This window comes from Nannobrachium achirus, assembly GCF_963921795.1.
Source record: "Nannobrachium achirus genome assembly, chromosome: 20".
NCBI classification, from domain to species: Eukaryota; Metazoa; Chordata; class Actinopteri; order Myctophiformes; family Myctophidae; genus Nannobrachium; species Nannobrachium achirus.
This window is the reverse complement of record NC_137827.1, coordinates 20,353,244-20,497,422: the sequence shown is the minus strand read 5'-3', so window position 1 is coordinate 20,497,422 and position 144,179 is coordinate 20,353,244. Positions and strand designations below refer to the sequence as shown.

At 44.4% G+C, this 144,179-nt stretch overlaps 1 protein-coding gene across 7 annotated transcripts; it reads left to right on the top strand.

Moving 5' to 3' along the window:
• Window positions 1-52,768: 52,768 nt before the first annotated feature.
• esrrb (estrogen-related receptor beta) lies at window positions 52,769-139,547 on the top strand (the record flags this gene model as incomplete). Of its 7 annotated transcripts, none has more annotated exons than XM_080750595.1 (8): window positions 52,769-52,818; window positions 57,506-57,574; window positions 76,874-77,307; window positions 91,268-91,384; window positions 106,946-107,056; window positions 110,463-110,624; window positions 132,705-132,974; window positions 139,303-139,547. In XM_080750595.1, the coding sequence occupies 8 exons, from the start codon at window positions 52,769-52,771 to the stop codon at window positions 139,545-139,547; spliced, it is 1,458 nt and encodes a 485-aa protein (XP_080606721.1). The 7 variants fall into 7 exon arrangements, with proteins under 7 accessions (XP_080606721.1, XP_080606720.1, XP_080606722.1 ...); XM_080750594.1 differs by having other exon boundaries at window positions 106,946-107,128; XM_080750593.1 differs by lacking the exon at window positions 52,769-52,818 and adding an exon at window positions 57,185-57,316.
• Window positions 139,548-144,179: the final 4,632 nt, after the last annotated feature.

Here is a 144,179-nt window from a genome sequence, read left to right as displayed (position 1 = left end):
TCAAAATAAGACAGCGGCCGTTAATGGGGCCGGGAGGGGGCACTCTGGACCCCCTAATCCGTTAATGTCCTGGGCTCAGAATGAGTTAAACAGTCAATTTCTTTTTTTTTTTCTCTGTTTTTCTTTTAACAGACATTCCACAGCTTCCAATAAACACATTACGCGACGCGGTTCGCCGGACGCAGAGTTAATGAATCTCAAAGCTCTTAATCAGAACATTATTTGATCCCCCCCCCAGCCCCCTCCCCCCCCCCTCAAAAAAAGAAAAAAACTGATAAGAGCACAGGATAAAAATCAAAACATCCAACCGGCTGAATACAGATGAATTACAGCAGCGGCGGCTCCCCTCCTCCCCCCCACCTGCCGGTTCCTGACATAAGGATATCAGAACCTAACGCTATCAGAGCTTGGAAACCCTGCTGAGGTCAGAGGCCGGCGTGTAACACAATGCCATATTGACTCTATTGATAATCTATGTCTCTGGTCCACTCTCCTGTTCTCTGTGGCAGCACATCACTGAGTGGTGGGGAGGGTGGGGGGGGCAGGGGCGTCACAAGGGGGGGGAAAGTGGGACTGAGTTACTAGGGCCCAATGTGGAGGGGCCTGGAATTATTTTATACTTTAGCTATTGAAAAATAGCAGATAGACAAGCTCACAGCGCCGAAAAGTCGTGAAAATCTTTGATTATATGTATTTTTTTAAGCAAACATTTGCAACTCAAATATTTGCTTCTGGGGGGGTCCCTGGAACTAAATATTTTGACATGGGGGTTCGTGGCCAAATACATATCATTTTGGGGGTCATTGACATGAAAAAGTTTGAGCACCAGCGCGGCACTCAGTGTCGCGCCGCAAGCTTGTATATCTGCTATTTTTCAACATTTAAAGCACAAAATATGGAGTGAATCCTTGTACCCGGGGCCCAGAATTTGGTGCGACACACCTGAGTGTGTGGAGATGGGGGAGAGGGGGGGGTCAGCCAGGCGGCCCGTCAGCTCCCCCGTCTCCTCTCTCTCTCTCTCTCTCTCTCTCTCTCTCTCTCGCTCTCCTGCTCTATACCCACTTCCTGTTTAATCACCGAGCCCCTCAGGGACAGGCCGCCCGCCGTCCATCAATCACACCCAGAAAAAGTTCAGGTGCTCTTATATCACCCAGAGATAAAGAAGGAGCCAGCAGCCAGCCGGGGCCAGGCAGCTGGAAGTAAGTCTGTGCGTGCGGGCGTGTGTGTGTGTGTGTGTGTGCGTGCGTGTATTAATAAATGTGCATGCCTTTGTCTGCATACTGTATGTGTGGGCGCCTGCACGCATAAGCACACTGGGGCACGTATCGTCACTGTCAGGGCAGAAACCTTGTATCTCCAAGTTTCAAATGTGTAAGTATTTGTCCCTGCTTTATCATACAAAAGTGTCCCACAAAAGTAGTGAAAATAGCCGATCTACAAGCACACAACGCCTATTTTCACTGTTTTAAATCGTTTAAAACATGATAAATGCGAAACGAACGGTTTTGGACATGCAAGGTTTCCAACCCGACAACGACGATATGGTGCGCGTGCCCGTGCACACGTTCACGTTTTTTGACTGTTTTATCCTTCGTGTCACTCTCTGTGTGTGTGTGCGTGCGTGCTTGCGTGCACGTGTGCGAATGCATGTGTGCGTGTGTGTGCGTGTGTGTGCGTGCGCGAGCGTGCCAGATTTACAGGCCGTCGCCACGGGCAGTGTTATGACATCCCCCATGGAGAAAGTCCCCTGTGAGCCTCCAGCCAGCGATACCCAGTGGATTTACAGTGTCCTCTCCCTCTCTCCTCTCGCTACACCACCCCAGCGGGGAAGCGTGAGCCTGGGCCTCCTCTCCTCCTCCGCCAAGAGCTGGCTGGGAGTGAACAAACACCGCTGTATTTCTCACCTCCATGCGCGTCGTCTTCTTATCCCGGTTGAAATGTGGCTTGTTGAGATGAGACGGCGGTGGACATAAAAGAATCGTGAATGATACATCTTTAAAGGACAACTCTGCCCTAAATCACTTCTAGGCTCATTTTCCTATGTATATTCCCAAAAGACTGTCCATGGGGTCTATTAGGCAGAAATGCCCCTGTTGTCCAGTTTCCCCAGCAGCTCTCATAGCATAGAGTGGAGCTTATAAGCCTATCGCTTTTACACTATTTGTTGCGGTCAAAAGTGATTTATTTTTTCATGAATGTGTTGCTAGTTGTCATTACAAACACATCCATGCCTTGATTGTGCCACACAAGTACCACAATCTCATGAATAATGTTTTGGGGTGAGCATTCGGCACAACTGCCAATCAAAGTGACTGTACTGGCCAATCACAGCATGTCTTTTCCGGGACTTGGAAAAACATATACAAGCATAACATCTGTTTAGCAGAGTGTGATGGCTTTTGTGGGATAACGATGGCATGGATATGTTTGTAATGACAACTAGTAATAGAATAGAAAAATAACACTTTTAACCACAACAAATAGTGTAAAAGTGATAGGCTTATAGGCTCCACTCTATGCTATGAGGGCTGCTGGGTTCTGCTGGGGAAACTGGACAACAGGGGAATTTCTGCCTAATAGACCCCATGGACAGTCTTTTGGATCAATATAAGTAGGAAAAAGAGCCTAGAAGTGATTTAGGGCAGAGTTGTCCTTTAAGCTATTAAGATTGTGTCACGTACTGTAACCACTTTGACCATTATTTTTTATACTTTGGCTATTTTTGAAGGAGAAAGAAAGCTTGATTTTTTTTGCAAATCTTTGAATATATATATCGTATATATACATATATATATATATATATACATATATCGTATATATACATATATATATATATCGTATATATACATATATATATATATATATATATATATATATATATATATATATATATATATATATATATAATATATATATCGTCCATCTAGAGATCACCAGTTACTGGAGTAAGAGAGGAAACGACTGCTTTACCTACCCAGTACGGAGATGTGAGAGATTAGGAAAATCTTTTGTACCGGCTGCCCTTAAGCTGTACAACGAGACACATAACGGACGCTTGAAAAGGTCTCCCTTCCTAACTTAGACTTACGGAACCATTGCTGTATTGACTTTGACCTCTAAGGAACTATTGCTGTATTGACTTTGACCTCTAAGGACCTTCCAGGAAGAGTGCTCATGTGCGCCTTGCGGTGACACGCTTCCTAGTTTCTTCTTTTTTCGCACTGATTTTTGACACTGCACTATTAGGTTGTTAGTGTTGGTAGTTTCTGAGTATTTTTGCTTTGTTTAACAATGACAGTGAGATACTTGTTTGCACTAACTAGCATTGACTGCTATGGTCTCTTTTGCAAGACACTTTATGTATATATACTTATATATTATTCGCCCCCTCTATTGATGCACCTTCTCTTTATTGGTACTGTACTGCTCTTGTCTTTGTTTTTGTTTTTTTCCCTCTTATCTATCTTTTCTTACGTCTCTGTAACTTTGTAAATAACTGTATACTGCTGTGCTACTTCTGGACAACTGGGATAATAAAGGTATCTATCTATCTATCTATCTATCTATCTATCTATCGTCACTGTCTGGCCAAAACCTCATCACATCTGAGTGTTGGTTAAAATAATATTGAACCAATGGAAAGTAGTAAAAAGTGCTTGGGACAAAACCTCCACTTGAGCTAATTTTTCAGAAAATGAACATTATTGAGTTTTGGAGGTTTCGGCCCGACAGCAGAGATATATTCTTTTAAAGCGAACATTCAAAACTTTGAGCACCACAGATAAAGAAACATTAGGATTTAAAATAATATTTTTAATGTATTTTTCAGGTCTCAATGGTTTAATGGTTTCTCAGTATACGAGACTGTGCGTGTGCGTGTGTGCGTGTGCACATGCGTGTGCGTGTTTGTGTGTGTGTCCGCCCCGCAGGGTGGGAATCCTGTTTGTTTATATTGTGAGCAGCAGACCTCTGGGATGGTACTGATGTCATGACCACAGAAAAAATGCCTCGGGCCTTCGTATGGTTACCCTCCAAGCCTCCCCCTTCCAACCTGCTGGTGTGTGTGTGTGTGTGTGTGTGTGTGTGTGTGTGTGTGTGTGTGTGTGTGTGTGTGTGTGTGTGTGTGTGTGTGTGTGACCTATTAAAGATTAATGCAAGATTTAAAAACTGTCAATAGCCATTTTAGAGATATAATTGTACCTTTTCCCATGTTTTTTTTCTTTTTTACATTTTACTTTTACAGTGTACATACCGTAGTACAGTAGCTTCATATTAAATCAACATTTTATAATTTTACATATTTGCTAATTGGAGAAAAGGAGTCGAGCACACCGTTTTCACTCACAAGAAATGTAAGTCCCCCCTTCATCAGGCATAAAGTTTATGCCTTTATGCCTGATGAAGGTCTGAACGACCGAAACGTTGCAATACTTTTCTTGTGAGTGAAGACAGTGTGCGGGAGTCCTTTTACTCCATTTCTCAACATCACTGTTCCAACGCACCTGTAGGTGTGCAAAGGGCCTTCTCCACATATTTGCCAATTAACATTTGACAACAATGTGTGTGCTCAATGTACTTTGTTCAGTGCTGTTCATGCAGGCTAAATGTTTAATTATTGTTGTTTCATTTATGGGAAAAGGGACATTCCACACATCACAAGAATGTACCTTTTTTTCTCTTTAAGATGATGTCTATATCAGGGGTCTTCAACAGGGGGTCCGGGACCCCTAGGGGGTCCTCAGAGTTACTACAGGGGGTCCTCCAAATCTTTGTGTGATAGAAACCTATTTTTTTTACATTAACCATCCTCATTCTGAGAACTTTAGCCAAAAATAGCAGATCTACAAGCTCTTGTAGATCGGCTATTTTCGGCAAAGAGGTTTGGTGTAGAGGGGAAAAAGAGCACACTAATTACAGTGAAAAGTCAAGTTTATTAAGTATTGACGGTTCAAGTGGTTAAATATCTGACAACACAAATTGACATGAATCCAAAATACACTGATGATTGTGCTGTCAAACGATGAAACTATATGGAATCTATATGAAAAGGTAATGGGGGTCCCTGCTTCGTCTCTCTGTCAACTAAGGGGTCCTTGGACTGAAAACGTTGAAGACCCCTGGTCTATATGATTCAGTATTCGAAGACCCTTTTAAAGATTGTATATCTCAGTCGTCCACTAATTTACACTTACTTTACATAACACACGTGTTAGCGTTAAGCATTAAGAGGAATTCATCACGGCTTCTGATTTATTATAATGTCTCCCTGGTTGATGCAAATGGTCTTCGGCCATTATCTTGTAGCCTGGAATGAAGGTCCTCCAGAAGGCGACCCCCCCCGCCCGCCCCCCCCCCCCCCCCCCCCCCCCCGTTGTGGCGGTGTGATCTCATTCGCTCCGCGGAGGAAAACGAGATCACAAATCTGCAGAATCTCCGCTCGCGTCCCTGTGATCCACCTGGCGGGAGGGAGGGGAGGGGCTGGGGGCCGGCCAGCCCCATTGACCTCTGGGTAAATCTCTGGCTGTGCTGGGCAGGCAGCCCACCGCGTTGGTTTGTTGGCGGGCCAGCGATGAGGCATGGATGACTGAAGCAATAGGGCCGTGATTAGCTGACATGGCGGCTGGCTTTTGCAAGCTGTCCTATTCTGGGGGTGGGGGGTGGGCGTGTGGGTGGGCAGAGGAGGGCAGAGTGGCCGAAATGGGAATGAATGTATTGATCCCGCTGCCGTTATGAGAGTGACAAGCACATGCTATTTTTAAAGCAGGGGGGGAAACACACTGCTGGCCAAAGCATTCTGCCTGTGACGTAGATAACGTCGTTGTCGGGTGGAAACCTTGTATGTCCAAAACAGTTTGTTTTGTATTAATCATTTTTAAAATGATTTAAACTAGTGAAAACAGCTGATCTACAAGCACACAACGCCTCGCACCGCAAGGCGTTGTGTGCTTGTAGATGGGCTGTTTTCACTACTTTTGTGCGACGGCCTTGTGTGATGAAGCAGTGCTTCACTTTGCGAAAAAATGTACAAATGTGAAACTTGGAGATACAAGGTTTCTGCCCGACAGTGATGATAAGCTCCTATAAGGATATGGGGTGCAGGTTTCTGCTCTCCCTCTGCCGCGCCTGGGGGGGACAACGGACTGACCTCATGTTTCTTTCTATGCATGAGTAGTCCAAGTTGCTTCTTTTCACCTGACAGCGGATGGATGATTTAAAGCAGTGGTTCCCAAACCATACCTTTCAACTCAAGACCCAAAAAGATAACTTTTTGTGTCAATAATTTTTAATTGTGTGAAGACTGTGGTCATTGTCGCAATGGAAGTGAGTGAGCCCAGACAGTCAAAGAGCTTCAGAGTTGCTCTACAGCCATCTACCTTCCGCCTCCCATCTAGCCCCTTAGCGCCCATGGGAGGCGCGTATAGATGACCCTATCGGCATGCCATATAGCCTGTCAACAGCCCAGCGCTCAGCGGAAGCTTATTCTCACTCACGCCACTCAGTGAACTCCTCCACTCTTTTTGCATAAAGTAATTGCTGTCAGGGAGTGTGCACTGTGGAGTGTGCACTGTGGAGTGTGCACTGTGGAGTGTGCACTGTGGAGTTGCTCTGGCCCTGCAAGCAGAGCAGGCAGGGGTGTCACACCAAATCCTGGGCCCTGGGTACAAGGATTCACTGTGGGGCCCCCCCATGAATGTTCTTCATAGGGGGAGGGGGTTTAACCCATTTAGACTGGGAGCGCATTATTACGCTTTGTTTTGTGCTTTTAACTGTTGAAAAATAGCAGACAAGCTTACTGCGAGCTTGTAGATCTGCTATTTTTGAAAAATCGTGAATATCTTTGAATATTTCAAATCCTTCTAAGGTTTTTTTTTTTAAACCTGTTTCTATGTCAGTGGTGCTCAAACCTTTTCATGTGAAGGACCCCCAAAATTATATGTATTTGACCACGGACCCCCATCTCAAAATATTTAGTTCCAGGTACCCCCCCCCCAGTGGTGAAAGTGGTTTGAAATTCTTGCCGGAACTGTCGCCGCGCGGCCGGAAAAAATTTGGGAGGCTCTAATCCCCCAAAACCCCTGAAATGCATAGAAAACTGCATTTTGGGAGGCCCACCTGCTGCGCTTCTATAATAAGCCTCTTCATATTGTCATTGTTCCATACAGAAGGGTAAGCATATATATATATATATTATTATTACCCTTATTATATTATTATAGGTCTATATATTATTATTAATATTATTATTATAACCAGTTATCTAAAGTAACTAAGACCTACATTTACTAAAGTACTGTATTTAAGTACAGGTTTTAAGTATAGCCTAGCCTACTTTACTGGAGTATTTCCAATACTTTTAATTCTACTCCACTACTACATCTCCCATTTCCAGATGCAGAATTGAATCATTTTGGTCTATTCTGCATTTATTGCCGCATGCAGGCACAGACACGACACACGAGTCCTCCTAGAGATGGGATTTATGACTCTTTGAAGTGAGCCGGATCTCTGGGATCCGTTCCTTTCAAAGAGCCGTTCAAAAGACGTAGGCCTACATTTTGATACTTCTACTACTCAAGTACATTAACATTCCAAACTTCTACTTGATTGCAGTATTGATATTTCTAAAGAAATTGAGTAATTTTCCCACCACTGTTCATTAGAAAGGAACGGCTCCCTACTGTGAACCGAATCCTATCGTTCATTTCAAAGAGCCGTTCAAAAGACTCGATTCGTTCGCGAACGTCCCACCCACTCGCTCCGTGTCAAACAAACACTGAAACGCAAACAGACTGGATCACACTGACCTACACAAACCCACGGGAATAATTTAGAAGCACTTTATCAGAAAATATAACTAGTAACACTTGTGTACTGTATGTTAATCTGACTTTAGTATAGGCTATTGTTTTCTTCCTGGACGTGCGTTTGTGGCAGGTTATTTAACATGGGATTTTGACAGCTGGCTTCTCCTTTTCTTAACGGAACGCAGTTCCGTCCCCAAATGTTTTACCGGAACGGGGGTTCCGGCCGTTCCGGCTCACTTTCACCACTGCCCCCCCCAGAAGCAAAATTTGAGTTACAAATGTTCGCTTAAAAAACACATTTATTCAAAGATTTGCACACATTTTCACGACTTTTCAATTTTTCAATAGCTAAAGTATAGAATAATTAAGGCCCCTCCACCTTGGGCCCTAGTAACTCAGTCCCACTTTCCCCCCCCCCCTTGTGACGCCCCTGAGAGCGGGTGTGAGATTGGGGAATAAAAGCTAAGTCAGTGCTACTCAGGCACTCGCGGCGCCTGCGTCTGTCATTGCTTTGCTGTGGATGAGGGCTGACAGTGATGAATATTGGCCAAAAGTTTGTATTCCGCGTGATGATTTTCCCTAATGAGAATTGATGAATGCGAGAGGGAGGGACTCAGGAGCGCCTGATGAGAGGAGGGAGCGCTCATTAGAAGCCAGTCATGCTAAGTTGAGCTGCTTTAAAGGTGGGCAAGCAATGCGCGCGGTGGAGCGCCTGGGGCGGAGCTAGGACGCGCGGGATTTCTTGATAAAACGACGTCACAATAAAACAAACAATAAGACATGTATACTGTACTACGCAGTCAAGTGTAAATAAACATCATACAAGAGCATATCATGTAACTATAATAAAACGAAATACGTATGAAACAAATGTCAAATGATTATACTGTAGGTCATTTCAAAAAGTATTACTTTGCCCAGCTTTGAATGTGACAATGTGTGTGATTTGTCTTTTATTTGCGTTGTTTCTGTTTTTACCATATTTTTTTAAGGATGAGGTTGTCATTATTATTTGTGTTTTTTGTTTGCTTGTTTGGCATTCTTCTTGTTGGTTTATGAAAATAGCAAACCTCTTCGATGTACTTTTAAACAATTAAGAGATTTGTGGAAGAAAGAAAATATGAACTTATGGTCTAGTGGTCTAATGATCGGTCTCTGACCTCAGGTGGTTCATGTTCAAACCCCAGTCAACCTATAGTTTCATGACTTCATGCGTTTCACCTTTATTAACTGAAGGCTAACATACAGAAGAACACTTCATTAGTACTAAGAGACTGCTGACAGTGACTGCGATGGTGTAGAGGTTTAAAGATCATAATCTGCCCAGAGATTCAGTGTTCAAATCTCAGTCCTCCTACAGAGTTACTTTACATTTTCAAGACGAAGACACAAAAGTCAAAACCACTAAGAGACACTCATTCTAAGTCACTGAGTGATGGTCTATTGGCCTAATGACCAGACGACTCTTAGTACAGAGATTCTGTGTTCAAATCCCAGTCAACCTATAGTTCCATGATTGAGTGTTTCACTTTTATCAACTGAAGGCTAACATTCTAAAGAACACATTTATAGTACTAAGAGGCTGCTGACAGTGTGATGGTGTAGACTGTAGAGATTTAAAGATCGGACTTTGAGCACAGAAGTTCTGTGTTCAAATCTTCATAATACCTACTCCTCCCGCAAGGGAAATTCAGTATTTGCAGCTTAACTGCCCACAAGGAGCGCGTGAGCAATTAGGGGTTAAGAGTCTTGCTCAGGGACACACATCGACATTGCTATCCTGGCCGGGAATCAAACCAGGGACATGGGAACTGGGCTCTCCAGGCAGGCTCCCTAACCATTCAGCTATGGCCGCCCTCAAATCTCACTCCTCTTACAGGGTAACTTGACACTTTCAAGGCTAAGATACAAAAGAACAACTCAAAACCACTAAGAGACATCTGTTCTGCTTGACTGAGTGATGGGTCAGGGTACTAAAGTATCGTTAGATTTTCAATAGGAATTCAATTTTAAAAAATCATTTTTCTCTCAATTTTCTAATTTTCTAGCTCCCCATAAAATCAAATATTGGTTCATTTTTCCAATTTTCTAGCTTGCAAAAAAATCTGGAAAATGCTTCAATTTTTTAAATGTGTGATTCATATTTGTCATTATTTGATTTGGAACCGACAAAGGAAAAACATCTTTAAAAAAGGTATTTTTCATTTTTTTACCACATTACGAATATCAAAAAATGGACCAATTTTTCAAATGTTCTAGCTTGCAAAAAATCAGGAAAATGCTTACATTTTTTAAATGTGTGATTCGTCTTTGTCATTATTTGATTTGGAACCGACAAAGGAAAAACATCTTGAAAAAGGTATTTCTTAATTTCTTACCCCATTACAACAATCAAAAAATGGGCCCATTTTTCCAATTTTCTATCCCACAAAAAAATCAGGAAAATGCTTAAAATTTGCTCAATTTTTTGAATGTGTGATTCATATTTTGGCATTATTTGATTTGGAACCGACAAACAAAAAATAGGCCCATTATTCAATTTTCAAGTCCAGGAAAGAAATCGTCATCATGAATGTCACATGACCACGTGTCAAGTCACATGGTACACAACTTCAAAATAAAAGCTGTAGGCTAGTCTAACATCCAACAAGTAATAGGATCAACATGCAGGCAGGCAGGGGGTCCATGAGGGGTTTACAAGGGGGTCCATGGCTGGTTCCCAAAGTGTGGTTTGGGGACCCCCAGGGTTTCTATGGCTGGTTCACAACAGCCTGGTACACGTACAGCCATGGCTGGTTCCCAAAGTGTGGTTCGGGGACCTATGGAGGTCCATGACGGATTTCCAAGGGGGTCCATGGCTGGTTCTCAAAGTGTGGTTCGGGGACCTCTGGGGGTCCCTGAGGGGTTTCCAAGGGGGTCCATGGCTGGTTAGCAATAAGTGTGTTTAATTGCGACCGTAGTAGGTCGCAGTTACTTTTACACTCTCTACTATCCAAACCTCCACCAGCCGTCAGCCTGTCCTTCCCTCCGTCACGTCACTCGTCACACGTCACACGTCACACTTTCCCCCTACTCATATCTCCGCCACCGTTGCCCCGATCCATGCCAAAATTTCCATACAAACTCCTTGCCTGCCAAACTACAACCTCGAAGGACCCCCGGAGCTCCAGGGACCCCCAGGTCCCTGGGGGACCCCCAGGTGTAAAAAATGACCAAATGTGCAAAAAAGACCACCCCAACGGGGCTGCTCACGGGGAATTCCCGGGGACCACCGACTCCTGGTGCTCCAGAACGGATGCAAAAGTGGTGGCGCCCCCAGTGGAGGACCCCCTCCACTGCAGCTCACATAAAATGCCTTAACTCGGGCTAGGAGCGACCGGGAGAGCCGGGGCCGGTACCTATTCGTCCGCCTCGGCGGCGCGGAGACCCCACCTCTCATTTCTCATATGGCCCTCTTCTAGCGCCACCATGAGGCCGATTCTGCAAAACACATTTTTGGACACTGCTCCTAAAATCTTTGCCCTAAAATCACACAAATCGGTACACAGTATGTCTACACTCATGTCATCAACATGGATCTGTCCCATTTAGCGCCACCTTCAGGCTGATTTTGGTAAAACAAACTTTTGGCCTTTTTGTGGAGATAAGCGACCAACGGTCGCTTATCTCCCGATTAGGGAGTCTTACTGGTAGTGTAATAGGTGAAATAGTGTAATAGTGCATTCTTATCAAAACCTCCACCAGCTGTCAGTCTGTCAGTCAGTCTGTCAGTCAGACTTTCAGTCACACTTTTGCCCTTCTCATAGTGGTTTTGGCTGCCAAACCACTACCCCATTTCTCCCTCTTCTAGCGCCACCATGAGGCCGCTTCTTGCAAAACACATAATTTTTTGGACACTGCTCCTACAAATTCTGCCCTAAAATCACGTAAAGCGGTACACATTATGTCTACACTCATGTCATCAGCATGGATCTGTCCGAGATAGCGCCACCATCAGGGCATCCTAAAATCACGCTTTGCGTGATTTTACGGCAAAATCTGTAAAAGCAGAGTCCAAAAATGTGTTTGAAAAATCGCCCTGATGGTGGCGCTATCTTGGACAGTGTAGACATACTGTGTACCGCTTTGCGTGATTTTAGGGCAAAATTTGTAGGAGCAGTGTCCAAAAATGTGTTTTGCAAGAAGCGGCCTCATGGTGGCGCTAGAAGAGGGAGAAATGGGGGTAGTGGTTTGGCAGCCAAAATCACTATGAGAAGGGAAAAAGTGTGACTGAAAGTCTGACTGACAGACTGACTGACAGACTGACAGCTGGTGGAGGTTTTGATAGTAACTGCGACCTGACGGTCGCAATTACACTATTACACTATTATATTATTACACTTATTACAATATTACACTATTACCCTTATTGCGCTATTACACTACCAGTAAGACTCCCTAATAGGGTGATTTTAGGGCAGTGTCCAAAAATGTGTTTTCAAAAATCGGCCTGAAGGTGGCGCTATATGGGACAGATCCATGTTGATGACATGAGTGTAGACATACTGTGTACCGATTTGCGTGATTTTAGGACAAAAAATTTAGGAGCTGTGTCCAAAAATTTGTTTTGCAAGAATCGGCCACATGGTGGCGCTAGAAGAGGGTCATGTGTGAATTGATGGGTGGAGGTTGTGGTTTGGCAGGCAAGGAGTATGTGTGCAAAATTTGGCATGGATCTGGGCAACGGTTGCGGAGATATGAGCAGGGCAAAAGTGTGACGTGTGACAGACAGACTGACTGACTGACTGACGGACGGACGGACGGACGGACGGACGGACGGACGGACGGACGGACGGACGGACGGACGGACTCACAGCTGGTCGAGGTTTTGATAGTAACTGCGACCTAACGGTCGCAATAACATTTATGCTATTTCAATATTACAAGTAATGCACTATTACACTATTTCACCTATTACACTACCAGTAAGACTCCCTAATCGGGAGATAAGCGACCGTAGGTCACATGTATACACAAAGAGGGCTGTAACTGCCATTGGTTCCTAGTTGTGTGGGCAATGTGTAGACATACTGTGTACCGATGTGCGTGATTTTAGGGCAAAATCTGTAGGAGCAGTGTCCAAAAATGTGTTTTGCAAGAATCGGCCTCATGGTGGCGCTAGAAGAGGGCCATGTGAGAAATGAGGGGTGGGGTCTCCGCGTTGCCTTGGCGGACGAATAGGTACCGGCCCCGGCTCTCCCGGACGCTCCTAGCCCGAGTTACGGCATTTTATGTGAGCTGCAGTGGAGGGGGTCCTCCACTGGGGGCGCCACCACTTTGGCATCCGTTCTGGAGCAGCAGGAGTCGGTGGTCTCCGGGAATTCCCCGTGAGCAGCCCCGTTGGGGTGGTCATTTGGTCATTTTTGCATATTTGGTCATTTTTTACATCTGGGGGTGCAAAATTTGGCATGGATCGGGCCAACGGTTGCGGAGATATGAGCAGGGCAATAGTGTGACGTGTGAGGTGTGACAGACAGAGGGACAGACAGACAGACAGACGGACAGTTTGTGCAGGCTGTGATAGTAAGTAGCGACCTACGGTCGCAATTACACTTATTGCTAACCAGCCATGGACCCCTTTGGAAACCCCTCAGGGACCCCCAGAGGTCCCCGAACCACATTTATTGCTAACCAGCCATGGACCCCCTTGGAAATCCGTCATGGACCTCAAGAGGTCCCCGAACCACACTTTGGGAACCAGCCATGGCTGTACGTGTACCAGGCTGTTGTGAACCAGCCATAGAAACCCTGGGGGTCCGCAAACCACACTTTGGGAACCAGCCATGGACCCCCTTGTAAACCCCTCATGGACCCCCTGCCTGCCTGCATGTTGATCCTATTACTTGGATGTTAGACTAGCCTACAGCTTTTATTTTGAAGTTGTGTACCATGTGACTTGACACGTGGTCACGTGACATTCATGATGACGATTTCTTTCCTGGACTTGAAAATTGAATAATGGGCCTATTTTTTGTTTGTCGGTTCCAAATCAAATAATGCCAAAATATGAATCACACATTCAAAAAATTGAGCAAATTTTAAGCATTTTCCTGATTTTTTTGTGGGCTAGAAAATTGGAAAAATGGGCCCATTTTTTGATTGTTGTAATGGGGTAAGAAATTAAGAAATACCTTTTTCAAGATGTTTTTCCTTTGTCGGTTCCAAATCAAATAATGACAAAGACGAATCACACATTTAAAAAATTGAAGCATTTTCCTGATTTTTTTGCAAGCTAGAACATTTGAAAAATTGGTCCATTTTTTGATATTCGTAATGTGGTAAAAAAATGAAAAATACCTTTTTTAAAGATGTTTTTCCTTTGTCGGTTCCAAATCAAATAATGACAAATATGAATCACACATTTAAAAAATTGAAGCATTTTCCTGATTTTTTTGCAAGCTAGAAAATTGGAAAAATGAACCAATATTTGATTTTATGGGGAGCTAGAAAATTAGAAAATTGAGAGAAAAATGATTTTTTAAAATTGAATTCCTATTGAAAATCTAACGATACTTTAGTACCCTGACCGTGATGGTCTAGCAGTCTAATGAACAGAGTCTCAACCCGGAGAATTCATGTTCAAATCCCAGTCCACCTATATTTCAATGTTGGAGTATTTTGAAACTGTCAAGGCTAAAATCCTCAAAAGAGCTAAGACACATCATCTTACAGTGACAGTGATGGTTTAGTGGTTTAGTGATCAGACTCTGACCACAGATGTTCCATGTTCAAGTCCCAGTCAACCCATAGTAGCCCTATTAATCATAGACTTTTATTTATTTTTCACAACTTTAGTTTAATTTTATTTAGACATTATATGATGTTTAATTGTGTTCATTTTCTTTAGCCTATCACATTTGGTGATTTGGTCATTGTTATTTTATTGAGGCTTTTGAGACTTATTGTAGTTGTTTTGTTTTTAATAGTTTTTTAGTTTTATTTAAGCTTTGAACCTCCAACGTTTGGTATGTGGAAGAAGCAAGTAAGAACATTATAATACTTAACCTTGTAGAATTTAGATTGAGAGTGACAATTTGAAATTGTGGTCTAGAACTGCAACCGTGAGCGTACAAACCACTGACATAGCTCTGGTGCCACAGAAGCGAGATCATCATCATTACACTTAATCAGTACTGCAGTTACCATCATAGCCACTTGGCATCATGGAAACTTGGGATGGCACTAGTACAGATATATGTTATTTGCCTGAGGATTGGATGCAATCTGTCTGAAAAATATAATATTTAGATAGTGTGAAAATTAATTCAGTGTGTCCTGTTTTCAGTGATCTTTTACAGTAGGTTTTGCTTTGCCCTTGTGTTGTTCCTTTGATTTAGTAGTCATCATTGTTCCTTGTTTTGCCTGCCTACCCTTGTTACTGTTACCTCCTTCACTCCCTGTGCTTGCTAGTTTTCTCCACCTGTGTCCTGTTAGTCTCTTAGCCAATCCCTGTGTTGATTGTCAGTTGTGTTCACCTGTGTCTGGTTAACACTGTGAGTATTAAATCCTCAGTTCCTCAATTCTATCTCTGCCTGCACTTGAATGTTTTACAGTGTTCAGTAGTTATTTCTCTGTATATGCAACAGTTATTCTTGTGATCCTGTGTTTGGTGGAATCAACCTTTGTGTATTTGTCCTGCTCTGCCTCTTGATTATCTCTTGAGTCACACCTTGATCAAAAGGAGTTTAGTATCTTTAAGTCAGCTACTGCATTGATGGGAATATTCTATGAAAAATGTCATACTCTGAGGAATAAGTCATACAATATTGCAGTTATAATGTCATACTTTCTTGTGAGGCTAAATTGTTTGCTGTACAGCTATCAGTTGTTTTATTTAAATGATGTTTGTTGCAATAAATACAATGGAAGTGGTCGTTTTTATGCTAATCAACGAAGTTGGGTTTATAATACCACAATGAGAACAAGTTATAAGCAGTCACATTTTCTTATTCAACAGTTAAAAGTGAAAACCGCAAATGCACCTGATTCAACAAAAACATTGAAACTGCTATAGTTTTGATCACCTGAAACTAAGTTTCTCTAGTTTTTTTTTAACAAATTGTGCTTTCAATGAAATTGTAAATCTGGGTGTTCCAATAAGATGGTTTTAAAGAACAACCAACAAAACTTCAACAAAATTGGAGTTGTCATAATGAACCCTCCCTGGTCATAAGAGTAGATTCAGTCATTCTGTCAGGGGTAGAGGTGTTTGCCGTGGGATTTCATCTATTGACCTGTCGGCTCTCCTTTTCACTTTAAATATAACCTCCGACTTCTTATTAGAGTGAAAAGCCTGGTGGTGCAGCAGTAAAGCATAGGGCTCACAACCTGAAGGTTGTGGGTTTGAATCTCACTGCTGCAAAGTCTTTAACTTTGGTCTTTTTAAGGCGAAATGCATGGAAGCAGCCCACCTCCCTCTTTTTTCTCTGGTAGGAGAGGGAGGAGCTTTGGAGGCAGCCCAACCTCTTCTTCACGCCCTCTTTTAGCTCCGGTATGAGAGGGTGGAGCATAGATAAACCCTGCCTCCAGGGGGAGGAGCTTAATATATTTACATATTAATTATATAATTAATTTCCACACTTCTGTTGGATTCTTTTGAGGAATTTGTTGTTGTTTATTTGTGTACTTTGTTTATATTACCCCAATGCAAGTTTGATTTTAACCATTCCAGGTATTTTATTGAGGCTTTTGAGATTTTTGTTGTTGTTTGAGTTGTTTGTTTTGAGTTTAGTTTTGTTTGAGCTTTGAACCTACAACCTTTGGTACATGAACCTTTGATTTATCTTTTGAGCCATGCTGGCATGGAGAAATAACCGGGAATGTGATACTTAACCCACCTTTTAGAATTCAAATAGACAATGAAAAGTTGAGTTATAGTTTTGTTTGAGCTTTGAACACTGAACCTTTGGTACATGAACCTTTGATTTATCTTTTGAGCCATGCTGGCATGGAGAAATAACCGGGAATGTGATACTTAACCCACCTTTTAGAATTCAAATAGACAGTGAAAAGTTGAGTTATAGTTTTGTTTGAGCTTTGAACACTTCAACCTTTGGTACACGAACCTTCGCCTTATCTTTTGAGCCATGCTGCCACAGAGAAATAACTGGGAATGTGATACTTAACCCACCTTTTAGAATTCAAATAGACAGTGAAAAGTTGAGTTATAGCTTTGTTTGAGCTTTGAACACACAACCTTTGGTACAAGAACCTTCGATTTATCTTTTGAGCCATGCTGCCATGGAGAAATAACCGGGAATATAATAGTTAACCCACCTTTTAGAATTCAAATAGACAGTGAATAGTTGAGTTATAGTTTTGTTTGAGCTTTGAACACTCAACCTTTGGTACACAAACCTTCGACTTATCTTTTGAGCCATGCTGCCACAGAGAAATAACTGGGAATGTGATAGTTAACCCACCTTTCAGAATTCAAATAGACAGTGAAAAGTTGAGTTATAGTTTTGTTTGAGCTTTGAACAAACAACCTTTGGTACACAAACCTTCGATTTATCTGTTGAGCCATGCTGCCACAGAGAAATAACCGCGAATGTGATACTTAACCCACCTCTTAGAATTCAAATAGACAGTGAAAAGTTGAGTTATAGTTTTGTTTGAGCTTTGAACACACAACCTTTGGTACATGAACCTTAGATTTATCTTTTGAGCCACATTGGCTTAGAAGATTTAACTGGGAACATAATAATAAGAGATTCCAGAGTAGTAAAGTTATAGGGTTATGTCTGAAAGATGTCTGCCCAGCTAAACTTTTATAGAAAGAACTTTGAAATGCCTGCAAACCATTGGAAGAAGTTACTTCTGTTTGGTCTGAGGAGTTCAGAAAAGTCCAGGCCAAGCAAAGTAAAAATTCATGATTGGCATCTTTCTGTAAAATGTTGCTGGACAGAGTTCGTTCAGACATAACCCCAACCTTTACTCCGTGTACCTTGATGGCATGGGACTTGAACCTTAAGCACTCCAAACCACTGTGCCAAGGCACCTTTGGGCCCTTGGTAGGTGTCTCCTCGTGCTTTTGAGTTGTTCTTTCGTATTTTAGCCTTGAAAATGTTTCAGCATTTAACCATAGGGGGCAGGGACTTGAACACAGAATCTCTGTGCTTATAGTCTGATCATTAGACCACTAGACATTCACTCTCAGAATTGGTCTCTTAGTGCTTTTGAGTATTTTGTATTTTAGGCTAGAAAATGTCATGTTACTCTGAGCTTTGAACACTGAATCTCTGTGCTCAGAGTCAGATATTTTAACCTCTACACCATTACACTGTCAGCAGCCATAGTTCTATTGAAATGTTCTTTTTTATGTTAGCCTTCAGTTAATAAAAGTGAAATGCTCCAGCATGGAACTATAGGTTAACTGGGATTTGAACATGGAATCTCTGATCTGAAAAGCTGATGAGTAGACCTCTAGACCATCACTCTATCACTACCACTTGGAAATGGCCAAGCAAGTATCGATGATTTGAACCCCCACCCTTAAGTCTCAGGAAACAGGGGGTGGGACGCAGCTATGTCCCTTATTATATGATTGCCCTCCAGTAACTTGATGCCATGAGCCTCAAACCTGCGATCTCTGTAGCAGAGGTAGAGATCAAGCACACCTCACAATTGTGCCAAGGCACCTTTGGGCCCTTGACAGGTATCAAAGTATTCCTGAACAAAACTGGGGTGCCTGGGACTTGAAATTGGGTCTCTGGGCCATGAGTCATAGCATTAGACCATTACACCTCACACCATCATACTTGAATGTCTCCTAATAATTTCGAAGTGTTCTTTTTAAAAGTTAACTATAAAGTTCAGGGTCTTGAACAGGAATTGTCTGTAGAACCAGCCACACAGATATGGGCTGTCTTCCTCCATATATGGGCATTCCCATATGAAGTCCTGTTAGATATGGGCTTAATATTGATGACATCAGGGATCTCCATATAAGGGCATAACAGTGATGTCAGAGTGTGATGTGGGCATGAAAGGGATTCTGTTAGAGTGGTTCCCATGACATCACATTGATGTCAGAGCGTGATGTCAGAGCGGTAAACCCATTGACCATAAAAAAAAGCGTACCCGTCCAGACAGACAGACGGACGGACGGAGACATGATGGGCCTTTTCACATACTTGAGTGGTAGTGTTGTAAAAGGAGATTTTTCCAATATTTGTGCTATGGGTTTGTATAATCAAATCATTGTGTGCACTCCCTCTGGTGTTGTAGCTGTGGGTGTCACTTACCTTTTGGAGGTGTTTGGTCAGATATGCGGGGGTTGAGGGTAGATTTGCATTGACTATTTTGAAAGTCAGTCCCATTTTTAGTTGTATAACCCTGTCTTCTACTTTGAGCCATCCTAGGCTGAGTCCCGAGGGCCCTTTTGTTGACAAAAGAGGACATTCTACCTAGGAATCTCGTTCTTTGATTAACCTTTATGATCATCATTGTTGCCATGCTACTAAATACCACACTAATAGTTATATAATATAATAATAATAGTTACCTACTCCTCCCGCGAGGGCAATTTAGATATCACAGCCCAACCCAGCTGCTTTTTTTTTTTATCAGCTTTAACCCAGCTGAACTCAACCTAGTGATGCCCACAAGGAGCACAAGGGGGAAGGGGAGCAGTGGTAGCTGGAGCGGGGAATCGTACCTGCGACTTCTGGGGCTTCTGGAGTCTTAGTTGTGGACACTAACCACTCAGCCACCACTGCTCAAACTATGTATTCATTCTGACTTTGTTTCATGAAATGTCGTATTTCCTGTTGCGAAACATGTTTTTGATTTGTTTTGTTTTGTTTTGTTTTTCGTCCTGTTTGGCTAATTAGTTCTGTTCTGTGTGTTTTGTGAAAATACGTGGTGCTTTGCACTTCCAACTCACCCCGGACAGACACAGACGACCAAAAAGGTCACATCCATAAGGGGTCTCCCTCTGATTTAAGAGAACAGCAGCAGCATAGCCTACAACATATTTATGAAGTCAGCTCACTCACATACCAGAGAAGCATACCGTCTATGTATCCATATGCATGAAGCTGAGGTAAACACCCAGTACGCTAGGCGAGGGAGGGCCGGTCACGGGCCCCCACAGCCCCAGCTGTAGCCATAGCCAGTGGTGTAAAATACAATTACCTATGTACAATGTTGAGATGTTTGTACTTGAGTATTTGAGTTTTGAGTATTTCCAATTTCCAATACCTTTACTCCACTGCATCTCAGATCTCGACCACATTTATTTGAAAACCTGAGCCCTATTTAAACTTGGCTATTTGAAAATAGCCAATCTACAAGCTCACAGTGAGCTTGTAGATCGTCTGTTTTCAAAAACATTTACACAATTTAGACGGGATATTCTTCATATGAATGTCCTGTACTTTTTACTTAGTATATTTTGATGCCAATACTTTTGTACCATTACTCAAGTACATTTTTGAATTCCAGACTTTTACTTGTTAGGGTGCACACACACCAAAGTACCCATGAGAGTGGAATCCCCATTCTGCCAACGCATTTCAATGAGAATGGAGTGTTTTTGGAGAAATCTTCTACTGGCAGTCGGAAAGGGGAATCCACTCTCATAGGTACTTTGGTGTGTGTGTGCACCCTAACAGGGTATTTCAATATTGCAGTATTGATACTTTTACAAACAATTGAGTACTTTTTCCCCATCACTGGAAAAGGGGGCTTTGCCTGCGCTTCAGCTAAGCAGATGGCAAAGCAGGCTTTGAAGCAGCCATGGCCCTGAAGCAGCCCGAGGCAGCCCCAGAGGCCTGCACTCAGCCCCATGCTCCACATGTGGCCAGCCAGGAAGGACATTAAGTGGATAATAGTTAGTTAATAGTGAACCAGGTCATTTACTATCATGTGCGTACTTTATGGAGCACAACCAACGCTCCTGTGTGTGCGCAGGTGTGTGTGTGTGTGTGTGTATGTGTGTGCGAGTGTGTGTGTGTATGTGTGTGCGCGCAGCTTGAGCCGGTGGTGGTACGTTTTTCGATGCAGATAATATTACTAATATTATGCATATGCAGACACATTGTCAGGCTCTCACAGTCTTGGATAAACATTGTGCAAGACAGGCAGGTGGTTTTTAAGATGTTGTTGGTCGCCAGGTGCTTTGCGAAAGCACATTAAATGGTCATATGACTGAGGTTAGCTCAGTTCACTGTTTTCCATCCACAGTGTGGTTTATGAATGATATCCTGGGGTATGGGCATTCATAAGGCAGTGTTCTAATCACAACCCCCCACCCCCCACTCCCACTCTCAGAAGGCCATGTGATGTGTCACTCCACTGCGCTTAAGTCCTGATGAAGAGATAGGCCTTCTTTAATATCCAGGAGCTGATTTCACAATGGCTGGCAGGTATAGCAGCACGATGACAGCTAGGACAAGCCAGTGTACAGGACATGGGTATGATGACCCACACAGCCTGTACAGTGTACACCACTGGGTTATCTCAGCGTGGCTCCCGGGGACCGTCAGGGGGTCTTTGAGGGTGTTCCAGGGGGGTCCACAGTCCATACTCCCCACCCACCTAAATGATTTAATGAATTTAACTCAAGTGGACTCTTTTTGGTTTCTTTTATACACTCACAGAGTAACCGTGATGATTTTACAGTGTAGATTCGAGTGCCAGAGATATATATTTTTCGAAATATCAAATAAAATGGTAGTGCGTGGCCTAATACATGTAAAACGTGGTTAAGAGATTGACTGCAGTTTCCTGGGGTCTCAGTTCAAGGGAACACAGACAGTGTTGCTAAGGTGTAGTCAAATCAACAGTTAATTGACACATGTCAGTCAATGACATTTCATCAGATTCTGTGCTTGACATGCCGGTTGCCTAGGTTATATGTTTTATACAACCTATAGCTCAAATCTTTGTTTCTGGGGGGTCCCTGGAACAAAGTATTTTGAAATGGAGTCCGGTCTGCAACCAAATACATATCATGTTGGGGGTCCTTGACATGAAAATGTTTTCAGCACCAATGATATACAACAAGTTTTACAGAAAACTTGTAGGATTTAGAAGACATTTGTAGAATAGGTTAATGTGTGGAGCTTCACCACTGAAATAATTAACCACTTAAACCCCATAGGGTTGAGTGGAGTTCCTCAGGGCTCTAAACTAGTGTCATTTCAGTTTTCTGTTATTGTGGGGACTAGGGAAAGCTTTCGTTGGAAAATAGACATTGTCTATTTTCCACAAAAGCTTTCCCCACAATATATTATGGATGCTGGGGTTTAAGGACAACTTTGTTTTTTTACAACAAGGGTTCATATTTTATATTGTCATTAGAGAAAAGTAAAGATGAGTGTTAAAATGTTTTCATTTACTGCTTTCTATTGTTTTAGCAATTTTGCAAGGGGGCATGTGTGAAAGCAAGTGCCTAAATGTGTCTTTTTAGATACAATAAGCCGTCAATGTCTTTATTACTATTTACAGTAACACTAGCCCCAATAAGTCATATCTGCCCATGAAAGATTGTGGTGCATCTTGGGAATGGGCTTATTGTATCTAAAAAGACATATTTAGCCACTCGCACGCGTGTGTCGCTAAAACGATAGAAAGCAGGCAATGAAAATGTTTTAACACTCTCTTTTCTCTAATTACAATCTAAAATATGAACCCTTTTTGTAAAAAAAAACAAAGTTGTCCTTTAAGTGGTTAATGAATGAATATTCCGGTCATGAGGAACACTGTGGAACAACCACAGGGACACACTGTGAGGGACACACTGTGAGGGACACACTGTGAGGGACACCGTTCCGTTCCCACCACAGGGACATGTAATGCGAGTGACACCGTTCCAACCAGGAACACACTGCGAGGGACACTGTCTGTCCAAGATGCAGAACACGACCATCCGGAGAAAACATGATAGGATTGCCATTTCTACATTGCATTTTGACTTGCTTTCCCTCAAAAGTGAATTATCTAACGCATCCAAGGGGTGTGTTAAAAAAACAACAACATTTAACCACTTTGTGCCGTATTCATCATAATTGGATTTTAACTGCCAGTCCCATCGTACATCTCGCCGTCAGCCTCTCCAATATTGGATTTTTCCCCAATATTTTGTATTCACAAAGTCCTGTCTTTCATTCCCCTCCCGTTGAAATGACATGGTTTTTAATCAGCCAATGCGCAAAATGTCAGACTGAATTGGAGTCATTAAGCCTGCCTGGCTGCCTGTACTCATACGTGCACACGCACGCGCACACTCACACGCACACGCACATGCTCACACGTGCATACGCATGCACTCACACGCACGCACACACACATACACACAAACAAACACGAACACACACACATCGTCGTTGTCGGGTGGAAACCTTGTATGTCCAAAACCATTTGTTTTGTACCTATCATTTTTTAAATGATTTAAACTAGTGAAAACAGCCGATCTACAAGCACACAACGCCTCGCACCGCGAGGCGTTGTGTGCTTGTAGATCTGCCGTTTTCACTACCTGTGCGACGGCCTTGTATGATGAAGCAGGGCTTTACTTCGCGAAAAAACATACACATTTGAAACTTGGAGATACGAGGTTTCTGCCCGACAGTGACGATTATGCTCTCTCTCTTTCTCTCTCTTTCTCTCTCTCACACGTACACACACACACACACACCCGACACCACGCTAACTGCATAGCCAATTAGGGAGATGGAAGATTATGGTCTAAATGAAGTCATTAGTTACGCAAACCTAATGATCATCTTGTTTGTATGTATAAATCTGATCCATTTCCCTTTGCTCCAGGCACACTCTCACCGCCCGCCCACCACCTCAAATGATTTTGGACGCATTGAGTGAAAACAACAACAGGCATCAACAACCAAAACAAACATCAGGGCCCTGTAATGAAAAGGAGCGGAGTCAGGGGTGTCACAAGGGGTGGGGGGGAGTGGGACTGAGTTTCTAGGGGCCCAAGGTGGAGGGGCCTTAATTGTTTTATTTGCTTTAGCTATTGAAAAATAGCAGATATACAAGCTCACAGCGCGGCACCGAGTGCCGCGCTGCGAGCCTGTAGATCTGCTATTTTTGAAGTCGTGAAAATGTGTGCAAATCTTTGAATATAATGTATTTTTTTAAGCAAACATTTGTAAGTCAAATTCTGCTTCTGATTTTGAGATGGGGGTCCATGGCCAAATACATATCATTTTGGGGGTCCTTCACATGAAAAAGTTTTGAGCACCACTGACATAGAAAGACTTTTCATGATTTTTCAAAAATAGCAGATCTACAAGCTCGCAGCCGCGCTGTGAGCTTGTATATCTGCTATTTTTCAACAGTTAAAGCACACAATAATTGAAGTGAATCCTTGTACCCAGGGCCCAGAATTTTGGTGCGACACCCCTAGTCAACAACAAAAACAAACATCAGGGCCCCGTAATGAAAAGGAGCAGAGTCACGGGCACACCGGCCCGATTGCATTCATTACCCCGCTCCCCCACACAGACCCCTTCACAGGGATTACCCCTGGTTCCAGAGAGGTTGATTATTAGTCGCTCGCAAAGGTTTCGTTTGAATCGCCCCAGTTAAGCCACATAGGCCTTGAATTATTGAATGCTTTAACAATTGAAAAAATAGCAGATATACAAGCTCACAGCGCTGCAAGCTTGTAGATCTGCTATTTTTTTTTTTTTTTTTTTTTTTTTTTTTTTGGAAAATGTGTGCACATTTTTCAATATATATTTTTCAAAGCAAACTTTTTTAATGCAAATCTCTGCTTCTGGGGAGTCCCTGGAACAACATATTTTGAGATGGGTGTCCGTGGCCAATTACATGTCATTTTGGGGGTCCTTGACATGAAAAGGTTTGAGAACCACTGATTTAGAGGAAGATTTTAGTCGGGTCAAAGATCGCGTCAAAGTTATTCTAAGACTTGCACACATTTTCACGATTTTTCAAAAATAGCAGATCTACAAGCTCGCAGCGCGGCACTCGGAGACGCCCTGCAAGCTTGTATATCTGCTATTTTTCAATAGCTAAAGCATAAAATAACGGTTAAAGCGGTTCAAATCTAACGCGACTCGGGGCGCTTTCCCGGGCGTTGAGGGTTAAACGAGAAATTGCAGGGCTGAGGAGAGAGGCTAATAACAGTTATTAACCCCGTGCGGGCGGCGGCGTAGAAAAGGAGCGCCACAATAACGAGGTGCACCGCCAGGGTTTGAGGCGCGCCGCAGCCCCGCGCGTGCTACCCCCGAGGAGAAGCTAACTTATTAAAATAATGAATTAGCCCACCAGATTACTGCAGCCTGCGGCAAAGGCAATTATCCCTTCTCCAAATCCCTGGACAGGGCTCCCTAGCGCCACCATAAAACAAGTGCTCGGGAAAAAAAGCGGGAGCCCCCTCTCCTCTCGCCGCTCCACGCAAATGAATAGCCTGTTAATTAGGATCTCTCCCGCTGTGGGTAGCCTTCTCCCCGTGTACTGCCATTACCAGGCACGTCGTGCACGCATAGACATCAAAGGGGGCTTGAGCCCCTCCTGCCCTTTTATCCGTCTGTACAAAAAGTGCCCTCTCCCAGACCACGAATGCAGTTCTTACTATGGTGAAAGAAATTGATGATGCTTAGTTCAGTGTGGTATCAAGCACCGAAAATAGCCAACGCGACGCGTTGTGAGCTTGGAGGTCTGCTGTTTTCGATATTTTCACCAAAAGGCCTTTTTCGAAATTTCAGCCCCCTGCCTCTCTAACATTCTCTGCACGTCCCTGGCCATTACACAGCCACTTCCACGAGACTCAGAGAAGAGGGAGAGAGAGAGAGAGAGAGAGAGAGACAAATGGTCAGAGGCAGAGACTGAGCGCTCGGTGGCAAATGATAGATAGTTTGAAATGGAAACACACACAGAGAGAAGGGTGGGGGGGGGGGGGATTGGCAAAGAATGTCTCTCCCTATGAGCGTAACACATGTATACAGAGAGATATACAGAAGCTAGAGTGAGAGGGTGAGAGTGGGAGAGAGGCCGTGCAGAGAACCATTGGTGGCCCTAGCTCATACATGGGCGACTGGCGGCCCGAGGGCCACATGCGGCCCCCACCTTCACTTGATGCGGCCCCCAGGTTAAAGCTATACTGTGTAAGCTGCTCAACTAGTGGTCAGTAGCGTTATAGCAAACCGCGGTCGCGTCTGCTTTTTTCGGCCGTTTTTCGCCGCGGATCGGGCCGTCAGACCACCGCGTCCGCCTCGCCTCGCCGAGACCTATCCAAAGAGGTCTTTCGTGTCCCTCTACGAGCCTCGGTTGGGGAGCTACATGCTAAACTCCTAGCCCAGTGTAAACACTGCAGTGTATTTCCTGAAGAGCTCGGCAGTGTATGATCTGGGCTTTGATTGGCCGGTAGGGAGACACGTGTACAGAATGATGCATATGACGTAATTTTGCCGGGAAAAACAGCCCCGGTCACGGCCACCAGGGCTCAGTAGAACACATATAAAGAAAAGGCTTTGGGAGCTGAAATGAACAGAGTGGGTGTTCTAAAACTTTAGCGATTTAATAATTAGGACAATTTTAAGATTTGTTTTATTAAAAAAGTTACATAGTATAGCTTTAATACCGGAATACTGATATATTATTGATTTCAGCTGTTACAATTCCAAACATGACCGTCAGTCTATATTAGTAGCTTAATGACTAGTATTAAATGAGTATTAAAATGTATTTTTTTATGTCCAATGTATTTGTATTTTAGGTTCATAAAGTTAACATGAATATATAACTAAATGTGTTTGAAATTAAATCAAAATGTTACATTTCAGGATTCCAATTCAAAAGAAGCAAAAATAGCCGATCTACAAGCTCAAAACGCATCGCAGCACAATGCGTTTTGAGCTTGTAGATCTGCTATGTTTGCTTCTATTGTATGCGATACTAGAATGGCAAAGTAGGACGTAGCGATATGCAATGTGGCCCTCTGGAGTGAAGGTGAAAAAACTATAGTGGCCCTCGCCATCATCAAAGTTGCCCACCCCTGCCCTAGCTCATTGTACTGCAGGTTGTGTGTGAGGACCCCGGTGGAAACAAACAGGAAGTGCAGCTCTCCGCTCGGCACCATGGCGGCGCGAGGCCCACGAAGAACGTCAAAGCCTCCTTCCTCCATGCAGCGCCATTAGTAAGGGGAACATAAGAAAATCTGCAAAGTAAATCGTTACCAAGAAATTTCTTCACCAATGTGTTTCTAAAGGTGTGTAATAATATGTACAAGGTAAAAGGTTGAAATTCAACTCCCGGGGAAACCTCATAAAAAATGATTTGTGTTTGTGTCCCATCAACTTTACTATACAGGAAAAAAAATACAAAAAATAAATATGCTTTAAGTAGCATCTGAGGGGTCAAACTAGGGGTTTTTCATGATGCTGAATCCATTGCAAGTATTTGTTTTGAACGAAAAACATTCCGTGGGTTACAATTGGCCCCTACAAAACGGTGAAAAGTGATGATTCATCACTAAACCATCCTTTTGTGGATCCGTTTTTAGCCCAAGGAATGTTTTTCATGCAAAACAAATGCTTGCAATGGATTATTTTTTTCCTGTAGGCCTATAGTAAATTAATGGGACACAAAGACAAATCCGTTTTTTGATGAGGTTTCCCCCGGGAATTGAATTTCAACCCGTTAGTACATATTATTACACACCTTTAGAAACACATTGGTGAAGACATTTACCAACGATTTACTTCGCAGATTGGTCAAATATCTTATAAAATCCCCTTACTACATGCCGCATTACAGAGACACGCAGCCTCACAACACTCCCGACAATACTGACGCTCTAGGGCTAAAGCGGTGCACTCAATACACTGCTCATAGGGAGGAGAGGGATAAAGTATATGGGGGGTCCAAACATCCTTCTTGGAGGTAAAGCCTCAACTCCTCAAGGGTAAACTCTGGATTACCTCAACTGCACTGTCCTGGTACAGCAGGGACGTGCAGAGAATGTTGGAGAGGCAGGGGCTGGAATTTCTAAAAGGTCCTTTTCTTGAAAATATCGAAAATAGCAGACCTCCAAGCTCACAATCGGCTATTTTCAATACCAGACACCACACTAAACTAAGCATAATCAAGTCAATACTGGAGATGTGGCGTAACAGCATGGCTTTCCACACAGAGAGGGCACTTCTTTCAACATAAGATGCTGCATTCAAGTTCAGGAGAGTTTGGACAAGGATATTCTCTTAAATGCTGCCTTCGGGTATGGCATGGAAAGAGGGCATTTGCATTTCTTTCACCATAGTAAAAACTGCATTCGTGGTCTAGGAGAGGGCACTTTTTACAGACGGGTAAAAGGGCAGGCAGGGGCTCAAGCCCCCTTTGATGTCTAGGAGGTAAAGCCTCAACTCCTCAAGGGTAAACTATGGATTACCTCAGCTGCACTGTCCTGGTATGGTGCAGTATGGGTTAAATCTTCCTTCCCCCTCTGAACAATAAGGGGTTTATCAGTCCTGGCGCGAGGAAAGAAGTCGAACAAGGATGGGTGGAAGTGAAGTAGGCCAGCGGCCACCCTGAAAAAAGAGCCCCGCTGTCCTTATGACATATATACCCACCGTAATGGTTATAAATACTAAAGTATCACATGGTTGACACCATGAACCAAATCTGGCCACCCTCTGCTATCACCTTCCAGCTCCACATCATCATGTAGGAATCACACAAAAGTTTTGAAGGCTGGACTCACCTTGTCCTGCATAGCTCTACTTACACCGTGCTCCGAGATATCTGTCAGGGTGGAAAGTGTGCCACAAGGTAGAGAACTGCTACATATGCAGAAGATGAACTGCCCGTTTACATTATGAAGTATGCATTTTAATCACTACACTTATCAAACACTGAGTGTTGGTTTAACTCAAGAGAGTTTACGAATGTAGCAAACTGAATAAACTTACAAATGAATACATTAACACAGGATCTGGCTAGGTAAGGCCTATATTTCGTCGTTGTTAGGCGGAAACCTTGAATCTCCATGTTTCAAATGTGTATGCTTTTTTCATATTATTATTTCATCATACAAAAGTGTCACACAAAAGTAGTGCAAATAGCCGATCTACAAGCACAAAACGCCTCGCATCGCAAGGCGTTGTGTGCTTGTAGATCGGCTATTTTCACTACTTCTTTAACTTGTTTTTAAAACAATAAAAAAGGAACAGTTTTGGACATACAAGGTTTCCACCCGGCAACGACGATTTATTAATGAGATTTCTGTACACAGTAGGCCTACAGTGCAGTACATACATTTCATACATTTACATGTGCAAATATATCTGCTCCGTAGTTGAGATAACCCGACCACTTCCTATAGTTTATTCACTCCCTATTTGCACTAGTAATACTACCATGACTCCCCCGCGGATCTTTTCTACAGTTTTCTGTAGGATTATTAATACGTTGTTGCTGTGTGTGCATTGAAATGTGGCTGTTCGGGAAATATTCATTATCTTCCATTATAGTAAAAGTTACTCTTGGGGTACCACACCACTGAATTCTATTAGGAGAGATTTCTATCTATGCAACACAATGACGTGAACTGTCTTCGCCCCGGCATACATTCCGCCTCTGCATTGGCAGAATGTATGTTTACACCATCTCCAACATAGAGGTATTAACCGTTTTAAAACCCCACCCTTTATGTTGCGGCTCGCTCCCCAGAGGAAGATTATATAGTCGCGCAGACATTATGCGGCGCACGGAACAAGACACTTGTGCCGTGCCGCTATATACTGTATGTATATGCCTGTAAGGCCCTGACATGAATGCAATTTCATGTCATTTGAATGCCTTTCATGAGGCAAGGACTCTTTTGAACCGTCTTAAAAAGCTCATCGGCAGCAGTAACTGCCAGTGGCCCTGGGTACAGAGGAGACCGGCGTCGACAGACCCAATTAATGATGGGCTCGTCTGAGAGGGAGTGAATGAACGAGGAGCTTTGAGAGGATTCCTCCACCTTAAATCCCCCTGTGCTGCACCGCTCCCAGACTGCCTGTGAAGAACAATCAAACCCAACTACCCCCCCTACCTCCTATTTATCACTTTAAGACATTAGCCCAGACATGGGCCTGAATATTAACCAGCTCCCCCTTTCCAGGGGAGTTCCACACCAAAGGCTGCGTGTGACAACATACATTTTTAATCATGGTGGTGGGGGGGAAACGAGGCCTTTTCGACAGCACTTCGGTCCATTGTTGTGTGTTTAACCCAGTGTTTCTCAACCACTGTGCCTGCCTGGGGACCTTTGGTGTGCCCCTGAGAAGGGTCAAGTGTGGCCCTTGAAACTGCTTGAAAGCCAGTATTGTATTTATCATTTTAAAAATGATTTAAACTATAGTGAAAACAGCCGATCTACAAGCACACAACGCCTCGCACCGCGAGGCGTTGTGTGCTTGCAGATCTGCTGTTTTCACTACTTTTGTGTGACAGCCTTGTATGATGAAGCAGGGCTTTACTTTGCGAAGAAACGTACAAATTTGAAACTTGGAGATACAAGGTTTCTTCCCGACAGTGACGATATTTACACCCCCGTATTATGTTGGTGTGCCCATGGATTCTTGGGACATGAAAAGTGAGAAACACTGGTTTAACCATACGAACCCTGGACTCCCTATTCTGGGTTAGCCTCGCGTAGCCAGGCTTACTCCTCTGCGAAGAGAAAAGCCTGGTGACAATATCAGGCAGAGACTGTTCAACTTCCGCTGCGAGAATTTCACCGGCAGACTACAACGCATGATGTAACTTCCGTTAAACACAGCACTTCCGCCACTTCTGCTAGAACCAACCGGAAGTCATATTGTGGCCAGGGTGATTCTGGGTTGGCCATTCGGAGAAAATGCGTCGCAAATGCGTCACAACGCGAGCTTGTATCGCTGCTATTTTCGGCAAACATGTTTAGTGTGGAGCAAAAACAGGAGCCTGGTATGGACCCCTGGGGGACCCCGGGCATCTAAATATATAAAGTGGTTCACTCCGGTAGTGCGTTTCTTCTCCGGCACTCTCAAAACAAGCTGACAAAAAATCTGATGAACTTATCGTCTCCCTGACTCCCCTCTGCAGAGTCCCCTTCCCTTTACTGTATTATTAGAACGGTTTTCGTGACATAACGGTGAGCTATATTTTACCGTTTACTGTACGTCTTGGGCCCTCGAGGTGTCCTCGTACCTCCTAGAAATTGTTTCTTCGTCATAATCCGGCACCTCTGCAGCCCTCCTCCGGGGTCTGTTGACTGCCCGGGTTCGCGTCCCTGGGCGGGCGGGTGTGTGTCTTCCCGCTGGTTTCGGAGGCAGCGGAGCGTGGACCAAGGTTTCCGCCGCTTAACGCATCAAGACCGGGAATTATTTTATCCACAAGTTTCCCAACAAGCTTACTGGGGAAACGTGTGAGCTTCACTTCCTCTACACAGCCGATTCAAATCACTTGACAAAGCACCAAGTAATCACCATGCAGAGATTCAGCGAAGAGGACAGGAAGTGATGCCCACCTTTCACGCAAAGGCTCATGGGACATAGGAAACTTGTGGATACTTTAGCTATTTTAGAAAGATTCGTGAAAATTTTGTAAATCTTTTTCAAAGCAAACCTTTGTAACTCAAATCTCTGCTTCTGTGTGGTCCCTGGAACAACATATTTTGCAATGGGGGGTCCGCGGCCAAATACATGTCATTTTGGGGGTCCTTGACATGAAAAGGTTTGAGAACCATTGATTTAGAAGAAGGATTTAGAAGACATTCATAGAATCGGGTCAACATATCAAAGACCCTCTCACGACTCACGACTTTTCAAAATAGCAGATCTACAAGCTCGCAGCGCGCTGTGAGCTTGTATATCTGCTATTTTGTTATAGTTAAAGCATAAAATAGTGGTTAAAGTAATAATGCGTAATAATAATGCGTTACCGGTCTTGATGGCTTAATTGGAGTCATGTTCCTCCGGAGCCCCGGAGGTGCCCGTCCGCCTGCGCTGTGGCCTCTCTGGTGCCGGGCCTGTGGTGGGAGCAGCGAGGGCAGAGCATGGGCACCAGGCGGCATGGGAAAACCACCCGATCGGACCCCCTCATCCTCCTTCCCTGTGGGGGTCTCACAGCGGCGACACGCGGCACCCCGGTCACGCAGGTCAGCTTGCCGCAGCAGCACGGCAGGGGGGGAGCGGCCTATTAACAGGGAGGGTCGAGACATCCTTAAGAAGGAGCTCATCTAAAATCACTTTCATTCACACCAGACGATGACACGCTTTCTTCTCCCCTTCAAGTTTCAAGGGTACCGCCACCTTACTTAAAGTGCCTTCATGTAAGACAACACAGGCACGTTGAAATGGGTTTCGTTTTTTGGAGCGGTGAAAGCGGTCCCAATAGACATGGTATGTCCGTGGGTATGTGGGTGGCTGGCTGGGTGGCCGTGTCCGTCCGTAGCCTGGCAATACCTTGAGTGGCCACACACAACACACTAGTTAAAGGAGGGGCGCTGTTTTGTGCAGGCCAGGCACACTCACCACTCACTCACAGGCACAGTTTACACTCACTCACTCACTCACTCACTCACATAGGGTACAGCTGCTCAAATTCACCGCTCCACTTCGAACCGAGGTTTGATTTTTAGATTTTCCTTTTGCTTCAAGTTTTTTCACATTAGAAAATAACATGGCAATGGTTTTTGTTGATGTTTTTTGAACTACAGTCGATAGAAAAAAATAGTTATGGGTGGGGTGCAATGTGACAAGGGCAGGACAAGGTTAACCTTAACCAATGCACTTTGCAGTGGAGTAATGATTTCAGAAACTGTCACATACTGGAGTGGTGAGGACCCAGAAGTAAGACAGCCAGGCGGATATAGTGCTCAAAACTCACGGTTGGGTGTTTTAGGTGAACAGAACAGACGTCACAAACAAACTGTCAACCGACATGACTGGGGAACAAGACTAACATACACTGAGTACAATGAATGAGATACAGTATACAGCCGGGGAAGACATGAACAAAGAACTCTAGAACATGATGACACTAGAACATGAACGCAGCACAAGACCTAGACAAGACAAGAAAAGACAGGCACTTTGACTGTGACACAAACAACAAAACTATAGAGGCTCAGTGGAGTGTATACTGTAACTCTACTATGCCGGGGAGCCCAGTCGTCTCAACATCAGCATTTAAACTTTTAAAATAAATTCAAATAATATGTGAAACAACAAGAATTAGGTACTTACTCTCTTGACTAAAAAGTGGTCCGTGACCCAAAGATGGGTCCTGACCCACTGTTTGGGAAACAATCATCTATCACAAATGTAGACGTAATTGCCACGGTTTATGCCCAATCTGACCGCCATTCACTTCCATTATAAAAATGTGGAAAGATGTAAAGTGTGGAAACAAATACATGGGGGTACTTCCACGGCCTATGTATTGCTATTTCTACGTAAAAACCTATCTGCACTCGACAACATGCATATAAGAGCTTTTTACCTAGAAATAGTTAGGCTATTTTTTTGTTAAATAACTAAAAAATTGACAGCGCTTAATTATGCTCCTTTAGAGATTACCATTAACATTAGTATTACCATTAACATTTTTTATCAACTCACCCTCTTGTGTGGTAAAAGTTTCACCACCTGACACCAATCATTAGCAATCAACAAAGCAATGCAGATATAGGAGGTTTTGAGCTTCAACATTTTGCCACTTTACTGACATTGAAAAAAATCGAGGTTCTATTCACATGATCTTGCAGACAGACTTTTTTTGTAATACTTTTTATTGCAATAATTTCTTATTTCACATTTTATCTATATTTGCAATTATTTTCATTTTCTTTTCTTCTTTTTGAGCGGTGGTCACAACGCTCCTATACGTGGCCGTGTGTGTGGGTATGTCTGTCTGTCTGCGTGTCTGTCTGTCTGTAGCCTACAGTACCTTTTTTGACCACACATGTTAAGGGAGGGGCGCTGTTGTTCAGGCCAGACCAGACCAGACCAGAGACACACACACACACACACGCACACACACACACACACACACACACACACACACACACACACACACACACACACACACACACACACACACACACACACACACACACACACACACACACACACACACACACACACACTGCTGCTGTTGCGCAGCCTCCACGACCACCGCTCAGTTCACACGGGTGTGATTTTTTGCAGACAGACTGACCATGTGCAGCCATAGCCTGTTATCCTCATTTCAAGTGAAATCCAAAAATCATGACATTTGCAGATAGGAGGTTTAGCATTTTGGCCATCAGCAATCAGAGGTATTTTCCAGAATGCGTTGAGAATAGTGACATAGATGGTTTACTTTCTTATAGACTCAATGGCCACCTTGTACATTGTGAACGAGAGGCACGCAGCCCTGCTAAGACCATCATCTCCGTCAACACAGACTTGCTCAACCTTAAGACACCCACTTCCAACCTGGCGTCCCTATTTTAGGCATGTCACTATTATGGATGGGTATCGTCTGCGATACTTTTAATGGTATCGATTGCATTATGTTGATACTATCGGGTATATATCGGTTCATGTAAAATTTACCTCGTTTCGATACTCTGGAACGCACCCCTGGACGGTCGCATCTGTAATACTTGGGCTACTGAGAGTTTAATGACTGCTTTAGTAGGCTACACTCGTTACTGTGGAAAATAGCCGACAATAGCCTATATGTTTATTATTATGATGATGATTATCCTCCGCCACACTGTGTGATCATCATCATCACCTCTGCTCTACCGCAGCAGTTAAACTTAAATAAAAAGTATCGAAAATGGTATCGAAATTGTATCGTATCGATTCCCAGGTATCGAAAAAGGTATCGTATCGTTTCAAAGGTGAACGATACCCATCCCTAGTCACTATAGGCGTTTTCAAAATAACACAATCTACAAGCTCACAACGTGCGTGTCACATCGTGACGTGTCGTGAGATCGTGTCAAAGGCCATGGTCATGTGTCAAAGGTCATGTCTCACCCAGACACAGGATCTGACAGGAGTTCTGACCTGAAGCTCTCTATTAGCTCAACTGTAAATATTTCAGCACTGCTGCAGGAAACCCGGTTCAAATTCAGTGTAGAAGAGGAAAGTTACATAGTGCAGCCTTAACCTTATACTCAATGGTGTCAGTTCAGAAAAAGCTAAGGTATGGCAACATGACTGGTGTTTTGCACGCGCGCAAACACCAGTCATGTTGCCATAACTTAGCAACAGGCATGATACATTTATTTTAAGAAGTACATTACATTTTTCCCCCCGTTTCTACAGTTTCTTGGGCTGGATATGGCAGCCGGAACGGTTGTTCAAGTGCAGCAAAACTTGGCATAGGCTATAGTAAACGTGCCACAATTAACAATAATGAATTGCACCTGTACCATTTTGTCAAGATGGGGAGAATACAAGTGTGGAGAATATCATTATAATACCTTGTTAGAGTGACCTTTTTGTTAAATTTTGCATTTGTAGTTATTTTACTGTAATTTAACAACATAATAACCAGAACAGATAGACAAAGAGACATTCATGGATTTATATTTAAAAGTAACTTTTATGTTCCCCCCTGGACCCAGGGTATGGCAGCTGCATACCCCTGCCATACCCAATTGACACCCCTGCTTATACTGTATCTTTACAGAGTCGAAGGAAAATGCATAGCGTACTATTTTTTTAGATGGGTGGCCGCGGCCAATTACATGTAATTTTGGGGGTCCCTGACATGAAGACGTTTGAGAACCACTGATTTAGTAGAAGAATTTAGACGACAATTTTAGAATCGGGTCAAAACATTCAAAGATTTTCTCACAACTCAGCATTTCAAAAATAGCAGATCTACAAGCTCGCAGCGTGGCACTCGGTGCCGCGCTGTGAGCTTGTATATCTGCTATTTTTCAATAGCTAAAGCATAAAATAATGGTTAAATTAACAATGCGTAATAATGCGTAGCGTACTGTATCACACATTAAAACTGAAAACACTGTATAAAGTACACACACACACACACACACACACAAAAAGATGATATGGCATAATTTTTCATTTCTTTAAATGGGCAGGTATAAATCACTTTGTTTAGTGGGGGAATTACACAAATCAGCTAAACGAGGTACAGCATGCATGGCCTGGCACTGCCAGCACGTATCAATCTCAATCTCTCTCGCGCTGGCGGAAATTGAAAACTAAGGGAAAGTCATTTTGTGCCCAATAGAAGTTTTCCTTCGAAAATTTTGCCTTCCATTAAGAATCAAATTAAGTGCTGGACCAGTGCGTTCTCGCAACTCCACCTCCTTAAAACGCATGCACGCACGCACGCACGCACGCACGCACACAAAACACACACACACACACACACACACACACACACACACACACACACACACACACACACACACACACACACACACACACACACAAATACCCATGCACACACACACACACACACACACACACACACACACACACACACACACACACACACACACACACACACACACACACACACACACACACACACACACTTTTAATTTGTGATTTATTATGTTCTTGTTCAGGCAGGCCAGATTGGTGGGCTGTTGAGTGAGAGGTGGTTTATCCACTGCACAATGGGTGTGTGTGTATAATGTGAGCGTGTGTGTGTGTGTGTGTGTGTGTGTGTGTGTGTGTGTGTGTGTGTATGTGCATGCTGGTATTACCGCTGTGTATGTGCAGGGGCGTCACAAGGGGGGTGGGTGGGGGGGGGGGGGGGGGGGGGGAGTGGGACTGAGATACTAGGGCCCAAGGTGGAGGGGACTAAATTATTTTATACTTTGAAAAATAGCTGCTATTTTTTAAAAGTCGTGAGAATGTGTGCAAATCTTTGAATATATATATTTTTAACATTTGTAACTCAGATTTCGCTTCTAGGGGTCCCTGGAACTAAATATTTTGAGATGGGGGTCTGTGGCCAAATACATATCATTTTGGGGGTATTTGGTAAGCACAAAATAATGCGTTCCCAGTCTAAATGGGTTAAACCCCCTCCCCCTATGAAGAACATTCATGGGGGGCCCGAGTGAATTCTTGTACCCAAGGCCCAGAATTTGGTGTGACAGTGACACCCCTGGCTGTGTACTATGTGTCACAGAGGAGTAAGGGGGGATTCAAAGAGTGCAGCCATCATTCACTGCTGGTGGGTCAGCCCGCGCACGTGACAGCAGGTGACCAGTGTCAGACAGGAAAGGTCACGCGGACCTGCGGTCGGTCTCTCCCTCTCAGTTTGCTGAGCTAGAACATCCTGCAGACGCACAGCGGAACCTCCAGCTCCTCTCTGCGTGACGGATCTCTCTGCATGTGCGTCCCACACGTAGGCCGTCGTACTGTGCGACTCCGTCTTGCACTGAAAAAAAAAAGAAAAGACAGAACTAAAAGCTCAAAACGTGTTGCATACGATGCATAGTGACGCGCCGTGAACTTGTAGATTGTCTATTTTTGGTGCGAGACGATGTCATACATCGTCAGGCTTAATGGTTCCATTTGGAGGGCTGGTTGGGAACGTAGGTCGCAGTTTATTATGTGAACGGTCACAGCTTGACTGTCTGTCACGCCTGACACTGTGGTTCCCCTGACACATCACTGTGACATCACAGGTGACATCACTCTCTGACTTCACCGTGATGTCAGGGGAACCACACTAACAGAATCCCTTTTATGCCCATACATGGAGATCCCTGATGTCATTAAGCCCATATCTAAACAGGACTTCATATGGGAATGCCCATATGGAGGCCACATCGGCCACATACTGTACCACACTAACAGAATCCATATATGGCCAAGACAGAAGGCCAAGACAGCCCATATCTGTGTGGCTGGTTCTACAGACACAGATCTCCATGTATGGGCATAAAAGGGATTGTAAGTATGATGTCAGATGTCATAGTCGTCATAAGACTTTCACATAACGAAAACCTGAGTAAGCATGTTTGGGGTCTCACAGCATATCTCCATATACAGTACATGGATCTCCATATATGGGCACTGGTCCGATATACATCACTGGCCAGATGGCCAAGACATGGCGCGACCTCGCCCTCGACAGAGTGCAGTCTAGTTTCCCTCTCATTTCAGAGGGTTGGGTGCTGGGTACGTATTGCCCTCCCTCCCATTGGGAGCACTGGGTGCTGGCCTGGGAAGTTGTTTCCCTCTCATTGGGAGCGCTGAGTGCTGGGTAGTTATTTCCCTGCTGTAGGAACACTATACACAGGTCCACTTACAGTAAGCAGCCGGATGCCTCGTTGTTTCATGTGTTCATCTTTATCCATTCCTCTCCTCTCTGCACTATTTTGTTTATTTTGCAATTTTCCCCCACCTCCCTCCACTGCCTCCATCTCTCTCTCTCTCTCTCTCTCTCTCTTCAACGAGGCCATAGCAGGCTATCCTTTCTTCCCTGGCTGCTGGGTGTCTGCATGGCGCCCGACGACTAGGAAGTCTCCAGGCGGTGTTTCTGTTGTCTCTCTGCCCCGCCTGGCATCTGTGGGATTCCACACAGACCAAGGTACCACGCTTGTTTGTCTAATGCCGGATGCTCGCCGTGTGTGTGTGTGTGTGTGTGTGTGTGTGTGTGTGTGTGTGTGTGTGTGTGTGTGTGTGTGTGTGTGTGTCTGTGTGTTTGTGTTTGTGTGTGTGATTTTCACAGACTCATCAGTAGAAAAGAAGAAAGAGCGCATCGCTGTTTCATGGCCTCAGGGGCATCTGTCCTTGGTTGCATTACATTCACAGTAACCATCCCCTCATTAATGGGAAGCATGTTTGAACTCCTTAATTTCAGACACAATCTCTCTCTCGCATGCACGCACACACACGGACACATGCACGCACGCACGCACGCACGCACATGTGCACATGCACTCACACAAACATCCACATGATCCACATAACCAGTCAAACAGACAGACATACACACACAGACAGACATGCACACACGCATGTACGTGCGCACACACACACACACACACACACACACACACACACACACACACACACACACACGACACACACACACACACACACACACACACACATAAGAGAACAAAATGCACACACACAGGTATTTTACCATCTTAATTAAAACATGTAAAAAAAGACTAAATATGACGGCTGGTTTTGACTTTATAAGTTATTTTACCGTCTGGGATTAAAAAGGTATTTAAGTATGGAGTTCTACGCATGGAACCTTTCTATACGGGTGCTTCTATTGTGGGGAAGGGCCATTGATAGGAAGGCAGATAGCGCTGATCAATAAAGAAGTGCAGTTTTCTCCCCAGGCCTTCATTCATATCTCTGGGCTGTTTGTGTTTTGAAGGGGTCGGGGGTGGGGTCTGGTAAGTGGTGGCGTTGGGGCGGGCTTTTCTGCCCCTTTATCAATCAGGATTTTAATTACACACGTCTAGGGCGACAGCTAGATTAGAAACCAATCGACGCTATCGGCCACAAAATCTAATTACTGTTTATTGACAGATAAGGGCAGGCCCCCTTCACTCTCCCAAATAAGATAAACCTCCCCCCCGCTTGTACACAATGAGGAGCGGCCTCTTACTGTCTATGAAAAGACTCTATGATAAGTAACCGTCCGCCCGAGAGTTCTCTCTCTTTATGTTTGCAGGGAGAAGTTCCCCCTGTGGCATTCTCCATTGTAGATGATGCAGGGTGGGGAAGGGGAGGGGGGAGGGGGGAGGGGGACGCCGGTAGTTGACCAAATAGCCGACCACATGATTGCGGCGTCCCGGGTTCAATTCCGTCTGGAGACCTGGCTGTGTCGCGTCACCCTGTCTACCCTGGGCTTCCTGTCTCTCTGCACTCTCCAATATAAATAAAAGCCAAAAATGTATCTGGAAAAAAAGGGACGATGTAGGATAATTTGAGCTTGGAATGCAGAGAAACTTCTGTTATTTAGGAGCAATAAAGCTACGCTCCGTGAGTTGTACCGGTATGTCTCTCCCAGGTACGTGCACACATAGACATCGAAGGGGGCTTGAGCCCCTGCCCTTTTATCCGTCTGTAAAAAAGTGTCCTCTCCAGACCATAAATGCAGTTGTTACTATGGTGAAAGAAATGCAAATGCCTTCTTTCCATGCCATACCTGAAGGCAGCATTCAAGAAATTTGCCATGTCCAAACTCTCCTGAACTTGAATGCAGCATCTTATGTTAAAAGAATTGGCCTCTCTGTGTAGAAATCCATGCCGTTACGCCACATCTCCAGTATTGACTTGATTATGCTTAGTTCAGCGTGGTATCAAGCACCGAAAATAACCGACCTCTAAGCTCACAACGTGTTGCAACACGTTGTGAGCTTGGAGGTCTGCTATTTTCACCAAAAGGACCTTTTAGAAATGTCAGCCCCTGCCTCTCTAACATTCTCTGCCTGTCCCTGCTCCTGACAGAGAGATGAAATTGCAACAATGTCCCAAATATACAACACAGATGACGGCACGTGTCATTTCAGTTTTTTGTCTATTCAAAAATCACACTTGTGTGAACTGAGCGGTGGAGTCTGTGCGCGTGTGTGTGTGTGTGTGCGTGTGTGCGTGCGTGCGTGCGTGCGTGCGTGCGTGTGAGTGTGAGTGTGCCTTGCCTGTTCTGGCCTGGCCTGAACAACAGCGCCCCTCCCTTAACATGTGTGGTCATAAAAGGTACTGTAGGCTACATACAGACAGACACGGACGGAGACAGACAGACCCACACACACGGCCACGTATAGGAGCGTTGTGACCACCGCTCAAAAATAGCGGATATATACAATGCAAGCTCACGGCGCGTCTCTTCGTAAAATCTTGTAAGTGTTTGAAAAATGTAGTTTAGAAGGCAATCTGTAGAACTGACCTCAGGCCTTAATGGGTTAAATAGCTACACATAAATCAATGTGGTCTTAATGGTGAGCAATGATGAGTGACCCCTGACCCCTGGACAACACTTACAGGTCGACGGCACCTTTTCCCCGTAGAGCAGGGGTCTTCAACGTTTTCAGGCCAGGGACCCCTTAGCTGAGAAAGAGATGAAGCAGGGACCCCCCTCTACATATTTTATAAATGCGTGATGCAGATTTTCATCGATTTCATAGATAGATTCATAGACTTGTTTGACAGCAGTCTGTGTTCGATTCGTGTTTTTAGTTAACTTGGCCTTTCACTCTGTACTCTTTTTTACCTCTAAACCAAACCTATTTGCCGAAAATAGCCGATCTTCAAGCTCTCAACGCCTCACGCTGCTTGTAGATCTGCTATTTTTGGCTAAAGTTCTCCTCCGAATAGGGATGCGAGGGTTCAAATTGTTCATTTAAAAGAATGATCCTATCACAAAATGTTGGTGGCCCCCGCTGTAGTAACTCTGAGGACGCCCTACGGGTCCCGGACCCCCTTGTTGAAGACCCCTCCAGTCGAGACACGTCTCGTCCTCACCTCGCCGGGCCCTGCCGTCCCCCCGTCCGTCCATCTCCGCGGCGTCCGTCCGTCTGTCCCCCTCCATCAGGCCAGCTGCCTCCCAGCACCGCCCCAGAGCCACTTCACCTCTTAAAGCCGAGAATCTGCCTCAGGTAAATATGGAGCAAATGATTGGATTATTGTTCTTTCATTTGGCTGTGTAGTAATGGCTGGATTATAAACATTGCAGAGTATAGATTTCCTGTCAGATCCCATGAATCAGACATCCTTATCTCATTTCCAGACTGCCTCTCTCTCTCTCCTCCAACCAGCACTGCTGCCGCGCCGTCCCCCAGCAAGGGAGTCTGGGAGAGCTGTGTGTGCGTGCGTGTGTGTGTGCGTGTGTGTGCGTGCGTGTGTGTGCGTGTACGTGTACGTACAAACAAACACAGACACAAACATAACGTCGTTGTCGGGTGGAAACCTTGCATGTCCAGAACCGTTCCTTTTTTTGTATTGTTTTAAAAACGAGTTAAAGTAGTGAAAACAGCCGATCTACAAGCTCTATAAGCACTATAAGCACACAACGCCTCGCGTCGCGAGGCGTTGTGTGCTTGTAGATCTGCTGTTATCACTACTTTTGTATGACACTTTTGTATGATGAAGCAGGGCTTTGATTTACGAAAAGAACGTAGACATTTGAAACTCGGATTTACGAGGTTTCCGCCCGACAACGACGATAAGCATGCTGCACACAAACACGTTCATACAGAGAGAAAGAGAGAGAGGGAGAGAAAGGGAGATAGACAGAGAGAAGACAAGAGACAGAGAGAGAGAGAGAGAGAGAGTGGACTGGAGACTGTTGCCACCCAGAAACAGCAGCTAGGCACTCCAGAGTCCATTGGAAGATTTCAAAAACCACTTACGGCCCCCTGTCCATATTTGTTAAGCAAGTAAATCTACGGGGGCTACGGCGTACTGAATCCAGAGAAAGAGGGGGAGATAGTGATGTGGAGAGCAGAGAGGCGGTGGGGGGGTTGGGGGGGGGAGAGAGAGAGAGATGTCTCCTAAATGAAATTTGGAGGATGGGGTGGGGCGGTGGGGGTGAGCCTGACAGACAGCAGGTGGGCCCGCCACCAGCCCTCTCTGATTCGGTTTGAGCCGCAGCAAAAGAAAAATGTTTTGGTTTTGAATTATGCAACATTTTTTGGATCGGGAGTTGAGATTGATGCCCGATATTCCTCTGATCCAGGGACATTATATCACTGGTTGTGCCCTGAAGATGTTCCCATGTACACCCCCCCTCCCCCTCCCCCACTCCTCCACTGTCTCTCCCTCCTCACAGAATTACTTTTCGCTGGATTAGTGACATTGTGATTTCGTTACGGAGCCCACGTGGAACAACAACCGCAGCCGCCACCACGGCAGAAAGGCCCGCTTTTGTCTAAAGCCGGTGGTGAAGCTCCTGGAATCATGAGTGCAGGGAAGGAGTACTGTATGTGTATACAATGCACGTGAATGCATATTGTCGTTGTCGGATGGAAACCGTTCGTTTTGTATTTATCGTCTAAAGAATGTACTAAACTAGTGAAAACAGCCGATCTACAAGCACACAACGCCTCGCGATGTGTGCTTGTAGATCTGCTGTTTTCACTAGTCTTGCGTGACGGCCTTGTATGATGAAGCAGGGCTTTACTTTATTATCAAAAAACGTACACATTTGAAACTTGGAGATACAAGGTTTCTGTCCGACAGTGACGATATTATAACATGGACAACTAGCAAACCAACGCACGATTTTGAAGGCATAACCAAATTGAATGGAATCTGCTAAAATCTGACTGATACCGCACATCTTGAGTTGTAGCAAAAAAGTGTGTTTTGAAGAAACAGTGAAATGGTGGAATATCTAGTCTGGTACAAAAATGGCCAGCGTAGTATGTGGAGTAATCCAGGGAAAGAAAGATTTCGATTGTATCACCCGGTTCAATAATTATAGGTCGAAACATACAGCAGCACTATGCCGATCACTCCAAAGGTGCCGGAGATTAGCTGTTCACAGATAGACGGACGGACGGACGGACGGACGGACGGACGGACGGACGGACGGACGGACGGACGGACGGACGGACGGACGGACGGACGGACGGACGGACGGACGGACGGACGGACGGACGGACAGACAGACAGACAGACAGACAGACAGACAGACAGACAGACAGACAGACAGACAGACAGACAGACAGACAGACAGACAGACAGACAGACAGACAGACAGACTCACAGGAGTGAAAACATAACCCTCCCCCCTTTGGCAGTTCCGGCCTGCTGGTGGGGATAAAAATGCAGAGAGTAATTTTGAATATTTTAGCTTATGTGTGTAGGATTTCATATTTCCCGTTGCAATCAGTGGTACCATTAGTGTGTTCTAATGGCAACAACGACGAGGAACAGAGGCCTGAACCATTGGCGGGATGGTGGATCTTAGATTATGATTCACACACCAAAAGAATATTATGGGATTAATTTCCTTGGCCTACTGGCAGCATACACAAGAAATGAGACACTGATCGATGACGCACAGACAGAGAGAGACACAGGGGTGAAAACACAATCTTCCCCGTCTTCTGCCTCTGGGGGAGATATAACAAACGATCAAATGAATAAATAGTGACCCTCAGTGCTACAAAGAGAACTTCAAGTGATCATTTTGTGGTTTTCTTTGGTCCAATTAAAGTGAGCTGCGGTCTCACTAATGTTATGGTTGTTATGTCGAAGACGGTGCTGGCCCTTTTGAGAGAATCTGAGCAGCATTCACTGCAAAGGGAACTTACTGGGTCGTTGCAGTCTACCCAAAGACAGCTCAGTTACTGTACTATGTGACTGACGTCACAGCACTGAATAGTGATCCACTGAGAGCCATGGACAGTGACTCTGGGGCAGTGGTTCTCAACCTTGTCAGGCCGCGACCCCCAAAATAATCATATTTAACTGGGGACCCCCTTCACCCTACGAGCACTAAGAGTCAAGGCATTACATTTTGTGTATGGTTCTATTGTGTGCATGGTTCTATTGTGAAAATAGCAGATCTATATGCTCACAACGCCTCGCAACGAGCATGTAGATCGGCTATTTTCACAATTTCTGCCTCTAATATTTGACAATTTGGCCAATGTTTAATTTGTCATTTTAGAGGTATAAAAAAGTCCATAAATTGTCACTTTAGAAATGTGCCTATACTCTCTATACACTTAAACTTTATGTTGGTTTGTTTACTGTTGAGTTAGAAAACAATGTTGTACATTAAGTTGATCATCTGGGGACCCCCCACAATAATTTGGGGACCCCCCTGGGGGTCCCGACCCACAGGTTAAGAACCACTGGGGCAAGGAGTACATTTTCTGGTTTGGATCTGTTCTTCTGACATCTTAAAGGTGGAAAAAATAACTACGTTTTTTACTTAAAAGTCTCAATACTTCCACGCAGAAACTCTCTGTTACAAGTTAAAAGGCCAGCGTAAAAGTACAAAAGTATTGGCATCAAAAGTAAAAGTATGTCTAAAACGTATAAAACTCTTGTGAGCTTGTAGATTGCATGTCTATTTTCAAATGGCCAAAGTTAGAAATAGGGCTGAAGTGGTAAAATGTTATGTTTTGTATTAATAATCAAAATCTAAAAAGTAACTTGTTACTAAAGTTTTTTTTAAGTAATCGTAGTGGAGTAAAAGTACAATATTTGCCTCCGAGAGTAGAAGCAAAAGTATTGAAATTTGGACATAGCCTACTCCAGCAAAGTAGAAGTACCTCACAGTCGTACTTATTACAGCACTTGAGTACAAGTACTTTCCACCACTGCATATTATTTCTGTGTGGAAACTGAGAAGCACCAGGCATGCAGTCATCGTCTTGAGGGGATATCACATTCATTTGATCTTCCGGTTTAAAAGTAATCACGCACAAGTTATATTTGTAGGTTATTTTTTAAACAGAATGAGAATGCACATTCCTTTCTAGTGCACCGTAACGGTAATCCTCTGAACTGTGAATTGTGTTGAAGTATAGTACAGGGGTCTTCAACTGGGGGTCCGGGACCCCTGGGGGGTCCTCAGAGTTACTACAATGGGTCCTCCAAATCTTTGTGTGATAGAAACTTTTTTCCTCTAACCACTTTTTTATATTAACCACTTGAACCCTATAGCGTCCATATTCGGAGAACTTTAGCCAAAAATAGCAGATCTACAAGCTCACAACGCCTGGCAGCGCGAGGCGTTGTGAGCTTGTAGATCGGCTATTTTCGGCGAAGAGCTTTGGTGTAGAGGGGAAAAAGAGCAGACTAAGTACAGAGTGAAAGGTCAAGTTTTATAAGTATTGACGGTTCAAGTGGTTAAATATCTGAAAATCCACATTAACATGAATCCAAAATATACTGATGATCGTGCTGTCAAACAATTAATTAAACTATATGGAATCTATGATAAGGTTGTGGGGGTCCCTGCTTCATCTCTCTCTCGACTAAGGGGTCCTTGGCCTGAAAACGTTGAAGACCCCTGATATACACAGACTGGTGTTTAATAAACCACACAGAGAGAGGGAACAGAACAGCTACTACCTTTGTCATGCCTTAGTGCTGAAGCACGGTGCCATTACATTTATAGATTTTCTCTTTGATGGGATAATCTGCTCTTTATATTGCTCACAAATGAAGTGATCCTCACTGCTCCCTGTGTGCACTTCAATGTGCAGGCAGGGCCCCCCCGTTCTCACGCGCAGCTAATTGCATTAAAAAAGAATCAATGATACTTTTGTGGGTGACAATATCATTCTTTTAATGTCAATTAATTTCCTCGGTCGAGATGATTACACCAATAGCCTGGACCCCATCTCTATCTTTCAGCATGAATTAATCTATTGAGAACAATAATTACATATTTTTAATGGATAGTTTGTACTCTAAAAGTAATTGTAATCTCCATTCAGTGCACCGTTGTTTGGTATTGTTGTGTGGCATGTCATTCACTCAGTTTATGGAACAGTATTAGCCCAAGAAAATACATAAATAAATGCAGACTAGCTCTGCTGAATATCTCCAGTGAAGCTGGATGTGAGATAGCCCGCCCTCTAGTGGACATCTTATAGTTGGCTACTGCTGCCTGTCAGCTGTCTCTCTGTTCTTTTCCATAAGGATTTAGGGAAGAAAATAAACACATGTCCGATTAGTTTGGGTTTAAAACTTGATATGAAACAAGTAATTTATCTTTGTTTTAGATTTAAAAAAGAAACATCTTTAATTCATGGACATACATGGGCTCTATTTAAATTTCTAGCTGTGGCCGTTGTGGTGTTCTTCTGGTGTGAGGCTGTGCAAAAAAAGGAATTCATCCATTGCAACTTGTCAAACTTCCTGAAAATCTGTTGTGCTGTTGTGCCTCCACTGGCTATTCGATCCAACCCGCGACTGCGATCTGATGTGCAAACAGACGCGACGCTACTATTGTCTTGTTATTTATTCATTAACAGTGGAATTCAATCGACCTATTCCAGAACCTGGCCGTAGTACTATTCATGATTCAAGAGCCGTTTTTTTGCAGGGGGGTGAATGAAGATTTGCACTTAAACCCCGGTGGATAACGATCGCGGATGGGGGGGGATAGATGAGAGAAAGAGAGCGGGGGTTTTATCCCAAATGATCCCCGTTTACTCTTTTTCCTCAGCAACTGCCGCGCGTTTAAAGGTCAGTAATGGCTTGAAACAGCTGCATATTACATAGACACCTACAGTAGGACGGCGAGGCGAAGCCGCAGGGGATGGATTGGGGACGCACGCCGCCGGAGGAGGAGTTGATAGCAGCGCTGTCGTATGTCAGTAAACGGCACCTTGCAGAGTTCCCACTGCTGACTGTCTGCTGCCACTACAAGCTGGAGACTCCACTTCTACGCAGCAGCACCTGGGGGAATTGATATGACCTATCTCACTGAGGTACACTATTCCGCTCCTCACATTTACTTTCTCTTCCGTTAGACTCGTTTCGTTTATATGGCCTTGCTTTTCCCCCCATATAGGTTTTGAAAACCGTTTGTTTTTGTAGACTATTTGTAATTTTTTAGGGGGATTGCCTATCCTGCATTAAAGTTAGTTTTGAAGCATTTAAAAATTGGCAACTATGATCAAGCTATAGGCCTATATATATATATATATATATATATATATATATATATAGCTACTGTTTCCCAAACACTGGCTCGAGACCATTTGTGGGTCGAGGACACATTTGTATGGGTCTCTCAATTTGGTTTCCTACATTTTGTTTTTAATTATTATTTCAAAACATTCACAAAAAAGCAACAATGTTCATGAATAAAAAAAAAAAAACGATTTCAATTATATTTTTCAGTAATGTCATGACTCATGAAGAAATAAAAGAAAAATCTACGAGATTCCCTAAATTAGAAAAGAAATGTGTAAGAAGTAGCCTAGTGAAAATAGCTGATCTGCAAGCTCACAGTGAGGCACGAAGCAAGTAAGCAACACATTGTGAGCTTGTAGATCTGCTATTTTCACTAGTTTGTGTCCCAGGCAAACGTCTAATTTCTCTTTTGGGTCACAGGCTAAAAAGTTTGGGAACCACTGGATATATTTGATGACCTAATTAGTCTATTGATTTGGGGCATGTAATTGCATGTCATGCAAAGGGAAATGAAACATCTCTATGTCTACTAGGCCCATGCTGTCTAGTGTCTATGCATATGCTACGCAAAGTTAACTTTTTGGCAATGTCTAGCCCTCATATGGAGGGTTTACTTTTCTAGACATGTTGCTGCTGTGCAAAAAGTGCCATTATTAAAGATTCTTGTCTGTCGACTAATAATAATAATAACTATTTATTATTATGACAAAACATAATGAGGATACTCCAGTCAATGACTAAGATATTTTGTTATCTCTGCCCAGACTACTCTGTCATGCTGATAATCAAAGTGTAAAGCTATATAGATCTTTATCAGGTCTCTACTAGGTTATGTTCTTCTCACCTGCTGCTTCTGTGTGGAATCTGGTTAGGTCATCTTTCCACTGTGTAGCCTACTACACTATATGTTACTTTATACTTTTGGAATATACTTGGGATGTGCTTTTGGGGGATTTGTGCTTTTTAAATGACATTGTCTGATACTGGCAAAGAAAAACTATTTGCGTTAAATACATTTATACTTTTGGACATAGTAACGTATTATCGTTTGATGTACTAGCCTATTTGATATTTTGATATTGATTGAAGTCATTTAGTTTGCATTGCCATACGCTTACACGCATGCACGCACGCAAGCACACGCACACACGAACACACACACACACACACACACACACACACACACACACACACACACACACACACACACACACACACACACACACACACACACACACACACACACACACACACACACACACACACACGTACGCACAAACACGTACAAACACACACATACACAGACCACATGCTCAGAATTACTGTACAACACAAGCATGTTTGTTGTCCAATGTTTGTGTTGAAATGCTGAGAGAAATTGAAATAGTCTTTATTTCCCTAAACACTAGCAGCACAACAACACACATACAGTAAGAAACATCATACGTGCATCAATCAATACTGCACTGCTCTCAGTTGCAATGCTTCCACTAACTTGGTTCTGCCATGGGTGATGGAGTGCTTGCCCGGTGCAGGGCTATTCTTTATTTGTATCAGATTTCTGACTGTCAAATCACCTGTCACGAGCGGTGAGTTTTTCATAACAGAGCTGATAAGAGGTGATGATAATAGCGGCACCGTTTCATAGCTCAGGGTGCATGACAAAGTCTGTACACTGTCGTTTTAAAGCCCCTGGCCTGGGAGGAGGGGAAAAAAGCAAGAGAAAAATATGTAGAAACATGATTGGCATCAATGGGATTTAGTTATCGACACGAATAACAAGCACAGGAGGCTAGATAGTGGGATAGCAGCAGTGCACCCACCTCACAATGGGACGGTGGTTCTTCTCTCTGTGTGAAGAAAACTGCAATCTAGCGAAGTCTCCTAGAGTTAAATCATGCTGAATCACCTGTCACTAATAGCTCACGTTTGAAAGTCAACGTGTCTGTTTTTTTTAAATTGAGCTCAGTATTAGTGAGCTATCTTTCTGAATATCTATTTCAAAATAAAGAAACTAAATTATCGTCACTGTCGGGCAGAAACCTTGTATCTCCAAGTTTCAAATGTGTATGTTCTTTTCCTAAATTAAAGCCCTACTTCATCATACAAAAGTGTCACACAAAAGTAGTGATGCGAGGCGTTTTCGGCTGTTTTCACTACTTTAACTCGTTTTTAAAACAATAAAAAAGGAACGGTTTTGGACATACAAGGTTTCCACCCGACGTTATACTTTTTGTACATTTCTGCTCTAAGACAACAAACAACAAGTGAGATTTGATGTGACGTTGAGAATTCAAAATCCCTCATCCTTGTTAGCACCATACGTTTGGATTTTATCATTCGGTGTTTGGGTAGCAGTGGTATTCCTTTACGTGAAGGTCGACACAAAGTCTCTGATGATAATTTTATTCCCCTTATCGACGTAAACTGACAGGAATTTGATTTTGCATCTATCTCCATTGGACTTCGGTGAATGAAGTCATTTGTTTTTGCCATCGAGAGAGACCAGCTGCTTTCTGATCTGTGCTGCTGTGAGGGGGGCTGCTGCTGAACGTCAATATGATCAATAGGCATTGCGTGATGTTTTTGCATCGATCATAGAAACGTGAGCCGATGAATGGAACTGGACTCCTCTGTACTAGCATGCAGTGGTGGTGGGGGTATTCCTGTTTCACCACTAACATACTGGTTCTGTTCAGTAGAGCAGAGCAGTGGCTATCAAACAGTTTCACTACAAGGGCCCTTACATTGATATGTGTTTAGGCACGGACTCCCGTTTAAAAAAAGATTTTAAACAGGCACCCCCATAAGAGAAGATTTGTCAACATTTGTCAAGATTTTTCAAAGACATTTCTAAACATACAGTACTGTAGATCTGCAAGCTCATGCTGCATCGCATCAGGACATGTTGTGAGCTTGTAGATTCAATTAGACAAAAACAATTACGATTTGCGATTTACGATATTACCACGATAATCAAAATCCGTTATCCTGGGGCGGAACATTTGCCAAACAATAGCAGATCTACAAGCTCACAACGCGTCGCAAGCCCGTAGATCGTCTATTTTTTGGCAAAGACATTTAATAGAGAGTGAAATAAAAGACTGTATCAAGTACTTATATAAGTACCTTTTACCAATTATAGATGGTTTAAGTGCTACCGGATATGCAGTTCGATATCACAATATCACGATAAATCAAATCTCCACGATACGATTATCGTGAGTGTTTTTTATCACGATAAACGGTAATATTGCTTATCGTTACATCCCTAGTGTATACACTTGTCCTAATCTTTCTGGGGACCGCCTGGAATCCTCTTGAGGACACGTGGGGGTCCCCATACCCCAATTTGAACACCAGTGCAGCAGAGAACACTGGCTGACAATCAAGTGACCCGCCTCACCTCTCTGTAGAACAGTAGATAGAGAGTCTTCATCACTCAATCTTGATTTTTACTGGACTCAAGTGGCTGAGGACTGTTGGCAGGCAGCTTGTTGCTTGCACTGGTTTTGTTGGAGAAGATGTGCCTTCTCCCTTTCTGTTTTACTCATGCCAAGTTGTCAGCCATTGTGTCGGACCGCTCATTTCTCCAATAAGATGCCACGCTAAGCTGTGCTCTTATAATATGGGGATACAGTAACACGGGGACCCTCACGGACTGTGAAATGGTATCTGCATTCTCTGCATTCTTCCTGAGCCTGATCAACAGCGAAACACAGACGGTTTTAAAGCTCTGGGTTTAGAGAAGACAGGGCAGGATTTTCCGCCGCTTTAGAAGCTGATGGGCTTCCAGAATTTGAGTTATGGCTTGAGATCATCTCTCACAGGTGGTGAAAGGTTTCACAATGGGTCCCTCACATGTAACACCTGCAAATGGAGCTAGCGACACAGCTCAATAAATACATTTACTGTCCTCGGAGGGTTTAAAAAGCTATTGCTTTTTTGGAAGTGGAGTGCTTCAGTACAGATGCAACCGACGACTACTTGACATTATTGTTCGGTGCTTGTTGTGTGTGTGGACGCCATGCTTTGACTGTATTGTGTGTTTATAGCACATGACATTTGGCAGTTTTAATGTGCACAGTTTATAGTGCTTTTTGACAGACAGACAAGTTTTGAGATGGCAACTACTTGGTAAACTTCGATGGTCATTGGATGTGTTCCACGTGTGCTATGAACAATATATTGACACTAAATTAGATGGTAATGTTTGCCATTGTTTAATGTAAAAAATAAATATCAAGATATATATATATATATATATATATATATATTCTGCTACAATAACATTGCTTATAAAATTCTGCTTATAACACTGCCATATAGCCTACAGTGTTATTTGCAATGAATGACAGCTCAGTACAGCAAGTATTCCATTTGTTTATTTATTAGTTATTTCCCTGATAATATATATATATATATATATAAATATATATATATATACTGTATATATATATATATATACTGTATATATATATATATATTAATGTACCTATTTTCTGGTCACATTGTCAAATCTCTATTTTTTTTTTACATCCTGAATTTGTATCCCTTTCATAATTTCTCGCGTTGTTGGCTTTCCAAACTTTGTGCGCACATATTTGTAGGATGCACGTCAGTGGTTCATGTGATAGGTTGTTTTGTCTGTGTGTGGCTGTGGGAGCGTGTGTGTGCGCGCGTGCGTGCGCGCAGCCGCGCATTGTATTTGCGTGTAGCGGAGTGTACAACTGAGCGAGCGCTTGGATCCCTCCTCCTCCCCTGTGCTCTGCCAACCCCTCTGTCTCTTTAAGTCCTGCCCCTCAGAGCCAGCCAACAGCAGCTGTTCCATATTCATCAAGCCCTTGAGTCTTAAAGAGCCCTATCCTGGCCATGGAAAGAGTCATTCCTCTCGTTCGCTCTCTCACACTCTCTCCATCTTAGCGCTCGCTCATCCACCGTTGCCTGCCTGCCTGCGCTTCTCTCTCTCTCTCTCTCTCTCTCACACACACACACACACACACACACACTATCTCTCTCTCTCCCCCCACCCCTCTCTCTTCCATACACACATTCACTTACGGACACACATTCTGTCTCCTTTCTCTCCTATACGACACGCGCTCTCACGCAGACACACACATGCTCGCGCACACACACGCCCCCTCCTCGCAGCAGCAGCAGAGTCCGACATACCTGTGCAGGCCGGGGGGGAGTGGAGGAGGAGGTGGAGGGGGCTCTGTGCGGCGGCGCTACCTCTGAGGGCTCTTCTGTGCTATCATTTGGGGGGGGAAGACGCGCGGCTTCTATTCTTTCCTCTATCCTTCTTCCTCTCACTCCTGGAATGCTAAAACTGGACTGATGGACATTTCCGAACTTTGTCTTCCAGACCCTCTCAGCTATCACAGCCAGTAGGTGCAACCTCTCTCTTTTTCCTCCTTTCTTCTTCCAACTGATTTGCTTTTAACTCGTCTTCTGTGATGTGGTTTTATCTTTTTCTTTTCTTTTTTTTCTCCTTTGCTTGTTTTTCTCCTTAATCTTGCCTTGTTTTAGTCTTCGTCAGTTCTCACCTCACACTCGTCCCATCAGAGCCAAACCTGGCTCAAAACTTTTTTCTCGCCCTTTTAACCGCTTTAGTGATGCACTTTTGCTTGCTGCCGTCTCCATTTGGACTCTCACCCCCGCTCACACCGTTAGATATTAATTTGCAGACTTTCCCTTGACCATTTTACTAAGGCCTTTTAACTGTAAATGCTACAGGGCTTACTGTAAGTGTCTTGTCAGTGTAAAGCAACAGGGCAGGTGCAACCGTGTGTGTGTGTGTGTGTGTGTGTGTGTGTGTGTGTGTGTGTGTGTGTGTGTGTGTGTGTGTGTGTGTGTGTGTGTGCGCGTGAGCGCGTGCGCCAGTGTTCCGTAAAAAGAGAAGATTTGCCTGAGCGCCCGTCATGTGTGGCAGTCCCGAACACATCTCATTCAGAGCATGGCCGATCAATTAAGCGTGCCCCTCTGGAAAGTGTGTGTTTTTCCTAAAAGAATTTGGGAGACCTGTCCTGGCGGATTAGGAGGCTGTTTGGTGACGGCTTATTTGTTCCCGGGCCAGCCCAGCTAGTAGTAGTGGCCCACCCTGGGAGACAGAGAGAATAATGTAAACATATTTTTTTTATTTTTAAGAAGATGAGATTAAAGTCCCTCAATCCGTTGAATTGGACTGGATGAATTACACATTGTGAAATCCATCCTGAGAGAGAGACAGATGAAAGGACCCTGTCACCTCAGAGAGCTGGAGGGCTCCATCCCAGCCACCGGCAGGGCAGCCTGCCGTCTCACGAGCTCCCTGGGTGATGGGCCAAGTCTGGGTTTACTTACCTCACTGTAACCTGGTAAATCAACCCTCGTATCCACTTATCATAGGCAGCCAAATGTGGTGTTTTGTTTTAGAGGGAGACGCTTTAATTTAACATACTGTAGGCTAAGATCTTTGTTTATATTTACACACGTCACGGTTAAGACTTTGTGTATTATTAAAAGGTGATGTCAACAGCAGGCTTTATAGTGTATTGAGAGAATATGTTTTTTTTAAGAAATTCTAATTTGAATAGGTAGCAAGGTTGAATTAATCTTTAAATGTTGGAGCACTATATATAATTTTCCTTGCATTTAGACAATGCTAAATAATCACAGAAATTCAGCATATATTTTGTTATTGTTGTTAATGTAAATTATACGTTCATATCACATCTCATTGAACAAAAAAAAAAAGTGTGTTCTGAAAGTGTTTGTTGTAACATAACCATGTATACTATATAGATATATGTATGTATAAATGGTACCGTACATGACCGGTATGGATTTTTCTCCACCCTGCTTTTTTTAATTCAAGTATTGTATTTCAATGCAATGCAAGCACATTAATCCTTGATAGGTTCTAATGGAATGTGAGGGGAGAGAGCAGAAGTCTGTTGGTGCATATTGTATTGCCTCATCCATTAGTTTTCAGGAACTGTCAAGTTTGGGCATTAACCCTTGCATACTAAGGGGAAAGACAATCTAGTGAACGCATTAACTCCTTAGCCATACATGTTATAATCTCCTTTGTTTTGTCTCTAAGATGGATTATGGAAGTTCTGCAATATTTCAGATACACCTTATGACAAAATGATACGTACACGCAGTAATTGTTCATTTATAGTCACATGTGTAGGAACTCCTGCGACTTGAATTTCCCTTTGCTTTATTTTTGCATTTTAAAATTAAACTGTCCATGAACATGTAGTAAAATCTTTTTTATTTCTGTTATAGTTTCATGCTCAACTCAGTCCATCCCGTATTTATGTTGTATGTGTTGTTTTTGAAAATGTGTTGCTTTAACACATTTTCAGCCTTTCTACCTGTAATTCAATTATCTACCCTCAAAATGTAATAATAAGAACATTTCTTACTGATTTGGTAGTGTAGTATGGGCTACGCACTGCAACTGACAGAATTACTGGTGAAATGTTAATACATTTCAGACATTTTATTTTCTTGTTTTTCTTTAAAGCTAAATTAGTTAACTTGAATTTGTTTCATTTGACTTAAAATACAATTAAAAAAAGTTGTTACTTTGTAAAAAAGAATTGTTTTAATTTCAAATCTGGCATAAGAATTTATACAATACAATACAATCACTTATCAAAACATTTGGACACAAGATTATTTTTTTTTCTATTAGGAAATACTGTATATATACACACACACACACACACACACACACACACACACACACACACACACACACACACACACACACACACACACACACACACACACACACACACACAAATTACAATATTGTTAAGAATTGAATGAATGTCTGCGTAGATTTGTTTTCATATATAACAGAAAACAGCAGAAATAAATTAAGGATGTGACACAATGTGCCTTTCCACATATTGTATTCATAATATCGTTATCGTACGTTTCAAAATAGGTTGTGGGGAAATAATATTTTTTGTTTTGCGAGGCTGGCCAGTGGCAGTAAATATGACAATGTAGGGCAAATTACACTTAAATCCAGGGACTTAAATGTTTTCAGAAATTAATATATATCAATAAATTAGTAAACTGTTGCTGCACATTCCATAGAACTTGATATATTTCTGTTGCTACTTTCATCCTACCTACTGCACTTAGCAGTGGTTATGTGTGTGTTCTAGTAGTTGATATCTTTTGTTCAGCAGTATAGCTCCTGTAAAAGCGGTATTTGCAGCCCCCTCTCCATGGGCTGGAGTGTAGCTGTGATGCGTGGTTGAGAGGATTAGAGCGACGTATGTCCTGGCTGTAATTAGCACAGCGATGTTGTGCAGACACTGTATAGACACTGTACATGACCTGGGGGCACTCACTGCCCACCATTTCACAGTCGGACTGAAACAGTGGCCGAGTTTTGACCTCAGAACGGAGAGACGTGCGGTGTTATAATGATTTTAATCTTCGTAGGACATTTTTTTTTACCAAACTTATCCCTTGTGTTTTCATGAAACATATCATCGTTGTCGGGTGGAAAACCTTGTATGTCCAAAATCGTTCGTTTTGTATTTGTCATTTTAAAAAATGATTTAAACTAGTGAAAACAGCCGATCTACAAGCACACAACGCCTCGCACCGCGAGGCGTTGTTTTCACTACTTTTGTTTTCACTACTTTTGTGCGACAGCCTTGTATAATGAAGCAGGGCTTTGCTTTTAGAAAAAATGTACAATTTTGAAACTTGGAGATACGAGGTTTCTGCCTGACAGTGACGATATAGCTTCTGCTGTAAGTCACATTATCCAATTTGCTTATGAGTATCGAAACTTTCTTTTTTCTTTTTTTACTGTTACATTACATTCGATCAGTTATTTACTTTTGCTTGACTTGTTTCAGTCTGAGGGGTGATTTATACTTGGCGGTGCGCCGGTGTCGCCCACCAGAAATTGTTGATCTACAATATAATAATACAATATATACGTATACAATGCGTCACGGTCGTGAGCTTGCAGATCTGCTATTCGGTGCGAGACACGGCCCGGCACAACCAAAAGTATAAATCCGGCATTAATCTCTCAGGTCTCGGGGTGGGAGATGGAGTTTATTGGAGAGGGGACTGGCTTATTGTTGATCTTGTATTGCAGTGGCTGTTTGCGCGCCACTTAGAAATCAGCCAATGCTGTGGAATGTCAGCTTGAGTTCATCTGCGCTCGCTAGCAAACACACACACACACACGACACGGCCTGAGTGGCAGCGAATAGAGACGTGACTCCTCTCTCTCTCTTGGTTTTAAATGTTCCATCAACACCATCACTGCTCTCTTTCAAGCCCCTGGTACTAACTGCCACATTCTAAATATCCAATTTCCCTTCTTGAAATAAGAGCTTTTTAATGTCCCCCCCCCCCCTCCCTCCTTTTTCTTCTCATTTTTTAAAAAGAGAGAAGCAGAAGTTAGCACACGGAATGACAAATTCGATTTGATACAGTTTTATTTGACTTCATTCCCAGCTCGCTGCATTAGATCCAGCAAATGCTCATCGTCAACATTCTGTCTCGTCCCCCGTCTCCTCCGCGGGGGCTCTTATTAGGTTTCGGAAAACAAGGCGAGGGAATTACATTAGTGTATCTTAAGTTAAAAGCTCCTTGCTCTTTGACCAAGTGTTTCAGTGTTATTGGGTTAATCAGATTTTTGCTGTCTTCATGGAGATGCTATCGCGGACTAGAGGCAGTGGTGGGTAACCGAAGCAGCCGTGCACAGACACTATCCAGATGGGATCAGCTTACGGTAATTTGGTTTCAGAATACATTACCAGAAGAGGCTCCTGGCTGAGACCGGCCACCCCTGCTAAGAGCCAGGAGGAGGCTTGCCGGCCTCCGCAGCTGCAGCCACGCGCAGCCGCGGCGCCGCTGACCGGCCAACCCCGTCGCTACAGCCTCCTCGGCCCCCCCCTTCTCCTCCCACCCTCCTCCTTTCTCTTCCTCGGCCGTTTAGGAGGTGTCGGGTGCCTTAAAAAAAGAAAAAGAAGGAACCTAATGTTTTTAAATTCAATTTGTCACCCAATTCTAAATGCATCTCCCTTGTACCAACAGGGCCTCGTTGTCCAATTCATTAGGGCGATTACTCAGCCCACTGGCCACACTGGAGCCCTCTCATTTCTGGTAAGCCTCTACTGAATATGAGTATCATTTCTTTCACTGTAAATGTGTCACTCAGCTGGGGGGCTGAGCTGGGGAGGGGGGGGGGGTGGGGGGTGGTGGGTTGTGTGTGGGGTTGAATGGATGCTGTCCCTCTCTCTCTCTGGGGCAAATGGGGATGCTGAGTGTATATTGACACTGCCTGGCTGTTCACCATTCTACAGCTCTCTCTGTCTGTTTGGAGTCATTAGCGGCGTGTGCCAGCGTTTTAAGAGCAGCCACTTCAAAGCCCTCAATTCAAACCCCCACCCTCCCCACCCCCTCATAATGCAGTGGACCTATAGGATCCCTGGCTGTTAACAGGCTGCTTTATTCAGATTCGGATAATTACTCGGGACGTGACGTTACGATTTCAAGTTAACCTGCCAAACGGCATCGACAGCAGCTCCGTTATCCATACAAGCAAGTCGACCTTTTATATCGTCACTGTCGGGCAGAATCCTCATATCTCCAAGTTTAAAATTTGAACGTGTTTTCGCAAAGTAAAGCCCTGCTTCATCATACAGGGTTGTTGCACAAAAGTAGTGAAAACAGCAGATCTACTAGCACACAAACAGAAATGTACAGGAGTAGTATATTAAACTCAAATGAAGTAAAAGTACCCCAACATTTTACTAACGTTGTACAGTACTTGAGTAAATGTACTTACTGTAGTTACTTTGCATCTCTGCAAGCGAGTAGCCTTTTTTTTAAAAATATACTTTATATCGTCGTTGTCGGGTGGAAACCTTATATGTCCAAAAGTGTTCGTTTTGTATTTATCATTTAAAAAATGAACAAAACTAGTGAAAACAGACGATCTACAAGCACACAACGCCTCGCGGTGCGAGGCGTTGTGTGCTTGTAGATCTGCTGTTTTCACTAGTGCGATGGCCTTGTATGATGAAGCAGGGCTGTACTTAGCGAAAAAACGTACACATTTGAAACTTGGAGATACAAGGTTTCTGCCTGACAGTGACGATATACTCAACTGAAGTAAAAGTGCGACATTTTACTAACGTTGTACAGTAGTTTAGTGAATGTACTTACTGTTACTTTCCACCTCTGCAAGTGATTAGACTTTTCTTTTTTAAATATACTGTATGTGTCTTAGCTGCATGGGATTTCTTGTCTTGTGTACTACTGTATACTGTGCACTGTGCATGTTTAACCTGTGTAAAGATAGCCACACTGCACAGGTGGACAGTTTGTGACTCATTCATTGTGTTATTTTCATCAACTACCGCTGGGTATAATCAGATTGCTCCACACAGTTAGTCCCTATTCTTAGTCGTTTTGAACTTTTCACTTGTTATGTTTGGACACGCTGACTCATGGGAACCCATGCAGCGTTTGGCCTTTCCCATGGCCAACGCTTCAGCCAGCCGCCATGCTTCTCTGGACGCTCCGTGACACCCTGTCGTGCTGGAACCACCAGCAGTCACCACACGCGTCCCTTCTGTGTGTGTGGTTTTTTTCCTTCCTTTTGGCCACAGTAACCTTGGACACCTCCACCACCGCAGTGTGAGAATCAGTTTAAAAATAACCAGGTCCATTAGTCTAGAAGGATAATGCTAGCCTACGTGGGCGCTCATGCCCTTGTGGCAGCGGAGTGCTATCACTGACATGGTGCGTCAGCACTTCATCCTGTTGTTCCAACACTGAAAGGGGTCCCTCTTCATTTTAACGCATGCACACGTGCGCACACACTCGCACATGCGAGTGCACACATGCACACATACACACACTGGAACCGAGGCACCTGAGAAGTTTCAGAGAAATGATCGAGTCAAGAGCACAGCCAGGAACACACTTCTTGATCAAATCCTTTTGGAAAGATGTCAGTCACTCATTTTAAAAGTAATACGTGGTTGTCGGGTGAAAACCTTGTATGTCCAAGACCGTTTGTTTTATATTTATCATTTTTAAAATGAACTAAACTAGTGAAAATAGCAGATCTACAAGCACACAACGCCTCGCAGTGCGAGGTGTTGTGTGCTTGTAGATCGGCTGTTTTCACTACTTTTGTGCGACAGCCTTGTATGATGAAGCAGGGCTTTACTTGGTGAAAAAAACGTACACATTTGAAACTTGGAGATACAAGGTTTCTGCCCGACAGTGACAAATAATACATTTGATGGATAAAAATAAATAAAATTGCATGTCTGTTTTCTTCTTATATCTTTGTTTGCATAGTTGCCATACTTTTTTTTTACCTGTGCCTTTCATCTTTTACAATAATAATTCTGTAGCTTCTGTAGTTCACTCACTTTGCCCTAAATGCAACGGGAGGAAGAAAATGCAAAGTCTGCTTTAATTCACACCTGGGTGAGAAACGTGATGTTGCGGCGGCGGCGGGGCGGCGGGGGCCGGGCCCCACGCGGCACCGGGGCGTTTATCAGCGAATGCTATTGGTATTGAGCGGCCGGCCGTTTGAAGGTTATGTTTGGGAGCAGTAATTGAAATGCAAAATAACATTAGGATCGATGGTTAGCTCTGTTTATTTATGGAATCAATATTGAAACCGTCCCGTCACAATAGCTAGCTCTGATTCCTCCTGACAGCTTCGCGCGGGGTCCGCGGTGTTACGGTACACACGCTGGCCCGCACGCCTCGCCTCGCCTCGGAGCCATAACGGCTTTTAGACTAAGAGCTGTTGGCCTCATCACACTCTAGAAAGCCTCTCCGAGCAGACCTTCTACTGCCGTGCAGGGCCCGCCACTTTAACACAGACACAATGCACTCTGGGAAAACTGAACTGGAATGAAGAGGTGTTGTGTGTGTGCGTGCGTGTGTTTCTATGTGTGTGTGTGTGTGTGTGCGCGCTGTGCCACCAACAGCACTCCACTGAGCATGTCTTCCAAAGGGAGTACTATATACTGTACTATCGCTTGCCCCTGATTTGCCTAAGGGAGTGAGTTGCCACCAATAAGCAGCCATTAACATGGCTGGGTGCAGACTGCCAGGCTTGGGCTTACTGTAGTGACGAAGAATGTCTATCCCCCTCTTCCCATTTGCCCCATGTCAATATGCACTGCTGTTGCTTTGAAGGGGGAGCATGAAAGCTACTGTATGATTAGAAGTTTTCATAGTCATAAACGTAAGACATTGTATGTATGACACAGTATGAAGCTCAGAAATGAGAGCTGTCTGTCCATCCATTCTGCAAAACACAGAAAATACAAAACAATATTTTGCTGCTTGATTTTTTTATGTTATTTTTCTTTTCCTTAGGCTTAAGGATATCATATTCTGTGTTTTTATTTGTCACTATTTTATTATCGTGATCCTATTTCATTCTTTAACTTGGTAACTGGCCGAGATGTGTGTGTGTGTGTGCATGCGTGCAGCTGTGTGCATACAGTGTAGACGTGTGCATGTGTGTGTACTATAGAGCTGGTGTGTATGTGTGTATCTGCTTGCTCGCCTGCCTACATGTCTCCATGACCGTGGCGTGTACCCGTGTGTGTGTGTGTGTGTGTGCGTGCGTGCGTGTCTATGTCTGTGCGTGGCTGCATGCGTGCGTTTCTGCCTGTTGGTCACTAAACATTTTCACATAAAATACCTTACGAGTGCTGGAGCAGCCCTGGAGGGCCTAAGTGAAATGGAATGGCTCCGTTGAGTGGCTAGTTGTTGAACCTGCCACTTGGAGAGCTCCCTCCCTGGGCCGCCACGACACGGGCGTGCGCACACCACGGGCGCGCGCACATCACCGCGGCCAGGATGTATGTTTAGATTGCCCCCTGAAGGAGACGCATTAATTCAGGGAAACATCCCCAAAGCTTAATTATTCGTGAATGGCGTGGTGTTGGGATGCTACCGTATAAATCAGTTAAGGCCTGCACTCGCCATTTTCCTTTTCTTTTTTATTATTATTATCAGTGCTATTTATGGGGGACGAGGGGCAGCTGGCGCCCGTGAGCCTGTAAAGATTGTAAAAAAAAAAGCCAGAGAGCTGTGGACAGAGGTCTGCTCTGGCTCTGGAGCACGGCAACATGCAGCCTCCTGGTCAGTGTTGTGAGCTGGATCATTTAAACACATTAACCCTGGCATCCCTACAATGGAAAACCTTCCAAATATATACAGTACAAAAAGAAAATATATATATATCGTTCATTGTCGGGTGAAACCTTGTATGTCCAAAAACCGTTTGTTTTGTATTTATCATTTCAAAAATGAATTCAAATAGTGAAAATAGCCGATCCACAAGCAGTTGTGTGCTTGTAGATCTGCTATTTTCACTAGTTTTGTGCGACAGTCTTATATGGGGAAGCAGAGTTTACTTTACGAAAAAGCGTGCAAATGTGAAACTTGGAGATAAAAGGTTTCTACCCGACAGTGACGACATATTTATTTATTTTAATGTAATTTTCCCCCTATTTCTTTTTCAAATAGCAGATCTATAATAAGTTCACATCATAACAGGTGTAGATGTGACCTGTTGTGAGCTTGTAGTATACAAGGCTTAAGTGATTAATAAGTAAATCTTTACATACAATATAAACAAGCCATATTTCGAACACGATGAGAATGTTCTTTATTTCACACCATACTGGATCTTACATCTGTGATTGTGTGTGTGTGTGTGTGTGTGTGTGTGTGTGTGTGTGTGTGTGTGTGTGTGTGTGTGTGTGTGTGTGTGTGTGTGTGTGTGTGTGTGTGTGTGTGTGTGTGTGTGTCTGTGTGTGTGTCCACGCGTGTGCATGTGTGTGTGTGTGTGTGTGAGAGAGAGAGAGAGAGAGAGAGAGAGAGAGAGAGAGAGAGAGAAAGAGAGAGAGAGAGAGAGAGGCTGTACAAGCATTTTGATTGTGCTTGAAAAAAACCTGCTAATTCTTGCCTGTTCATTTTGCCTTGCCATATTCTGTGTGCGTGTGTGTGTGTGTATGTGTATATATATGTGTATGCGTACGTGTATGTGTGTGTGTATGTGCGTGCGCTCGTGTGTTTATATACAGTATATCTGGCCGCTCCTCTGATGAAGAGGGTAATTTATAGTGGAGGCAGGATGGCCTCTTTGTTTTAAGCAGGTAGAGTTCCCTCCTAAACAAGGACAGCCTATCAGAGGAAGATTAATGAAGTAATTTCATGCATGGCTCCTTGTCTAGGCATCCTCCTGTACGCACAGTCACTGTGTCTAACGCTGTGATTTACATTGGACTGTGTTAAATAGCCTTAACCCTTTATAATAATATTTCTCTCTGCACACACACACACACACACACACACACACACACACACACACACACACACACACACACACACACACACACACACACACACACACACACACACACACACACACACACACACACACACACACACACCGCATAAACAATGCATGAAATGCAATCGGCAATACCTCATACGTGCTTTGTTTACTAGTTTTTGACCATTCCCTGATTAAACTGACCAGTCTATCATTCTCTGCTGCTAGAATACCTTTTCTGAAAAGATATAGATAATAGATAGATAATATGCTTAAAAAAGTAGCCAAAATAGACAATCTTCAAGCTCACAACACCTCACTAGCATAGAAAAACGTTTTTAGGCCATTATTTCACAACATTTTGTGTGGTTGTGTCATTTCTAAAATGTGTTGAAAATCTTTCAAAATGTCACCTATAGGCATGGCATGCCCAAAATAGGGTTGCCAAGTTGAAAGAAGTTAAGACAAGTTTCAGCCTGGCATATTAGTCTGGAATCTGTGTGGAACCTGTGGATAAACCTGTGTGATAAACCCTGCCATATTTGCATACTGGGCCCTGGCAGGGCCAGACTTATCTGCCACACCCTGGGCGCGACCTACGCTGTGCGTTGTTTCCTAAGTTGTGGCGGAAGTGCTGAGTTTAAGGGAAGTTACGTCATTCGGTGCAGGTCTGTTTACATCCCCCCCCCCATCCCCCCCATAATAAGAAATAATGTGTTGGTAATTAGAGCTAATATATTTTATTAGACAGAAACAAAGACAGAATAGTAGAAAGAGCGAATACATTCTCTGGCACCGTCACCTACCGCGGAACTGCAGCGGCAGACACTGCCGCACGACCGCTAGTTCGACCAGCAGTCGCACTGCATCGCCGGCGATAGGACCAGCAGTCCCGCCAGTAGGACCGGCGGCCGCCGCACGGACCGGCAGGTCCCGTAGCTTTCTGCTATTCTGTCTCAGCCACCACCGCACGGACGGGCAGTTTACCGCTACGGGACCTGCCGGTCCGTGCGGCGGCCGCCGGTCCTACTGGCGGGACTGCTGGTCCTATCGCCGGCGATGCAGTGCGACTGCTGGTCGAACTAGCGGTCGTGCGGCAGTGTCTGCCGCTGCAGTTCCGCGGCAGGTGACGGTGCCAGAGAATGTATTCGCTCTTTCTACTATTCTGTCTTTGTTTCTGTCTAATAAAATATATTAGCTCTAATTACCAACACATTATTTCTTATTATGGCTTTATTCTGTCTTATTATGTCTTATTATGTCTTAAAGTGTACTGTAAAAGAGGATGGGACCGATGTTTCTGCCCTGACAGCAACAATATATGTACAGTACAGGGTACAGAAACCTCCTATCTCCAAGGTTTCACATTTGTACCTTTTTTCATAAAGTAAAGCTCTGCTTCATCACACAAGTCTGTCGCACAAGACAATGAAAATAGCAGATCTACGAGCACACAACGCCTCGCGGGTAAAATGATGAATACAAAAGGAACGGTTTTGGACATACAAGGTTTCTACCTGACAATATATATCGTCGCTGTTAGGCAGCTCCTTCGCACAAAAGCATCAAAAGTAGTAGATCGCAACACGTTTCCAGCCTGTCGATCTGCTACTTTTGCTATTTTAGATTTGATTGAATCCTGAAAAGTAACGGTTTTGGACATACAGTACAAGGTTTCCATCCGACAGGGACGATATAGTGTGTACACTGTATGTACTGTACCTTTACAATAGGATGAGCTGAGCAGTTCTGCAGGGAGCTCCCTGCTGGGTAATGTATTGCACACAGGGGACCATGGTTAACTCTTCACTTGCCACAGTGGCCTGTAAAGCCTGTATCAGAGTGTACGGTGGAGAGCTATCCACCGCAAATTTGAGGTGGAAAGCTTTCCACCTCAAGTCAGAAAATAAGTGCAGGCCATCATAGTACGCCACGGTGGAGTCCTATTCACCGTGACTGACTAGTCTAGATTGACCAATCAGTGAACGGGGTGTACAGCCTGTCTGTCTGATAGTAAAAACAGAGAGATGTGTTGGGACTCGAGGTGGAAAGCTCTCCACCGCGAGGAATGATGTAACGTTGTAGTTTCATGACTCAAAAAGACTCGAAAAGACTACACCGCGGTGGAAAGCCTTCCACCGCGGACCCGGCTATGATACGGGCTTAACCGTTCTCTAGAATTGTGCTTCTCAAAAAATGTTCATGTTGAAATTGTACCATCCATGTACAGTGTGCGGCCATGGGCCCCCGTTTGAAAATATTTTAGGGCTTATTTAGGGACAATAAAGTAGAGCTTAAGTGCTTCGACTGTTCCTCGTTTTTGCTGTATAGCGGACCCCCTGGGGGTCTCTGAACCAGTGTTGTTTTTGACAGCAAATTTTGTTTTAGTCATAGTCTTTTGAATAAAATGTAATTTAGTCATGAGATGTATTTTGGCAGGCCTTGATGGCATCGTAATGAATGATTTTACACTTGGTTTAGTGCTGAAAATAGCAGCTTGAGCTTGTAGATCCGCTATTTTCAGCACGCAACACCCGAGAGCAACCAAACATAAAATGACTCTCTTCTCCACTAGTCCCTCCCTGACGTTTTAGTCTAGTTTTTATTTTGTTGACGAAATTAGTTTTAGTCATCACTGCTTAGTTTTTGTTTAGTTTTTATTTAGTTTTCGTCAGTGAAAAAAACAGTCGACAAACATTTTTCGTCATAGTTTTGGTCGACGAAATCAACCCTGCTCTGAACCACACTTTGAGAAGCAAGCAGCGCTCGAAAATCGCTAGCATCACCGGGACAAGGATAACCCTGTCCTGTCAGCCGTTGTTTTCCCTCACCACCCCCTCCGACCCAACCCGCCCTCCCCCGTTTACGAACAGGATCTGCCCCAGCGCGGCTCAGACAGTTTACGTCAGACAAACAGGCAGAGAGCGCCTGGTATCAACGAGAGGCCTCTCTCCTGTCCAGGGGTGTCGCACCCAAATTCTGGGCCCTGGGTACTTTAACTATTGAAAAATAGCAGATATACAAGCTCACAGCGCGGCACCGAGTGCCGCGCTGTGAGCTTGTAGATCTGCTATTTTTGAAAAATCTTGGAAAATTTGTCTTTGAATGTTTCAAATCCTTCTAAGGTTTTTTGAAAAAAACCTGTTTCTATGTCAGCGGTGCTAAAACCTTTTCATGTGAAGGACCCCCAAAATGATATGTATTTGGCCACGCGACCCCCCATCTCAAAATATTTCCAGGGACCCCCCCAGAAGCAAAATTTGAGCTACAAACGTTCGCTTAAAAAAATAGCAGACCTACGAGCTCGCAGCGCGGCTCGTAGGTCTGCTATTTTTCAATAGCGAAAATAAAAATCCCCTCCTCCACCTTCCTTGGGCCCAAGTAACTCAGTCCCACTTTCCCCCCCGCGCCCCTTGTGACACCCCTGCTCCTGGCTGTCTTTTCCTGCCAGCAGCGAAGCATCTCTCCTGGAGCAGGAAGGAAGGAGGAGGAGGAGGGGGGTTGGGGAATGGAATCGATAGATGTGATCTGCGTCCTCTTGGCCCGGCGCTATCTTGTGGTGCGGCGTGGAGCGCGGTGGGGGCTCATGTTGTCGTAGTGGAGTGAGCTCATGGCTTTATAAAGACTACAGTGACATCGCTGCTGCATGCTGGAGCAGCGGGGCTAAATATAATCCCTCTCTCTGCTGGAGACTGAAAAACTTAACCCGCTTGGGACGGGATAGGAGGAACGCGTCTGTGTAGCGTATAGAACCACTTTAAACCGTGATTTTTTTCTTTTTCAAATCTTTGAATATATCTTAAAGTGAACATTTGTTACTAAAATATTTGCTTCTGTATCTGGGGGTCCTCGATACATAATATTTCAAGATATTTTACATATAATGACATAATTCTAAGGGTCCTTGACATGGAAAAAGTTTGAGTACCACTGACGTAGAAACATGCGTTTTTTTCAAAAAACCTTAGAAGGATTTAGAAGACGTTTATGGAATCAGGTCAAAAATATCCAAAGACTTGCGCAGATATTCACGGTTTTTCAAAAATAGCAGATCTACAAGCTCACAGCGCGGCACTCGTGCCGCGCTGTGAGCTTGTATATCTGCTATTTTTCAATAGTTAAAGCATAAAATAATGGTTAAAGTATAATAACACATTGCCGTTCATGACGGGTTAATTGCCCGGGCCGCTGAGCAGCATGGCCCATAGCTCCCCCCCCCCCCCTACAGTGGTAACCCGGCACCAGCCCCAGGCCTACGGACTATTGATCTCTATGGGCCCTCACTTTCCATATAAACGGGCTGATTTATACTTAGCCACGCGCCCGGTGTCTTGTACCCGGAAATAGCGGATCCGCAAGCTCTCGCTGGGGTCCTGCCACGACGCGCTGTGAGCTTGTAGATCGGCTATTTTCATGGTGCGAGACACGGCGCGGAACAGAGTAGAATTCTCTGGCTTGAGCACGATACCCATGCTCTCACTAGAGTTCGTCTCTCTCTCTCTCTCTCTCTCTCTCTCTCTCTCTCTCTCAATTTACAGTTTAGGCATTTAGCAGACGCTTCTAATCCAAGGCGACTTATAATAAGCAGGTAATACGTCAATATAATAAGCAAGATAATATGTCAGTACATCAACAACAATACAACAAATGCATAGGAATATCCATCTAGAAAAGCAATAACATAGGTCGACCCACGCACCTAATCGGTACAAAGACTTTTCTAAAACCTAAAAATGCTGTCTAGCTTCATGTATGGTCATTGAGGGAAAGGGGGAGTGTGTTACAGTAGTGCTATGGGTTTAGGTGGAGTCTGAAGAGGTGAGTCTTCAGTCCACGGCGGAAGCTAGAGAATGAGTCTGTAGTTGTAACACACACACACTAGGGATGGGACGATACGCGATATTATCGTAAATCATGATAAAAAAAACACTCAAAATAATCGTATTGTGGAGATTTAATATATCGTGAAATCGTCCTCCGTCATGCACTGGGATCAAACACCTTTTATTTGCCGAGCTGCATATCCGGTACCACTTAAACCCTCTATAATTGGTCAAATGTAAAAATATACGTCTTTTTTTTCACTCAAATGTTTTTGCCAAAAAAAACGCTGAACGCGTTGTGAGCTTGTAGATTGCCTATTTTTTGGCAAATGTTCCGCCCCAGGATAATTTTGATTTTGATTATCGCGATATCGTAAATCACGATTTCTTTTGTCACAATAATCGTGATACGAAATTATCATATCGTCCCATCCCTAACACACACACACACACACTCTCTCTCTCTCTCTCTCTCTCTCTCTCTCTCTCTCTCTCTCTCTCTCCTCTGTATCGCTCTCTTCCCTCTCTCCGGTCTCTCGTCGTCTTTTGCTTCTGTTTGTCTGTCTCCTCTCTTCCTCCGCCGCTTTTGTTTGCTTGCACAGATCTGCACATCATAAATCTCTGTCAGCCTCTCCTGAGCGTCTGGCACGTCTGTTAATAAAGACCCCTCCCCGCACACACCCCCCCACCCCCCCGGCCCCCGCCTCCCCTCAGGTTCCCATCGCCCCCCCCCCCCCCACCCTCTCAGACGGTAGCAGGACTAATGAATGAGAAAAAAAAACTCCAAAATTAGGGGCTTCTCTTCTCTTCTCCCAGACATAGATTACAATGGGTCCCTATGGAGAGCCGGGCCCAGCCAGCCTCCAACCAAACTACACACAGCCAGCCACTCCAGCAGTCGTCGTCTCGCATCGTACCACGCTTCCAGCGGTCATAATATTCCGCCTCGGAAAACACAAACGCACTGACTCACATCCTCACACACGCGCACGCACGCACGTGACACACACACACACCCTCTGTCACACATATGCATGAGCGCGTACCACACACACACATGCATGAGCGCGTACCACACACACACGCACACGCACACACACACACACACACACACACACACACACACACATTGCCCCAAGGGTCGTTTGCCCCCGTATTCCCTGGATGGTCATTAACCTGGAACCAGTTACACAGAGAGGCATCCTCCATATTTCAGACTCACTGTGTTTTGGAGTCCCCATTTTACTCCCCTCCCCAAGAGCCCCCCCCCCCCCCGCTACACCCCCCTGCCCCCTCCCCCCATTCCATTTTCATTTACATGTTCCCATGTGATAACACACACACTCGCGCGCACACACGCCTGGTGGTATGAGTGTATTTCGTCATCGTCGGGTGAAAACCTTGTATGTTTTCACCCGAAAACGCGAGGCGTTGTGTGCTTGTAGATCTGCTGTTTTCACTACTTTCGCGCGACGGCCACGTACGATGAAGCAGGGCTTTTACTTTGCTAAAGAACGTACACATTTGAAACTTGGGAGATACGAGGTTTTCCGCCCCGACAACGACGATTTCTGTGGCTGGCTGGTGAGGTTGCTGGCATGTCGGGTATTTTTTCTCTCTCTCTCTCTCCCCAAATGAGTGTGTGGCTGCATGTGTGTGCGGGGGAGCGGTAAGAGGTGGCAGTAGCCCCCCTGGAGGAGAGGTCAGCGTGGCAGCTGCCAGTGGGTCCCTGGCTGTGGCGGGCGGTGGAGGCTGTGAGTTTGGGAGCTCGGGAAAAAAAGGTCTGTCAGGAAGCTAATTGAGTTCGTCCTACCCCGGCGCTGACTCTGGGGCCAGTGGCTTATCAGGCCACATCGCCTGGGGCCCCTCCAGACAGATCTGCCCCTACCGGGGCATCTGATATCACCCTCACCCCGCTGCTGTGGATGTCAAACCAACCCCAACCACCCCCATCCACCCGCCCAGGGACGTGCAGAGAAATGTTAGAGAGGCAGGGGCTCAAATTTCTAAAAGGGCCTTTTGGTGAAAATATCGAAAATAGCAGACCTGCGACGCGTCGTGAGCTTGGAGGTCGGCTATTTTCGGTGCGTGATACCACACTGAACTAAGCATAATCAAGTCAATACTGGAGATGTTGCATAACGGCATGGATTTCTACACGTAGAGGGCTAATGATTTCAACATACGATGCTGCATTCAAGTTCAGGAGAGTTTGGACAAGGCAATTCTCTCGAATGCTGCCTTCAGGTATGGCATGGAAAAAGGGCATTTGCATTTCTTTCACCATTGTAAAAACGGCATTCATGATCTGGAGAGGGCACTTTTTACAGACGGATAAAAAGGGCAGGGGCTCAAGCCCCCTTTGATGTCTATGTGTGCACGTGCCTGCACCCAGCGACCGTTTCCCCCCTCCACTCTCCCAGTGTGATCATGTACTGTACTGTAGCACGGGGCTGACACTTTGGGACGAGGTTAGCGAATGTTATAAAACCGTGTTGTTTTGGCATCCGGCATCGTTGTGGAGCGAAAAGGACATCGGGAAATTTACTCGTTTTTTGGGGGCGAGCTTCTACCCGACCCGTAGGTTTTGTGTGGTGCCAGTTAGGGATAGGACGATAAGCGATATTATAGTTTATCGTGATAGAAAACACTCACGATAATCGTATTGTGGAGATTTAATATATCGTGATATCGTCATCTGTCACTGGGATCAATTCACCTTTTATTTGCCGAGCTGCATATCTGATACCACTTAAACCCTCTATAATTGGTAAAGGGTACTTATAATATACCTACTTGATACAGTCTTTTTTTTCACTCTATCAAATGCCTTTGACAAAAAATAGCTGATCTACAAGCTCACAACGTGTCGCGTTGGCAAATGTTCCACCCCAGGATAATGTATTTTGATTATATCGATAATATCGTAAATCGCGATTTCTTTTGTCACAATAATCGTGATACGAAATTCGCAGATCGTCCCACCCCTAGTGCCAGTGTCCACGCACGATCTGGGGTGAGAGCCAGGAAAAAAAAGGGGGCCGAGGTGATACGGAGAGGGTTGTTACTATTCAGAACAGTGGGAGACGTTAGTGTCCCGCTGAAGTGAGCAAGAAGCTCTCGGCAGAAAATATCCCCGAACAAATTGGCTCAATTATGGCTTCCTCTGGTTTCCGTGTTCGTAGGACGGGCATCGGACATGAGCGTTTCCGAATTCCTCTTGCGGGAGGAGAGGAGAGGAGAGGGAAGTGCTGAGACGTGCGTTACGAGCGCTCCTCAGTTCCTCCCGCTCGGAAATAGAGAAGCAGGAGAACGTGAACTGAACTCCCAGATCATTGGGCCAGCTAATCCTGGTCACGGCAGCAGTGCTAGAATGATATTAGGGATCTGGGAACGCTGTTAGCGGGGCCAGGTGGAATCAGATTAAGCCAAGTAGGCCTAGAATCATTGAATTTGCTTTAACTATTGAAAAACAGCAGATCTACAAGCTCACAGTGCCGCGCTGCGAGCTTGTAGATCTGCTATTTATGAAAAATCACGAACATTTGTGCAAATCTTTGAAAATATATATATATATTTTAAAGCGAACATTTGTAACTCAAATATTTGCTTCTGGGGGGTCCCTGATACAATATTTTCAGATGGGGGGTCCGTGGCCAAATACATATCATTTTGGGGGTCCTTCACATGAAAGAGTTTGAGCACCGCCGACACAGAAGACACTTATAGAATCGCGTCAAAATATTCAAAGAATTGCGCTGATGTGAGCTTGTATATCTGCTATTTTTCAATAGCTAAAGCATAAAATGATACGCCATAATAATGCGTACTACCCGGACTAAACGGATTAAAACCAAAATGCACAGTGTGCTTTTGCGGGCCCATAACCCAGCACTCAGCATGAATTTTGATCGGTACAAAGGGAACAGAAGGAGGAGGAACACGGCGGGAGAGAGAAAGGGAAGAGGGGGAGATACTGTATCTTTGACGAGCGCTGCTCCTTTGGGCAGCCAGGCAGCAGAATTTGAAAAGCTCTTTACCTTGAGGAGGAGGAAAGGGAGAACTATAGATTTTATAGCATCAAGTCTCTGTCAGTTCAGCAGACCTTTTTTTCCCCTTCTCTTGTTCGGGTCTCCGTCCGCGTAGCATAGCACGCGCGCTAATTAGCACCTGCTCCGCACATTGAATTATTTATCGGTACCACTGCCGTTACCGTCAAACTATTTAATGTTCATAATTCATTTTCCCCGTACAATTGTATTTATAGGTTCAATTTGGACCTGTCCCATTTGAGAATAGGAATATTTATAGAAATATTTCAGACTATTTGATTAATACGCCGGGTTCAAGTGGTTAGTATTCCTTCAGTATCATTAATCAATATATGCAAGCTTGTTAAAAACATAAGCAGAGCAGTAGTATAACGTGTCATAGCGGAATGAGTTAAGGGGATTCTAGCACGCACATTTATTATAAATGACCACGAAGGAGCTGGAGGGGAAACAGTTAAGACACTTATGCAATTATGCTAAGTGTCACCCTTAAGGCGACCTCTGAACCGGGGGTTAAGCTTACTCTGAATTTGTGAAATAAAAGCTAAATGGAGCCATCTCGCGCCCCCCTGCGTTTTAATATATAGCCTTTAATAAGCCGAGTGCAGGTGCCCTATCGTACAGGTGCACATATCCATCTGAAACAGAGAACATAAAGCAGATGAACACAAGGGCCGTGCATTAATTTATGTGGACGCAATCTGCATTCATTATCAAGAGGGGAAAGTTCTATTTTTGAAAGGCACGGGAATGAAACCACGTTTCTCCCCCACAAGGGCGTTTAGCAGAGGAGAGGAGGAGGAGGAGAGAGGGCAATTGGGCAATTTTTAATCTAGAAGGTCCCACACGAAAAACGGCTTGTTTTATTGCTACAAACGGCAAACATTTCTTTTTAGTGCGCCCCGTTTAAACGTCTTCATAGTTACTGGGAGAAATACTGAAAATTGAGTGCCAGGGGTCTCTGGCAAAAATGGTACTTGTATAAGTTTTTATATATAGGTTTTTTTTATTTTTTTATTGTGTAGGGCTTTTATATCGAGAACGAGAATTCCAGAAGTGCTCAGCCAAAGGGCTTATTCCACAAGGTCACCGGTTTTAACAGGGGGCATTTTTTTTATTATTTATTTTAGCAGTTAACCTTTTTGTGAATTTTCCAGGGGAGGTGTTGGGCACCTGGAGCTCCGATGAATATACATGACGGCGGGGAGGGGAGGGGGGGGGGGAAACCAACGGGAATGAGATTTAATTTGACACGGTGACCCCCATCTCCACGGCCCCAGGAAGCCGGGGTGAAGAAATAAGGCTGACCCTGCTGACCTCCTGGGCCTGAACCCCTACCGTCACCCACCCTTACAATTAAATCAGTGGGAGGAGGGAGGGAGGGAGGGAGGGAGGGACCGGCGGTGTCCGGCCCCCGGCCGATAGGGGATACGGTGGAGGCCTCCTCCTCTCTCGCTCTCGCTCGTATCTCCTCTCCAGGACTCTTAACGTATTTTGACCGGGAACGCGTCATTATTACGCGGTATTTTATGCTTTTAACCGGGGGCAGACCTCCATTCAGAAACACCCCCACTTAGAAACATCCCCATTCAGAAATACCCCCGCTGAGGTTAGGGTTAGGGTTAAGGTGACGCCTCCATTCAGAATAATGGAAGTCAATCTTCTGAATGGCAATGTTTCTGAATGGAGATGTGTAACTGCAGAGCTTGTAGATCTGCTATTTATTTGTTTTAATCGTGAAAATGTTTTGTGCAAGTCTTTGAATATTTTGACCCGATTCTGACCTGATTCTGTGACCCGATTCTGTGTCTTCTAAATCCTTCTATGTTTTTTTTGTTGAAAAACCTATGTTTCTATGTCAGTGGTGCTCAAACCTTTACATGTCAAGGACCCTCAACATGATATGTATTTGGCCACGGACCCCCATCTCAAAATATTTCGTTCCGGGGACCCCCCCAGAAGCAAAATTTGAGTAACAAATGTACGTACAATAAATTCAAAGATTTGCACACGTTTTCACAACTTTTCAACAAAAAAAAATAGCAGATTTACAAGCTCGCAGTGCGGCACAGTGCCACGCTGCGAGCTTGTAGATCTGCTATTTTTCCAATAGCTAAAGCATGAAACAATTCCAGGTCTAACTGGGTTAAAGACAGACATCCGTCCACTAGCCAAAGATGGAGAAGCGGCTATAGGGAACGGACGTCCCCCACCCGTCTCCCGGCCGCTGCTGACGGTAAACTGACATGTCAAGTATGTAAACATTACCATTAGTTGGCAATATGCTAATGGCACTAATATGCTAAGGCAGAACTTGGCCTGTCTAGCTGCCACTCACCAAGGAGCCCCCGTGTCTGAATTTGCATAAGCCATGCAAGGCTCAATTTTGTTAATGTAGGCGGTGCCAATGACCTTTCACCCCCAGAGCGGTACCTAAATCAGCAGCGTGTGTGTGTGTGTGTGTGTGTGTGTGTGTGTGTGTGTGTGTGTGACCTCGCCTTGACCCTGACAAGTCACTGTGTCTACACACACAGCGTCCCCAATACAGCGAGTTATCCATCTCTTCCATCACTACCACCACCTCTTCAATTCACTCTGTTTGCCGAGCAAGAAATGGGGCCGCGCACACCGGGTTGAGAGTAGGGATGGGACGATGTGAAGATTTCACGATTATTGTGACAAAAGAAATCGTGATTTACGATATTATCGCGATAATCAAAATCCGTTATCCTGGGGAGGAACATATGCCAAAAAATAGCAGATCTACAAGCAGATCTTGTAGATTTGCTATTTTGGCAAAGAAATTTGATAGAGAGTGAAAAAAGACTATCAAGTATGTACCGTTGTTTCTTGTTGAGATTGGCACATTTCCTGGGGCAAGCTGCCCAGATCACACATGTCACACGTGTCTTCTTATTCTTTCACTCTCAAAAAGCGCCTGCAATGTAGTGCATTTGAAACTACATAGCAGTGCACATCATGGGGTGATCACTGCTTGCCTCCTGTGAATTGTTTTAGTTTTATTTTTGTTTATTTTCTGTTTATTTTTGTTGTTGAGTGAGGTCAGCAGACAAAGTGACATATGAGTGAGATGAAAAACCTGGCTGAAATGTGCCAATCTCATCAGGAAACAATGGTATATTACAAGTACCTTTTACCAATAGAGGATTTAAGTAGTACCGGATATGCAGCTCGGCAAACAAAAGGTGAATTGATCCCAGTGCATGACGGAGGACGATACCACGATAAATTCAATCTCCTCGATACGATTATCGCGAGTGTTTTTTTTTTATCACGATAAAAGATAATATCGTGTATCGTCCCATCCCTAGTTGGGAGGCAGAGAAAAGGAGCTCTTCATCTGATGCATTTTCAAGTTAAGAGGCGACGGGAGCGCAGCAGAAATACATTTGTATGGGCAAGGAGGTGGGGCTGTGTGTGTGTGTGTGGTTTTTTAGGAGTGCATTTTCCGTCCCCGGCCAAAAGGCTGCACTTTGCTCTGCACGCGGTACAACATCAGATTATATATGTGCTCCGAAATACAGTTATTAGGCAGACGGTGAAAAAGTCGATACCCCGCCGTCATGTTTCCTTTTGCCTGACTGCTGACTCAAGGAGACAAGCCAAGGTCCACTATCCATTCTTAACCATGGAGATGCTCCGGTATTGAAATGATTTTGCCCTGTGAGTGTGTACAGTATGCTCTGCTCTCTCTCTCTCTCTCCTCTTAACGTCAGTCTGTCTGTCTGTCTGTCTGTCTGTCTGACTGTCTATCTATCTATCAGTATCTATCCATCTATCTATTATATGGGACGATATGAAAATATCACGATATTATCGCGATAATCAAAATATCCCCAAAATCCATTATGGGGCGGAACATTTGCCCAAAAATAGCAGATCTACAAGCGCATAACGCGGCGTTGTGAGCTTGTAGATCGTCTATTTTTTGGCAAAGAGATTTGATAGAGTGTGAAAAAAAGACTCTATTAAGTGTGTCATTTCCATGTCCGTTTTACCAATGAGGGTTTAAATGGTACCGCATTATGTAGCTCGGCAAATCAAAGGTGAATTGATCCCAGTGTACGATTTCACGATAAACTTAAATCTCCACGATACGATTATTGCGAGTGTTTTTTATCACGATAAACGATAACGATTATCGTCCCATCCCTCCTACCCATCTACAGTATAGGTATCTATATCGATCTACCGTGTGTGTGTGTGTGCGCGCGTGCGTGCGTGTGTGTGTGTGTGCGTGCGTGCAGCTGCTGTGCTGTGTGGCTAATGAGGTGCTAAGGATCCTTCTGTTTGGTTCAGTGGTTCATAGGGAAGGTTAGGACACATGTGGGTCTAGGAGACGTCCAGCATAGTGTGAGAGGAAGAGGAGAGGAGAGGAGAGGAGACAGGGAAGGAAACACACACAGCATCACAATATGAGGATGTGTCCGATGTGAGGGTGACTGACTGTGGAAGAACTACTGTGTGTGGTGTGACCATACACTGTTGTTATAAGGTTTAATTGTTGTTTTTTACCCACTGCTAGGAATAACTGTACAGAATCCTGCATTACATGATTTTCAAAAAAGAAAATGTCTCGTAAACAAAATTATAAAAATTCAGATATTGTTCCTGTCAGGCAGAAACAAACTTTTCAGGAAATTGAAACATAACCTGAGCTCTTGTCGAAAGAAGTGAAAATAGCTGATGTACAAGCTCACTGCACATTGTGATGCAACACCCTGAGAGCTTGGAAATTGGCTATTTTCACTTCTTTCGAGATACAAGCTTTCTGCCCGACCGTGATAAACAGCGTTTTTTAATGGTGTCATTGGGTGTACGGTACTATAAGCACACTGATTCTCTTTCTGAGTCTTTAGTCAGGCACTTCAAACTGTTCAAAGACAGTTATCTCCATCAAACCATCCATACGTTTTGAACTCAACATCGAGCAATCTTAACAACGTTCTTCCATTCTATATGTGTCACTTTAGAAATGTGCAGATACCCTTTAAACACTTAAACTTTATGTTGGTTTGTTTACTGTTGAGTGAGAAAACAATGTTGCACATCAAGTGAATCATCTGGGGACCCCCACAAAAATACCCACAGGTTGAGAACCACTGTGCTAATCAACCCTTCTCTTTCAATTCCCACCTTCCCCCACCCGTCTACCTTCCCCACCCCACCCCCCACCCCTCAGGCTGTTGAATAGAATGGCCGCTGATGACCGGCACCTGCCCTCCAGCTGCGGGTCGTACATCAAGACGGAGCCGTCCAGCCCCTCCTCGGTCATCGACACGGTCAGCCACCACAGCCCCAGCGGCCAGTCGGACGCCAGCGGCGGCTATGTGAGCGCCATGAACAGCCACAGCAACGGCCTGGACTCGCCGCCCATGTTCACGCCGGGAGGCGGGCACGGGCACGGCCACGGAGGGCTCGGGGCGGCCGCGTGCCGCAAGCGCTACGACGACTGCTCCGGCGGCCTCATGGAGGACTCGCCCATTAAGTGCGAATACATGTTGAACTCCATCCCCAAGAGGCTGTGCCTGGTCTGTGGAGACATAGCCTCGGGGTATCACTATGGCGTGGCCTCCTGCGAGGCCTGCAAAGCCTTTTTTAAAAGGACGATACAAGGTATTTTCCCCCCACCACCATCCTCTCTCTCAACCCCCTCCTCCCCACCCCTCCTCCCCCCTTCACCCACCTCCCTCCCGCACACCCAGGCACGTGCGCACACATAGACATCAAAGGGGGGCTTGAGCCCCCTGCCCTTTTATCGGTCTTTAAAAAAAAGTGCCCTCTCTCCAGATCACGAATGCAGTTTTTACTATGGTGAAAGAAATGCAAATTCCCCTCTTTCCGTGCCATATACCTGAAGGCAGCATTCAAGAGATTTGCCATGTCCAAGCTCTCCTGAACTTGAATGCAGCATCTTATGTTGAAAGAATTGCCCTCTCTGTGTAGAAATCCATGCCGTTACGACCACATCTCCAGTATTCACTTGATTATGCTTAGTTCAGTGTGGTATTAAGCACCGAAAATAGCCGACCTTCAGGCTCACTTGTGAGCCTGGAGGTCTGCTATTTTCGATATTTTCACCAAAAGGACCTTTTAGAAACGTCAGCCCCTGCCTCTCTAAAATTCTCTGCACGTCCCTGCGCCCACCCACCCACCCACCTCCCGCAAACACCCGTCAACACACTCGGCGTGAGGGAATCCATCCCCCCCCCCTTACCCCCCCCCCCCTTACCGTTACCGCACCGCCAGACACAAAAACACTCTCCGAGGCGGAGGCGTCCTCTCTCTCTCTCTCTCTCTCTCTCTCTCTCTCTCTCTCTCTCTCTCTCTCTCTCTCTCTCTCTCTCTCTCTCTCTCTCTCTCTCTCTCTCTCTCTCTCGAGCACAAACACACTCCGTCACCTCGCCCGGCGGCCGAGTGATTCACGACGCCGAGAGCCCGCTTGGTACAGTAGTACCAGCCGTGTGCTTTTTGGTTTGTACCTCCCGAGACAAAGAATGTTAAAAAGGAAGAGCCATTTTTGGTCTTTGTCCCCCTAACACAATTCCCTCTCCAAAATATAGTAGAGAGTCAGACAATGCTGTGCACGGTAAAATCAGGAGTGTTCGTTTAACTGAACTGAACCGAGTGGGGGAAAAAAAACTAAAAATATCACACGCAATTAATCATGGTAAAGTAGAAAATATCTCCCATAGCTTCTGGACTACACACAATAGGGATAGTTCGTCACATTCGCTGATGAAAATGATGACATCATCAGCCAGGGTCAGGCTGGGGAGGGAGGGAGAGGGCGGGGGGAGGGGGGGGGGGTGTAGATATAAGGGCCGTGACATCATCATCGGGAGTCAGATTTGGTAGAGTGTGAGGGCTGTGTTTGCACACATGCCTTAGGGGGCCTCGCGATGTGTGCTTTATTATTCCCGTCTTGTGCCGAGAGTGCGCCATGTGTGTGCGTGTGTGTGTGTGTGTGTGTGTGTGTGTGTGTGTGTGTGTATTTGTATTAGTGTACTTGTGAGGACCCAATGTATAGCAGATTTTAATAAGCAGATTGTGAGGACAATTGGTTCCGGTCCTTACAAAATAAATGTTTATTTATCGTCATTGTCGGGTGGAAAACCTTGTACTGTATGTCCTTTTTTATAAATTTAAAATAGTAAAAATAGCAAGCACACAGCGCTGTGTGCTTGTAGATCTGCTATTTTCACTACTTCTATGCGACACTCTTGTATGATGAAGTAGGGCTTTAATTTCTAAAAACATACACATTCTGCGTGCTCGTCTTGTCTTGAAACAGCCGATCTACAAGCTCGCAACTCTGCGGAGCTTGTAGATCGCCTATGTTCAGCTTTAGGATTAGTGGTTAAAACTAGGCTGTTAAAAAGAATTGCCATTAATAAAATCATCATCCTAAAAATGTTGACGTCCCCACAAGAACATGTAACACAGACGTGTGTGTGTGTGTGTGTGTGTGTGTGTGTGTGTGTGTGTGCGTGTGCGTGTGTGTACATTATATCGTCACTGTCGGGCAGAAACCTCGTATCTCCAAGATTAAAATTTGTATGTGATTTTGTAAAATACAGCCCTGTTTCACCATACAAGTGTCGCACAAAAGTAGTGAAAATAGCAGATCTACAAGCACACAACGCCTCGTGTGCTTGTAGATCGGCTATTTTCACTATTTTAAATCGTTTTTAATATAATAACAAAAAAGGGAAGGTTTTGGACATACACAAGGTTTCCACCCGACAACGACGATGTGTGTGTGTGTGTGTGTGTGTGTGTGTGTGTGTGTGTGTGTGTGTGTGTGTGTGTGTGTGCGTGCGTGCACGTGTGCCTGGGGAGCGTGGGTGCGCGTCCCTATCTGCATGGCGTGATGCATCACAGCTACCCATTAGAGAAGCAATGAAAGGCCCCCCCACTGCGAAGCACGCAGCGCTCTGTCCCAGATTAATCAGGGAGACGGAGATATTATTGAGCCCGGGAAAAAAAAATCACTGCACGCGCACACACACACACACACACACCAGGCACACAGCAGCTGCCCATGCAGGGCAGTGGCGTCAGTTCAGCAAAAGCTAGGGTATGGCAAAGATGGATAACACGGTTCTATTGTGAAAATAGCAGATCTACATGCTCACAACGCCTCGCAGGAAGCCACGCCATAGTGACACCCCGAGACTTTTTTCATTTTTTTACACAGGTTTCTACGGTTTCTTGGGCTGGATATGGCAGCCTGGAATGGTTTTTCAAGTGCAGCTAAACTTACAGTAGCATGTTAGTAAAACGTGCCACAATTAACAATAATGCATTGCACCTGTGCAGCCGACCTGCGGAACCTGGGAATATACCATTCTGTCAAGATGGGGAGAATAAAAGTGTGGAGAATATAATTATAATAACTTGTTAAAGTGACCATTTTGTTAAATTTTGCATTTGTAGTTATTTAACTGTAATTTAACAATAACCAGCGCAGATAAACAAAGAGACATTCATGGACTTATATATAAAAGTAGCTTTTATTTTCCCCCCTGGACCCAGGGTATGGCAGCTGCGTTCCCCTGCCATACCCAATTGACGCCCCTGATGCAGGGTCTGAGCCTCGTCTGCTCAGCGCTGGAAGACAAACGCAATCAGAACAGGAGGAGCTGTCAGGATAACCACGTTCACGTAGAACATTTTGAAAATACTATACGTCATGCGCACGTTTTGCGCTCTCTGTAACTCTCCATTAAGACAATTTACAATTTTACAATTTAGGTGTTTAGCAGACGCTTTTAATCCAAAGCGACTTACAATAAGCAGGTAATAATGTAATAATAGGAGTATCAATCTAGAAAAAACAATGACATACAGTAGGTAGACCACGCACCTAATCAGTAAAAAAAACGTTTCTAAAACCTAAAAATGCTATCTAGCTTCATGTGTGGTCATTGAGGGAAGGGGGAGTGTTACAGTAGTGCTATGGGTTTAGGTGGAGTCTGAAGAGGTGAGTCTTCAGTCCACGGCGGAAGCTAGGGAGTGAGTCTGTAGTTAAAAGTGCAACAGGAGGTTTATTCCACAGTTTGCCCTCGAAACCAGTAGTTCATTCAAGATTTAAAAATAAAAAAACGTTCAAAAATAGCAGATGTACAGTACAAGGTTGTATAGCTGCAATTTTCCAATAGCCAACGCAAACATCTAAAATGACGCTTTAGCGGTTTTAATGGTGAAATCAGCCCCTTGCGAAATGTAGCAATGTCATTTAATGTACATGAAAAATACAGTTTGGTAAAAGCATACTCCTGCACAGTAAACTATTCAGCGTTCATTCGTCCATTTCATCATTGTCGACCTCGTATCTCCAAGTTGATGAAAGCCCTACTTCATCATACAAGAGTGTCGCACAAGAGTAGTGAAAATAGCAGATCTACAAGCACACAACGCCTCGCACCGCGAGGCGTTGTGTGCTTGTAGATCGGCTATTTTCACTATACTTTAACTCGTTTTTAAAATAATAAAAAAGGAAAGGTTCAGGGTTTCCACCCGACAGTGACTATTTGTAACTTACGAGATTTTCAAGTCTAAATACAACTAGAGACTCCGGGAGCGTACACATGTAACCAAATGGACCCTTAATTACGGGTCAATTTGGCTGCATCATTCTGTACACTCCCAGAGCTGGATGAACACAGTGTGTTTCAGCGTGTGTGTACATATCTAACCCTGAAATGGTGCATTATGTGCAGTGCAGGGCTGCCCGCCCATCCTAGGTGTTGATTTTGGACCTTGCAGCCCTATCAGGTTTAGACAGTCTATGTACTGTTTGCAGGCAAACAAAAGCATTAAGCCAAATCCTCCCTGTTTACCCGTGCTGCCGTCAGCAATCGTGTCTATTGACAAAAGATGAATATTTTCTCTCAAGTAACATAACTGGGGCTTTTGTCCTCTCGCTTAGAAACAACTCAGTGACGGCAACACAATGGAACAGAAAAAAGGGAGAGAGAGAGAGAGAAGGGGAGGAGGGGGACGTCTTAAGTGGAGCAATGGCCCAAACAATTAAGAGGGAGGTACATGAAAGAAAACAGAAAAAGAAAAAAAAAGAAAAAAACCTGAAAGTGCTTTTTTTTTCTTTTTTCCCCCGCCTTTTTCTTTCCACCCCTCACTTTGCATTGTCGATTTGAAATCCCTCTCTTTCTCCTCTTGGAGGCCTGCCTGTAATGGAGCTAATCTGCCGTCGTTTGTCCGAGCCACAGGAGTTTTGTCAATAACAATCAGCGTTTGGAAAGTGTAATTAAGGCCGAGGCTTTTCATTAGGAGGAAGGGAGGGGGCCGGTCTCCGGGGACGGGCACGCCAATTAGAAACTCAGGCACGCGTCGCCGGGTAATTTCAGGGAAAGGAGGAGGAGGAGGAGGAGAAAAAAGAAAAAACAGGACTTCTTTTAGATTGGAGAGGGACCCGGCTGCTCTTTCAGAGGAGTGGAGGAGAGAGGCTTAATGGCATAATAATCAGACAGAGGAGACAGGAGGACATGGGGCTGGGACTTTTTTTTGGGGAGGAGGAGGGGAGGTGAAAGCCTTCCGAAATGATAAAAGAAACACACGCGGCCTCAGGGGCGTCACAAGGGGGTAGGAAAGTGGGACCGAGTTACCAGGGCCCAAGGTGGAGGGGCCCTAGTAACTTTAGCTATTGAAAAATAGCAGATAGTAGATCTGCTATTTTTGAAAAGTCGTGAAAATGTGCGCAAATCTTTGAATATATGTATTTTTTAAGTGAACATTTGTAACTCAAATTTTGCTTCCGGGGGGGTCCCTGGAACTAAATATTTTGAGATGGGGGTCCGTGGCCAAATTCATATCATTTTGGGGGTCCTTCACATGAAAAGGTTTGAGCTCCAGTGACATAGAAACATAGGTTTTTCAAAAATAGCAGATTTACAAGCTCGCAGCGCGGCACTCGGTGCCGCGCTGTGAGCTTGTATATCTGCTATTTTTCAATAGTTAAAGCACAGGGGCCCCGCAGTGAATCCTTGTACCCAGGGCCCAGAATTTAGTGCGACACCCCTGGGTGAAAGCCTTCCGAAATGATAAAAGAAACACACCCGGCCTGACTGCAGGAGGACAAGGAACGAACGCCAGGCAGTAAATAGCAGCCAGGGCTCGTGGCTGGCGGAGCCCTTGAACGAATGAGAGAGGGTGCACCGTTGATGAGAACTGATTAATTAAAGGAATAACGAGGCAGTCAAGGGTGGAGTGTGAGACGGCCTCTCCTAATGAGAACAAAACAAAAGGAGCTGTCTTTTACAGCCCCTTCATCACATTGTGTTAAGATATAGCGCTAAGGGCAAGCAGCATGTTGAGTTAACGCTGGGTATGGACTGTATTGCACTGTCAACATCCTAAGTGTTCATCTTAGTGTGCACAAATGGACCCTTTCAAGATTCTACAGTGTGCACTCTCACTGAGTATTGATGGACATACTGTAGCCCTAGACTGGGACAACTTCATTAAATAAATTCAATATCTTTGCTCAACATTTTGTCATCATTTAAATAATTTCCTACCATCGCTGTTGGGCAGAAACGTAACCAAAACCGTTGCTTTTCCGGAAACGGAACAAACAACCTGTGTTCCAAAGGATACAATGTAGTTATCATTTAGGTACAAACTCTTGTTAATACTTTTGATTGGTTAAATATTTATAAATATCCACTTAACCACACTCAACCTGGCATCTCTATTTTGACCATGTCATTATAGGTGAAAATTGTCCAAAAGATGTTCTGAAATAACAAAAAACAACAGAACTACGAGCCCACAACGGGTTGCATCGACTATGTTTGCTACTTTTGCGTCATGACTAACTAGGCTATGAAAAAAATATAAAATAACGGTGATAGGCCTACAAGGTCTCTTACGACATGCTATACGCCCAATTATTTTTTATCATCATGTACAGTAGTATTTGTCAATTGCCAAAAAAATCTATAGTAATAACATTTTACTGGTTAGTCCTGGTACCGCAGCTGCACCAATTAGTGCACATAGCATTTAAACAGAGCCCTAACTGCAGTGTTATGACTCATAGGATCTGTGGCACAGGAAATGCCTTGTCTTGTCTCCATTGCATCTAGTCTCACGAGGCCAGACTGTTGCGTCCGCGATTTGGGAAAATGCTCCCGGCATACAGTCTGGCAAACGGAAATAGAAACGATGAGTGCAAGATAAAGCGGATGTGACGTAACCGCTCCCTTGGTGCAGTAACAATAACATGTCCTACTGGAAGCGATAAGTCTCCTTTCAATATTTCTGGGGGCGTTATTTCGTTTTTCTCTGCTGTTGTTGGTGTTACCTCCATGATGTTTTCATACGTTTTCTTAAACTATACACCCATAACAAGAATAGGCCGCTCGAATGACTTTGTCTGAGCTATTGTGTTTCTGTTATGTTTCCAATGGGACTACAGTTCAGTGCAGCAGCAGCTATTTCCGATACTCGCCGTTCGGGAGCTGCCGTTCCAGACTCTATATAGCATTCGGAGATTGTGGAATAGTTGTCTGGCTACGCGAGACTACATGACAGAGGAAGAATTGTCTTAACAATTAAAGGACAACTTTGTTTTTTTTACAACAAGGGTTCATATTTTAGATTGTAATTAGAGGAAAGAAAAGATGAGTGTTAAAATGTTTTCATTTACCTTTTTCTATTGTTTTAATGATTTTAGTATTTTGATTTCAGTGGGCGGGGGCATGCGTACAAGTGGCTAAATATGTCTTTTTAGACACAATAAGCCGGCAATTGCATTCTTACATTTACACCAGCACCTATAAGTCACATCTGCCCATGAAAAAGTGTAGTTCATCTAGGGATGAACTACACAGTGTCTACTGCCACTTGCATGCATGCCCCCAGGTGGGGGCATGCACGCAAATCAAAATATAGTTAAAATCACTAAAACGATAGAAAGAAGTTTCTTTTCTCTAATGACTATCTAAAATATGAACCCATGTTGTAAAAAAACAAAGTTGTCCTTTAAGCAAAACAAATGTTCAAAGTTGTTTGTAGAGCTTGTAGATCAGGAAAAACGTTCAAATTTTCACCTAGTATGACACGCTCAAAATAGGACTCCAGGGTTAAAGTGGCTCTTTTTTTTTACTAGTTTTTCTGCCAGAACATACTGTACAGTACAGTACAATATAAGCGTACTATATCAGTTTTTTTCTTTTTTCTGAGGTATGTCTTCATTACTTCCTCTCCCTTTGGTTTGTTGAGGGGACCTGATGGCCCTACCTTTTCAACAAAAGCGGATGGCAAATCCATCTTATGTCACCTATTCATCCAACGAAAGGCCCTTTGAACCCCTACATGGAGATAGTTACATTAGTCAAGACCTGGCCCAAATCAACGTCAACCTGGATCCCCATCCATCGCACAAATACCTCCGCTCTCAAAGCCCCCCTAATCGTGCCCACATCCCTGCGCCAAATGTGCCCCACCAATCAAAAACATAAATCTCTTATTGAACCATATTGTCTTCCCATTTTGAACCCGAGTGTAAAAATTGCTCGAAAACAAACTGAACTCGGTGGCCCGCTTTTTTTTTCTTCTTTTTTAATATGAAGTAATAGACCTTGACAGTAAGCCTGTAAAAGTCAGTTTAGATTTTGATGAGAAATACCTGCCATTTTACTGTAATTTACTTACAAGACCTGACTGTCCCCTCTGTGCCCTGGCATGGGTCCTGAAAAGCCATAAAAGAAATTGAGACAGATACATATCAAGAGATGTAAGAGGGAAATCTTTTTCTTCTCCTTTGGTTTCCGTGATGTTATTGGTAACCATACCATAACCCCTGCAACGGCAAATAAACCCCGGCAAAGGCGCTCCGGTTCAGGGGGTTACCCTTCAAACGCTTGACTGAGCGCACATTAATAAATAGTCGTGTTAACCTCACCTTAGCTGGCGCGAATCCAATTCTTCGAGAAACGGCCGCTCTGTTTCGTGGCATATCCGCCGCGCATTGCTTCGTCGCTATAATATCGGCCGCACATTAACGGCTTCGGAAATATACGGCGAACGCGGAGATGGAAAAACCCAAGATATTCCCCCCCCCACCCCCCTGTCTTTTGTTGAGCTGTGCATGAAGCCCCTCCTGACACTAGATCAGACGCGCGGGGGGCTCGGAAGGGCAGGTGGACATTGAGGGGGGGGGGGGGGGGGGGGGGGGCACTTAGCGTTTATACTCGCGCCTTTGTGCATTTTTAGAGAGCTGTTGTTAACCATGCGAACCCCTAGCATCCCTACGTTCTTAGGGCGATCGTTCCGTGAATAAGTATAGCCAATCTACAAGCTCTCGTGAGCTTATGACTTATTTTCTTGGCAAAGTAAATTGGTGTAGAGGGGAGTTAAAAAAAAAAGGAGCAGACATAGTGCAGACAGAGCCCTGTGGGACTCCGGTCGACTAAGTAAATCGTCACTGTCGGGCAGAAACCTCGTATCTCCAAAGTTTTAAATTTGGATGTTTTTCCGCGAAGTGAAGCCCTGCTTCATCAGACAAGGCCGTCGCACAAAAGTAGTGAAAACAGCAGATCTACAAGCACACAACGCCTCGCACCGTGTGCTTGTAGATCGGCTGTTTTCACTAGTTTAAATCATTTTTAAAATGATAAATGCAAAACGAACGGTTTTGGACATACAAGGTTTCCACCCGACGACGACGACGATATATAGGGTTTAAGTGGCTAAGCGGCCCACCAGGTGTATGGTGCGCACACGTCCCAGGCGAGAGAGAGAGAGAGAGAGAGAGAGAGAGAGAGAGAGAGAGAGAGAGAGAGAGAGAAAAACACCCCTGTAAACAGGAACGTCCCCGGGGACGACCGGGGGTCAACGCAGCACTGTTGGTCTGGCAGTGGAAACTGGCAGCACAGCACACACACCTGCCAACAATCTATCGGCTTTTTTTCCCCTCCACGATAATATGAGATGAATCTCTGGAGACGCGGTGACAATAGGATAAAAAAAACTCGCTTCTTTTGAATGACAATCAAATTCGCTCGTTTGCGTCGTCGTCGTTGCAAGTCTGAAAATTGCTGAATCAATAACGAGCAGACGTGCAGTACAATAAAGTCGGCGTGGATGAATTGATCCCAGCACACGCTGCTGGCACTGATTGCCTCCTCCCACAAACGGATGGGAAACGGAGAGGATTATTATGGTCTGTTCCTGCTATGACAACAGAGGAAACAGGAAGAGGCGAGACCGCCAGCGCTCATCATCAGTTGTGTTTTCTACTATGATTTATTCACACTTCGTTGTGCACAGGTGTCGCGCACCAGGACATAGCCAATCTACACGCTCGCAACGCGTTGCGCTGCGGCGCGTCGTGAGCTTGTAGATCGGACATTTCCGGTGTGTGTGCGCCACACCCGCTTGCACAATCTCGTATAAAAACTCTGGCTTTATCGCACCTTTATTTACCCCCGGTTCCCGAAGAGACGAGGGGGGAGGAATTAGCATAATGATTTCTAACCCAGATATAAGGCGGAATTTCTAATTATTTAGAACATCTTGGGACCCTCCACTTGATCTGTCCAATAATGTTAACATAATTGCATAAGTTGTCAATGGGGGTTGGGGGAGGGGCTGCCTGGGCGGGAACGCTGCTAGAATATTAGGCAGCCCTTTGTACTGTATGTGTGTACATTAGCAGGGTGCAGGGGGTCAGTGCGGAGGAGCTGCGTGCGTGGAATGGGACTGAATCCCAATGTCCATGCAAGCTTAGGGAGGCACGTCTAGCAGCTATCGTACAGTATGATAGCTGCTAGATGTGTTTCTCAAACATTCACATTTGAAGGTCTCACAACTTTGTTTTTTTTACAACAAGGGTTCATATTTTAGATTGTAATTAGAGAAAAGAAAAGATGAGTGTTCAAATGTTTTCATTTACTGCTTTCTATCGTTTTAGCGATTTTAAGTGGCTAAATATGTCTTTTTAGACACAATAAGCCCATTCCCAAGATGCACCACAGTCTTTCATGGGCAGATGTGACTTATGGTGGCTAGTAGTGTAACCCCCCGGCTCCACCGGGCGCGTCGAGCGTTGTGTCAACGTCAACGCTGGGAACGCTCCCGTTTTAATCAATGAAGGGAGCTCCACTGCCGACGGCGACATCAACGTCGGACGCTCCGGTGACGGCGTCCAAACTCGAAAATCGCCCCGGTTCAATTTTTTGATGCCGTCCACAACGTCCAGTCATGTATAAAATATGAATAAATGCTTTGTATATTTAAATGTAGGCTATATACGTGCGTTTCTGCTGTTGGCTATCCATTCACAAGGTTGACTGACTAGATGTCCCAAAAGTCCTAGCATATTTTTTTATGTAAATTATGTATAAATACAACAGGCTATAATCATGACAAAACAAAGTGGTCAGTGGTGCATTGCTGCTCTCTGCTGTGAACATAGTGTGCTCTATACGTTCACATTCAGGTCACAAATAGTTTTATTCATGTTTGAAAGTGATTTTCATGTTGTTTTGGAAATGGGCTATATTGGCCATAGAATGAATACCTCACAGTCACAGCCGCTGCGCTGCGGTGGAGCCGGTCGGACGTCAAAGTGACGGCGTTAATGACGCCGTCAAGACGCAGAGCAACGCAACGCCGCCAGTGGAGCCCTGGGGTTACTGTAAAGAAATCACCGGCTTATTGTGTCTAAAAAGACTGTCCTTTAACTCTGACAGTGTACAAATGGAACCATGGAACCTGTCAGAGTTACATACTTTTATAGGTCAATTTAGATCTCGCTAAAGGAACCCACAGAGTCCCTGGAATCCACTGCTGTACACTGTAGTGTTTAACCTGCTCCCTTAAGACCATGAGACCCATTCTAAAACATGTCTTCTAAATCCTAACTTGTTTTCTGAAAAACGTATGACGCTGTATCGGTGGTTCAAGGCAGACCCCCAAAAATGATACGTACTTGGCCACCGACCCCCATCTCAAAATATTTTGTTTCAGGGACCCCCAGCAGCAAAGGTTTGAGTTAAAGATGTTTGCCTTCAAAAATATAGATATATATTCAAAGTTTTGCTCATATTTTCATGATAAAACTAAATAAATAGCAGCAAATCTACAAGCTGCGGCACTGTGAGCTTGTATACATGCAATTTTTTTAAATCTAAAATGACACATGCTTTCCCGGTTTTAATGGGTTTGATGCGGATAGTGTACAAATATAAGTAAATGGACAAATTAACATGGGGGGGTTTACTGAGTACAGTAAGTACAACATGAGAAATGTGTGCATTTTGAGGTAATGTGCTCCGACTACATTCACTCGTTCATACAGTATACAGTGCTTTACAGTATGTCATTGGCTATGGCAGTAAAGGAAACCCTTCTGTTGTACGTTCGGACAATTTAATTAAAATGTTACATTTACCCGCCTTTGCTTCAATGAAAGTCCATTTCTATGAAAGTTCTGCATCGACAAGGAAATAAAAAAACAAGCTTAATGGCTACGTTTGGAGGGGGGACACCAATGTCAAAAAGAATCTTAGAAGCCACACAAAATGGAAACGATTCAAATTCCTACCATAACAGCATGCTATAATACGGAGACCATTACACTGAAACCCCTTTATTGAAAACCCCTCGAATACAGTAAAATGTAGGGGAATCGCACAAAAGCGGAGGGGATTGACTCCCATACCCTGCCCTTTCTGTTTGCTAATGCTAGAGCAGAACGTGGAACCGGCTTTTTTTATTTTTTATTGTGCAGCAATGAAACTCTCTTTCATTGTGGCGTCCTGGAATCAGACGCTGAAGTGGTTCGGATGAATAATGCATAAGGCCTGCTTGCCTGTACACTATGTAAATAGTCAACAATGGCTACAGCGGTAACAACAGGGCTCGGGTCTGCCGGAGTATTATGCCATTTAGGCCCAGAATTATTGAATGCTTTAACCAGTGAAAAAATAGCAGATATACAAGCTCACAGCGCGGCACCGAGTACCGCGCTGCGAGCTTGTAGATCTGCTATTTTTGAAAAAGTCATGGAAAATGTGTGCAAATCTTTGAATATATGTATTTTCAAAGCAAACATTTTGCTTCTGGGTGGTCCCTGGAACTATAATATTTTGAGATGCGGGTCCGAGGCCATTTTGGGGGTCCTTCACATGAAAAAGGTTTGAGAACCACTGACATAGAACAGGCTAACTGAGCTCCAGTTAAGTGAAAAAGACCTTTTCTTTGACGATGGCTGGCCAGATTGCTGACACATAGAAACATAGGTTTTTTCCAAAAATCTTATAAGGATTCAAAAGACACTTATAGAATCAGGTCAAAATTCTAATTTTCATGATTTTTCAAAAAATAGCAGATCTACATGCTCGCAGCGCGGCACAGCTTGTAGATCTGCTATATTTCAATAGTTAAAGCATAAAATAATGATACGCAATAACGTGTACCCGTTCTAAATGCGTTATGTAAAGTGGCCGGGGGGCTGCGTTGTCCGGTTCTCCAGCCTGCTATTGAGAGCGGTGGCAGGCCCCCTCGGAGCGCGGGGGGGACACGGCCCCGGCGCCCGCGGCCCGGAGGGGACACGCGCAGAATTAATGAGGCCAATTTAGCGCGCGGGGCCACGGCGGCGTCTAACCGAGGGGTCCTGGAGGACTTACCGTATAGCCTACCTTTCCCCAACCCCTCCGTTCCAACCTTATACCTCGGGCCCCCGCGAGCACTGGAAGTTATGCCTTGTCGCTGGAGGACACCTCGGTCCTAAGTCGAGCACCGCTGAAAATGGGCTCCGTAGGATATGATTAACAGGTGCCCGTGACTGGCTGGGCGAAACATGATTTATTATAGCCCCGCTGAACACAGCCGAGTGGACACACTGATGTTTATTACATCAGTGGCAGCACCCCAAGGTCCACGTTGTGTTTTGGAAATTGGTGAAATGCCCCCATATGCTGTGATGTCGGGCATATCTTTGATTGTTCTTGTTTTCAATTGTTCCCAAAATGTGGACAAAGAGAACCTTTCTATATTTTTTGGCCAGTAATACAGTACAGTGTGACAGTACAGTGTTTTCCTTTTTGCAAATAGGTCAACATGAGTGCGTTCTGTTTCCAGGCACGTGCACACATAGACATCAAAGGGAGGGCTTGAGCCCCTGCCCTTTTATCCGTCTGTAAAAAGTGTCCTCTCCAGACCATGAATGCTGTTTTTACTATGGTGAAAGAAATGCAAATGCCCTCTTTCCATGCCACACCTGAAGGCGGCATTCAAGAAAATTGCCTTGTCCAAACTCTCATGAACTTGAATGCAGCATCTTATGTTGAAAGAATTGCCCTTTACGTGTAGAAGTCCATGCCGTTAGACCAAATCTCTTGTATTGACTTGATTATGCTTAGTTCAGTGTGGTATCACGCACCGAAAATAGCCGACCTCCAAGCTCACAACGTGTCGCGCTGCGACGCGTTGTGAGCTTGGAGGTCTGCTATTTTCAATATTTCCACCAAAAGGCCCCTTTAGAAATGTCAGCCCCTGCCTCTCTAACATTCTCTGCACGTCCCTGTCTGTTTCTCCTCCTCAGGCAACATAGAATACAGCTGTCCGGCCACAAACGAGTGCGAGATCACAAAACGGAGACGCAAGTCCTGTCAAGCATGTCGCTTCATGAAATGTCTCAAAGTGGGGATGCTCAAGGAAGGTAAGGCGATCCAACTACTGTAATGTGTTGTTGTTTATGTTTGTCCACAGGTACAGTACACACTCAAATCCTTAGTGGTAATGTGTCCATTTTGTAACATAGAGTCCGAGCAAATGGAACACTCTCAGGGTTAAATTCACTGCCAGGATGTTACCGTCTCAGCAAGTAATCTATTACGCCAGAGGTCTTCAACAGGGGGTCCGGGACCCCTAGGGGGTCCTCAGAGTTACTACTGGGGGATCAGGAAATCTTTGTGTGATCATGTTTGATCATTTGAAACCTAGCATCCCTACTCTTAGTGGAACATTAGCCAAAAGAATAGCAGATCTACAAGCTCACAACGCCTCGCGCTGCGAGGCGTTGTGCGCTTGTAGATCGTCTATTTCTTTTGGCACAGAGGTTTGGTGTAGATGGAAAAGAAGAGCAGAATAGTAGCAGTAGGTATTGACAGTTCAAGCGGGTTAAATATATGAAAATACACATTAATCCAACCTGCACAGATGATGGTACCGTCATGTCTAAACTGTATAAGAGATAATCCATGTACATTTTTAATATGCAACACAATTTTATACGATAGGTAGTGAGGCTTCATCTCTCTCAGAGCTAAGGGGTCCTTGGCCTGAAAACGTTGAAGACCCCTGTATTACGCAGACTATAATTTGCAAGGAAAACGTCTGTTGACGCGACGGCGAGTTTACCCCAGGATACTGCACTGCACCGTCCCACGCGTTAGGGAACACTGCAACGTGAGGACAGCCGTCTCTGCAAAGTCCCAGACGACGTCCTGTACAGCACATCCGATGATGAGCACTAGATCCAGGGACGTGCTGGCCATTGTCAAAAGCGGGACAACTCCCGAACGGCCGGTTCATTCCCGGCCGGGCCAGGCCGGCCATTAGGAAAAAAATAAAAATAAAATGTCGGCCTTCGTTCCAAGTAAATCGTCACTGTCGGGCAGAAACCTTGTATCTCCAAGTTTCAAATTTACTTTGCTTCATCATACAAGGCCGTTGCACAAAAGTAGTGAAAACAGCAGATCTACAAGCACACAACGCCTCGCACCGCGAGGCGTTGTGTGCTTGTAGATCGGCTGTTTAGTTTAAATCATTTTTAAAATGATAAATACAAAACAAACGATTTTGGACATACAAGATTTCCACCCGACAACGACGAAATATAACTTAAAAAAAAAAGAAAAATGAGGGCCACTCCAACTCTTTTTCCCGGGCTGAATCAGGGGCCCAGCACGTCCCTGACCAGATCAGTGGTCTCTCGGTAGCCGAAGCGTGAGAGAGATGCATGCGTGCAACCGATCCCAGTACCCCCTACATGTCCTCCCCCCTACCAACACAAAGCAGTAAATAATGTGCAGTTGAGCTGGGGACAGAAATATGCTGAATAGGTCGATCCCGGGGCCGTCTGAGTAATAGAAATGTAACAGTATTCCGACTGGAAGGGGCTCTCAGGGCAGGGTCCCTGAACGCCGCGCTCGGCAACGGGTCTCGTCTCGGGCTCTCCGCTGGGCGTATTGATCCACTAAAATGTTTTCCGAACATCTCGGCATCTCTCTTCCTGTGTGGATGGTTTTTTAAAGTCACTCCGGCGGGGGGGAATTCAGTGACAATTAAACATGCTGCCGATGGATTTCTCTTTCGACTGGGTTTCTCTCTCCAACCCGACCCGGGGCCCGCCCCGGCCCCCCTTACCGGGGGCCCCCTGAGACCCCTGCATGGGCAGCTCTTTCGGGGGAGGCCCCCTAATGCATCAGTGTGTGTGTTATCCCCTGCCTCTCTCTCTCTCTCTCTCTCTCTACCTCTCAGTCTGTCTCTCCCTCTCTCTCTCACTTTGTCGTTGTCGGGTGGAATCCTTGTATGTCCAAAACCGTTTGTTTTGTATTTATCATTTTAAAAATGAACTAAACTAGTGAAAACAGCCGATCGACAAGCACACAGAGGCGTTATGTGCTTGTAGATCTGCTGTTTTCACTGCTTTTGTGCGACGGCCTTGTGTGATGAAGCAGGGCTTTGCTTTGCGAAAAAAAAAATACAAATTTGAAACTTGGGAGATACGAGGTTTCTGCCCCGACAGTGACGACTTGTTGGTTGCTTCAGAAAAAAAAGCCAGACAGATGAATAATGAAAGATGTGTGGTTTGAGGGGTGAGGAGGCGGTGTTATATTTATTCAAGTCTCCACTGGGAGCGCCTCTCAGAGCCTCAGTGAGGCAGTAACATGTTATTGTTATTTTCTTTCTTTTTTTCCCCTCCCGGCCCCTTTTTTTGCTTTCCCGGAGTGTTGGGCGAGTAAGTGTGGGTCAAGTGGCACTTGACCCACACTTAGTTTGTTTTTTTACAAAGTATGATTGTTATCGTTCCCTGTTGAACGCCATACACTCAACGGTCTATGAATAAAAAGGGAATATCTTCAATGTACTGGAGGCTATAGCAGGAACACCTCGTAATTGTACTTTAACGTTTCAAACACAGTCATTTCTCTGGGTATTTTTTAAATATACAGATGTGCCGTTTCAACGGTTACACCCCGCCACTCCGACATGTCTCCTTTCCGACATTTCTCTATTCCGACACTAACTCTATCTCTAACCCTAACCCTAAACTTAACCTCTATGGAAGTGTCGCCACTCCGACAATAAGAAGTCAATTTCGGAGTGGCGACATGTCGGAATGGAGAGCGACACCCCATTTCAACTCTTCGGTATTTACTGATCGTTTCCTGGAGATTTCCTGGAAATGTTTTTTTTAAATTATTTCCCTGTTTTGCCTTTCAATTTTTTATGGAGAATGGAGCGTATTTAGTATTTGTACAGAAACTTGCAAATGTCAAGAAACCACTCCATTCCCATTGAAAAGCAGAATCCACCTTCATAGGTTGTTTTAAACTTCAAAATCAGAGAAGGTCATTAAAATAGTAAAAATAGCTGATCTACAAGCTCAATGTTCTGCCAATCGACTGTCTTGCCAATGGCAGGACGTGTGAAGTTTTGAAATGGCACATCGTTATTCGCTAGCAGCCGAAATCGCAGCAAAACCCTTCCGCCTTTTTTTCCTCCACTAAGGATTCTCTGTCGAACTTAAGTGCAAGACAGACTCACATTTCCCTCGTTTATTCACGGGAGAGTGGAATCTATAGATACATTTCTAGTCTCTGAGTGAAGCCACAGACGAGGGCCGTATGGATCTCCACACAGTAACAGAATCCCCTGGACCTGCGCGTGCAAGCCAGATAAAGACACACAGCCCCAGAAAGACAGAGTAATCGCATTACTATCTGATGAAAAATTTATGCCAATATATCATCCTGGGGAATAAGAGACTACAAAAATATGTAGTCATGGCCATAAATGAATGACCAGTGTCAGGTCAAGGAGGTAAAAAAAGAAAAAGGAGTGTAAAAAGCTCAAATATGCAGACTTATTCTAAGCCCGACGTTATAATGCACACTTCTGTGTGTTCAGCACATCCACGGAATGAGAATGACCCTCCTCTTTTGCATAGCTGCTGTCGTCACTGCACCAGGCTACGCTGTCACCCGCTTGATTGTCAGCGAAGGCACCGTTCATCGCTTCCCCTCAAATCACTGATTTGTAGAACAATCAAAAGTATTTGTACGATATCGTCGTTGTCGCACACAACGCCTCGCACCGCGAGGCGTTGTGTGCTTGCAGATCTGCTGCAAGCACGCACCGAGTGCCGCGCTGCGAGCTTGTAGATCTGCTATTTTTGAAAAAGTCGTGAAAATGTGTGCAAATCTGAATATATGTATTTTCAAAGCGAACGTTTGTAACTCAAATTTTGCTTCTGGGTGGTCCCTGGAACTAAATATTTTGAGATGGGGGGGTCCGTGACCAAACACATATCATTTTGAGGGTCGTTCACATGAAAAGGTTTGAGAACCACTGACATGGTAGTCTCTCAAGAACAGACTAACTGAGCTCCAGTTAAGGTGTTACCATGACGGGATGGAAAGAAGTGACACTTGGTCTGTGGTTGCGGTAAGCTCTAGCGAGGCCCGGCGGCTCAACACCGCGCTCAGACCCGCGGGGTCTGGAGACGGTCAGCGCTCTCACGTGCCTCCTGGAGCCGCTTAACTTACTGTCATTAGTGCAGAAAGGTCAGAGAACGGAAAAAAAATATCACCTAATTATAACTTTACAGCTCCGATGAGGAGCCTCCTACCTCTACTCCTACTGTCTGTCAGGCTCATGGTCGGCTTCGATGTGCACCAAAATAATCACATTATGGAAAGACTACTGAGCCTAGGTTCAAACCAGTGCTGTGTTCTACCCGTCACACGGGTATACGGACAGGGGCGTCAGTTGGGTATGGCAGGGGTATGCGGCTGCCATACCCTCCATCCAGGGGGGGAAATAAAAGTTACTTTTAAATATAAAATCCATGAATATCTCTTTGTCTACTGTGCTGGTTATTATATTGTTAAATTACAGTAAAATAACATGGTCACTTTAACAAGGTATTATAATTATATTCTCCACACTTGTATTCTCCCCATCTTGACAAAATGGTACATTCCCAGATTCCGCAGGTCAGCTGCACAGGTGCAATGCATTATTGTTAATTGTGGCACGTTTACTAACATGCCAAGTTTAGCTGCACTTGAACAACCATTCCAGACTGGTGTCTTAAGACAAAAGATTCCTGGTGAAACAAAACCGCGGTAAGCTCGATGTGCACCTGGTTTTACCGCCGTGCGTGTTGCCTGCCGAAAACGGCCAATCCTACAAGCTCACACAACGCGTTGTGAGTGAAAATGTTGCGCTGAAAAATCGCAGTGGTCTGAATTACCCCTTTAGAGTAGACAGCATCAGTTGCAGAAAAAATCTAGACTGTAATCAAAATGTATTTGATCATAGACTTACTCACATTTATGGAAGCAAAGCTAATTCACTAACTAGAAAACACTTACTGCAACACTAATTACCGACGTGTTCATGTCACAAAATGTGTTCGAAAAACACGTAAGGGGGGAAAAAATCGCCTTCCGAGATCAGCAGGCCGCTTACGGGGGGATCTGCCCATAAGACCCTGTGTTGTCGACTGGCTGTGCTTTCCTCTCACTGTATAAAGGAGGAAGTGATCAATAGAAGAATCAAATGTCAGGGGCAACAGGTTTTTCCTCTGATCAATGGAGAGGGATCAGAGCTTAGAGCGAGAGGGAAGAGCAGATACTATTGAGAGATTACATTGACATCGCTTAGTGGCAGATGCTCTTTTCGCCCTCTCTCTTTCTCCTCTCTCTCTCACACACACACACACACACACACACACACACGTATGGTCGCACACATAAATGGACGTATACATAGCGCCGCCAGGCCAAGGATAACACCTGACATTTGTACTGCGGTTCTTTTTTTCTTTTTACCAACCACAGATCTGAGCGGCAGTCAAAATAGCGTTAAAGCCTAATTTAACGGCCGGCGTCGTTACAGTATAGCTCCGATATCATGTTCTTGTCAGCATGCGACACCCGCCGTGCTATGGAGTAGATAAATCAAGCTTTATTTGGCCACGGCCTTCACCATTTCACTCCACTCAGAGGCGTCAATTGGGTATGGCAAGCTATGGCAGCTGCCATACCTTCGCTACTGGGGGGAGATAATAAAATGTACTTTTCGTCGTGCCTGTTGCTAAGGTATGGCAAAACGACTGGTGTCTTGCACGCGCGCGAAGGCGCGCGTGCAAGACACCAGTCATGTTGCCATACCTTAGCTTTTTCTGAACTGACGCCGCTGACTCCACCGTGTGTGGGAGTGTAGCCTTTAACGCTTAATTTATGCTTTGTTGTGCGGAAAGATAGCAGATCCATGAGCTTGCACAGAAGTCGCGTTCCGACGGGCTTTGAGCTTGTAGATCAGCCATTTTCGGCACTCGACACCGGCGCGCGGTGAAGCATAAATCAGTCACAGGAGGGAAGCGCAGACAGAGAGCACAGAGCAGGGATGGTAGCCAGTAACCTGCCCTGTTCCCTGGGCTGACAGGTGAGATCATTGCAACAGACAGGAACATGTGCCTAACAAAGGGAACAAAGGCTGGCTAGGGGCCAGTGGTGGAAAAGGTACTCGCTTGTTTTACTATGTAAAAGTGTCAATACGGTAATGTAGAAGTACTCCGTTGCAAGTCTGCATAAGACTGCAAAAAGTCTGCAATTCAAAATGTACTTGAGTAAAAGTTGGCATCAAAATGTACTTAAAGTACCAAAAGTAAAAGGTCTACAAGCTCGCGGCGCGTCGTGGGTTTTTGATCGGCTAGTTTCAAACATTTTTCAAACAGCCAAGGTATAAAATAGTGGTTCATGTATGTTTCATAATATTATAATTTATATCTGCAAAGTAACTAGTAACGTAAGTTTTCAAATACATAGTGGAGTAAAAGTACAACATTTGGATCTGAGATGTAGTGGAGTAGAAGTGAAAGTAACGGAAATTGGTAAAGCTGGTTTTGGAAATTCAAAATCTGCAAAAAAAAACATTTTCAGGCCAAGGAGAGGGAGAGAGACAGAAAGCAGGGACACAGTGGCGAAAATATGAAAAAAGAAAAATCGACCCTCGTCGGAAAAATAATAATACAAACGTGATTGACATAACGTGGTTGATTTTTTTATTTTATTTACCTGCTCCGATTACTTTAAGTAAATGTACTTAGTTACTTTACACCAGTGCTGGCTAGGGGGCTGATACACTATACACCCCCCCCCCCCCCCCCCAACCACCTCCCAGCATGTCATTCTTATTAGCAGGCCAGTGTGCAAAGAACAACCACAAGCCCACAATAGCACACCTCATAGTCACATATTGTACATACAGCCAAAACCGCACCGCGCTCCACCATGGGCATGTCAGTGAAATGCTTGACATATAAATGGACCGCGTGCCTCTATAGCGCCACGGCCATACAGGGGTGTCACAAGGGGGAGGCGGGGAAGTGGGACTGAGTTACTAGGGCCCAAGGTGGAGGGGGCCTTAACTATTTTATACTTTAGCTATTGAAAAATAGCAGATATACAAGCTCACAGCGCGGCACCGGGTGCCGCGATCTGCTATTTTTCTGATCTGCTATTTTTTAAAAGTCGTGAAAATCGCTAACATTTGTGACCAAAATTTTGCTTCTGGGGGGTCCCTGGAGCTAAATATTTTGAGATGGGAGTCCGAATACAAATATATATCATTTTGGGGGTCCTTCACATGAAAAGGTTTGAGCACCACTGACATAGAAACATATGTTTATAAAAAAAAATAAAAAAAAATCCTAGAAGGATTTGAAATATTCAAAGACAAATCTTCACCATTTTTTCAAAAATAGCTGATCTACAAGCTTGCAGCGCGACACTCGGTGCCGCGCTGTGAGCTTGTATTTCTGCTATTTTTCAACAGTTAAAGCGCAGCATAATTGAAGTGAATCCTTGTACCCAGGGCCCAGAATTTGGTGTGACACCCTTGCAACCATAAAGCAACAGAGAGACAAACACGGACTGCATGCTTTGACGGCGTAGTAAGGGACGACTCATAAAGTCAGGGAATGATCCAGGTTGGTATGTCATGTTATACAGAGCAGCGTAGAGACGGGCCAGAATCCTATCCCTTGTTATTGAAGGGGATTTTCAAGTCTTGTCGAGCTTTCGGCCGACGCGCACCGTTTACTTAAAAAGGGCCATACCCGGTGCCAATACATTTTATCAACTAGTATTCACAGCTCCGGCTCATATAATTGTACATAAACATCGACTATTTCCCCGTCAACAGCCTTGTTTTTTTGTATTTCGTGTTTGTCGACTTTTTACACCATAGTGAGAAAATGACTCGACGTACTTGTACCTGAATAATTGAGTCAATGTTGGCTAAATATCATTGAGCAGATAAGTCATGGCATTTGAATTTCATTCATAAATCAATCTTTTGTCCATGCGGGCACTACTTTCAGCTCAACTTTTCAAATCAATCTGCTCTTTAAAATGCATTAAAAACGCAACACTTGAGTTAAAAAGCACTTCACTATACAGCAAGTTAAAACGCGCCACAAAGTTCAATTTGTTGGATTACCTATCTCAAGCACTTTTCAGTTCTCCACAAATTGATTTCCATGTCATACTAAAATGAATGGCCTTACAGAAAATCAACATACAGTACCATGGTACAATATGCTTAAAAAATGTTGGACATGTCAGGTATAGCCTTCAGTGAGTAGTCAATGAGTTAACCAATGCCAGGTTGCTGCTATGGTCCTTTAACCACTTACTGTACACTACAGTAAAACCTATACTATTTCCCTCTACACCAAATCTCTTTGCCGAAAATAGCCAATCTACGGGACGCAAAGTGAGCTTTAGATTGGCTATTTTCGGCGAATGACCACCTAAGAATCGGGACGCTAGGGTTCATGTGGTTAGCAGTTTGTCATCAGTGGAATATAGGTTTTTCGGTTCCAGACTCTGTTTCACCAGTAGCCTGCTACTGTATATAGTGCGATGATGGTTTGTTTTAATTACTGGTGCAGTATGAGTAGGAGGACAGTTACCTCATCAGGGATATTGTACCTAACGTGTAAATGGAGCACATGAGGAGAGTGTCAGGACGGTCGGACCCTTAGGGTCAGCAGATACGGGTGTGGGGGGGCCTAACGTGTGACCATTTTTCCGCTGCCCTCGCTCATCACCACTCGTGATTAAAAATGCTGCAACATGCTTACAAGCATGCAAAGCTGGCATACGGGGGGCCCTTTGAAATAGTGCTGACGGCAGTTTAGCGGGGGCCGGCTGCCTTGAAAGGCAGGGTTCAAACCATGCCTTACCATGTGGCCTTCTGATTTTTCCCAGCTAAAATAGGGTCTGCCTAAGCCCCCCTTGGCATTGCCAACCATCCCCGACATCCTGACACTTTCCCCCAGGGAGAGACACCCGGAACAGGTGAGGGGCCCAAAATAAGGGGCTCTGCCCCGGGCCCGGGCCACCACAAAGTGAGTGAAGACAGGCCCCTTTTGTAGGGGTGGGCTCGGAGGGGGGATTATTATTGTTTTTGGAGAGAAAGAAGAGCCCTGGGTCAGCTGGCCCCGGCCCCCACCCCGAGGCCCCGTGCTAATCCGTGCACAAATGCCAGCGTTGGCCCGGAGCCCTCTCCCCCCGCAGCGAGGCGCTTTGAAGAGAGGATACCCGAGCCCGCCCGCTTGCCACCCTCGCTGCACGGGCTGATGTCGTAGACGCCATGACACCGGGAGATTGTCTTTGGACGTGGGGTGGCTCTCGGGCCTTCTTCACGCGCTAATAACGCGTCTAATGTTTACGCTAGATAGAGTAACGCAGATTGGCTGGGGGCTGTTAATAAAGAAGTGCAAAAAGGCCAGACTCTTTGGCCGGTGTCAGCGAGTGGAAAACTGTCTCGCCGGCCGCTCTCTTCGTCACACATCCTCTTCGTCTCTTGTCTCCGTCCCGGCCCAGTTGGACAGTCAAATGGGACGGGATAGTGCCAAGCATTAATTCCTGTCAGCATCTGTTAATTATGCCCAGGACTGCTCTAATTAAAACAGGCACCCATGTACCTTGGAAATCCTCCTCGCGCTGGCTTTGTGCGAGCTGACACAGCCACATGACTCAACCAGCAGTGAGAGAGAGAGAGAAAGAGAGGGAGAGACAGGATCGTGGACGTCTTAGCGAGCCAAAGCGTGTCCATCCACCTGGCAGCGGCTGAGCTCTTCAGGAGGCACGGAGGAAACTGTAGAATGCACGATTAACAGCGAGAAGGCAGTTTCCGTGCCTACAGTTACAGTACCATCACAGCTGAGTCGGAAAGTTCTTAAGCACTTAAACCCAGGCACCAAATGGAAGATGTTCAAAGACTGTACTCATGACCCGCTTCCCTAAGACAACGCCCTCGGATGTATTAAACCCTCAAATACCGGGAACGTGCCCGAGTCGCGTTAGATTTTAACCACTGCTTTAACTATTGAAAAATAGCAGATATACAACCTCGTGGACGAGGAAAAATCGTGAATCGTTTGAAAAATCGTGAAAATGTCTTTGACCCAATCTTTGACCCGACTTCTAAATCCTTCCTCCAAATCAGTGGTTCTCAAACTTTTTCATGTCAAGGACCCCCAAAATTACGGCCGCAGACCCACCATCTCAAAATATGTTGTTCCAGGGACCCCCCCCCAGAAGCAGAGATTTGAGATACAAAAGTTTGCTTTGAAAAACATATACATTGAAAAATGTGCTACACATTTTCACGATTTTTCAAAAATAGCAGATCTACAAGCTCGCAGCGCGCGCTGTGAGCTTGTATATCTGCTATTTTTCAACAGTCAAAGCATTCAATAATTCTCGGCCTAAACGGGTTAACAATGATTCATTTTGTGCTTCAACATGATACTGTATATATTAAAATTGTGAGGGGCTTTTCTCTGCATTTTTCCTTGACTTCGTCACTGAAACGTACGTGCCAACAGATGATCAACCCCCCCCCCACAGTGCTCGCCGGGGGGATGATGAGCCTCTGTTGGGAATTGTGGTTAATTAGGTTAGTGGGTTGTCAGCATCAGGAAATTGACAGACAATCCTAATCAGATTTGCGTTTCTGGGGGAATGAAATAATTTATATAAGTAGAAATAGAAATCTCTTCATTCTGCGTGCTGCGGCAACAACTCCTCCTCCCCCACGTACGGTACGCGGTGGTCTGAGAGACAGTGTATAAGATAAGTGGTGGAAATGAAGAGGTTTGCGTTTGCATAAATCCACAGTTGAATTCCTCTTTGTGAAATGAAGGCAGGGGCGTCACAACGGGGGGGAAAGTGGGACTGAGTTACCAGGGCCCATGGTGGAAGAGGGGCCTGGAATAATTGTATAGTTTAGCAATTGAAAAATAGCAGATGTACAAGCTCACAGCGCGGCATCGAGTGCCGCGCTGCGAGGGCTCGTAGATCTGCTATTTTTGAAAAGTCATGAAAATGTGTGCAAATCTTTGAATATATGTTAAGCAAACATTTTGCAGCTAAAATTTTGCTTCTGGGGGGGTCCCTGGAACTAAATCTTTTAAGATAGGGGTCCGTGGCCAAATATAACTAAAATGTTGCTTCTGCGGCGGGGTCCCTGGAACTAAATATTTTGAGATGGGGGTCCGTGGCCAAATACATATAATTTTGGGGGTCTTTCACAGGAAAAGGTTTGAGCACCACTGACATAGAAACATAGGTTAAAAAAAAAGAAAAGAAAAAACCTTAGAAGGATTTGAAATATTCAAAGACTAACTTTCACGATTTAAAAAAAATAGCAGATCTTACAAGCTCTCCAGCGTGGCACTCGGTGTGTAGATCTGCTATTTTTCAACAATTAAAGCACAAAACGCGAGTGGATCCTTGTACCCGGGGCCCAGCATTTTGGTGCGACGCCCCTGAACGAAGGCCACAGTGTTTTTATATTACATCATCTCCTTCCGCTCTTTCCGCTCCTCAACCCCGCCGACCTCCAATCACCGTGCATGATGGGACATATCCAAACTCATCCTCTCCGAGAGCTCTAGGGCTGACGGGCAAATTGTATTAGGCTCATTTGCAGTGTGGCCACACAATGCCTAGGGTTTGACACCGTCCTCCCCTGTTATAAAGTGATGAAATCATCAAGAAAGTGCTCCGGCGGGCTGCGGGTGTGTTGTCCTGCTCAGAGGACGCGGGGCGGCGGGATTGGACAAATTAACCCCTTCCCCCGCCACCGGCGTCTCATTGAGGGCTTTTCTCCATTACCCTTTAGTGTAAATTTGTTTGCCGGGGTAGCGTTATATGCATACGAGGCTGAATCCAAGGCATCGTCACTCCCTGTCGACGGGATTAACCCTCAAATACCGGGAACGCGCCCGAGTCACGTTAGATTGTAACCTCTATTTTATGCTTTAACTGTTGAAAAATAGCAGATATACAAGCTTGCATCGCGGCACCGAGTGCAGATCTGCTATTTTGGAAAAATCAGGAAAATGTGTGTGAGTCTCTCAACATCTTTGACCCGACTTCTAAATCATTCCTCTTTTCATGTCAAGGACCCCCAAAATTACATTTATTTGGCCACAGACCTCCCCCATTTCAAAATATGTTGTTCCAGGGACCCCCCCAGAAGCAGAGATTTGAGTTACAAAAGTTTGCTTTGAAAAATATACATTGAAAAATGGGCACACATTTTCACGATTTTTTTAAAATAGCAGATCTACAAGCTCGCAGCGCGGCACTCGGTGCCGTGCTGTGAGCTTGTGTATATGATATTTTTCAATAGTTAAAGTAATTCTAGGCCTAAATGGATTAAGATATCAGGCCTGCGTTGGGGAGCACTCACATCACGGAGGTCCAAATACAAGGGAGGGGGACGACGACATGGGGATATAAATGTTTGCATACGATCACATTAAACAAACAAACACCGGGCCCAAGAAGTGGTATCAAATAAATGCAACGGCAACGCCAGATGAAATATTTTAACCGTGTTGAAAATTAATAGAATAGAAAAAGACAAACCAAATGGAAAACCATTCTTATCAAATAATGAGATAATAAATAACTTATGTTATGATGAGGCCAGCCTGACATTTACAGTATCAGTGCGGGACCTGGCCCCCTAGGTGTGGCCGGGGGTGATAAGGCGTCGCGGGGACTTCTGTGGGAGTAGGGGTGAAATAAGGGTCTTTTATGGGGAAAGCTACACCTTGCTATCTATCTGTCGTTAAGACAGTGGATGTGTTGTACAGTGGCTATGGGACTATGTCCTCACTTGTAGCCTGGTTAAGTTACAGTACCTTAGTTTACACACACGCACGCACGCATGCACACACGCACGCACATAACGTCGTTGTCGGGTGGAAACCTTGTATGTCCAAGACTGTTTGTTTTATATTTATCATTTTAAAAATGAACTAAACTAGTGAAAACAGCAGATCTACAAGCACACAACGCCTCGCGGGATCGGCTGTTTTCACTACTTTTGTGCAACAGCCTTGCATGATGAAGCAGGGCTTGGGAAACTTGGAAATACGAGGTTTCTGCCCGACTGTGACGATATGCTATACTTGCAAGGACATCGACATCTTTGGGGCGGCGATTTTATGAATGCTATTTTTGCTCATTCTTTTTTTGGCCGTGTTTAACCCCAACCATAAAAGCCAAAAATAGCAGATCACAAGCTTGTACTAGCTCGTGAGCTTGTAGATTTATTTATTTCCGGAGAGCAACACGGGCCGAGCATAAATCAGACATATTCTAGCTATCCATAAAACCAAACCTAACTTCTAAACGCCGAATCCTATAAGCATAACACCAACCTCTTGATGTTAGGAGTTAAGGGGCTTTTCCTAATTATAAGCTTGACTGTAAAAATATATGCAGGCCTACTGTTTTTGTTTTCTTTACCCCCCAAAAAAGCATTTCTCTTGTGAAGACCAAGAAAATTGTCCTCACAATGTCTCTTTCTCAAATTCTACTAGACTAGAAATGTGGTAACGTAATGTACAAGTACACACGCACACACACGGATGGTCGGACGCAGGTAGCTGGAGGAAATTAGCATGCAGTCTACCTCACTCCAAAAAGCTAAATAATTAGAGGGCCAGTCTGTGAGATCATTGACCCTGCATTAAATATTCATATGTTTAGACCTGCTCTGGGCTCAGCTGTGTCACAGTAGACCGGGCAGGCATGGACCACATATGGGAACGCAGCCGTACCCCTGACACACACGCACACGCACGCACGCACGCACGCACGCACGCACGCACGCACGCACGCACGCACGCACGCACGCACGCACGCACGCACGCACGCACGCACACACGCACGCACGCACGCACACACATACCCTGTCACTTTACAGTGCTCGCCACATGCAGACAAGAGAGCATTGTGGTCACTCACATTGCTGGATTTACATATGATCCGTCTGTGTGCAACTGTACATGTTCACGTCCCTTTCATTTCTGATCCTGTCCAGAGACAACAGCTGCCGAACAGCATCTCTGTGCCAGTGTACAGTATAGTATATACACTGTTTATGTTTCAGAGATACCAAACTTCCTTTGTATATCGTCATTGTCGGGTGGAAACCTTGTATGTCATTTTAAAAATGATTTAAACTAGTGAAAACAGCCGATCTACAAGCACACAACGCCTCGCGATGCAAGGCGTTGTGTGCTTGTAGATCTGCTGTTTTCACTAGTTTTGTGCGACGGTCTTGTGTGATGAAGCAGGGCTTTAGTTTGCGAAAAAATGTACAAATTTGAAACTTGGAGATACGAGGTTTCTGCCCGACAGTGACGTTATACAATGCAGTATGCAGTATGCATAGTTCACCATTGTGTATTCCTTGTAAACAACTGTACTCTCAAGCCCTTGTTTGCCTGTAACACTAACAGGGCTAGGCAATTAATGCCATTTTGAATCTATAACCAACTTAATCTTGTTCATGTTGGTTACCGTATTTTCCGGACTATAAGGCACACTTAAAAGCCTTTAATTTTCTCAAAAAAACTACAGTGCGCCTTATAGTCCAGTGCGCCTTATATATGGATCATTCATTGACATTGACATTCCCTTCAGCACAGCTCCATCTGTTGGATGCATAACGCAGCAGGTAGCGTCTATTATGTGCGCCTTATAGTCCGGTGCGCCTTATATATGAAAACAGTTCGAAAATAGACCATTCATTGACAGTGCGCCTTATAGTCCGGTGCGCCTTATAGTCTGGAAAATACTGTAATTGAATATTCAACAATCACTTTTTTCATACACTGTACAAATCAACATTTCTAATCGACTATATGGATTAGTTAGACTGATTAACCACTTAATCCCTTTATTATACTTTGTTGTACAATATAGCAGCGTGCACAATGAAATAGCCTATTATAGATATGCTATTTTCACCAAAAAGATGTAATTGTAATCGAGGCAAATGTTTGCAATAATCTTGAAATCATAGAACAATAAAGACCTAGTTAGAAAAGACAAATGCTTTCAGGTGTGTAAGTACAGGCTGTGCTGTTTGGTTCCTTTGTTAATCTGTTATTATTGCTTTCCTTTCCACAATTTAGATGTTGAAATGTCTCACTGTTTTTTTAACCACTTAATCCCTATATATTTCATCATACCACGAATAGCGAAAAATCTACAAGCTCACAACACATCATGATGCACATGTGCTGAATTGCGGGATATACAAGCTCATGGCGCTATATTGAATATCTTTGACCAGAGTCTATAAATGTCTTTGAAATGGTTCTCAAACCTTTTAATGTCAAGGACCCCCAAAATTACATGTATTTGGCTGCGGACACGCATCTCAAAATATGTTGTTCTAGGGACCACCCAGAAGCAGAGATTTGAGTTACAAACTTTTGCTTTGAAAAATATATATTCAAAACAAATATCAGTTCTACAAGCTCGCAAACGCAGCACTGTGAGCTTGTAGATCTGCTATTTCTCAACAGCTAAAGCGTGAAATGATCCCAGGTCTTAACGACGGGTTTTAATCATTCCAAACCGGTGTGTGTGTGTGTCCCCAGGTGTGCGTCTGGACCGCGTGCGAGGGGGACGACAGAAGTACAAGCGGAGGCTGGACGCCGAGAACGCCCCCTACCTGGGCCTGACGCTCCCCCCTCCCACCAAAAAGCCTCGTGAGTACAGCCCCTCCTCCCCATTGTCTCCCTCCGCCGTCCCTCCTCTTCCTCTGCCCGGCCAGCCAGCAGGTAAAACCACTGAGGCCCTTCTATTAGGCCAGTCTCACCTTAACTCCCCTGTCTGCCTTTAGGGATGGGACGATACGTGATATTATCGTTTATCGTGATAACGATAATCGTATCGTGGAGATATAATTTATCGTGGTATCGTCCTCCGTCATGCACTGGGATCAATTCACCTTTTATCTGCATATCTGGTACCACTTAAACCATCTATAGGTAAAAGGTACTTATAATATACGTACTTGACACAGACTTTTTTTCACTCTCTATTAAACGTCTTTGCCAAAAAATAGCCGATCTACCAGCTCACAACGCATCGCGTTGTGAGCTTGTAGATCTGCTATTTTTTGGCAAATGTTCCAACCCAGGATAATGGATTTTGATTATCGCAATAATATCGTAAATCGCAATTTCTTTTGTCGCAATAATCGTGATAACAATTTTCATATTGTCCCATCCCTAGTCTGCCTGCCTGCCTGCCTGTCTGTCTGTGTGTCTGTCTCTCTCTCCCTCTCTGCTCTTTTCAACTGCGAGGACTAAGCCAACCGTGTCGTGTCACGAAACGTACTTCACGGCTTCGCGATTTGTTTCCGCAAAGACCCCCCCCCCCCCAAAACCATCTGAAAATGTTTAGCGGCAGGGACCCCAGGAGGGGAAGAGTTTTCAAAACACTTTTGAGATTTTCAAAAATGGCAAGCTTTCAGGTTAACCTTTCGCAGTCAAAAAGACTCTCTTTCTGTCTCTATAGCAGACCTACAAGCTGACAACGCGTTGATATGCGTCGCGAGCTTGTAGATCTATTACATCTATTTTCAAAGAACGTGTATGCCGCCATCGCACAACAAGTTATCAGGGTTTAAGTGGTTAGTCCGACTAAACAATTTAGTCGCTGGTGAAAATCTCGACAAGAATGTTTTCGTGTCGATTCGTCGATATAAAAGAAAAAAACGTGCTTCTTGATTATTCGTTTAACCTACATGAGCCAGATTAAGTCAGTTATCGGTTCTAAATATAGGTTTCAATATCGTCACTGTCGGGCAGAAACCTCGTATCTCCAAGTTTCGAATGTGTACGTTTTTTCACAAAGTAAAGCCCTGCTTCATCATCTAAGTCCGTCACACAAAGGTAGCGAAAACAGCAGATCTACAAGCACACAACGCCTCGCGGCGCGAGGCGTTGTGTGCTTGTAGATCGGCTGTTTTCACTAGTTTAAATCATTTTAAAAATTATGAATGCAAAACCAACGGTTTTGGACATACACGGTTTCCACCCGACAACGACGATATATTTTTGGTCTATAGGCCAGTAAGTTTCACATTCATTGCCCTGTCTCTCTCTCTCTCTCTCTCTCTCTCTCTCTCTATCTCTCTCTCTCTCCCTGCATGTTTGGACAGCTGAGAGTACCGTAGTGAGAAATATAGGCCAGGTATTGTTCCGGTCAGGGCTGAATTATGATAAGTCTCCGAGCAGATGACCGATATTAAACGGTGTGGCAGTGTTCAGGGACACCGGCGTCTCACAATCTCACGTGCACTTCCTTCTTTTTCTGTCCCCCCCCCCCCCCCCCCCCCCCTCCCCTCCCCTCATGCACACTGCGGCGATAAGTCTTTTCAGTCCACTCATGCTAATTTAACCACTTTCAACCTGAGCGTCCCAATTTTGTCCATGTCATTTAAAACCCGTTAAGACCTGAGGCTGATTCTTAAAATAACAGTGTGAGAAACAGTATTTCTCACACTTTCAAGGTTTAAAAAAAATGTTCAAAAATTAATGGGTTGCATTTGTAGTCCTACAGCGGCCATGTTGAGGACCAACACAGGTGTTCTGATTGGCGTGGAACAGTGATACTCAAACTACGGCCCGCGGGCCACTTCCGCTTAATGTCTTCGATGTCATGCATCCAACAAGCTTTAAACTGAGCAGATTGGACCTTGCGTTCCAGAGATAATGGCCAAAACATCTTGAAAGCGGACATTGAAATCGCAGATTTTCGTCAATTTTTTTCTTTTTACCAGTGGCTCTGCCTGACTAATTAGCATACCCAAAACTACATTGTAGGCCTAATGCAAATCAAATGAAAGAGAGATGTACTGTTATACTGTAGCTCTACTTAACAACTGCATCTTAGCCATTTGGTAGCTAAACAGTCAGGGAATCTATTTTAAGTAGATTGTTTGATTTGATTTGATTTGATTTTCCTTAGCCAGCCCATAACTATCTATTTTCACAAGTTTATTTTCTGTTAAAAGCCATTGTATTGAATGTGGGCCAAGTCATGAATAACATTGTGAAGCAATTGAAAGCTATCTTTAATGTTATCCCACTTGATAGCAGGGAGACAGACAACAACCCAGACAAATAGCAGACACATATACATTAGTTTGTTTTAGTGTTTGTGTGGAATGTGCTAATTGCACAGAATTATTTAAAATAGAGACAATGTAGCAAATCACTTTGATTACAAATTGTGTCATTGACAGAATATAAATCCAAGCCATACAATAATGCACATTGCACTTGTCTTAAGTTATGTGGAAATAAAGCAAATAAAAGAGAGAAGTTATCAAGTAATGTCATTTTATCAACTGGCCCGTGGCCCCTTGACATTTTTATAATGTGGCCCACTGGTTCAGAAGTTTGAGTATCCCTGGTGTAGAACATTAGTTCTATGCCAAACAGACAATTGACACACTTGTGTTTCCGTCCTCAATATGGACGGTGTAGTACTACAAATGCAACCCATGAACAGCAGATGTACAAGCTTGCTGTGAGCTTGCTATTTTTAAGTAGCCAATGCTAAATTCTAAAATGACACAGATTCTTTCCCGGTTTTAAAGGCAAAGGAAAATAATCAAAAATGGTTCAAAACTGTGAAAATAGTAGGAGCTAACAAGCTCACAGATTATAGATTCAACTAGGTTAAACTTTAAACTCTGTGTGTCAATTTGCATACTGAGAGAGGGGCAAAAAACTCTGAAAGACTGTCATTACATGCAGCGTTTATACCGTTACACCAATGCAGTGGTTCGCAAACCATTTAAATTTCAAGAATTCCATTTGACAGATATACAAGCTCGCATTTGTACAAGTCTATAAATGTCTTCTAAATCCTTCTTCTAAATCAGTGGTTCTCAAACTTTTTAATGTCAAGGACCCCCAAAATGATATTTGGCAGCAGCCCCCCCCCCCCCCCCCCCCCCATCTCAAAAGACGTTGTTCCAGGGACCCCAAGAAGCAGATATTTGAGTTACAAAATGTTGCTTTGAAAATATTTATTATATATATTTTCAGGATTTTTTTAAAAATAGCAGATTAACTTCCACCCATTCTCCCTCCACAGTCACAAAGATAGTGTCCCATTTACTGGTAGCGGAGCCGGAGAAGATCTACGCCATGCCCGACCCCACCATGCCGGAGAGCGACATCAAGGCCCTGACCACGCTGTGTGACCTGGCCGACCGCGAGCTGGTGGTCATCATCGGCTGGGCCAAGCATATCCCAGGTACACTCTTCTCTCCTCTCCTCTACTCTCCTCTCCTCTCCTCTACTCTACTCTCTTTACCTCCCTTCCCCTCTCCTCTCCTACCAAGCATATCCCAGGTACACTGCACTCTCCTCTCCTCAGTTCGCTTTATCTCCCTTCCCCTCTCCTCTCCTACCAAGCATATCGTCATTGTCGGGTGGAAACCTTGTATGTCCAAAACCGTTCGTTTTGCATTTATCATTTTTAAAAATGATTTAAACTAGTGGAAACAGCCGATCTACAAGAACACAACGCCTCGCACCGCGAGGCGTTGTGTGCTTGTAGATCTGCTGTTTTCACTACCTTTGTGTGACGGCCTTGTATGATGAAGCATGGCTTTACTTTGCGAAACAATGTACACACTTGAAACTTGGAGATACGAGGTTTCCACCCGACAACGACGATAACCCAGTACACAACTACACATGGACGATGTCACTCTCCTCTCCTCTACTCTCTTTACCTCATGATGGGACGATCTGAAAATGTCATGTCACGATTTTTGTGACGTGCGATTTTACGATATTATCGCGATAATCAAAATATCCCCGACATCCATTATCCTGGGGCGGAACGTTTGCCAAAAAATAGCCGATCTACAAGCTCACAACGCGTTGCAACGCGACGCGTTGTGAGCTTGTAGATCGGCTATTTTTTGGCAAAGAGATTTGGTAGAGAGTGAAACAAAAAGAAGACTGTATCAAGTACGTTATTTCCATGTCCGTTTTTTCCAATTACAGAGGGTTAAAATGGTGCTGGATATGCAGCTCTGCAAATAAAAAGTGAATTGATCCCAGTGCATGACGGAGGACAATTTCACGATACATTTAAATCTCCACGATATATTTTTTTAAATCACGATAAACGATAATAACGATTATCGTCCCATCCCATACTCCTACCTTAAAAGGAATAAATCAAAACAATTTCTCTCTCTCTCTCTCTCTCTCTCTCTGTCTGTCCTTCTATTGTATATCATTCACGCAAGACACGCACGCATCAACACGCACACACAGCTCATTAACGTCTACTGGGCACGTGTGTGTGAGAGAATGGAGCGTCTTTGGAAGAAACAAATCAATAGTGCACGTCTAAAAATGCCCGCATTGAATGGGGAGGGGATAGCAGAGGTTGTGCCAACGTATATAGTAATCACAAGGGAGATTTAGAGCAGAGCCAGGGACCCGCCCAATTAAAGAAGACACCGCGTCTCGTGCACGCACGCACACACACACACACACACACACACACACACACACACACACACACACACACACACACACACACACACACACACACACACACACACACACACACACACACACACACACACACACACACACACACACACACACACACACACACACACACAGGGGCGTCACAAGGGGGGGTGAAGTGGGACTGAGTTACTAGAGCCCAAGGTGGAGGGGCCTTAACTATTTTATACTTTAGCTATTGAAAAATAGCAGAAATAGAAGCTCACAGCGCGACAAGCTTGAAGATCTGCTATTTTTGAAAAGTCGTGAAAGTGTGTGCAAATCTTTGAATATATGTATTTTTTAAGCGAACATTTTGTAACTCAAATTTTGCTTCTGGGGGGGGGGGGTCCCTGGAACTAAATATTTTGAGATGGGGGTCCGTGGCCAAATACATATCATTTTGGCTAGCCTTGACATGAAAATGTCAAGGCTTTGAAACATTTCAGACTCTGCACAAATCCTCCAGATTAAAAAAAAATAGCAGATCTACAAGCTCGCGGCGCGGCACTCGGTGCCGCGCTGCGAGCTTGTATATCTGCTATTTTTCAACAGCTAAAGCACAAAATGTGAGTGAATCCTTGTACCCAGGGCCCAGAATTTGGTGCGACACCCCTGCACGCACACACACACAAACACACAGTCACTCCCATACACACACACACGCGCACCCCCGCGCTTCCATTGAATTATTGATGGGCATAATCATGTTTCTTCTCCCCGCCCCATAGACATTCTGATAGACGAGGTGTTAGGTTATAAAGGGGCTGTTGAATTAAGGATACGGCGCCTCACGTCAGCACAGATTTTGCTTCCTTCAAGGGTTTTCCTCTGATTTCTGACAGAGAACACATTGTTTAGCGACCCGGCGTTTTTGCAACCAAAGCAGATTCTCTCCCCCTGATCTTGAGTTTGACCCCCGCAGCCAGCCCCCCACCCCCCTCCATAACTCTATAACGTTAGATAGGTGAAGAAGACACGGGGAGGAAGCGCGCTAAATGAATGTGTCCTACCCTATCGCCTCCCGCCTCGCCTCCGCAACCCCCCCTTCTCATCAGCATAATGGCGAGTTTATACTATGGTAGGAGATAGTGTACACTACAGTATGAGCTTGTGGCGTTGTCTCTAGGGATGGGACGATACGCGATATTATCGTTTATCGTGATAGAAAAACACTCACGATAATCGTATCGTGGAGATTTAATTTATCGTGATAACGTCCTCCGTCATGCACTGGGATCAATTCACCTTTTATTTGCCAAGCTGCATATCCGGTACCACTTAAACCCTCTATAATTGGCAAAAGGTACTTATAATAAAACGTCTTTTTTTTAACTCTCTATCAAATGTCTTTGCCAAAAAATAGCCGATCTACAAGCTCACAACGCGTTGTGAGCTTGTAGATCGGCTATTTTTGGCTACAGTTCTCAGAATATGGACACTAGGGTTCAAGTTCTTAAGATCCCTGATCTAATCTAACATAAAATATCTTCTCTTATGGGGTCTCTAGCTGGCACCAAACCTTTTCAAATGGGGGGTTGGGGTCAGCAGCTTAACACATATCAATTTTGGGGGGTCCTCCACATGTGAAAACGTTTGAGAACCACCGGTCATATCTCATTTTATTCCGAAGATGAATCGCAAATCCCAACGCGGAGATTTAAAGACCAAGTCCATTTTCTTCCCCACATTCCCAGCAAAGTGGTATAGTGGACTTGAGCTGACCTCAGGCGCGGTGGTGCACTGCACAGCACGTTCCTGAAAACCCACGGAAAGGTATTAAGAGTTTTCACTCCGAAGGCGAGGGGGGGGGGGGGGGGGGGGCATTAATCAGGTCCAGAGATCTGCTAGTAAGGAGATTAGTCATGGATACCAAGCTCCCAAACCCCTGTCTGTCTGTCTGTCTGCCTGCCCCTGTCCCTCCTCGAACCCGACCGTCTGCGTAGGCTTCCGGCAGACACTGCACGGTCAGCAGCCTGCCAGTTTAACCAAGGAGGCTTATAGGCAGGGCTGGATCACCACTGACCCAATAACATGGCATTACCCAAAACGTACCACCTCTCTCCACTTCGCACGCACGCACACCACCACCGCACAACCAGGACACCGCGACACAGGTCATGCGAGGTGATCGATTCACAGACAAGAGTTGTAGCTGTTCACACAAGCCGTCATTGGTGGAAAACGTACTCATATTCCTTACTTAAGTAAAAGTATCAATACTGCAATATAGAAATACTACCGTTACAAGTACAAGTCTGGAATACAAAGTTTACTTGAGTAAAAGAAAGTACAAAAGTATTGGTATAAAAACTCAAAGTACCAAAAGTAAAAGTACAATGTTTGAAAATAGCAGATCTACAAGCTCACACACAACACGTCGTGAGCTTTTAGATCGGCTATTTTCAAATAGGGCCTAAGTGGTTTATGTATGTTTTTTAATATTATAATTATACTTGCAAAGTAACTAGTAACTAAAGTTTTCAAATAAATGTAGTGGAGTAAAAGTACAATATTTGGATCCAAGATGTAGTGGAGTAAAAGTAAAAGTACTGGAAACTGGAAATATTCAAGTAAGCTACATATACCTCAAAAATTGTACTTGAGTACAGTAATTAATTAAATGTACTTACAGTAGTTACTTTCCACCACTGGAAGCCATACTTCTTTTTTTTTAATTAATAGGATAATAGGATTATGATGGTATGATGTCCAGCACTGTAAGCCATGTTATTACTCAAAGCTAGATACATGTAGAGCCGTTTCCTTTTTAACTCTGGCCTTGAATACATTCAAGCTTCCATTCCCGGTGTAACATTACACATTCATCATTTAGTGGTGTAACGTTACATCATTTAGTATTTAGTATCATTTAGCCTGTTTAATATTGTCGTCATTTATCAGGGGGGGTTTTGTGGATGGCATATAGCTTCTAAGCACCTTCAGATTAATCAGATTATCGCGATTTATTGTGTCCAAGATGTACCCAAATCGGCTTTGCCACAGTCACTCTGAATCTATCCGTGATGATCGTTGGATCTTAATGAAATGCTGTACTTTCCATGCCATAGATAGGACTCCCTGCTTCCTGTTCTCCTTATTACATGACCACTGATTGTCACATGCCCATCACTGCTCATATTATTATACTGTATGACACGTTAGGGTAAATAAACTGACAAATACTTCCTGGTGTTCAGTGGTGGACTGCACATTTACTTTTGGATCCTTAAAGGCAGACTTCACCACTTTTCAACCTGTCTTCATATAATAGGTCCTCACTAATGTTCATGATAAAATAGCAGGAATTTTTCCTACTCAGTCTGGGTCTCATAGGAGAGCTTTGGTCGGATCAAATCCATCCACCAGTGACATCATCGTTTGACAGATCTTTTTAAACAATATATTTTGATTTTTATTATCGCAAGAACAATGGCTTCCACTTTAACCCATTGAGAACTGAGGCAGATTCTACAAATGCCTTCTAAATCAGTAGTTCTCAAACAATTCTAAATTGTTTAACATTTGTCAAGCACAAGTGGCTAAATATGACTTTAGACACAATAAGCCGGCGATTCCTTTATTACTATTTACAGTAACACTACTAGCCCCGATAAGTCACATCTGCCCATGAAAGATTGCGGTGCATCTTGGGAATGGGCTTATTGTGTCTAAAGACATATTTTACAATAAGCTATTCTCAAGATCAGATGTGAATTATGGGGGCTAGTAGTGTTACTATAAATAGTAATAAAGACATCGCCGGTTTATTGTGTCTAAAAAGACATTTAGCCACTTTACGCAGTATGCACCCACCCATTGAAATCAAAATCGCAAAAAATCGCTAAAACAATAGAAAGCAGTATTGAAACATTTTAACTATAATCTAAAATATGAACCCCTGTTTGTCAAAACAGCTCTATTTCATATTTAGTTTGGGAAATCTTTACATTTTTGGCGAAAAGGTCTACATTTCAATTCATAAATGCAATGATGTTAAGAAGAAAACATAGTTTGTAAAAGTATTTAGTATGCCACTACTTTAACTCGAGTTCAAATTTGACTGAGCAACTGTCACTTAGTCACTGTCGAGCAGAAACCTCGTATCTCCAAGTTTCAAATGTGTACGTTTTTTCACAAAGTAAAGCCCTGCTTCATCATACAAGGCCGTCGCACAAAGGTAGTGAAAACAGCAGATCTACAAGCACACAACGCCTCGCACCGCGAGGAGGCACACAAGGCACACAACGCCTCGCGAGGCACACGCGAGGCACACAACGCCTCGCACCACGAGGCGTTGTGTGCTTGTAGATCGGCTGTTTTCACTAGTTCAAATCATTTTAAAAATGATAAATGCAAAACCAACGGTTTTGGACATACAAGGTTTTCACCCGACAACGACGACTTGTCGCTTGTAGTGGATTAATATTTGATCATGAGTATCTATACTGTGACTCAAGTACTGGGGTTGAGTACTACTGGACTGTTCGGCTACAAGACAATGAATTAAAACAGCAGCCATTATAATCACAGTGCTTTTGTATAATAGTCTACTAGATAATTAAAGTTCTAAGTGATACGAAGTGTCTAAGTGTCTGAAATAATCTTTTAATAATGGAGCTTTGTCGTGAATAGAATTAGAACCATTCATTCTGTCACCTGCAGTTATGGTGTCTGACCACCACACAATGGACCATAAGTAGATTATTCTGATCTGCCTCAATGCAACACACGAGCGCACACACGCGCACACGCACACACACACACACACACACACACAAACACACACACACACACACACACATCGTCACATCGTCACTGTCGGGTGGAAACCTTGTATGTCCAAAACCTTCCTTTTTTTGTTATTATATTAAAAATGATTTAAAATTGTGAAAAAAGCCGATCTACAAGCACACAACGCCTCGCACCGCGAGGCGTTGTGTGCTTGTAGATCTGCTATTTTCACTACTTTTGTGCGCCACTTTTGTATGATGAAGCAGGGCTTTATTTTACAAAAAAACATACACATTTTTGGAGATACGCACGCACGCACGCACATGCACACGCACACACACGCACACACACACACACACACACACACACACCTTGTTTTTGCCTCTCAACTTTACTTTTCACTCCTCACCCCCAAAATATTTTAAAAATAATTTTAAAAAAAAAACCTTCATCGTATTATTATATTATTATTCCCTTTCACTTCCCCTGCTCTATCAGAAGCGACATAAAAATGTCGACTTGCTCCTAATTGTTGCGTTTCAGTGGAGCTGGAAGCCCTGTGTGTCTGTCTGTCTGTTCTCCCTTTGGATGGAGTGTGTATTAGCTAGGACAGAGGCTCTCCTCTGGCCATGAAATGGCTGCATAATTGAGTTGTACATGGCTGAACCTGATCAGAGACGGTTCACTGGCTGAGCGAGACTTGGTGCACTAACCCTCCATGCACCAACGGCACCCCAGGGCAGTCTACCATGCTCCGCTTCTACTATATTTCATCAGGGGTGTCGTCGCACCCAAATCCTGGGCCCTGGGTACAAGGATTCACTGTGGGGCCCCCCATGAATGTTCTTCATAGGGGGAGGAGGGGGTTTATCCCTTTAACCCATTTAGACTAGGAAACGCGTTATTACACGTTATTTTGTGCTTTAACTATTGAAAAATAGCAGATCTACAAGCGCTGTGCTGCAAGCTTTTTGAAAATTTGTGCAAGTCTTTGAATATTTTAAATCCTTGACCACCACAGAATCAAAATTACAGTTACAAAAGTTCGCTTAAAAAACACATATATTCAAAGATTTGTACACAGATTTTCACGACTTTTCAAAAATAGATCTACAAGCTCGTAGGAGCTTGTAAATCTGATATTTTTCAATAGCATAAAATAATTAAGGCCCCTCCACCTTGGGCCCTGGTAGCTCAGTCTCACTCCCCCCCTCCCCTTGTGACGCCCCTGCCCCCCATCCGCCGTGGGAGAAGAATGGATGGAGTGGGGGGTGGGGGTGGGTGGTGGTAGGCGTAGAAAAGTGCTGATTGCATTCTGATAGATTTTTGCGGCCGTTGGCAATGGAATTAAAAAAGATTAACAGTTCATTATGAAGTAGACCACATTGATTAGGGCATTGACAGATGGGGCCAATGACCAAGAAGGTCTAAAATTTAACAATTTAGATGTCAGGGAAATCGACACTTGGGTTCGTCGGATTGATTTTTAATTGGCCCTTTTCTCGGCCCGACATCTGAACAAAGTGGTTTGAAAGCGGCGTAAATCTTCAGTCAAAGTAACCCCATCGAGTTTTAATCGCGGGCCAATTGAAGAACGGCAAACCTGTTAGTACATTATTTAGACTGAATCTCTTAAGATCTGTTGTGATTTCTGCTCTGCGGAACGGGAACACATCATGCCAGTTTACAGTAGGTGTAATACTGGGTGGTATCTGTGAGGGAAAATAGACGATCTACAAGCTCACAACTCACAACGCGACCACCAGTGTGCAACAACACATTATAAATCTGGCTTCATCTTCAGTATGCATGGTGAACACAGGAAACAGGAATCAGCATCACGTCATAATTGTATTACAGATATATATATATATTTTTCCTTTGATTAACCAGTCTATTTCTGGGCATGTCATAATAGGCGAACATTAAACGCCCGCTGACACGCCCTGAAAATTTTCATAGTATGATACAGTAGATCACGTGGTCTCTCCTAAAACAGTCTGAAACAGTCTGAAACGCCCCTCGCCCCAACAACAGCTGACCAGTACAGTAAGTAGTCTAAGTACAGTCAATTAATTTGATTGGCTTATAATTGCGCATTCCCACAATGACATCATAAAAATATTAACTCAGTAAACAGACCAACCTACAGTATAAGCGTATACAGGGTATCTGCACATTTCTAAAGTGACAATTTAAGGGCTTTAAAGACCTGTTTAGTACCTCTGGTCAAACACTGGTCAAATTGACAAATATTAGAGGCAGAAATTGTGAAAATAGCAGATCTACATGCTCACAACGCCTCGCGTAGATTGGCTATTTTCATAATGGAGTAGATCTGTTTAAATGTAATGCCAATTCCTACAATTCCAAGTGCACGTCAGGGGGGGGGGGGGTCCCCAGTTCAAATATGATTATTTTGGGGGTCGCGGCCTGAAAAGGTTTGAGAACCACTCATATAAAGTATCGTCCCCTGAGAGATCCCAGTCAAGGAAGTATACTAAGCGCTTTAATTGGTTCAATGCAGACAAAAGCATTCTTCCGCAAGTTCACCGTCAGCGCTCGATCCACGGCACCCCCCCTTTGCCTTTCATTTTGAATACCGCCGTTGATTAATTGATAATCACCGCGGAGCCCCTTTTGGCCACTGGTTCACTGTCACGGCTCCAAATAGCACGGCGGTATGGAGCAGAGTGTAACACTGGTTGTCGCCCTGAGGGGGGGCCGGGGTCATTAAGAGCAGCGGTGGAGGACGATGACAGATGGCTTGTTGTTCCTAAGGTGCTAACAACCTTTGACACACATAACAGACCCCACTGTCTGTCTGCCCCTCCGGTCACATTCCGCTACCCCCACCCCCCACCACCCCCACCACCACCACCAGCCTAAAGCTACACTTCATTTCTGTCCATGACGTTTAAGGGACAAACTAAGCACCCTGACAGCAGCAGCATCATCTCTATACTGGAACCTGTTTATTTCCTCGCCTTCCTCTGCTGGTGATGAGAGGGGGGTGGGGGTGGCGGGGTCCGATTAGGGGGTCGAGCGATTATCAACCGAACTGTTGATTTCTCAGATGCCCTTCTTCTAGCGCCACCATGAGGTTGCTTTTTGCAGACAAACGCTTTTTTTTTTTGTGTCAACATGTTGGCACTGGAAAAACTGTTATGTAAATTGTGTCTGAATAATCCCGTAAGGGATGGGCTGTGAAAGGCAGCCAGACACAAAAATAAAATCATTCATTCATTCATTGGCTGGCAAACCTCCACCCCTGATTTCCCACATGCCCCTCTTCTAGCGCCACCATGAGGTTGCATGCGACCTGCACTGCATGACATTTAATGAATTCGGGAGGGCATTTCAGAGCTTATTTCTGCATACTTACGGAATTCTTCTTGAATTGACTTCCCTCATTCCTTTAAGCTGGCGGTCGCTTATCCCCTGATTAGGCAGTCTTACTGGTATTCATTCCTTCTCATATGATCATCATTGGCTGTTTGGGCCAAAATATGCTGGCCAGTAAAAAAGAATAATATACCTGCTGCCTTGTGTGTCTAGTTTAGTCCCAACTGGAAACTAGGTTGTTTTCATTCTTTTGTTAAATGTAGACCTGTAAAGCCCTTTGAGACTGTAAATATTACTTGGCTCGACTTAACTTTGTGCACTTCATTTAAGTTCTGCAAGTCTCAGAACGTCTTTTTATAGTTTTTTCCCCCTGATATATATGTATCTGATATATATCATGTCATAGTAATTGTAATAAAATTAAAATGTTTACTGTGATTATACAGTATATTGGTACAGAACATCCACTATCTGCTCACTTTTAGATTCCTTATAATCAGTATTGGCCATCAGTCCTGTGAAAACCATACTGTACGTACTTCAACTCCTAGTACAGACACCTAGTGCCCCCCAAACTCCTTTACTGCCCCCCAAGTCCACAGACCGTGTGAATTTCTCGGACCGTGTGAATGTCACATGCACCGTGCGTGTAGCAGACCTTGCTATGCCGCTGTGTGCAAGGAGGCTCACTCACTGCGTTCAGACGCTTGTCACCTGCTGCCAACGGCTTCCATTCCGGCTTCCCATGCAGGCCAAGATGTTTCCGGCTTGGAATTCTGGTTTCTGAGGCCGACTGGACCCTGGGACATGTGAACAATGTGGTACATTACGAGAGGTTTAAAACGGGGATTTGATGCATCTTATCTCGTTTATTACCTATTAATAGAGACGAGACGGGTTTATTTGCACGCCGCCTTTCAACAAGGCATTTCAAAGTGCTTTACACAAAACTTTAGGAGCTTTAAGGCAAAGCGCAAAGAAAACACATGGTAAAAGGACGTTTACACGTGCTATTAAAAATAGTTACAAAGATTAGAGAATAGAAAATAACAAAAATATGAGATTGCAGTCACGGTGCAGCACAAAAAAATGTATTAAGAAAGAAAATGGAGTGTCTTCTGCTTTGATTTAGATCTGAGAGTCATAGCTAGGGATGGGATGATATGAAAATTTCATATCAAGATTATTGCGACAAAAGAGATTTATGATATTATCACGATAATCAAAATCCATTATCCTGGGGCGGAACATTTGCCAAAAAAATAGCAGATCTACAAGCTCACAACGTGTCGCAAAAGACATTTGATAGAGAGTGAAAAAAATACTATTTCAAGTACGTATATTATTATAAGTACCTTTTGCCATTTATAGAGGGTTTAAATGGTAACAGATAAGCAGCTCGGCAAATAAAAGGAGAATTGGTCCCAGTGCATGACGGAGGACGATATCACGATATATAAAATCTCCACAATACGATTATCGAGTGTTTTTTATCACGATAAACGATAATATCGCGTATCGTCCCATCCCTAGTCATAGCAGCTGTTCTCTGGGTGTTTGTTCCAAAAAAATGTGGTGCATACCGTAATATACAGTACAATAAAGAGGTCTCTTTTCCCCCCTCAGTTTAATTCCAACCGCCAACTAATTGTTTTTTTTTTGTATCCGATTTAGGCCAGGTGAATCTAATGAGCTCTCCTTGTTTGCATGGTGCTACTCATTAATACGGGGTCTTTTGGGAGCGTTCGTCATCATGTGCTTTATTGCGTTTCACTTCATCCGCTCAGCCTTTGACAGACAGCCGCGCCGCGCTCGTTGTTAGCGGAGGAGGAGGAGGAGGGGAGCGATGTTAAAGAGAGATCACGTCTCATGTATGTTGTCGTGTTTGTGTCAGCCCACCCCGCCGCCCTGCAAGCCCGCCCCTCCGCTCCCCATCCATCCCTCCATCCCTCCCTCCCTCCATCCATCCATCCATCCATCCATCCCTCCCTCCCTCCCTCCCTCCCTCCCTCCCTCTATCCATCCATCCATCCACCCAGGGGTGTCGCACCAAATTCTGGGCCCTGGGTACAAGGATTCACTGCGAGCCCCCCATGAATGTTCTTCATGTAGGGAGGGAGGGAGGGGAGGGCATTATTTTGTGCTTTAACTATTGAAAAATAGCAGATATACAAGCTCACAGTGCGGCACCGAGTGCCGCACTGCGAGCTTGTAGATCTGCTATTTTTGAAAAATCTTGAAAATCTTTGCAAGTCTTATAAGTGTCTTCTAAATCCTTCTAAGGTTTTTTTGAAAAACCTATGTTTCTATGTCAGTGGTGCTCAAACATTTTCATGTGAAGGACCCCCAAAATGATATGTATTTGGCCATCTCAAAATATTTAGTTCCAGGGACCCCCCAGAAGCTAAATTTGAGTTACAAATGTTTACTTAAAAAAATATATATTTAAAGATTTGCGCACATATTCATGACTTAAAATAGCAGATCTACTAGCTCACAGCTTGTATATCTGCTATTTTTCAATAGCTAAAGCATAAAATAATTAGGGCCCGTCCACCTTGGGCCCTAGTAACTAAGTCCCACTCCCCCCCTTGTGACACCCCTGCCTTCTCCTCCCCACCTCATGCTTCTGTTTTCGCTCTGCACATTAAATTGCGAGATCTACTTACTTACTGTGTTGCCAGCTTGATCCCACTCAGGGCTGCGTAATCTCCCCGTAATAGAGTGTGAACAGTGCCGGGCTATAAATCAGCACCTCATCAGTGCACTTTATTAAATATAGACACCAACAGACAGCTCTTAGTATATTCAATTTAGCCCTCTGACGTAGGCCTCAAAACGTGGGGCGATAAAGATAGATTGAGCAATCAGGTGGGATGCCGGCGACACCCCGAACCTGGGCCCGGAGAATGCCGACATGCAGACAGAGCCGGGAGGCGATTGAGACGGGGTGGTGGTGGGGTAGGGCTGGGCGATCAACCCATTAAAAGGAGTAGTTCACCCCCAAAATGACTTTTTTTCTATTGATTAGTCACACCATGGAGACAATTTTTTTGTATTGTCGCATTCCTAAGACAAAAAATGTGTTATAGTAAATGTACCCCCATTGATTCTGGATGGGGACCCAAATGCATGGGCCTGGATGGGGACCCAAATGCATTTGTGAGAATCAATGGGGGTAAATTTACTTGACCCTTGACACTAGATTTACCCCCTTTGATTCTGACCCAAATGCATTTGAATCCCCATCCAGGGCCAATTATTTGGGTCCCCAGACTCCCATTCAGAAAATAAGTCATTTTGGGGGTGAACTACTCCTTTAATGGGTTAACCCAAAATATATCGAAACTCGACATTTAGAAGTCCAACTGACTTAATCCTAGAATCTTAGATTATGGTGAGGGTCTTAAGGACATAACGGAGGCAGATACACAGGGGCAGGAAAGGGACTTCTGCTAAGCAGGGTGGGGGGAGGCTTTGTTTAGTTCATACATACAGCATACATGCCAAAATGACCTGTAAGGGTCCATTTGGTTAGATTTGTTCACTCTCTGAGTTAATTAACAATGGGGGAATGTACTATGTTAGATGAGTAGTGCAGTACTACTACTGCAGGTGCAGGCGCCCATTTATGTCCATTAAACCATTCATTTACCTCGATTGCATCTTTATCAGATAGTCTGAAGTGATTGCATGTGTTCGGTGCTTTGTGTGATATTTTAGCATGAAGCCCTCTGCAGGAAAGCGTCTAATGTTGATGTGCCTTTAAGCCACATCATCAGCAGAGCGCCTTCCCTCATTAAGCCGTGTTGCTGGTTGGCAGCGGAGATAAATTATGTGTAATTATGGCAATGATTAAAGCTCGATTCCGCCTGGTCTTCGGGGCTAAACAGAGATATATAACGGCAGCGGAGGGCAGCGCGGGACCCTGGGGAGGGCTAAAGACTCGCGTGCGAGGGGTCAGGAGGTCAGAAGGGTGCAGATTAAGACAAGGGGATTACAGTATTTAACGTTATTCAACCCCATAACGTTCACAGGCTGATGGTCAAATCACCCTCCATTCCCCAGACACTTACAACGGGGGATAATGGGCTGGTTATCGTGTCCAAAAGAAGCAAGATAGCCTATAGCTTCTTCTCTTTTCATAGCGAGTGCAGCGGAGCCGAAAAAAACACCAGGAATAATTGTCAATCGTCAGCCGCCCGTTTCACGAACCGAATTTCATTTGTATCGACATGGTTTTCGTCCCCGCGCGGTGTAACAGCCTTTGTGTCATCGAATCCTTGTGCGGGGAGGGGGGGAAAGGAAAGGCTCGCAGCAAAGCGAGCTGTTTGTGCCGTACGTGTGGCTGGGGGTTCGGGTCAAATTATTTATGTCAAGCGCAGCAATTTATTACCAAGCTGCTATTGATTGGGTCCTCCTGACGCTGTCATGTAAATTCAGGAAGAATCATGGTCGGCAGCTGCAAGTTACACACATGCACGCACACACACACATGCACGCACACACGCACGCACACACTATCACTGGGGGACACAAGCATCAACACACACAACATACAGTATCCCTCACACACATACACACGCATCTGGGCACCAACACATCTCTCTCACACAACACACGCGTGCGCGCAGGCACACACCGAGCGTTATGGATCTGCTGTAGATTTTCCTTCATGAATTGTTAAATATATCGGTTACATATTTCATCCTGTGTGAACCATACGGCCCAAATCACAGCAGGTGCACCCCCCCCCCCCCCCCCCACCCCACCCCACCCCAAGCTATCTCACACTACAACCCACCCACCCACCCAACCCAAAAACCCTGTCCTCTTTTTTGAGGGTATCGTTTTAAAATAGAAAAGCACTTTGATATAGAATATAAGCTTATGGCGAGGACGTGATCGCTCTGCTGAGTTTGAAGAGGGGGGTGAGGGGGGTGAGGAGGGGGGTGGGGGGGAATAAAAGGATGAGTTGAACCTCCTGGGTGCTGTTAGGGGCAGTACTGCTTCAACTGCAGCCTGGAGAGCACTTGGCTCGGGCCTGGGTGAGATTGCCTCTGGGCACAAGTCTTCAGGGCCCGCTTGTCCTTCTGATAGCAAGCCATGATAGATCAGCCCCTGTCCAGCCACAATTACTCTCTCCCTCTCTCTCCCCTTCACTCACTCACTCTCTCTCTCTCCCGCTGTCTGTTTCCGCTCTGCTTTTACCACTTTCAACCTGGCCTCCCTATTTTGGGGACACGTCATAATAACCATAACCATTATTCTGAAAATCGCCCCCAAAAAAATGCCGATCTACAAGCTCGCGGTCGCCTATTTTTGCCAACCGTCTCACGACGATATTACATATCATCGTCATTGTCGGCTGGAAACCTCGTATCCCCCAAGTTTCAAATGTGGACGTTCTTTCGCAAAGTATAAAGCCCTGCTTCATCGCACAAGGACGTCGCACAAAAGTAGTGAAAACAGCCGATCTACAAGCACACAACGCCTCGCGGCACGAGGCGCTGTGTGCTTGTAGAACGGCTGTTTTCACTAGTTTAAATCATTTTTTAAACGATCGATAGAAAACGAATGGTTTTTGGACATACAAGGTTTCCACCCGACAACGATATGGGCTCTTTCTCCTCCTTCCCCCTCCTCCCGCCCCTTTCCCCAACCTCTCTCTCTGCTCCCTCTCTCTCTCTCTCCGTTATCTCTCTCTCCTCTGGCCCCATATCTCCTCCTCTCTTTCTCCTCCATCTTCCTCCCTCTCTCTCTCCCCCTCCCTCCCTCCCTCTTGTCTGCTCTGTCTGATTGAGGGTGAGTTACGATTGGCTCTGCAGCTGGAGGGGGGCCGCCGTGCCTCGTAATTACATCTCTTTTTATTACCCGCGCTAATGGCCCTCCGGGAGAGGGAAACAATAATAAATTAATAGAATATGAACTCCGGCTTCAACAGAAATCTCCAACATTTCATTTTGGGGGGCCCCCGTCCGTCCCGCGCTCCTGGCAGATGAAATGGCGTGCTGATTAATCTGCGTGAGGGTTTTTTTTTTTTTTTCGGAACGAGCCGTCTGTGGGGGTCTGGTGGTCTCGCCTCCCCCCCTCTCTCCCCTCATCTCTCTTCCTACAGCCAAGGGCTTTTTAGGGAGATAAAAAGGCAGGAGAGGATGTGGATTTTTTTTTTTTTTTTGGCTCCCGAGTTGGTCTTTACGGGTCTTGTTTTCAAATTGCGAGGCCATGAATTATTAGAAGTAGTTACACGGCGGTCGGTCGGTGCTGTGGTGCTGCTGCTGTGTAATGTTGTGTTATCTTGTCGCGTATTTATTCGTCGACGTTGTTTCGTGTCGCGGATCGGACTCGTATTTCAGCAATGTGCACGTACAGTACAGGAGAAGATTGCATCTTCGAAACGGTGTTGAAAATGCTTTTTAGTTGGGGGTGTTTTTTTTAGGAGACGTGTGAATTTCCCCAGAGAAGGGTGCTTAAAGGGGCCCCACCATGCTTTTCAAAATATATATTTCATAAAAATATTGGTCCATAATACGGTTTTATACAGGTTTTAGCCTAAACAACCACTCGGATATTTAAATTTCATGTTCTGTCTGTTCCAAGCCATTTCAGATGCAATACCAAAATGCCCTTTGTTGGCAACGGGGCGCTGTCTTTGGGCTAAAATTGGAACAATACAGAGAAGATTAGCATGGTACCTCAATGAGAACCATGTAGAGTCAATCCATTCGAGGCAATTTTAGTACCACTTTACCACATGGTTCCACCATATAGCCTCCCAAAAAGTACCGCCTCCTTTTCTAGGGGGCCCAATAGGAAATGAGCCCCTTTGTGTTTAGCTGCACTTGAACAACTGTCAAGGCTGCCAAAGAAACCGTAGAAACGGAGGAAAAAATAAAATATACTTCTTAAAATAAATGCATCATGCCTGTTGCTAAGGCGCGCGTGCAAGACACCAGTCATGTTGCCATACCTTAGCTTTTTCTGAACTGACGCCACTGGGGAAAATGTACATTGTTGTTGTGTTCTGCCTGTTATGTAGTCATGCTTACAAGCCTTTCAGTGTCAGATCTTCCCAGTGCGCTTGCTTGGGGCATTGAGGAGGGAAAGGGCCTCTTCAAGTGCGTGGACAGGCCACTCCGATTTGGTCAATATTGTGTCATGTTTGGTCAAACCCCCGCCATGGCATGTGGGCTGGAAATGAAGATGTAAATATTGATATTTCATTAGAGGGAAATCACCCACTCCGACGGGCACTTAACCGGGGCCGCCTTCAGAGAGCGCGGCCGGCCTGAGCGCCGCATGACCTGCGGAGTCGGGAAGTCACTTCATTACTCGATTAAATTGAGTGGAAAAAGGCGAGGCAGCGACACGAGATCCCATTTGGAGCGATAATTTAGGCCCTGAAGAGAGAGGGGAGATGGAGCAAAGGGGGGAGAAAACACCGCCTCTTCCTTTCTCACAACACCGGGATTAAATTCACCGACTTTTTAGCGGCAAAGGTAATCAGGGGTGTCGCACCAAGTTCTGGGCCCTGGGTACAAGGATTCACTGCGGGAATCCCCCCATGAATGTTCTTCATAGGGGGAGGGGGTGTAACCCATTTAGACCGGGAACGCATTATTACGCATTATTTTGTGCTTTTAACTATTGAAAAATAGCAGATATACCGGTATGCGAGCTTGTTAATATGCTGTTGTTGAAAAAGATTTTTGCAAGTCTTTGAATATTTCAAATTCAAAAATGTTTCTATGTCAGTGGTGCTCAAACTTTTTCATGTGAAGGACCCCCAAAATGATAGGCTATGTATATGGCCTCGGACCCACATCTCAAAATATTTAGTTCCAGCCAGAGACCCCCCAGAAGCAAACTTTGAGTTATAAATGTTTGCTTAAAAGAATACATATATTCAAAGATGTGCACACATTTTCACGACTTTTCAAAAAATAGCAGATCCACCTCCACATTGGGCCCTAGTAACTCAGTCCCACCCCCCCCCCTTGTGACACCCCTGAAGGTAATTGCTGTGCTCTGCTGTGTGTGTGTGTGTGTGTGTGTGTGTGTGTGTGTGTGTGTGTGTGTGTGTGTGTGTGTGTGTGTGTGTGTGTGTGTGTGTGTGTGTGTGTGCACATATGGCTGAGGGGTGTCTGCTGTATGGGAGTAAACTGGAAAGGAGCACCAACAAGCCCTCAACAAGGCCTTCACAGGGAGCCGTCACAATGGGAGCGGTGCTTTAGTTCCGCCTCAAGTCCTCCTTGGCAATAAAAGGCTCGACAAAGCTTTGTCTGCGACTGTGATGCCAACCAGATAGTCAACACCACCGCGGCCATGCTTGAAAGGCAATTTCCCCTTTTGGCCAGTCCATTCTGTCCAGATTTTTTTAATATAATTTTTGTCCCGTGATTTTGTAACCCATTTTCACCCAGTGCCAATTGCTAATGTAATCCTGGGGCTCTGCTCTCCCTCTTCTATGCATGAGTAGTCCAAGTGGCTTCTTTTCACCTGACAGTGGGGATTTCCCCGGTTTGGACGTAGCGCGTGGAAAGGAACACGTTATTCCAACCAGTTCCTTTCCCCTCCATCAGGCGCCCCGGCTAGCCAGGGGGAGGCATTATAGAGAACAGGATTACTGCATGTTTTTGTGAGGGTATCTACCCTAGGAGACACGGGGAGAACATGCAAACTCCACACAGTTCTGTCCAGATTGCCGACAGGGAAATTATACAACTGAAGATGTTATGCCTTGCAAAATATGGCTTATTCATGGGTTGCATTTGTAGTTCTACACCAGCCATGTTGAGGACCAACACAGGTGTTCTGATTGGCAAAGAACATTAGTTCTACAGTATGCCAATCAGACAAATTGAAAAACCTGTGTTGGTCCTCAACATGGCCATTTAGGACTACAAATGCAACCCATGAATTGCCTCCACTGAAAAGTGAAAACGGTCAAATGTTTTGAGTGCTTCGGGCAGTTTGCCCATTGTCGTTTTCGGGTGGAATCTGGGCTGGACGTTCCTTCAGAACCCCTGTAAGCACCAGTCGTGTAAAGTAACAAAACATAAGTAAAATTTTTAGGTATTTGTACTTTACTTCAGTATTTCCAATTTCCAATACTTTTTACTTCTACTCCTCTACTTCTTGAATTCAAATACTGTACTTTTACTCCACTACATTTATTTGAAAACTTTAGTTATTAGTTACTTTGCAGGTATAAATTATAATATTATAAAACACACATTAACCCACTTTAGCCCTATTTTATACCGTGGCTATTTGAAAATAACCGATCTACAAGCTCACAACGTGTCGCGATGCGATGCGTTGTGAGCTGTAGATCTGCTATTTTCAAACATTTAGTACTTTTACTTTTGGTACTTTAAGTACAGTACATTTCAATGCAAATACTTTCATACTTTTACTCAAATACATTTTGAATTCTGGACATTTACTTTTAACAGAGTACATCTACAGTGCAGTATTGATACTTTTACTTAAATACAAAATATGAGTACTGGTAAGCAGCAGGGCCGGCCGGTCCGGCGGCAGCAGCAACCACAGTGTGTGATCAGAGCACTCCATTCTACCGACTATTGATTCCCCTTCACAATGTGAAGGCCCTCACATTCTGATTGCAATCTGTTAATTAATGTATCCTCCAGCTCTTCCCCTCCCGTGGTCATCACCACGATAAGAGAAATTGAACACAAAGGTACCCCCTCTTCTCTTTCTCTTCTTCGTTCTCTCCCTCTCTTTCCCCATCTCTCTTGATCTGCCAATCTCTCTCTTTTTCCTCGGTCCTGCGTCTTTTTCTTCTTCTTCCTCATCACTCCTCTCTCTCGGCCGGCGCGGTCAGTTCGCTAAAACGTGTGTGAGCGCGTGCGCGCACGTATGTGTTTGTGGGGTGTCAGGCGCGAGGGAGATTAACATCGGGCCGGCGACTGGGCCTCAATGAGATCATTTATATTTAAGAGTAAACATGGATGGCGAGGCGTGGCGAGCGCGGCCCTGGTCAATACTGTAATCTATCGCCTCTTAATCACAGCACGGCAGGAGAGCCGCGCCACGCGGGGGCAAACTTGTAAAAGCAATCATTTTAATCAGGGAGTCGAGCTGAAGGGGCTAATATGCTGTCAGAATGGGACGCCCGCGGGCACACACACACACAGCACCTCCACTCTCTGCACGGAGGGGGGGCGGGCAGGGGGAGGGGGCTTCACGCATTTTATTGACAGCTGAAGGGTAGTACCAGAGAAAAAAAGGGGATGAGATGGCTATCTGTCTATCTGCTCCACTTTCTCTCTCTCTCCCTCTCTCCCTCTCGAGCTCTTTCACCACATTCGCTTTTCACTTTTCCCCCCTTTTTTAATTTGTTTGAATTTCCCCTCAGCTCGTCTTGGGACGGATACGGGGGTTCTGTTTTGTTTAACGTTCTATTCTTAGCATATTGTAGAGTTGTCCTGGAGGGGGTGGGGGTGGGGGTGGGCGGTTGAGAGTGGAGGTTTGATACGAACCAGTCAATTTCAGCTGCTGTTTTAGAATGGAGGGCACAGGGTTTTTCAGCGGGTCCTCCGGGCTGGGGATGAACCACGTGAACCCACTGTGTGTGCGTGTGCGTGTGTGTGTGTGTGTGTGTGTGTGTGTGTGTGTGTGTGTGTGTGTGTGTGTGTGTGTGTGTGTGTGTGTGTGTGTGTGCGCGCGCTTCAGTTTGTATGTCAGAGCGTCTGTTCATGTTTATATGTGTATATCGTCACTGTCGGGCAGAAACCTTGTATCTCCAAGTTTCACATTTGTACGTTTTTTCACCAAGTAAAGCCCTGCTTCATCATACAAGGCTGTCGCACGAAAGTAGTGAAAACAGTCGATCTGCAAGCACGCAACGCCTCGCGGTGCGAGGCGTTGTGTGCTTGTAGATCTGCTGTTTTCACTAGTTTAGTTCATTTTTAAAATGATAAATACAAAATGAACGGTCTTGGACATACAAGGTTTCCACCCGACAACGACGATATACGATTGCAAACACACAAAACACACACCCACGGGTTTGTGTATCCATGCATGTCTGGGTGTCCTGTGTGCGCGCGCGCGTGTGTGTGTGCGTGTCACCTTCCCCTGCGCGGCAACGGGCGCGTGTCATGTCCTCAACCCCTCCAATGAGGCCGTGCTAAACGGCGCTAATCCCCCCTCACACCAGTAGTAGTGTGACAGGAAACAAGGGGTGACCACGGGGCTTTGTGTCATCGGGACCTTTTGCACCGCTCCACTGTCCTCACATAGTAGAGTAAAGCCCACACAAGTGCTCTAGTGACACCCAGTCCTCAAGGAGGACCTTCCACAACAGCGCATTTAAAATTAAACACCCCCCGCCCCGCGCTACAACACGTGCCACCGCTGGTATGCTCTCTGACACCTTGTTTGTTTTGCTGGTCAACTCTTGGGGGGGTTAAAGGCTGCGAGGCATTGTGTGCTTGTAGAACGGCTATTTTCACTACTTTTGCACGACACTTGTGTGATGAAGTAGGGCTTTGCAAAAAAGAAACAAACTTTACACATTTGAAACTTGGAGATACGAGGTTTCTGCCCGACAGTGATGATATGTTGGTTCGTGCCATTTCAGTTCAGTCCGAGATCATTTCAAGGACATCGGTCATGTGCGATCACACACACACACACGCACGCACACGCACGCGCACGCACACACACACACACACACACACACACACACACACACACACACACACACACACACACACACACACACACACACACACACACACACACACACACACACACACACACACACACACACACACACACACACACACACACACACTTGTATTACTACAGTATACTTGCGAGCACATTTTAGGATGCCGATTTTATGAATGCCATTTAAAGATTTGTTGCCATTTTAAATACACAAATGTTGTATGGGGGTCCCTGCCACAAAATATTTTCAGATTGGGGAGGGCCCTCGGACAAATACATATCCACTTGGGGGGTCCTTGACAACATGAGAACCACAAATTTAAACATCATCACAAAGCAAGCCCAAATCAGCAACTGCACTTTAGAAACAAGCCCCCCCCAAAAACTAACAACCACCAATATTTACAAGCGACTTCACAGGAAAGCCCAAAGTGGCTTCTATAATAAGCTGACTTGGCCACAGTACTCATGGTGTCCCGTGCTGCTGTCATCTTAGGTGTGGGCGATATGGAAAAATACAATATCACAACAATTTTCCAAGCTGTATCATGATAAACGATCTTATCACGATTTATTTTCATGTTGGTTTTGTGGTTATTACTTAACAGCACAACCACTACAAGGTAACAAAAACTAAACGAAAAAGGAGTAAAGACCATTTAGACCAGTGGTCCTCAAAGAGTGGGGTCCAGGGACCCTCTAGGTTCCTTTTGGGAGGTCTAAATTGAGCCTTTCATGTATGTAACTCAGGCAGTATACTAATGAATCATTTGTATACTGCCAGAGTTAACGGGAGACCTCAACATTTCAACGTTTGAGAACCACTGATTTAGACCAAAATGCAGGTTTAAATGAATTCTGCAATGAATCTCTGTATTAACAATTCAACAGGATTTTTTATAAGGCTCCCTCATTGTATCACGTTATATATGACATCTCCGAAAAGGCATATCGTCGAGATATCATATCGTCTCAACGATATTTATCACCATATCACCACCCCTATGTCATCTCGCAGGCTTCTCCAACCTGTCCCTGGGAGACCAGATGAGTCTCCTGCAGAGCGCCTGGATGGAGATCCTCATCCTGAGCATCGTGTTCCGCTCGCTGCCCTACGAGGACGAGCTGGTCTATGCCGAGGACTACATTATGGACGAGGAGCACTCGCGGCTGACGGGCCTGCTGGACCTCTACGTGTCCATACTGCAGCTGGTCCGCAAGTACAAGAAGCTCAAGGTGGAGAAGGAGGAGTTTGTCACCCTCAAGGCCATCGCGCTCGCCAACTCAGGTGAGGGCATCCGTCGCGGTAGTGTAGACCAGTGGTCCTCAACCTTTTCATGCCGTGACCCCCAAAATAATCATATTTTAACTGGGGACCCCCCACCCTGACGAGCACTTGGAAATGTAGGAGTTGGCATTACATTTAGTTTGACTCGATCTATTCCATTGTGAAAATAGCAGATCTACATGCTCACAACGGGCGTTGTGAGCATGTAGATCTTCTATTTTCAGCCTCTAATATATTTCAGCCTCTAATATATGACAATTTTACCAATGTTTGACCAGAGGTACTAGAAAGGGCTTTAAAGTCCTTAAACTGTAACTTTAGAAACATGCAGATACCCTCTTAAACCTTATGTTGGTTTGTTTACTGTTGAGTGAGAAAACAGTGTTGCACATTAACTTAATCATCTGGGGACCCCACAAAATAATTTGGGGACCACCCTGGGGGTCCCGACCCACAGGTTGAGAACCACTGGTGTAGATCAGCAACATGCCCCACAGAGCATGCATGTGTGTGAGTGTCTGGGGATTACTGTAGCGGTAAAATTATACCTCATGTTGTACCACGCTGTTAGGGTTTCTTATGGGAACAAATCACATGACATTTGAGTGAGGGGATTTTTGTGGTGGTGAACAATTATATATATTACACCATCTTACATTTACGATTTTGTTTTGTGAATTTAGAACGGGTAAATTAGACAGTAATGTTATAAAACAACACTCCAAATAGAAAGGTGCATAGATGCACAATTTATTTGTACTTTTAAAGTAGGTTTTGTGTTTAAATACTTTCTGTACTTCAAATGCTTCCTAATGTTGAGATAATATTGTATCGATGGACATTTTGAAACACATTTTTTTTTAAATACATTAAATCGCATTACTGGCTTGAATGTATCTGTTAATTACACAAGTGTACACTAAGGCCAATAGCCAGGAAACATCAAGGGGCTGAAATGCCTACTAAAAATTCACAGTGCTCTACAGTTGAAATAGTTTTTATATTCTTTGTTTGCTTGTTTGCGTTAATTTGGTTCCATTTAATATTTTATGTTAAAGAGTGAGTGTTCTAAAAATGTATTTCACATAGTGATTCACAATTTCTCATTATTCTTTACCTGAAATCCTTAAGTAACAAATCATTTAAGATTATACTGCAACTGAATGAAGATAGAACAACCCTATGCACCAAAAAAAAAAAAAAAAACAATACTTCCATAATATGTAATTTGATAATTTTTAGACAATGTAGTGCAACTTAGCGTATGCCACATTGTTATTATTTACTACATTTGCGTACTCTTTACACCACTGTCTTGTGTGTGCCAAAACAACACACAGTCACACACTGGGTGTAAAAGCATCAGCTAGCATAGTTTCTAAAGTGACATTTTGTTAGCTTTTTCAGGAGTTTTTGAGAGTAACCTTTAGGTAGGGAGCCTGAGACACAGAGATGGAGAGAAGATAAGGCCAGCGTACGGATGGAAGTCAGCTGTTTTTAATTGAATGCCTTCCATGTTGTGGTATTTCTCTCTCTCTCTCTCTCTCTCTCTCTCTCTCTCTCTCTCTCTCTCTCTCTCTCTCTAACAGTAGCTTCGGGGCACAGCAGCCACGGGGAGATAAATTTAGCATTTCATTAGGAGCACGGGGGCTGTCAATAAAATGTGTTAAGTCGAATGGAATGGGTATCAGGGAGTGATAGGCCTCGTTTGTTCCAATGCGGAGACGGCACGTGGCTATCGACAGACTGCTTTTGAGGAGGCACGGCTTGTCCCTCTCTGATCAATGCGCGGCTGGGTCACCGAGCGGCTTTCTCTCGCTTCTTTTTTTTTTTTCTGTGTCCCCGGCTGAAAAATGAAAATGCTGATGGTGGGGCTTTGCTTTCAGACGGCAGAGCTTTGGAAAGGGGGGAGGCGGCGGCGGCGGCTTCGGGAGGGAGACAGGCAGGAGGAGAGCGATGGGGTTCAGGGAGAGAGAGAGAGAGAGAGAGAGAGAGAGCAGGGGCGTCAATTGGGTATGGCAGGGGTATGCAGCTGCCATACCCTGGGTCCAGGGGGAAAATAAAAGTTACCGGTACTTTTAAATATAAATCCATGAATGTCTCTTTGTCTATCTGTGCTGGTTATTATGTTGTTAAATTACAAGTAAAATAATTACAAATGCAAAGTTTAACAAATTGGTCACTTTAACAAGGTATTATAATTATATTCTCCACACTTGTATTCTCCCCATCTTGACAAGATGGTATATGCCCAGGTTACGCAGGTCGGCTGCACAGGTGCAATGCATTATTGTTAATTGTGGCACGTTTACTAACATGCCAAGTTTAGCTGCACTTGAACAACCGTTCCAGTCTGCCATATCCAGCACAAGAAACCGTAGAAATGAGGGGGAAAAATAAAATGTACTTCTTAAAATAAATGTATCATGCCTGTTGCTAAGGTATGGCAACATGACTAGTGTTCACGCGCATGCAAGACATCAGTCATGTTGCCATACCTTAGCTTTTTCTGAACGGACGCCACTGAGAGAGAGCGAGGGGGGATCAAGAGGGGAGGTGGGGGAGGCTGGGTGGTCCCGGAACGCTAGAACAAGGTCTCTGCGAGATCACTCTCCCGGGAGCCCCTCTGTCTGACAGCTGTGAAAATTCATAGCGATTGATTTTGTAATTAGCAGTTTATCAATCGGATCGACGCGGGCCCTCTGATGGATTGCAAGGAAATTGTTTCTTCAAAGTTGTTTTTTTAAGCCCATCCCCTCCAAAGGCTACACGCTGATTGCTCCCTATATCTCTCTCTCTCTCTCTCCCTCTCTCCCTCCTTCTCGCTCTGCTTTTCCTTAACACACTGACGGGCTGTCCCTGCACGCCTTTCTCCCCTTTATCGTCGCTGTCGGGCAGAAACCCTGTATCTCCACGTTTCAAATTTGTACATTGTTTTGCAAAGTAAAGCATTGCTTCATCATACAAGGCCATCGCACAAAAGTAGTGAAAACAGCCGATCTACAAGCACACAAGGCGGTGTGTGCTTGTAGATCGGCTGTTTTCACTAGTTTAAATCATTTTAAAAATGATAAACACAAAACAAACGGTTTTGGACATGCAAGGTTTCCACCCGACAATGACATTATATTTGTCTCCCTCTGTCTCCATCACCACACACACACACACACACACACACACACACACACACACACACACACACACACACACACACACACACACACACACACACACACACACACACACACACACACACACACACACACACACACACACACACACACACACACACAGCATTCAATTATGGAGGGGTTCAATTTCAGCGCTCAAAGCGCGTGCGTGTAACATGACCTGAAATTCTCCTACTTATGTCATACACATTAATCAAGAAGCAAACAAGAAATGTGTCTTTTTTTTCACCCCATGTAACCGTGTTGTTGCCGCGCCTTGGTTTGACAACAAACCAGGTGTGAGAGAGAGTGGTACTGTACTGTACTATTGCTCCACATACCAGTCAGCCTGTTCCGCTGTGAAACAAGCTAGGAGATAATTATGTCACATCACATGCTCGACAGGGCCACCACTGACTTTTTTTTACCCCCTTTTTATTCTATCCCCCCACACCCACCAACTCACGCACACACACACGCACACACACACACACAATTCACTTTCCAAAACGACCTACTTCATTTTACCGCTGTGGATTTGAAAAGCGTCAGAGTGAGAAATGTCTCAAGGTCTTGGGAATACAGTTGTTCCAGTCAATGAATTTGGGACGAAGTCTGAAATCTGTTTTGCCTTTTATTGTCCCGCGTGGTGAAATATGCACCCGCCAAGGTGAGACCAGTCAGGCAGCCAATGACACGCCAGCCTCTGGGAGTGCCAGACACCCCCGGTTAACCGGTGAGAGAAACCGCGACCCCCCCAGACTACCCCTGGGAGAGAGCCGTATATACGCAAGGAGAGACACGGGGACCCGCACGCAAGGAGAGAGAGAGAGAGAGAGAGAGAGAGAGAGAGAGAGAGAGAGAGAGAGAGAGAGACAGAGAGAGAAATTGAGAAAATGAGTTGTGACTGCTGTACAGTAGGAACAGTGTGAAACTGTGGCACAGCAGAACGATGTTACAGACAGACAACAATTCAATACTAGGGCTGTCACGATTATGACATTTTACATGACGATTAATTGTCACTCAAATAATATCGATTTAATTGTGTTTTTCGTCTTTGACAATTACATTTCTGTTTGGCTTTTAGGCTTTGGAGTTGCACATGGTAGATATGACACATAACCTAAACATACAAAGAAATTACTGACATATTTGACAACTTTATACTTAAAAAAGAACACTGATAGTGGAACAACGTGTTGTGAGCTTGTAGATCGGCTATTTCCACTATTTTTTTACTTTTGTACTTACTGTACAGAGAGAGAGAGAGAGAGAGAAAGAGAGAGACAGACAGACAGACAGCTATAGAGACAGACAGGGAGAGAGAGGGAGACAGAATTCTCTCAGATTAACTGGGGCAGAGAATAGTTGTAATCTATCATGGAAAAAAGTTTACTTCAAACAGATGTTTACATACACACGTGTTTGAGTAAAACGTGGATGAATACTCTCAGGTATATCCAGTATTCACTGCATTATACGTCTACAGTTAAATTAAGTCATCAATTATAGCAAAGTGAGACAAGGCCTTTATTTGGCGAGTTTCGAATGCACAAATGAATTCAAATATTTACCAAATATGCATAATACACAAATACACCCAGGATTTGTGGATGTATTTTGTAGCTAGTTAAGCTTCATAATATCATAGTCAAATATTAGTTGTTGTTGGTTTATTTTTTTGCGTTTTGTTTTCTAATGCCAATGCGGGTGGAAACCTTGTATATCCAAAACTGAAAACGTGTGGTGAGCTTATAGGACACGAATTAAAAGAAAATGGGAAAAGTTTCAATATGGAGATACGAGGTTTCTACCCGACAACAAAACAAACGATTTCCTCAGAGGAAATAAGGATGACATTAATAGGAAGGAAGTGTTGTGGAGCTTATTTATGCCATCCAATTCTCTAATGGAGGATTTTCTTTCTTTTTTTTGTTCAAAAGAAAAACAATCTGTGTGGGAGCTGTCCTTGGGAACACTGGGGTGTTTAATGTGTACTCATTCAGCGGGGAGCGGCTTCTATTCATTCTATTGTTGCTTGGAGGATAACATTGATTTTCAGTCTCGTTGGTCAAAGGCCACATGAATATCCCACCACCCAGTTCACCAGACAGAAAAATAAATAATCAAAGGGCAGTAAGATATTACCTCTCGATGTTCTGTTTTTCTAACCATTTAGGCCCCATTTACTTAATTATAAAACCAATAGGGAAAACAGACCAAATTATTTGAATTTTTGTTATATATTTCAACATTGAAAATGACTTTTCTAAACATAATTATGTATCCTCTATGTATCTGGTCAGGATCTGAGTTATGCTGAAATGTGTCCCCTAGCTGACTTCACTGACATAACTGAAGGTCAATCGAGTAGTGAGATTAAATTTTGTTTTAGAAAAAAAAAAAAAACATTTTACATTTCATTCCCGCTAAAGTACCGCACATCACGTGCACATTCACCACTTTGGGCCCCATTTCTCCCCGAGTGACATTTATGTTTCGCGTTTTTGAAACCGACTGTGAATTTGTCCTCTGGTATTGCAGCACAGGATATACTGTATTTAAAATCACTTTCAACCTGGCATCCCTGTTTTGGCCATGTCATTAAAGACGATATTGTCTAAAATTGTGCAAAAGGTTTTGTTAAAAAATATTCAGAATTCTTTTTGTGAAAATTAAGGAAAAAAAAGAATGAAAATGGCATGAGCTTGTAGATCAGCTTCCTGCTATTTCCACACATTTTTTAAAGATTAGCCTTTATATTGATAGGACAGTAGACTGACAGGAAATGGGGGGAGAAATGAGGAGTGACACGCGGCAAAGGTCGTCTGGATCGGGAATCGAACCGCCAACGCCGCCAGGCATCCATGCCTATGTGTCAATGCCTAAGTGATATGTGCCTGGACCAGTAGGCCAGCGGGCGCCCCTTCACACATTGTTTAGAGGGTCGAAATTTACCCTTACAAGTCTGTAACCCTGACAGTATACAAATGGAACCAAATGGACCCGTTAGGGACCATTTGGTTCCATTTGTATACTGTCAGAGTTAAGGGGAGACCTTGAAATTTGAAAGTTTGAGAAAAAAAAAAAAAAAAGATTTAAGTTAATTTATAAGAGTTTCTAACGCGGTTGTTTCTCCTTCTCCCCTCCAACAGACTCCATGCACATAGAGGACATGGAGGCCGTGCAGAAGCTCCAGGACGCCCTCCACGAGGCCTTGCAGGACTACGAGAGCAGCCAGCACCAGGAGGACCCGCGGCGGGCCGGCAAGCTGCTCATGACGCTGCCCCTGCTGCGGCAGACGGCCACCAAGGCCGTGCAGCACTTTTACAGCATCAAGGTGCAGGGCAAAGTGCCCATGCACAAACTCTTCCTGGAGATGCTGGAGGCCAAGGTCTGATTGAAGCGTTCGGAAGGGGCGTTCGCCCGGTGGGTGGTAACCGGTCCACCCGCCCCGTCCCGTCCCCCCTGCGGCAAAACGTCGGGGAGGAGGTTGCATCGATGGCGACACAAGAGCGCGACTGGAACTGAGGCTGTGGGGGAAACGGAGGGGGGCAGAGATCGGAAGAGGCAGGACAGTCAGAGACTCGCCTCTCTCTCACTCTTGGAACCCCACCCCCACCAACCCCCTCCCCCGGGACGTTAATTAATAAAAACTAAACAAAACAAAAAAATTAAACAAGAAATGCAAAACTTGGTTATTAGTATAAATATAAAAATGATGCAGATTAATTTAAAATATATAAGAAATACTATGTACAGTAATGATTTTCTTTTTTTGTTGTTTAAATGGTCTGTGGTCATGCTGTAAATGATGGACGCCTCCTCAGCCCCCCCTCTCGCGATGTCTTCACTAAAGTATAGTTGCTGCTGGCTCTTAATTCACAAGAATAACGGGGGCTTCTTTTCTCCCGAGAGTTTCTCAAAGTGGGATTCCGTATATATTTGTTCTGAAGATAACAAGAAGTGTCAACGAGCAAAAAAAACAAACAAACAAAAAAAACACCACAACTCACTTTGTCCCCGCAATTGTTTTTTTGTTGCCTGGACTTGACCAGGGACATGTACTGTATATATTTATTACGGGAAGAAGACCTGAGTGTACAGTTCAAAAAGTCTGGTGGCCGTTTTTATTTCGTTTCGTTTTGTTTTGATTTTTTTGTTCTCCTCGGGGGGAAAAAAAGAAAAGAAAAAAGAACTGTTACCTAAATGTGAAATCCTATCGATTTAAATGTCCTTGAATATACCTCTCCAGAGCAGTGAGCCAGTCATCTGTTCCAGACAGGAAGACTAAAGCCTCGGTGCTCCGTCACACCACGGTGGCGCTTGTGGAACTACAAGCTCGTAGATCCGTTATTTTCCTCGAGCGACACCCTGCATGTGATGGAGTCTAAATATTAAAGCTGCAATCCTTAACTTTCACCTGGGGGACTCCAAACCTGGTTTTCCCCGTGATATACTGCGTTTTGATCTTCGTGTGGTAACACTTGTCAACTAGAAGTGGCCCTACACAACCGAATACAGAATATAAGTTTCTGAATAGATGAGCCAGGTAGACCCACTACAACACACACAGTTGTGTTAGGTCAGTGGTTCTCAAAGTGGATTTCAGGGAATCTCTAGGTTCCTTTATAGGGGTCTAAATTGACCCTTACAAGTCTGTAACTCTGACAGTGTACAAATGGAACCAAATGGACCCGTTCGAGTCCATTTGGTTCCATTTGTACACTGTCAGAGTTAAGTGGAGACCTTGAAATTTAAAAAGTTTGAGAAACACTGAGTTAGGTTATATTGTAAAAAAATAAATAAATCACAAAACAAAAGTTACGGATTGCCGTTTTGAACTTAACCGGTCCCATGTTTAACCAAACCTAGCGTAGGCAGGTACAGTAGTCACATGTCTTATTCTGTAGTAACACAGCAATAAAGGGAGCTGTGAGCGAGCAATGCTTAAACTCCTATAACTTCCGTCCTCTGCTTTTTCAATGCTGCTGGCTGTTGATAGAAGACCACGCCCTCCTCCATGTATGTGTGTGTGTGTGTGTGTGTGTGTATCTACGTCCTACACCGCACCACCACTTGTTCCTCTGCTCTCATAGTGCTTATTGTTGTCCGTGGTGTACGTGTGTAAACTCCCCCGCTCCGCCCCCAAATTTGGTCGCCGTTTTAACGCATTTAGAATGGGTACACATTATAGTGTGTCATTATTTTATGCTTTAACTATTGAAAAATAGCAGATATACAAGCTCACAGCGCGGCACCGAGTGCCGCGCTGCGAGCTTGTAGATCTGCTATTTTTGAAAAATCGTGAAAATTAGAATTTTGACCCGATTCTATACGTGTCTTTTGAATCCTTCTAAGGTTTTTTTTAAAAACCTATGTTTCTATATGTCAGCAATCTGGCCGGCCATCGTCAAAGAAAAGGTCATTTTCACTTAACTGGAGCTCAGTTAGTCTGTTCTTGAGAGACTACTATGTCAGTGGGGCTCAAACCTTTTCATGTGAAGGACCCCCAAAATGATATTCATTTTGCCACGGAACCCCCATCTCAAAATATTTAGTTCCAGGGACCACCCAGAAGCAAAATTTGAGTTACAAACGTTCGCTTTAAAAATACATATATTCAAAGATTTGCACACATTTTCACGACTTTTTCCAAAAATAGCAGATCTACAAGCTCGTAGATCTGCTATTTTTCAATAGCTAAAGCATTCAACAATTCTAGGCCTAAATGGGTAATGGAAATCTCTCCCTTTCGGTGGGTGACCCGAACGGGGTGACCTGATTCGGGCTCCACAGTGAAAGATGATCGGTGGGGTTTTCGGAGCGGCGTGGTATCAAAGGATTTATGCCGTGGCGGGCAGAAGTCCAAGAGATGCCATGTTCCAAACAATCAGAGGCCCGTATTTCAAACGCTCTATTTCGGGGTCCCTCTAAGCCTGTGGGCAGAGTCATCCCGCAACGCGGTGGAAGCAAGGTGCCCGGCATCTGCTCTCACCATTTTAGACGGCTTGCCATCTTTTAATAGCCGCGCCTCCATTTATAGAGCTTCATATCCAAACGGAGGTAAGTGGCAGGTGCGGGGTTGAAGTGACAGCACTTCACAGTTCACACACCGGGGTTATTTTTAGCCCTAGCGGGGCGGGCGGTTGTTGTCTTGGAGCGGCCCTCCCCCCCTATGGAGTCCAGCAGACACATGGAAACACTGCTTGACCCTGTGTTGACACAGTAGCCAGGCGCACGGCCGCGACACCCTCCCTCCCCACTGGCCCGCGGGGCAGTCAGGCATCTGTAAGGACAGCTAAGGACCCCCCCGAGTGTGCGCCAGGCAGCCAGGCCAACCGCTATGCAAGGCAAAAGTGTCAGCATGCTCCAAAGGCTAACAGCCATCCCCACGGCGCGGTCGGTACAAGGTGTGATCTCTGGAGGGAAGAGGGAGATCGCGTTGTAGGGATGGGACGATAAGTGATATTGTCGTTTATCGTGATTAAAAAACACTCACGATAATCGTATCGTGGAGATTTAATATATGGTGATATCTCTGTCATGCACTGGGTTCAATTGACCTTTTATTTGCCTAGCTGCATATCCGGTACCACTTAAACCCTCTATAATTGGTAAAACGGTACTTATAATATACGTACAGTACTTGATAGTCTTTTTTTCCACTCTCTATCAAATGTCTTTGCCAAAACATAGCCGATCCACAAGCTCACAACGCGCCGCGACGCGCTTTGAGCTTGTAGATCTGCTATTTTTTGGCAAAGACAAATATTCAGAAACATATATTCTGTATATTCGGTTGTGTAGATCTGCTATTTTTTGGCAAATGTTCCGCCCCAGGATAATGGATTTTTGGTTATCACGATAATATCGCAAATCGCGATTTCTCTTGTCACAACAATCGTGATATGAAATGTTCGTATCGTCCCATCCCTAGATCGCGTGCGCCCCTTCCTCCCCGTGTGTGTAGTAGGCTGACTTCTGCGGTGCTGGATAGAGGGCAAGTAGTATAATTAAGTCCAGCGGAGAGCCACAACACTGCTGCTGCTGCTGCTCCATAATGCGAGACGGAATGTACTTGGAGCAGGATCCTCATGCTATCAGGGGCGTCACAAGGGGTAGGAAAGTGGGACCGAGTTACCAGGGCCCAAGGTGGAGGAGGGGCCCTAGTAACTTTAGCTACTGAAAAATAGCAGATATACAAGCTCACAGCGCGGCACCGAGTGCCGCGCTGCGAGCTTGTAGATCTGCTATTTTTTTGAAAAGTCGTGAAAATGTGCGCAAATCTTTGAATATATGCATTTTTTAAGTGAACATTTGTAACTCAAATTTTGCTTCTGGGGGGTCCCTGGAACTAAATATTTTGAGATGGGGGGGTCCTTCACATGAAAAAGTTTGAGCATCACTGACATGGAAACAGTTTTCTTGGCACACATTTTCACGATTTTTCAAAAATAGCAGATCTACAAGCTCGCAGCGCGGCACTCGGTGCCGCGCTGTGAGCTTGTATATCTGCTATTTTTCAATAGTTAAAGCACAGGGGCCCCGCAGTGAATCCTTGTACCCAGGGCCCAGAATTTTGTGCGACACCCCTGCTCATGCTATACCCGAGTAATTTATGTGATGTGATAAACTGTGGCGCTGTCACAACAATATGATACTGTGATCAAAGGAATCTCTGACATAGCAGAAGGGTACGGTTGCTGCCGCCAAAATACGCGCAGAATCATTGGCCGATGCAAATTCCACAAGACCCGGGGACCTTGATTTTACTACAGCCTGATTGGCCACTTAATTAAGAGAGGATGACTGCACACCCCAGCACCTCATCATCATCCCAAACTGAACTCGCCTACTGTCCACTTAAGGCCCATTTATACCTCGCCGTACGCAGGGGTGTCGCACCAAATTCTGGGCCCTGGGTACAAGGATTCACTGCGGGCCTACCCATGAATGTTCTTCATAAGGTTTAACATTCATAGGGTTTAACCCGTTTAGACTGGGAACGCATTATTATGCGTTATTTTGT